We start from the raw sequence: 144,179 nt of genomic DNA on the forward strand, positions 1-144,179 counted from the left end.
ACCCGTCTGTCATTGCCATGCTGTGGTGGCGGCTCACATGGAAGAACTAAAAGGGCTTACAACTAGGATATACAACCATGCACTGGGACTTTGGGAAGAAGGAAAAAAAAAAGAGGAAGATTGGTAACAGATGTTAGCTCAGGGTGAATGCTTCCCTGCAAAAGAAAAAAAAAAGCAAAACTTATACTCTGGAGACTATAAAACATTGTTGAAAGAAATTAAAGAAGACCTAAATAAAGGGAAAGATATCCCATGTTCATGAATTGAAAGACTTAATATTGATAAGATTGCAATACTTCTCAAATTGATCTATAGATTCAACACAGTCTCTATCAATATCCCAACTGATTTCTTTGCAGAAATTGACAAACTGATCCTAAACTTCATATGGAAATTCAAGGAACCCAGATTAGACAAAACAATCTTGGAAAAGAAGAGCAAAGTTGGAGGATCCACACTACCCGATTTCAAAACTTACTACAAAGCTACAGTAATCAAGACAATGTGGTACTGGCATAAAGATAGACAATAGATCAATGGAATAGAAATGAGAGTCAAGAAATAAACCCACATTTATGGTAAATGGATTTTCAACAACGGTGCTAAGACAATTCAACGGGAGAAAAAAGAGTGTTTTCAACAAACAATGCTAGGACAACTGGATAGCCATATGCCAAAGAATTAAGTTGGACTGCTACCTCACACCATATACAAAAATTAACTCAAAATGGATTAAAAACCTAAACATAAGAGCTAAAACTATAAAACTCTTAGAAAAGAATGAAAGGTGGAAATCTTTGTGATCTTGGATTAGGCCATGGTTTTCTAAATATAACACCAATAGCACAAGCAACAAAATAAAAAAATAGATACACTGGACTTTTTGTCAATTAAAATTAAAAACTTTTGTCTTTCAAAGGACACCATCAAGAAAGCGAAATGACAACCCACAGAATGGGAGAAAATTTTTGCAATCTATACCTGATAAGATATTTGTATCCAGAATACATCAGAACTATTACAACTCAATAATAAAAAGACAAATAACCCAATTTAAAAATGGGCGAAGCATCTGAATAAACATTTCTCCAAAGAAGATACGCAAATAGCCACTAAACACGTTAACAGATACTCAACATCATTAGCCACTAGAGAAACGCAAATCAAAACCACAGTGAGATACCACTACATACCCACTAGAACGGCTATCATCAAAAAAACAGATAACAAGCGTCAGTGAGGATGTAGGGAAATTGGAACCCTCATACACTGCCGGTGGTAACACAATATGATGCAGCTGCTGTGAAAAACAGTCTGGCAGTTCCTCAAATGGTTAAACATAGAGTTATCCTATGACCCAGCAATTCCACTCCTAGGTATACACCCAAGAGAAATGAAAACATATGTCTACACAAAAACTTACACACTGATGTTCATAGCAGAATTCTTCATAATAGCTAATAAATGGAAACAATCAAAATATTCATCAAGTGATGAATGGAGGAATAAAATGTGGTATATCCATACAATGGATTATTACTCACAATAAAAATAAATTAAGTACAGACACATGCTACAACGTGATGAACCTTGAAAACATTATGCTAAGTGAAAGAAGCTAATCACAAAGTACCATGTATTGTATGATTCCATTTATATGAAATTTCCAGAACAGGCAAATCCACAGACAGAAAGCAGATTAGTGTCTGCCTAGGATGAGGGTTTTGCGGGTGGTAGTGGGAGTATGGGGGAGTGATGGCTAAGAGGTGCGGGGTTTCTTGTTGAAATGTAATGAAAATGTTCTCAAATCGATTGTGGTGATGGATGCACCATCTGTGACTATACTAAAAGCCATTGACATGGACATTTTAAATGAGTGAATTATATCTCAATAAAACTGTTAAAATAATATATTTTATTTAACCCAATATATCTAAAATGTTACCATTAAAGCATATAATCAATGTAGAAATTATTAATGATATATTTTACATTCTTTTTTCATAATCCAGTGTGTAATTTACACTGACAGCACATCTCCATTTGGACCAGCCACATGTCAATTGCTCAATAATCACATGTGGCTAATGGCTACTATATTGGACAGCAAAGTTCTAGAGCTTCAAGGAACATCCTACGAGTACTAAAGAGTCACCAGATTGGCGGGGCCTTCCTGGTTATTTTAATCCTGCTCCTTCATGGAGTTTCTGTGTCCCCATCCTCAGACTCTTCCATAGCTCCTGCCACTGAACCAAGGCAGCGGAACAAGGATTGCAGCACTGTAGGAGAGAGAACAGCAGGGGAGAAGAGGGCTTGACCATCTGCCCATCTGCTCCCTGGACCTCCACTCCTGGCCCCATGCAGACTCACACACCCTTTGTAATGTGGGCCAAGTCAGAGTCCAGCTTCGGACTTTAACACTTACTGGTCATATCTCATTTCTGAAACTGGGATAGTAATAGTACCATTCTCATAGAGTTATTGTGAAGATTAAATGTGATAATGTATGTAAACTGCTTTGGATGGTGTCTGGCATAAAGTAAGAATTCTTTAGTATTAGCTAATTATTGAATAATAATAATAATAATAATAATAAGAGGAGGAGGAAGAGGAAGAAGAAGAAGAGGAAAATCATTATTCTTAATTTTGTCTCTGGGTTTTAACAGAGTGCCTGGTACATGGCACATACTCAGGAAACCATAGTTCTCCACACTGGAAGCTTATGATGTCCCCAACAGTTGGTTCTCTAGTCCCCACCTGGATACTTCCAGGGAGTCCTATATCAAATACAGCCCATTCCATTTTTAGGTAGTTCTACTTGTTAGAATCCACCTTGTTATATTGGGCTGGAACATGTCTTTCAGTAGCTTCCACTCACAACCTCACTTTGGCCATCGTCAGAGCAAGACAGTCTTCTCTTCAACGTGGCAATCTTCCATCTGGACTCTCTTTAAAGTCTTCTCTTTTTCTAGCCTATTATGTTCCAGTTCCTTCAACTCTTCATCTCCTAACAGGTTTTCCAGCTCTAGCCCTTGTTTTTCAGTCTATTAGTGTCCCTCTTAAAATGTGACACACAGAACCGTACTGGCCAGTGCAGAAAACAAGGGACTATCATTGTCTACCTCTGGACTGCAAAGGTGCCTAGCTTTTTCATCAGATCATTTCACAGCTGGCTTGTAGTATGCTTGTGGCTCCATCTTCTACTCATACCACCGATTTTTAAATTTTTATTATTGAGTTATTTTATTTTTATTATTGAATTATAATTATGTACTATAAAATGCACAGATCTCGTGTCAGTTGATAAGTCCTAAAAATGAATACACTTCCGCAAGCAACACAACAATCGTAATATAGAACACTGCCATCACCCTAGAAAGTTCTCTCATGCCCTTTTCCAGTCAATTTCCTCCCTGAAACCCTGGAGGTAACCACTATTCTGATTTCTAGCCCCATAGATTAGTTTTGAAAAAAACAAAAATAATTTTTGAAATTCATATAAATGGAATAATATGGTATTGTAATATTATATTTTTATCTTAATGCACATTACTTCTATTAAATTTAATCACGTTGACTTCAGTCTTTCCTTACAGCTCGTTGTGAGCCTTTTCATCTTGATTCCATCACCCATATCTGTTAATTTCCAAACTTCATGCCATCTACAGATTTGATAATTGTTTCTGTCCTTGATCCAACATAAAACAAGAACAAAGATGGAGTCCAGCAGTACTTAACTAGAAACCTCCCTCAATTTTCAAGCTTAGGAGATGAGAAGTTTTGTGGAAGCACTGGCCAAAAAGAAGCACAGGGAGATACTCCATGTTGACGGAGAGGACAAAGTTCTGTTTAGAATGCATTGAAAGAGGGAGGTGGTGACAGGACACCCTAGTGGCGATGTGTGCTGGGGAGACGGCAGGGCTGCAGGGGAAGGTCTGAGAGTCACATGCACAGAAATGAGTCCTGAGGTAGAGGGAGGGAAAGAGCTCCCAACAAGGAGAACCGAGGGCTGGGCAGTCACCATAGTTAGAGGGCCATGAAGATTTCCAAGAACATCTCAGGAACCCTGAGCAAAAGTTATTGTTTGGTCTGGTTTTATGTTTTGTTTTGTTTGTTTTGATGAGTCCTAAATGGAGTCTGGCGGCTTATAAGCAAAATTATTTTCCTAGATTTAGAATCTATGGAAATTGTTAAGATCATGGGGGGCTCTTGGTCTCTTGGCTCACTCCTCAGCCTCAAAGCAGTGAGGCTGTGGGGACAGGCTGAGTGTGGGGGCAAAGGAGGTTGGAACACGCTGGTTCTCTTAATCTTTCAGTCAGGGGACAACTCTGGTAAAGTTCACCTTATCAAAATGTTCCTTAAATTTTTACTTTTTGGTTACTTTTGATTCAACATCATAGGGCTTCTGTTTCTTTGACACACATGTGGGCTGAGAAATGCAGATAAGCACACAACCTGTGACTGAGGAAATCTGAACCTCCATCTGCCGTCATTGGCTGTGGGACCTTGAGCCTGGGGCAGGCCTCGTTTACTTCATCCTCATCTTCAAATGGGTGAAGGCGAGTCAGAAATCTATCTGGGTATCAGAATCACCCTGCCAGCATTTTTAAACATACAGATGGTGGGGTCCTGGAAACTGCATTTTTTAGAAGCTAAAATTCTGATACTGGTTCATAGACTGATATTTGAGAATCACTGACCTACTGTAAGGTCTCTTACAGTTCTAATACTCTATAAATATGGTGGGATATCATAGCTGACCCCAAACAGAATTGGTCCTTTCTGGTCCATGCATTTCATTTATTTGCATGAACTAATATGCATATTAGTCAAAGGTGGGAATGGCTCTTTTTTGCAGAGGAACTTCAGAGAAGATGGAGGGATAGAAATAAAGACAACACGCGTGGAGTATCTGACCATCAGGCATGGGTACAAGTTCACGGTAGACTGACATTTGATGGAAACTTCTATGATAAGGAAATGAAGAGATTAAAAAGACATGCCAGGGGGCCAGCCCCGTGGTGTAGCAGTTAAGTGTGCACACTCCGCTGCTGGAGGCCCAGGTTCAGATCCCGGGCGTGCACCGACGCACCTCTTGTCAGGCCGTGCTGTGGCAGCGTCCCACGTAAAGTGGAGGAAGATGAGCATGGATGTTAGCTCAGGGCCCGTCTTGCTCAGCAAAAAAAAAAAAAAAAAAAGAGCAGGATTGGCATGGATGTTAGCTCAGGACTGATCTTCCTCACACACACACAAAACAAAAGACATGCTAGTGCCCCATTTGGCACACAATTCAGTAGAAGCAAGGTACTGACACCTCATCCCCAGTGGTCTAAACTGTGTAACCTTTGAGCATGAGGGAACTTAGGGCTCCTAGGTTCCATCAGAGCTGTCATTGAGCTTGAGGAAGGGCTAAATTCTTTAGCTTCCTCCATTCCCCTTCCACTTCTTGCAACCACAGCTACCTTTTGAGCCACTAAGCCCCACTGTCCTAGCCTGCGTCTAATCTTATACCTGCCCAGGTTTGCACCAGCTTCTAGTTAAAAGAACCCAAGGTCTTAGTTGAAGCATGTACTGAGATCCAGAAGAGGGAAGGATAAATCAGAAGAGGAAAGGGAGCTGAGAGTCTGTTCGACAAGCTAAAACTCTCTCTGTCAATTGTGTTGCTTACTTTGCAAGTGAGAAACTGAGCACAGAGCAGTGATGTGTTCAGGGAACCATGATGGACACAGAAAGAGTACTGCTAACCTGACCTTCAGTCCTTCCTCTCCCTTCAGGAGTGCTGGAGGTTGCTTGAATTGATTTCCTGCATCCCCTGCCAGGTGGCAATAGGGGAATTTTAAATAAAACTATTAATAGAAGTTACGCATTAGGGAATGTCTAGTGAATTCACTAATAGAGGAATTATGTCTGGCGATAAAAAAAAAATACTGAATATTGCTGATGTTAAATTGTGTATATATGCCAAGGCCAGGAATGTTAGATATGTCAAAGGCATATTGGTGATGTGGTTCCCTCTTGCTATTGGTCCATATACAAAGACTTTATTCAAAGATGAGCCCGCTAAAGTATAAAATTCATGTAAATTTAGAATGTAATCAGGTTCTTAGCATCATCTGATGGCATTCTGCCCTGGTATAAAGAATTTAAAAATCCCAACAGCCCACACATGCCCCCATGGACAGCCTGGGACCTAGATGCGTGATTGTGAAGAGCAGAGCTTCTCAAGCCTTGATGTGCCCATGAATCACTGGGGATCTTGTCAAAATGCAGATTGTGATTCAGTAGGTCTGGAGTGGGGCCCAAGATTCTGCCTTTCTAACAAGATCCCAAGTGATGCTCTGCAGCTGGTTTGTGGACCACTCTCTGAGGAGAGAGAGAACAGAACAGCCTGACTTCTGAGCAGAGGCAGACAACCTGCAGAGTCAGCTCATTCCCAACCCTGTGTCCAGATACTTGCTCTAACCATATCTTTGTCTAGCCACATATTGTTTATAAATAAGCTATTATATTCTTAGGTGTCACTGAGACTTTGGATATTCCACCACTCTAAACATCTTGGGAATCAGGATAAGAACTCCACACCCCACCTCCACCTCCAACCCCTTCTGCTAACCTCTAAGTCCTTCTTTGTACAGTCATTCCAATTCATGCCTTATAATCCATACTCATAAACCTACCATTTAGCCTCCCACTTCCCTCCCTCCGAAATAATTTGATCCTATAATAGGAAATGTCTGTGGACTTCTATGTGCCAGAACTGTGTTTTGCAATCCTTATTGGGTTTGTCAACGTCACTTTATGAGGTAGTTGTTATTACAATGTCCATTTTACTGATGAGGAATTTGAGGCCCAGGGGTTAAATAAACTCCCTAAGGTCACGCAATTAATAAGTGGAAATACCAAGATGTGAACCCAGGCCATCTGACTGCAAAGCCCAAGTTCTTGGCCACTGTGATGTGGGAAGTTGTCCTGGGAGGGTGAGCAATCCATTCTCCCTGGGACGTTAAGGGCTCTCACATCCTCTTCTCAGCCTGATTGTATCTGGTCCTAACCCGCTCTGGCTACTTTCATCTCTCCTAAGCCTGGAATGAAACTGCATTAGGTCCTGAATGTCCAGGATAGAAGTCTGGCTTAACCTTTGTGCGTCTTCAGCACGCAAGAAGTTGGCCAGATTGATCTCCGAGATCCCTAGCCTCCCATTCCTGAACATCCCAGCTCCCCGCCATGGGGCCACCTTACAGCCCCCTCCTCCCGCGCACTTCAGGAGCATCTGTCTTCTTTTGTTCTCTACCCTCCTTTCCTTCCACATCAAAGGTGGCTTTTAGAGAAAGATCTGAAAACACTTACGAGTGCCTCCACAAGCATGAGTTTTTAGAGGCAGTTTGCATTTTAAGCCTTATCACTTAATCAAAGCAGAAAAGTTTCAGGGAGCTTAGGTCTGAAGGATAAATGGTTGTTGATTAGGCGCAGACTGGAAAGGGAAATGGGAGAAGGAAGGGCATCCTGGGCAGGAGGCCCTATTCTTGCATATCACGCTTTCTCAATAATGTTTGTTGCTGAAACGCTGAAGAGGAAAAGGGTACATTTAGGTCTACTGGGACCAGAGAGGGCTCCTCCTGCAAAAATCCTGCCTCCTCTCCCAAGCCTTTTATCCAACTCTAAAAGAGTTAGATAAAAATGCTTAATATACATTTAATATATTTAATATATTAATTAATATACTTCCTTCCTCACCTGGCCATGTAGGTTGATTTTTTCCTTTAATTGAGTATTCTAAAAGTAAAAATAATAATTCCACCAGGTACTACTTAAAGAAGAAGAAATCTATAACTTTCAACCGAAAGGCACTTGTTAGGACAGAACAAGTTGGCGTTGCCTCCTTTACCCTCCTACTGGCTCATTTGGTTTTTCGGGCCTCTACACAGTTTCTCCTTCTAGGATTGTTGCATAGTCATTGGAGTCTGGCCTCTGACCTCTGGAGCCCTGTCAGGAATGGGAACCAGAATGGAGAGCTTTGCTGGGGAGGCCACACATCAACCCAGTGTATGCCCTGGCTGCTCCACCCATTCTCCCTGGGCGGCTCATTTTTTAACAAATGCTTTTGAATTTTCTTCACTCCTCAACCCCTTGGCTTGTCTGAGTTATGGGACCAGTGGCTGCTCCTCTAAGAGAGGAGCAAGCAAGAAGACAGTAGCAAAATCAGCTTTGGGGTGAATGTCAGGCAGCTGCAGGGATCTAGGATCGGTTGATGCCTTTGCTCCTCTGAATAGAAGTGTATTAGACTAGAATAGAATAGGAGATAGAAGTGTGAGAAATGGGAACCTGGGGATGCACTGGGATCACACGTATACGCCAAGGAATAAGGGCCCAGACAAATAGTCAGTTCCTCATCATCTGCTGAAACATCTCCCCATTATCTCTTGGGTTGGAAACCAGGGCCCCTTGACTGGTAAGGGCCTACTTATGAGAACAAAGAGCAAGAGGAATGTGTTAGCGTGGACTTTTAGAAGGAAAATCCTGAGTTTTTACAACGGCAAGCGTAGAATAAGATTATGGTATGCATTTGAACCAAGTCTTTTAACCAGTATAGCATCTTTTTTTTTTTTTTTAAGATTTTATTTATTTATTCCACCCCCCCCTCAAGCCCCAGTAGATAGTTGCATGTCATAGCTGCACATCCTTCTAGTTGCTGCATGTGGGACGCAGACCCAGCATGGCCGGAGAAGCGGTGCGTCGGTGCACGCCCGGGATCCGAACCCGGGCCGCCAGCAGCGGAGCGCACGCACTTAACCGCTAAGCCACCAGGCCGGCCCCAGTATAGCATCTTGCTAGAAAAACAAAAGAAAGGTTCTCATCCATTTAATGTTTGGGCAGTGATTTGGAAAAGAACTAGGTTATTCTAGGAAGAGCCAGGTTGAATTTTTTTAAAGTAATCTCTAACTATTCAGTGAAGTGTTGATCATGTAGTTATTAGTCTCCATGTTTGTGTCCCTCATTAGACACAAGTTCTTCAAGGGCAGAGACCACATGTCTTGCTTGCTTTTGCATCCTTGATGATAGGCGTAAAATAGTATTGGTAACCCACTGGCTTCGCAGCACTTAATAGCCAGGAGAAAGAGTTCACAATAAACATCAAAGGCAAGAAAAAGAAGTTGAATAGCTAGAGCTACTTCTGCACAAAGCTTAAGTCAAGGGAAGACCTATGCCCTAAAGTTGCCCTAATGAAAATGCAGCCTTTGCTCAGCCTCTACTGCTCTCACTTTGCATTTCACCCATCTCATTGTTGCCTAAGCACTGCAGCTTTTGCATCTGAAAGCAGAAGTCCCTAATGAGCTATAATTCTGACCACAGTTTGGCCACTGAGTTTCAGCTGGGGAAAACCAACTATATGGTATGTGACTCCTTCTCTGATAACCCCATACAGATTGACCAGCCAACCAATGTTGCTCATTCAGGGGTCACTTAGGAAACATAGCCTTATGGGCGATGGTGAACACTTCAGGAAGATCAGAGGGAGAATTTGGGCTTTCACAGCATTGGCTTGAAGGAGTAGCTCTCAGGCTGGCTTCAAGACAGCTGTCAGGCCCTGAGATGTCGTAAAACAGATTCCTTCTGTCCAAAACTAGGAGAGCTCAAATTTTTTCTCTATAGCCCCTCCTACCAGGCCAAGGACCCTAGACAGAGCTAATGAGGGAAGAGTGAGCTGGTGACACCCTAGAAAAGCCTGGGTCCACTTCTTCACAACTAAAAGTTGCCGTTGCCTTGTCACGTATGTAGCCCTGGAACTGATAGAGAAATTTCCTTTGCTTTCTGAAAGACAACTCACAAGAAACATGAGAACAAAGACAACTGGGAACAAGGAAACTAAACTCTGCAGGCGTCACCTTCCCTCACCCGTCATTCCTGCTGACTCACTCCCTCTCGCCTCAGAGATGAGCATATTCAGAGTGAGGCCCATTGACAGGAGGGTGACGAGCTTTCCAAGTAGTGTAGCTCGAAGGCATCCTCTCTATCATCAGGGCATTTTGGAAAAATGTAATTCACCTATCTCTCTTGATTTACAGGAAGCTAAACTTAAAAGAATGAGGACTCTGAGGAAGCCAAAGCCAGAGAAGTAAATATCTCAGATAACAAAAATGCTTTCATTGCATAAACTTCACAGGCCTTTAGAGCTTGAAAAAAAGTCCATCTAATTGAACCCCCTTATAGAGAGACTGTGGCCCATAGTGACAGGGCTGGGACTCAAATCCATTTCTTTTGGAGTCCAGGTTCGGTATTTCTTAATGGCACTAGTTCTTCCATGCGCTTCTAGATTGGCAACTTGTTTCCTGGGTTGGAAACTCAATCTTGAGATCCCTAAATTTGTACCTCGAGACTAAGAGGGGAAGGAAGAAGGGACTTTTGGGTTTCACTGTCAGGTCACTAAATTGAAAGAGAGCTGCCACCACAATAAAAATTCCTCATGCCTCTTCTTTGGGGACTTGGCTCCAGAGCTTCCTGACCTCAGGAGCCACGGCTGTGACCTTAGAGGTGTCAGCAGTCCTCTAAGCCTTAGGTCTCCATGGAAAGGGCATGATCCCTGAGTGCGTTTGACAGAGACATGCATTGGAACGATTGGCTGGCAGCAAGAAGGACCATGTGCCAAGTTATGTTTGGGGGCCTGGAATTGGAATTTTTGCACTGCTAACAGAACAAAAGAGTAGTTAAGCTGAGCAGATTCTGCCAGTTCTACTTTCAAAATATATCTAGAATCTGATCGCTTCTTTCCACTCCCACTATTACCACTCTGGTCTGAGACGTGAACTCTTAGCCGCTCTAGCAATACTCTCTAACTAGACTCACTGCTTCTGTCCTTGACTCCACAGCCTATTCCAAAGTGATTCTGTTAAAACTTGATTCAAATCATGTCACTCCTCTGCTTAACACCCTCTAATGACTTTTATCTCACTCAGAGTAAAAGCTGAAGTCCTTACTATGAGCTATGGGATCCAACATGATCTGGTCCTATAACGCTCTCACTTCACCACCTACCACTCTCCATCTGTTCCAGAGACACTGGCCTCTCTCTTATTCCTTCATTGTGCCAGGCAGGCTCTCACCTCAGGGCCTTTGCTGTGGCTGTTCCCTCTATCTGTAATTCTTTTCTTCCTCCATCCCTGCCCCAATAACCTGACTTAGTTCTAACACTTCTTTCAAGGTCTTTAATCAAAAGACACTTTCTTATTGAGGCCCTCCATGACTACCCCCAGTTAAAATGTTAACACTTACCCTACCTGGCTAACATTTCATATACCTCTTTCCCATTTTATTTCTTCTCCTTAGCACTGGCCAGTAACATATTACATATGTTATTTATTTACTATCTTCCTCTCCCACTAGAATGCAAACACCATGAGGGTTCGCTGCTGTATCTCCAGCAACCAGGACAGTACCCGCACACAGTAGGTATTCAATTAATATCAGTTAAATGAAAGAATGCATGAAAGTGTAGTTTGAGGGCTTAAGCCCTTGACATAGTAGCACTGATCTGCCCTCCAGCTGGGAACTAGGAGTCAGGCCTCTTAAAATAAGAACATTTGAGCATCCTCACCTCCAACTGTTTACAACCCTGTGTCCCCCAATAGACGATGAAGGGAGACACATTCCTCATACTCGCATCCCTTCAGCCTGTCCCGTCTGAGCTTCCTTCCCCACCCAGGCCCACTTCCCCCCTCCAGGCCCTCAGAGATCCTCCTACCAGGTCCAATGAGCCTCATCTTGAATAAGAGCAATTGTTCAAGAAGTGGCAGCAGGTACTGTGTATCAGCCACTATGCTAAGCACTTTCTGTAGAGTATTATTTGATTTAATCCTTATGAGGTAGGTAATATTCCCATCTTCACATGAGAAAACTGAAGCCTAGGGACTGCATTGAACACCTAACTAGGTGATTTCCTACTTTTCTCTCTTCTCTGAGAACATTCCACCTACCCACAAAGGTGGGTTCTTGCTGGCGTGTTGGTACCAAGCATACACCACCACTCCTCAGGCCAGGATAGAAACTCGACTCCAGTGGGAGAGGCCAGTTTCTTTTTCCCAGAAATGTTGATTTGGATTTAGAGACATCTGTCCTCTCTGTTAGGCGCTTCATAAAGGGGGACTGGAACATCAGTATGCGGTCTTGTGTACCCTGAAGGCCAATTGAGAAAGAAGAAAGAATCATATACGCTGAGAGAAGCAGGAGCAGAGAACTTAGCAACTCCAGAGAAGGAGCAAGAGGAAGAAAGAGGCCACACCACGGTCCATGGCAACTCTTCCACCAGCTCCCAGGTTTCCTGAGGATCTCTCTTATTCTTCTAACTCAATACTCCATTTTGATTAAATAAACCAAGTGCCTTTCAATTATTTATAACCAAAGGGGCTTGACTCAGAGTAAGTAACTTACCTGATGCCACATAGGTCCAGAAGGATGAAGCTAGAGCTACAGGGCTCACACATTTCCGTAGCTGCCAAGCCACTCAGACTTTGTCTTCCCCCCAGAGGCTGGCAGGGCAGATGTGGGGCATTCCCTACCAGACCCACTGTCCCCTTGTCCCTCGTTTCACACCCAATACATTTTCCCAAGGAAAATTGAGGTCACAGTAACCTTCGGGGCAGCTTCAAACGGGAAAAGAATTTACCTAACAATGAGAATATGCAGGAAGTAAAGAAAGGCGCCGTTTTGGTGGGTAGGGATGGGGCATCATGGGCTAAGTTTATGTTTTCATCAAGGCTCAGGTCTTTGGGAGAGCAGGTGGAACCATCTCCTTCCCTCCATGAGACCCAGCTAAGCAGATGGCTAAGGTGAGGAGAAGAGAGGCCAGGAAGGAGTATGGGGACAGCTTAGCCTTTGGCGCGGGGAGTTAGTCCATGAGGCCTCCAAGCCCAAATCCCTCTTCAGGGTAACTGCATTCAGACTTGCCTCCAATATGCAATCAAACCCGGTGAAGCCCAAAGAAAAGAGGGCCAGAGGCGTCTCTGGGCATCTGCATTAGAGGTAGCTGCTCCCTCGGAGCCGCTTGAAGTCTGCAGCTCCTGGAGCTGCATTTATCGACTCTGTTTATTTCCCTAATTTGTCAAGTACTGTCTGCAGACTTGAGCTTGCCTCCTAAGCGCTCAGGTCCTATCCCGCCTCGCAGGCTTCGCCAATTTGATTAGCATACTCTGCACTCCATCTTTTGAGTCATTAATGAAAACACTGATGAATACTGGGCATACGTCAGACCCCTGGGAGGCCTCTCCTCGGCTGCAATGTCCTCTTGTCTGGCTAACAACCTGGCAGGGATGACCCCTCTTTTCAGACAGCCTTTGCCCATTGTTCAAGAGTTTTTGTCCCCTCTTTTCGTTCATTCATTTATTCGATCACTCATTCCTTAATTGTGCTAGGGCTAGTAGTTGTCACAATTCCTGGCAAAGGCAAATTCATGGAAAATGCTTAATTAGTGCAAGCTGTTACTACTACGAGGTGCGATGGGGAAACAAAGACGCACAGGACAGACCCCAGCCCTCAACAATTAGAATGGGAAGAAGCATAATAGCTGTCACTTGCCAGAGCTGGGCTAAGTATTATATAGATATCATCCCGCCTGTGCTGGACATTATCAACCCTAAGGAGGCAGGGGTTGGTAACGATTAAGAGTAAGGATTCTTAAGTTTTTATTCTGGTTCTTCCATTTATTGGCTTAAACCTTCTTTGCTTTAGATTTTCCCTCTGTAAACTTACCCTATAGGGTTGTTATAAGGATTTAAATTATTAAATAAGATAATACAGAAAAGGTGTTTGGTGTACTGCCCAGCACATAATAAGCATTCAGTGAATGCTAGCTAGAATTATTATTTCATGCAGTACAACTAACTGATACAAAGTTCTGTTATCTGTGTTTTACCAACAGGAAGGCTGAGAGTTAGAGAGGCTAAGTAATTGCCCGAAGTCCTACAGCCAATAACGGAACTAGGGCCCAAGCCCAAGTCTGTTTGATGCCAAATCCCATCTGCTTTATTGTTATAACCTGGAAAGGAAGGAAACATGCATAAATAACTCTTTACAAGATAGAAAAGCAAATGAGACTATAGAGCACAGAATGACGCACAGCAGACTCTCAATAAATACTACCAAATGACGATGATGATGATACAATTATAAGCGCCATACTGAAGTTTTAGAGAAAAGTGTTCCAGGGTATCGGAGGGAAGAGAGATCATTTCTGAACAGGGGACTAGTTGGGGACTTTCATGGACAAGTGCCATTTGAGCAGGCCTTAGCAGGTGGTGTGAGTTGGACACAACAAGAAAAGCCCCAAAGGCACCCGTGTAATGGCACACACTACACGAGCACAGGCACGAAGAGGGAACGTGGAGGGTGTGTTTGAAAAAAATAGCAAGAAGCTCCATTTAGATAGTGTGTGGTAGATGAAAGGAAATAGTTGAGAATGTACTAGAAAGGAACGAGACACAGTGTTATTCATAAATGAGACCTTGGCCAAAAAACTAGCCAAAGCAGAGAGATTTCTCACAAGAGTCTCCTGCAACTCACCTGGGGAAAGAACCACAGTAGAGATTTATGGATGAAGAATGGGATTTCTTTAATATTCAGGCAAGAGTAATTTCCAGAACTCCTGTGCAATAGAGCTTAAGTTTGAGGTGCAGGCTAGGCAGGGCTGACATTCCGCCAACACATGTGCATAAACACAGGTTGTTAAAATATTAAAGTGTTTTGAACCTCAAGGACATTATGCTAAGCGAAATAAGCCAGTCACAAAAGGACAAATTCTGTATGATTCCACTCATATGAAGTATCTAAAGTAGTGAAAATCATAGAAATAGAAAGGTGGTTTCCAAGGGCTGAGGGGAAGGATAGAGGGAACTAGTGTTTAGTGGGTATAGAGTTTCAGTTTTGCAAGATGGAAAAGTTCTAGAGATCTGTTGCACAACACTGTGAATATACTTAACACTACTGAACTGTACTCTTAAAAATGGTTAAGATGGTAAATTTAATGTTATGTGTTTTTTACAATAAATTTTAAAAATACATGTGAATACCCCTCCCCAAATATATTAAAGTACTTTCTTTCCTTCCAGCTGGTAAAAGTCACTGCCCTGAGCCACCCAAGGCCCCTTCGCCTGGACCCTTGGACCTCCATGACATCCTGCTATAAAATGATTAATGTTGGCACTATATTGAAAACCACCCCTGGGGCTAGGGGACTTGGCTTGAAGATGCTTTTGCACAGCATTTTTCTTAAGATGGAAAAACACAACAATTGTATCAATGAATGGGGCAGGCGGGCAGGGTGGTTGCTGGAAAGTGTTGAAAAAGCAAACAGACCCAACCACATACTCCGACCTCAGATATTCCTCAGGCGAGATCCCTGCAGAGGAGGGTAAGCTCTGCCGGGAACTCTCTTCCTGCTGAGTCACTGGGGCGGCAGCCCTGCCCAGCCATGGGACGGTGCTGTGTGGGAGTCTGGAGGTGCCGACCCTGAGAGGGTCCCTTCCTGAGCACAGGGAGACCTCAAGGGTCCATATCAGGACATCGGGCTCTGCCACCACACTGGGCACACACCTGACTGTTCACCTTGTGGGCACCTGGTTTTGCTGTTAGTCCCAGCATCAGAGATCCCTGATCCCTCCATTAGCCTGGCAATGCTATGGAAGGTGCCAGAAAAAACAATCCTAAAGAGTAAGTTCTTGGCAGCTTTGGCTCAGTCATTTCTCTTTCTAATGAACAGTGGAGAGCTGGATCCATTGGTAGATTGTTGCTCCTTGCCCTGCTCCTGGTTCATCACCTGCAAGGCGGTACAGCTCCATCTGAAGCATGAGGAGAGAGGATGGAAGGGGAGGCAGAAGCTTGGGGCCTGCTCTCCCCTCTACTGCAACTCTTCTGCCCCAAGCAACAGCCTCTCTCAGCCCTGCATTTCAATCTGATTACTCCCACTCCCCACAGTCACCTCCCCACAACCCCCAGCCCTTCACCAAAGAGAACCAAGAACAGGGAAGAAGGGATCCTGAGGCAGAGCCCTTGATTAGGCCAGGTCCACGAGGCAACTCCAGAGGTCAGATACGAGTAGTGCTCCAGGATGAACAGTGTCCTGGAGTCCTGAGTGCAGGGCCCTGTGTGCAATGTGCTGCTCCTCGCTGGGGAAGACGGCCCCACCCTTGACCCGGGGAGCAGTAGGAAGGAGGTCCTGGACCCCTACCATCTGCCCTCCTGTTGGGTGAAGATACTGTTTCTTTAATAAAAGTCAGAGACTTCCATTCCTCCCATCTAGAGAAAACTTGGAAGACGCGTAGAAGACCTTAACTCACTCACCGTCAGGAGGGGCTGCCATCAGAGGCTCTTCCAAGTAGCCTCCCCTGGGAGGGGAAAGGAGAGCCTATGAATGGCGCTGAGGTCCTGAACAAGGGAGAGAGTACACAGGAATTGGAGAGGAGGGGGTTGTGACGGTTAAAATGGTCTTTCTTGGCACGCCAGCCCTGCACATGCAGCGGGTCCCACCTACCTGTCGCCGGCAGGTTCCTAGGGAAGCACACTGTTTTCCATTCAAGTCCTCCCACTGCAGCACCTTGTGCTCTCTGTCCTCCTGCCCACTGCTGGCCTGATGCTCACCCCGAGTCCAGCGATTGTTGGAAAGACGTCATCCCTCCCTGTGTGGAACCCACTTTCCATTCCTCCCTCAACCCCTCTCCTCTACAGCGGCTCCCAAGTCTCAAGCCAACTGTATTGATTGGAGGACTTGCCTCAGGCTTTCCTGGGCATCATCAGTGTTGGCCTGGCTACTCTGATGGCGGCAGACACTGATCTGGCCACCCTCATCGCCCAATCACCCCATGACGGCCCTTGAGTCAGCTTGCCACATCTGGAAGGAGGCCTCCACTCAGAAGAATTCATATTGAGCTACAGTACATCAATTCATATTCGTATAGATAACAACACCTAATTTTTATAGGACTTCTCAAGGGCCTGGCACTGTCCAAAGTGTTACATGCCTTCTTCATTGAATCCCCACGGCTCAACAAGGTCTATACTAGCGTTAGCCCTGATTTACGGACTGAGGACACTGCAGCATAAAAGTTTGGTAACATACCCAAAGCTGCACGGAAGGAACAGAGCCCGGATTCCAACCCAAGCTATCAGACCCCAGAATGCAGACATTTTCCAAAATATCACGCCATGAGGCCACCACAGGTACACAGGACGGACACTCAAACCTTTCCTGAGAGCAGGTGGTGATGTGATGGGTGGAGAAGCGTGTGAGGAGGCAGAACCTGAAAGAAGGAGAGCAAAGAACACAGAGAGGGGACTGGAGCCAAAGGCCAAAGAGGAACTAGGACTTGCTCTCCATGCTCTCAAGGTAGACGGCGCCATGTGGGCTGGGAGTGAGGAGAAGAGGAAACTCAAGAACTGGAGAGAAAGTAGAGGAGCAGAGGGGGCCTAGAGGTGAGGGATGCACACAGGCTGAACTGAGAGAAGTGGTGAGCTGGACAGAGCACATCAGGGAAGCATGATGGGAGGAGGAGCTGGGGAACCAGCATCACCCTGGACAGACAGATGTGCTGACCCCTCCACTTGGATGGCTGATTAAGGGCCAACCAGGCAGTCGTCGCCAACTTAAGCTGCAAGACCTGACAGCAATTAGTTCATCGTCACAGCCTTCTTAAAGACCAAGTTTTCCAAAGGCATGAGATGCCAGTGGCCTCTCCACAGGACTCCCCAGGTGCTGTGGAAGAGAAGGTCAGGCAAGCAGAGACAGAACCCAAACCTGAACGCTTCTCCCAGCAGGGCTCAGGGCACGCCTGGCAATGCTGCTTCCTGGGGCCCTGAAGCAGGCAGCAGGCCAGGGGCAAGGAAAAGAGGAAGGCCACCCCAAGGCCCTCAGACCCCTTGTCAACAGGCCAGTGTCCTTTGGAAAACACTCCAGAGAAAACAGCAAAAGTGAGACAAAGGATTTCCTTCCTCCTCTGGCATGTCAGAAATGCCTTTGGGGTTCTTCCGGGAGCCAATCGGTCTGTCTTTATAACAATTACAGACACTGGTCAAAGTTTTTAATCCACCCTGCCAACAGGAAATGGAGAAGGAAGCAAGATTGAAAAGATGCGTCAGTCTGTGGCTGTCGTCGCTGAGGGAGCTTGCTGGTTCTTGTCACGGGGATAAAGCTGAGGAAACACAGATTTTTCTGCATTGTGCTTGATGGGGGTGGGAGCTGAGACCTGCAGCCCAGAACTGGGGGTCAGGGTAAAACAGTTAGAGAAAGCGGTTAGCAGGAAGGAAGGCAGAGAGAAGCAGAGGCAGATGGGGGAGGGGGCTGTAGGGAAAAGGGAGGGATGGAAAAGGAGGAGAGAGGAGGGGGAAAGGAGAGGAAGAGGAGGGGGAAGGAAAGGGGGAGGAGAAATGGAGTCAGTATTGACTGATCTGTCTTCACTTCTCCCTGCCTCTCTCATCCCCTTTATGCTCTTGCCACTGACACTTAAATTCTCTTCACTTTATTGGCCCTACCACCCACCCCTCCAGGTCCTTCCTGCCTCTCACCTGGACCGTGTCAGTGGTTTCCATTAGTCATCTTAGTTTCAGTTTCTTCCATCTCCAGCTCATCTTTTCACCATCTAGGTTTACCTTCCTAAACTAATTTTTTCATGACATTCTTCTCTGACTATCTCATTTTTGTCATAACCCTCTCTTCAACTCCCACCCTCCAATTTCGTGTAATGGAAAGACCATGGGCTTTTCACAGAATAGACTTCAGGGGTTCTCAACCTCAACACTATTGACATTTTGGGCCAGATAATTCTTTATTCGGGGGGGTGAGGGCGGTGTCTTGTTTATTGTTGAATGTTTAGAAGCATTTCTGTTACCCAGTAGCACACCACTACCCCTCTTCCACTTGAGACAACAAAAAAATTTCTCCAGATACTGCCAAACATCTCCTGGGAGACAAAATTACCTCCAGTTAAGAACCACAGACCTAGATTCAAATCCTGACTCTGTCATGTACTGTGTACCCTTGGGTAAGTGACATAACTTCTCTGAACCTTAGTTTCCTTGACATTAACATAGGGCTACTCATATCTGCCTTGCAGAGCCATTGTGAGAATTAAATAAAATAATTCTAACACATAACACATACCTAACACAATACCTAGTGCATAATAAGCACTACGTAAATATTTGTTCCTTTCCCTAAACTCCATTCTTTCCTCCAAAAGACATTGGTAGTTACCATTGTATACAGTACAAACCAGAGGTTCCACTACCACTTAGCCTCATCCTGTACGTGTTAGTTAGAATATCCATTTGTCTGTTATTATAAGGGATAAAATAATAGCAGATTAAATAAGATAGGAGTTTCTCTCTCAAATAACAGTCCGAGTGAAAGCAGCCCAGGGCTGATACAGTGGTCACGTGTTGTCAATATCCAGGCTCTTTGTAGCTTGTTTTTCCTGCCATCTTCAACACAAGGCTTCCATCTTGTGGTCTAAGATGGCTGTTCCAGCTCCCACCACCACACATCTGCACTTGCAGCCAGGGATGAGGAAAGAAGGGAGAAGGGGGAGGAGACACCTCTTTCCTTATGTGGGCACAATTGGGAAGTTGTCCACATCACTTCCACTCATGTTCTATCGGCCAGAAACTAGTCACATGGCCACACCTAATGGCAAAGGAAATGTCTTTGGCTAGGTAGCCAAGTGCTCAGCTAAAGCTTCTGTAACCATGGCTGAGAGAACAGATACTGGGAGGACATATAGCAGTGTTGGTGTCTGTATACAGCCCCATCTTTCACAATTCTACTCGAGGAACTGCCCCTTCAGTCAGCCTGAACGATTTACTGTCTTCCTCAACACCTCCCACATTCTCTCCACCCCTTCACTAGCCTCGTCCCCCACAGGGGCTTCCCTTCACCTTTTCCCTGCCAACTCCAATCCTGTACATCCTTCAAGGCTGAGCTCAATCCCACCTCCTCCTTGAGACCTTTTCCAATCACCCCAGCCCAGAGCAAGCGCTTGCTTCTCTAGCCTTGTACGGTATTTGTTAACAACCGAATTACCCAAACCTGAGGTTGATACTGTCCAGCATGGCCAGTTATTAATCTATGTGCTTCGTATCTTCTTGAAAGAGTCCTACGTTCCTTGAGGGCCCTAGCCCACATGGTTTGCTTTTTCAGATCCCCACGTAAAGCATTGTATTAGTTTGCCAGGGCTGCCATAAGGAAGTACTACAGACTGGGTGGCTTAAACAACAGAAATCTATTTTCTTACAGCTCTGGAGGCTAGAAGTCCGAGATGAAGATGTCGGCAGAGTTGGTTTCTTCCGGAGGCCTCTCTGCTTGGCTTGTAGGTGGCTGTCTTCTCGCTGTGTCTTCACATGGTCATATCTCTGTGTCTGTGTCCCAATCTCCTCTTCTTATAAGGACACCAGTCATATTGGATTAGAGCCTACCCATATGACCTCATTTTACCATAATTACCTCATTAAAGGCCCTATCTCCAAATACAGTCATATTCTGAGGTGCTAGGGGTTAGGACTCTAACATGTCTTTTTGGGTGGACATAATTCAGTCCTTACAACCACACTGTAGATGCTCAGGAAATATTTCTTACCTATCTGATTAAAAGACACAGCAGAGGAGGAACAATCATGCTTTAATTAACTCCTGTGCCTAGAACCTCTCAGTAATGTTTGACATGGTGACATTGCCCCTCTTAACTCAATATTCTCTTTGGCTTCTATGAATCCACTCTCTTAGTTCTCCTACTTCTTCTCAGGCTACTCCTTCTCCATCTCCTTTGTGAGTTCCTCTATCTCAGCCATGCTTTAAAAAGCCAGTGTTTAGGGGCCGGCCCCGTGGCTTAGCGGTTAAGTGCGTGCACTCCGCTGGTGGCGGCCCAGGTTCGGATCCCGGGTGTGCACCGACACACTGCTTCTCCGGCCATGCTGAGGCCGCGTCCCACATACAGCAACTAGAAGGATGTGCAACTATGACATACAACTATCTACTGGGGCTTTGGGGGGAATAAATAAATAAATAAATAAATATTAAAAAAAAAAAAAAGCCAGTGTTTGTCGGCCTTCTTACCTCCTCACTCTAAGCTCTCTCTGTGGTGATCTCATGGACTCCATTGCTGCAATCGCCGTTTGCATTCTGACAGTTCTCAAATCCATAGCTTCCACCAAGACCTCTTCTGAACAGCTCGTTCAAAGCACCAACCGTTCCATTTGGACATCCTACCCGTGCCATCACCTCAATATGCCCCAAACTGGATTATTTATCAATCTCCTCCTTCTTCTCCACAATACTACACTATCCTCTCCAACACACATACACTCATATTCTTGCTTCTCTGATTATCCTTATCTCAGCAAACAATATCACCATCTCTCCAGGACTAAACTCTCCCTCACTCCTATATCCAATCCCCAAATCTGACCAAGTTTTACCTTCTTAATACTTCTTTCCATCCCTTCTTCTACCAGTTGACTTTGGGCCACTGTGATCTCTCACTTAGATTAGAAAAATAATCTTCTTTTGAATCTCCCTGCCTTTAATCCACTCTCTCCTCTTCAACCAAAGTGATTTTCTAAAACAAATACAAAATTATCACTCCCTTGATTAAAACCTTTTAAGGACTTATCACTGGCCCTAGACAAAATTCCAAATACCTTAGTCTGGCAAAAGAATTCTTCATGCTCTGGGCCCTTCTCCTCCATTCAGCTTTGTCTCTCACCCATCTTCCTATACTCTATTATATTACATTACTTTAGTATATTACATTACTTACAATTTCCCAAAGAGTTCTACAGTCTCTTTCAGCCTCCAGGTTTTATGCATGCTTGTTGCTCTGCCTAGACTCCCTTCTTTCTCCTCATCTCCTGGCTAATTCTTATTCATATTTCAGGTCTCAGTTTAGACATTACTTCCTCCAAGAAGCCTGATCATCATTTGAGAAATAACTCTTCTGCACTCCCTTCCCAGGAACTAATTTCCTCCTCCAACCTTCACATACATTCACACCCTCCCTGGAGGAGTTCATTTTCCAACACTGAGCACCTCTTGTACGTTGTTCATATCTTTATTAAAACATTTATCACACTATCATTTACTTTTGCACTCCTGTCTTCCCTGCTAGTCTGCAAGCTCCTTGAGGACAGAGGCCATGTCTGACTTCTGTGCCAGAAATCTGTTTGTCCTTCCAGATCCCCACTCTACTCTTCTCTGCCCTGCCGTGAGCCCCAAGAAGCTGACCCACACCAACTATATCAATGGAGGTCAGCCAATGGAGAGAAGAGAGGGAAGTCAAGGTTTTTACCAGCTGGATGAGTCCCTCAACCAAAGGTCACACAGCTCCTGCCAGGTGGCCTCTCCACATGGCTGTCTCCTTCTGGATTCTGGGAATTTTCTCTCTTTTTATCCCTTCAGCCTAGAGTTGATAATATCTTCCTGATGTTACCAGCTGCAGGGTACTACACTATCCTTGTTTTCCTACACTCTGTCCTCACCTTTGAAAATAGTCTCTCTATTAAACTCTCCTCAAATTACCAATAACCCAATTTGAGTTTGTCAGGACCTGAGAAATTTCCTCTTTGAATCCCTTGCTTAAGAGTCTCGCACGTAAATGTTGAATAAATGAATGAATAAATGAAATGAGGAAAACAACCCAAGCCATTGGCTAACTTGGCTTACTCAACCTCCATTTCACTCCATTTCACAAGGAGAGAAAAAAAAAATCCCAGTTTAGACCCTGGAACTGAAGTGACACAGCTTTAGTGTTGGCAATAAGGGGATCGTTGGACTCTTCTGGCAGGAGGTGTGGTGGGGAATTGGAAAAGGCTGTAGGGCAGGTGCCCTCTTACAAAGTATCCCCAAGCCCTCTGCAGAGCTGCCAGAGGGCTGAGCATAGCTCCCCTGTGACTTCCGTAAGGGAAGTCCATTTCCTGCAGTGACTGGGCCCCAGGTTGGGTGGGATGGGCTCTTGAAACTTCCTTTTCTTTCTCTTGGTCTCGCCCCTAGAGAATGCTTAGAAAATCACTGGAAATGTTGTCTCCTCCATCCTCCCACTCAAATCTGGCAGCCTGAAATTCAACCTCAAGGGGTGTGGGAGGGGAAAGGCCAGCAGTTGTCAGAGTGGATAGACTGCATTATTGAGCAGAGTCGGGAGCAGGCCACAGCCTGGGGGCAGCATCCACTGAGATGACTCACACCCCACACAACCCTGGGTGTCCTCCTGGTCTGAGGGCTGTTAGAGCTGGAAGAGACCTCAGTGCTCATCACACCAGGGGAACCTGGGGCCCAGGGAGGGGAAGCCATTGCCCAACATCACACAGTAAGTTATTGGCAAAGGAAGTGCCAGAAGCTAAGTCTCCCAATGAACAACCTATCGTCTCATTGCTACATACACCACGCTGCCTCCTGAGGACAGAGCATGCTTCCAACGTGTCAGGTTTCAGTGTGAGGGACAGGTTCACAAAAGAGGAGGGGCACACAGATCACAGGCTCTTCTGGTGTGTGACTTGGAGAAGGAAACCAGCACTGGTTGCGCCGTGGCTGCATACCAGGCCCCATGCACCATGTCGTCGGGGTGAAGAGGGCTGGCTCTGAGCTCCAACAAATATGGACCTGCCTTTTGTGTGACCCTGAATAGGTGACTCAACTTCTCTAAGCCTCAGGTTCCTTTTCTGTAAACATAAAAAGAATACCTCACAGGATTTGGGAGAGGATTAAATAAAATAATCCACATAAAGCACTTAGCACATTTGAAAACTGGCACTGAATAAGCCTGGGATATATGTTGGCTATTATTTTTATCTACAGCAGCTGTCTTATTTAACTCTCACACCTTCCTCTGAAGAAAGGGAGGACATAGGCTCAGAAAGTGAGTTACTTGCTCAGATTTATGTATCCATTCATATTCCTTAAACTCCTACCAAGAGCAGACACTGCTATAGGGGCTGAGGATACAGCAGTGAACAAAGCCGACAAAAGTCTCTGCCCTCATGGAGTTTGTGTTGGTCATTGGGAAGACAGACAATAAACAAAAAATATAAGTGAGTTGCATGATATGCTAGAGGGTGGTAAGTGCCTGGAGAAACACAGCAAGGAAGGAGATGGAGTGAGGAGTGGAGGATGCAATTGTAGGGAGTGGTCATGGAAGTCTCTGCCTGATGACGCTGAGCAAAGGCTTGAAGAAGGCAGGGGTGTAGGCGTGTGGATCTCTGGGGGAAGAGCATTCCAGAGAAAAGGAAGCACAAGTGCAAAGGCCCTGAGGCAGGCACCAAGTAGCCACCAACCTGGAGGCTAGTGCTGAAAGAGAGGAGTGCAGGGAGGAGCAGGAGGAGATGACGTTAGAAAACTATAATTTACAGTGCTGGAAGCTGGGATTTGAACCCAGACCTGATTCCCAAACCCATGTTCATGCCACCCCTCACCTCGCCTGGCCCCATCACAGGCTCCCTAGATGATTGGCTGCTGTGACTGGGAGGGTTGATTTTGTTCTTTCCAGAGACAGCTTAGTGTGGTTCAAAGTCAGATACCAGGAAGGGGGTGAAGAATTCCATTTCCAAGTAAGTGTAATGTCTCTATCTTCAGAACCAAAAATCAGAATATAAGTTTCAATAAGTACACAAACTTATAAAGAGGGGAGGACAGCATATTTGAAATCAGAGCATCCAGGACCTGGTCACCTTAAACAAGCGCCAATGCTTTTCAATCCCGAAGATCCTCGGCAATTCTACCTTTATCCACCTCTAGTAAGGAGCACCTGAGAAACTCCTCCTCCGCTGGCCTGCGGGAGGGCAAATGGGCACTCGCAAATCCTCAATCAGCTGCAGTAGCCGCAAGGTCCAAATGAGCCCAGAGACCTGGCCCTGACTCCTGGCGGCTCTCAGGATCTTCTGTATGCCTTCCTTTCCGTCCTGTAGGAAGAGGACCTCCATCTGCATCCCCACCTCTAAGGGTATTGCTAGGAAGGATCAAAGAGAACCTCTTGAGGGGGCAGGCTCCCACTCCAGATAGTTGCCAGGTGAACACACAGCGTCTGTCTGATGTAATGGGCCTGTGCCTGCAGAGCTGAACGGAGGAAATTGCTCACTTTGGGAGGGGCAGGAACACTTCCAGGCCTTTAGGGTCCACTGAGTAAGATGCCTTTGCCAAGGTGAAATGGTTCCCTCGTGACTTGGGAAGTGAACTATCTTCTACCATTTCACAAGGCATTTCAGTTACCTGGACAACGACATTCCTCTTCTTTCTCCACAAACCCTCGGCAGCAAGGTCGCCACACTTCTGGCAAAAAGACTAGGAAAACAGCATATATTTCAAAGAGGGTGGGAATTCATGTTGAATGAGGTTGAGGGGGTGGGGGAAGGTAGAGAAGAAACTGCTCTAAAGCTACGTAGAGCCTCAGGGTTATACCAGCGATGACCCTGTGCCGGATTCCAATACTGGTCATTTCCTGAAACCATCCATCAGCTGAGCAACCTTGAGTAAGTCAGTTCACGACCCTGGCCCTCAGATTTCTCATATATAAAATGAGAAGATAATTGCTAAGTTTGCATTCAGCTCTAAAATTCTGTGATTTGAGCAGAAGAGATGGCATGGGGCATTTGTAATGACTGGGATGGCTCATGACGGGGCTGAGACGATCCATCTTTGTTTCAGATCCAGAAACCCCTTCAGCTGAATATTTGCCCCTGGCCAGACTGAGACCTAGACAGGGATTTTCACACAGCAGCAAACAAACAAACAAAAAGCGTCGAGGGGGGCTGGTCGTTTTGCTTGGAGCTTAGAGGCCCAGAGGAAAAACATACAAATAGGGCTAGGGACACACACACACTGAGCCTGGAATTTTAATATCAGAAGATCACTGTCATGAGCTGCATCTACAACGCGGCATCCCAGTTGGTGCCAACCAAGCCCCCTCGCTTAATTACACGCCTGGAGCACTACAATTTAAAATCCTGGCAACCGTGTTCTGTGCAATTAAAAACAAACTAATAAACAGGCTTTTCCAGTGCCCCTAATATTTTGTTCGAGTTTGTCCCTGCTGTCCTCCCACTTCCTTGTAACTTAACGCTTGTCACCAAACAGCCTCAGTCCCCGGAGCCCTAAGCCTGTGGATCACTCTCCAGCTTCAGTCAAGAGGCTCACGGTCAGGTGCCATTCAAACCACCAGTTTTGCTCACTCCCAGCCTGAGCTTCCAGGTCACTGTGCTTCCACTTTTCCCAATTGAGGAACACAAGATTCCTGGACTGTGTTGGGGAGGCTAAGTGGATTTTGCATCATCAGTGGCTTTGAAAGTTGAAAGTGAGACTTCAGCATTCTGCCTCAATTAGCCTTCATCGTTAATTAGCTCTGCTTTTTCTGCCTTTCCAGGTTTATGAGTGGAAATCAGTGCCTAAGAGACACTCACTATCAGCCAGAATCACAGAGGACAGAGAACCACTTCTATACATCATCCCAACCAAACGTCAGCCCCAGCTCCATATTCTTAAGAGAGCTACTAGTAGGCAGCTATGTGGGTGGCATGAAAATATCTAGATCTCTTCAGTCTTGGCTGTTTTTTTCAAACAAGTCCACCTAAGGGGAGGAACCATGTCTATTTCAGTCTCCACTGTAGACCCAACACCCTGCATAGTGCCTAGCACATCAATAGTAGGTTCCAAACAATGTTTACGAAGGAGTGAACAAATGAACAAATATCAGAGAAGGGCACATGTGAACCTCCAGCCTAGAGGGGAGGGAGGGTTGATACCACATTACACCCACTTCTCTAGCGGCTTGTAAACCCATTCAGAGAGCCAGCCCCCAATTTATGTTCTAGCTTTTCTTATTGGTGATCCTTAAAAAAGCACTGCCAATAAAAACTTCATCTCTAGAAGAGACTTCCATCTTTGTCAGCTATTTCAGACTGACCTTGAAGGAAAAATTAATTTGGCTTCAAATTTTCTCAACACCCATTTATAATTCCTCACAGGAGGCCCAGACTTATACTATTTTGTCGCCCAGCAGCTAACTCTCTCAAAGGCAACCTTCTCTCCACCCCCACCCCAACAACTCCCCCCCAGGCTACCTCCTCCCCCACTCAGGGCTTCCAGGGACTTATGGGAAGAAGCTGCGGGCTGGGAGGTTTCTGTAACGCACTCCTTACTGGAATGAATCTGCCTCGATTTCACTCGTACACCCCAGAGATTAATGTTATCTTATTAGCAACACAAAATGGGAAAGACTGAGCTCTTTCAGTTTAATCTGTTTAGTTTCCAAGGCTGCAGCAAGCTTCTCCAAGGAATGTGCTTGGCTTTTGTAGAGAAAGGAAAAAAAATCCAACATATCATTTGGCAGAAATCTGCCTATCTAGTTTAGATTGTGGAAACCCACTGATTAAGTCCTGGTCCTGTCACTTTTTTTCCTATGGAGTCTACAATATCATTGCTATTAGGAAATCTCATACCGTAAAACTCACTACTGCAAATCCCATTTTTATTCTCTCTCTCTCTCTGTCTCTCACACACACACACAAATTGCTCTGTATTCTCATCAGCACCATCTGGTGGTGACTCAAATCCTCTAATACTTTTAAAAATTATTGAAGACCCCAAGGAGTACCTGCATCTGTGTGTGCATTCTATCATATTCGAAAATAAAACTAAGAAAATTTTTAAAATTTATTGATTCATTTTAAAATAATGATAATAAACCCATTCAATGTTTAACATAACATTTTGTGTGTGTGTGTGTGAGGAAGACCAGCCCTGAGCCAAAATCCGATGCCAATCCTCCCCTTTTTTGCTGAGGAAGACTGGCCCTGGGCTAACATCCGTGCCCATCTTCCTCTACTTTATATGGGACGCCGCCACAGCATGGCCTAGCAAGCAGTGCATCAGTGCGCGCCTGGGATCTGAACTGGCGAACCCCAGGCCGCCGCAGCGGAGCGCGCGCACACAACTGCTTGCGCCACCGGGCCGGCCTTAACATAACATATTTTAAAGAAAAATAAACATATTTTCCAAAACAAACAAAAACTTCTGTGAAAAGAGTATCATTATTTTACATTTTTGCACATCTCTTTAATGTCTAGCTTAATAAAAGACAGCCAAATTCTCACGCCTGCTTCTGCATTCAATCCGTTTCAATATCTTGTTTTGGTTGAAACATATGAAGAAAATTTGGCCTCACAAAATTAAGTAGTTGGAAAAGGGAGGAGTAGTTTAATAGCCTTTTCAGATAATTGAGGGCATTCTTTTCAGATAACCATACTAAAACTCAACAGGTTATAGTTTCTTAAAGGTTAGTTGGAATGTGGAATCTGAAATCATATCCATGAACTTTTTATACTGTTAATCCATCGGTCTATCTTGGACTTTGAATGGATTTTTGAATGCATGATTTTGTAACTTCATTCATTGTCATACGGAAAATATTGGTTCACTGAGTTAGGTAGAACTCCCAAATGTTGATACATTTCATTATATGACATCAAAATCACATTCATTAATATCACTACCAGTCTCATCAGAAAAGTCTTAAGTATTGGGAAGCTGTCAAGCTCATGATAGACTCAAGTTTTCCAAAATGTGCTAATTTTCACTTCAAAGCTCAAATTTATCATTGGGAACAAATACCGTCAGTTGTTTTCCTTGAAGTAACAGTCTCACTTCACTCCTTTTCGAGAAAATATCTCCCAAACACTCACGCCTAAATAGCCATAGTTTATTTGACAATCATTCTTTTGAGTAAAAATGGTGTTCTATGGAAAAAAAGCAGCTGGTTCAGCTGGCATCTCAATCACATACGTGCTTTTCCTCAAGACAAACCTGTACTTCCACAGGCAGCAGAAATGCTTTATGTGAATGTCACATTTCTTTCTTTCTTTTTCTTTTTTTTTTTTTGTGAGGAAGATCAACCCTGAGCTAACATCCGTGCCAATCCTCCTCTTTTTGCTGAGGAAGACCGGCCCTGGGCTAACATCCGTGCCCATCTTCCTCCACTTTATATGGGACGCTGCCACAGCATGGCCTGACAAGTGGTGAGTTGGTGCGCGCCAGGGATCCGAACCCGGGTCGCCAGCAGCAGAGCGTGCGCACTTAACCGCTACGCCACGGGGCTGGCCCCTGAACTTCACATTTCATCACACAGAATGTTAAAAAGATGTGCTCGTGAGCCAAGATGTAATTAAATTAGTAATGTTTGCTCTTTCATCAAGGGTGTTCTTAAGCGAAACTGGCATCTCTGTTTCTGTGAGCGCCTGGTGCTGAAGAACACAAGGACTGCTGTCCAGTTTGGTGTCACTGCCATGACCTGTGCTAAGGTGCCAGGAGTTTTGCCCACCACAGCTTCTGCATCCCTGGTGCAGATATCAACACAGTGAAAAAGGCAAACAACAGTTTAATGTTATTGGGAAAATAGTTTCAACCTCTCAGACCCTCAGGGTTCTATGGACCACATTCTGAAAACCGTTGCTCTACTAGGACAAATCCCCCCATAGGGGCTGCAGGAAGAGGGGTTGTTATATTCTGACATTAATATCATTTGCTCAGAGATGGAGTCGAGAAACAGATCCCCTGTGCCCAGAACCCATCTCCTAAACCCCTCACCCCACATGTTATTTTTATTGCACATATCCTCTTCTGATTCCCCATAGAAAGTCTCCTTAGAGACACATTTTTTTCCTCACACCAGGGCAGACTAAATAGCACAGGTGGAAGCCAGCTGGAAGCACCCACTCCACCTCCAACTATGCTCAAAATTATCTTTTCTTTTTCTCTTCCAGCTATCACCTAGCCCTCACCCTTATGATAAAGAAAAGGCTCCAAGAACAAAGTAGCCTGTGAGGGGAGGAATGCAAGATACGCAAATCTGGCAGCAGAAAAAAATTCCCTTTACATGGGCTGCTTGCAATACTTGGAATCCCCATCACCATCACCACCTGGTGACAATTTCAGTCTTACTCATCTTTCAGGTCTCAACTTAGACATCACTTCCCACCTCTCTCTCTCTACATATATATATATATATATATATGTATACATACGTATGTATACAGCTGTGTTGATTAGTGATGGGGATACATTCTGAGAAACGAACGCGTCATTAGGTGATTTCATCGTTGTGCAAACATCACAGAGTGTACTCACACAAACCCAGATGGTATAGCCTACTACACACCTAGATTATATGGTACTAATCTTATGTAGAGCACCCTATATGCAGTCTATTGTTGTTGACTGAAACATCAAGGTCATGTGGCGCATGACTGTAGTCTCATAGTGCCTTAATTATCTGTCCCCTTACCTGATTTTTCCCACTAGATGGTAAATTCCAAAAAGGAGCAGTCATTTTCTGTCTCGTTCACTAGGGGAGGTTGGGGGGAAGTGTTAAAACACAGAGGGGACGTGTTTACACATTCTTTTTTTTAAGTGAATGCCTTTAGATGGGGCATGCCTCTCCATTCATTACAGTCCCCCACAACATCCTATTGTCATAAGAATGTTGACCTGTCTCGCTCCAAGCAGAATTGGAATTTGCCAGTCACACTGCATCCCAGACCAGAGTAGGCCCTCAATAAATATTTACCAGTGGGATGATTCTTGTCTTTTCAGGTTGGGTAAAGCACAGAACAAGATGGGAGTCAGGGTTTCTTTAACTGGCCACGGCCCTCAGGACTGCCTGTATCTGCAGGAGTCCCACTGCGCTTGGTAAACAGCTTCAGTGCATCCCAGCATATTTGGTCTCACCAGGGAGGCTGTGACCTTCTAGAGGGTAGAAGCCAGTCTCTCTTCCTTTCTTTTCTTTCCCTCCTTCTATTGCACAATACCCCCTTGCCTACCCCCCCACCCCCCCACCCCCCGACCCCAAATTCAAGCACTTAATTAGGTTACAGTTAGCTTAGACACCTGGGTATGAAGCAGAGAGTCTGTTCACAAAGGAGATAATGCTCTCTCAAGTAGGAGGCCTCTGTTCCTGGAAGATCAAGTCTTACAGGGAACAGGGAAGTGTATAGTATTGAGCTGAGGAAGGGCTGGGGGCAGGGAAATTATGGTAGGAGTTTGGGAAGGTAGGCTGGGACCAGATCATAATGGGCCCTCAAGGCCACGCTGGAGAATGCAGATCTTTTCCTACAGACATTGTGGTATAATATGATCAGACCTGTGATCCATGAGCGTATTTCCTAGGGCTGATCTTCCCTCCCCTTTTCTCCTTATCACAAAGAAGTCTCCAGTGCCATTGAGACTGCACAAGAGGCCCTCCTGATTGCTGGCTGCAGTGTGACCACATCTGAGAGGAGGGGCAGGGCAGAGCAGCAGACACCCACCCTTCACCACCACCCCACTCCCCTATGCCAAAACATGTTCTCCAACTTGAGCTGGTCGGACTAGATGGGGTGGGGACCAGAGGGCTCAGAGGATTAACACATCAGTCCCAGCCTTGAATGAAGCACATTCCATAGTCAAGTTACCAGGGTGTGGTGTACTAGGCCCAGCCCAGTTCCTTTCACAGAGGGGTGTGTGCTTGTGTAAGAGCACGCTTCATGCCCGCCCAGGATCTGACATTCCTAACCAGCAATGCCCTCTAGGAGACCTCCACAGTACTTCCTTCTCTGTTCATGTATCCTCACTAGGTTCTGCTTGAATTCTGCAGGTGACTCACCATTCCAACACCGTCTCAGTTGGGAGGAAGTGATGAGGAAAGGGGGAGATTCCATTAGGACTGGTGACTCACCATTCCAGCACCGTCTCAATTGGGAGGAAGTGATAAGGAAAGGGGTAAGAGGGAGATTCCATTAGGATTGGGGAACTGGACCTGGCCCAGGCCTCAATTCTAAGTTCCAAGAGCAGGGCTTCTGAAGTCACCTTACTGTATCACTTGGGGCAGGGGGCAGCCTCAAAGCAAGTGGCCTGAGCCTCTGGAACATCTGCAGAGGAACCTGGTATCATGGGAAAATACCCCCAAACTACTGTATTCACCACTGTTTTGCTGAATGTAAAAGTAACACTTATTCTCTGTAAAAAAATAGTCTTAAACATTCCAAAAGTAAAGAACATTTTTAGATCATCCACAATACCTCTCCATAAAAAAAACCATAACTGACTTACTATCCATCTTTTTCTTAGGCCTATCAAGTGTATATATTTTTAAAGGTGGAAAGGAAAGAAAATATATTTTCTGTATATAATTGAGATCAAGTTATTTTTGGAGTTTTTTGTATCCTGCCTTTTAACTTATGAACATTTCTCTATTTCCTTAATTATTCTTGAACAGTCTCATTTTAATGGCTATATAACATCGTATATGGTTGTATTGTAAAGCCAGAGATAGGAACCTAGTGTGAGGTATCACAGAGGTCACTTTTAAAAAAGGAAGAGACAGAAGTGTGCTGCTTGATATGAGAGGGCACCATCTCATGCCTTTGTGCCTTTGCGCCCCTCCATCCCTTAGGACTCAACTCAGCTGTCGCCCCCTCCATGAGGTCTGTGAAGCCCCAGCTCAGGCTAATGCCAGCCCATGGTGGTCCCCTAGCACGGTCATAGCACTGACCACATTGTATTAAACCCATTTCTTTATATTTCAATCTCTCCCACCAGACCATAAGGTCTTTGACAACTGGGCTCTATCTGAACAAGCTGTGACTCTCCAGTGTCCAGCTGGTACCTGGCACATATAAGATACTCAATAAATTCCTTGCAAAGAAGTGAAGTTTAAGCAACCCCAGGTGTCAGGCATTTAGACCATTTCTAATCCGACAAGACAGCTTTCATGCTCTCACTTTCTCAGATTCTATGCTAAGTGAGGAAGAGGATGGAGGTAGACCAAAAAAATCTTCTTTGGGTCATTTGTATGTAATCACTTGAACCCTCTTGTAAATCATGTTGGCGTGACTTGTCTGCATCGGACTCATTCTTATGATACAAGAGCAGATGCTAGAATCAGACAAATCCCAGCTCCACTATTTGGTAGTGGTATGGCCTTGGGCATGTCACTTGACTCTAATCCTCATTTTCCTCAATATAAAATGGAGATAATAAAGAGATCTACTCTTAAGGATGTTGAGATATTGTAAATGAGATAATGCAGGTCAAGTCTTAGCACAATGCTTGACACATTGTAGCTGGCTTTTATTACTAAATGTTATTTCTGGGCCCATGTTATAGAATTAAAGCCACATGACCAAACTGCTTTCCAGAAACACGGGGCAATTTATATACCTGCACACAGCATCTGGCGCCTTTCATGGCATCTTCTCCAGCAAGGAGTCTGGTCAATTTTTCATCTTTGCTCCATCTGCTTACAAAGGATATGTGGGCCCCGGTCAAACCTACCTTGAAGTTCAGCAAAAGGTCATCTTTCTCCTCACGGTCTAAGCATCCAGCACAGACCTCACAGTCACTCCTCCCCGGGTTGCAGAGGAAGGGGCTAAGAGGTGTGGAATGAGATGAAAGGTCACAGCATTAAAGCATGAGGTGTCCATGTAGTTCAGACAGCATTTTTCCACATGCAGCTGAATGATGAAATAGGGAACTAAAGTGGTAAAAAATGGCCCCAAACAAGATTTTCTCTGTCTGCTTTCACCCTCATCCCCACCCAACACATAATCATGGAAAGTGAGAGCACAAAGGCTGCTTTGTGATCAGCTTGTTCCAGAAGAGGCCCAGAGAGGTTAAGTGGCTTGCTCAAGGTCACAGAGCTGACAAGTGCCATTAAGAGTATCAAGGGGCCGGCCCCGTGGCTTAGCCGTTAAGTGTGCGCGCTCCGCTGCTGGCGACCCGGGTTCGGATCCCGGGTGCTCACCGACGCACCACTTCTCCGGCCATGCTGAGGCCGCGTCCCACATACAGCAACTAGAAGGATGTGCAACTATGACATACAACTATCTACTGGGGCTTTGGGGAAAAAATAAATAAATAAATAAAATTTAAAAAAAAAAAAAAAGAGTATCAAGACCACAAGGAACCCATGACTCACAGCTGGCAAATCTTGTCTAGGAGCGTACAACTCCAGTTGTGTTTGTCCTCTTAGCCCCATTCACATCTTCACCAGGAGTGTCAGCGTGGGTAAGGATAGCGAGTGGTAGACAGCACACACTCGCTAGGGGCTCTGAAAGCCAAAATCCGTGACTGTGGGAAAATTAGTTGTGAGATGAGACTGAACCATGTGGGCAGGAGCCATTCAGAAAGGCCCCTGTGGTCCATTGGGGGCTCTAGGACCTTCAGGGAGGTTCCTCACTCAGCTCCTCTTTCCTGCACCACATCTGTCTCTCTCTCTAGTTATTTTTTTCCTACATATGGAAAATCCCCAGAAACAGCCAGTTACTTGGGCATCTTGTTTAATTAAAAGGAAAAGAGGAGAAAGGCCAAGTTTACAAAGCACCACAGCAAACCAGAAGTCATTGTTACAACAGTTTTATTCAAGTCTGTGTGTGCTCTGGTGGCAAGACCAGGCTGAGATCAGCATTACACTGTAATACGAGAAGAGGTTTAGCCATTGAACCAAGCCTGCTTGGCACCCCTCGTTAACAATTTACAGTACCTCGGAAAAAAAAAACCAAAGAAAAGAACCTGAGAGAAGTTTCCTTCAGGGCTTTTCTATTTTTAAATATTGTTGACAAATTACAATAACTTAAATCCCAAAGCAAAACGGGAATTCAAGGACAGAGGGTCAGGACATGTGGACAAGACACTGGAGCAGGGAAGGCCTAGGGGTGAAAACTAGCAGCTAATCACAGAGAAAGAAAATGGACATGTCTGTGAACTGTCACTTCACCTGGACTCGAAGGCTCTAACGGGGAGGAAAATCCCAAAGAAAGCTTTTCTGCGAACTAAGGAAAACCCATCTTACCTCCTTTCCTTAATCCTCTAGAAGATACAGACACAGTCTTAGACTAAATCTGTGTGTGAGCACATGAACGTGTGTGTAGGATGGGTAGTGAGGAAAATCGGAGGAGAAAGTTGACAAGTCCATCATCTCCCTTCTTTGCTACAACTGGGTACCAAGGGCCTGTGGCTCCACACGACAAAAAGGCAAAAGCCTGCCTTCAGGTTCCCAAGGAGGAGCTATACAATAAGGCTTCCAAACTCGAGGGACTGGGAGGGAGGTGGGTTGAAGCTGTGGCAAAGATGGGGCCACTGTGGGCTGGAAACAGAGGAGGGAGGCCCACAGGCCCTCAGTGGTCCTGGGAGAAGAGCTAGAGAATTGACACATTCAACCCCTGCGTGGAACAAATCCCTGAAAAATCGTGGAGAGGAAATGGTGGAGGAGAAAGTAGCCAGGAGCGGAGGGGACGTCGGCTGAGCTTTGGGGAGGTTGCCAGTCCCGCTGGGTATGTCCTGTCAGGAAGGCAGATGGTGGGTTAGCCACAGGACACACTCCTCCTTGGACAAAGAGCCATCTCAAAGCTTAGGAGCATCTAAGCTAGGCTGATTTTTTTCCCACAGCTTCTAAACAGTGGCCTAATATGTGCTCAGAGGAAAACGAGAGGCAGCTTTGGAGTCAAGCAGATCAGCAATGTGAGACAGCTTTGGAGTCAAGCAGATCAGCAATGTCACTTCCTAGCTGTGTGACCTCGGGCATGTTACATAACCATCTGAGCCTCAGTTTCCCCATCTTTAGATGGTGGTAATACCCTGCCACCCCAGGATTATTGAGTCAAAAAAAAAAAAAAAAGAATATAAACCTCTAGGACAGCACCTCCCACACAGAAGAGATGTAATGGTTCCTTATAATTTGTTAGTCCCATCCCCAGGCCAGGATGAACCCCTGCCTCATTCTGACAGTGATGAAGAAAAGAGCCATAGCCAGCATGGCTTCTGGAACTGGAGGAAGAGGTAAATGATGAGAGTGAAATAAAGACGACACAGAACGGTAATGGTGAAAAGGATCCTGGTGGAGGTGACGTGCTGGCCGACATCATGAAGGTCACTGTGGGCCAGGCACAGTGCCAGAGATGCTGCTCTCGGAATGCCAGGGACTGAAAACGCCTCCGTCCGCTGCAGTCCTTTCTGAAATCTGGGGGCGAGAACGATCTATTCATTTCTCTGGAAATTCAAAGATGTCCCCAAGAGGCTGAAGATGAGAATCTAAAGGATCCTCTCCACTGTAATTACTTCCCTTTCCCCGAAAACAGACATGCCTCTCACTGGCCTCAGGGTTTCAAAGAAGCTGAAAGGAAGCTGGAGAACTTCAAGGAAACATCACCCCGGTTGTAGGTCCAAGTTGGAAAGCTGTCCTACGTGCATCACGCTGTAAGTCAACACATTCCTATTTACATGCAAAAACTCCCAGAGAGCTTCCCTCACTCAGGACTGAGGGGAAGGGGGACCAGAAAAAACCTAAAACCCACTTCACCATTCCGCCTAGGCACCATCACAGATGCAGGTGAGGGGCAGGCAGGGCTGAGACTGGGGTGAGGTGAGTGAGGTACTCGTCGGGGATGCAAAATTTAAGAGGGCACCAAAAACCTCAGGAATCAAGATAAACCATATTTCAATGCAGTATTTTAAAATATTTAAATTAATGAAAAAATCCATGATGAACACAATATCAAAATTTATAAATCCAGAATCCATCAAAGCAGGTATCTAAGTGTGAAGGATTTCAGGAATGTGGGCAACATATTACCTCTGAAACTCGGTCTTGGACTTGAGTAAGTGCAGCGCAAGTAACCCCATATCCACGGGGCCATCACTCACCAGGACCCCTCTTCATAAACCAATCTGACCTCTGGGGGCAAAATTCCTGGATGTCCGCCCTACACATCCCAGTAGAAAAGGTCTGTCTCTGAACCTCTGGAATTGTACTCCAGTGTCCTGTCCTGAGATACTTATCTAGTTGTCAAGTCCACGCCTGCCAATCAGTCTAGTAGAGCTAGGTTGTGGGTGTTTGCAGGGAGGGTGGGTCAGACCAGTCAGGAGGGAAGATGGTTCAGGGGAGAGGTGCGTCTGTTTCCAAGAGAAACAAAGAGAGGGGTGGAAAACCTCCTGGCTCTGTATCCACCTGGGCCCCGAGGCTCTTCTCTACTTCTAGCTGCAGTCCTGAGCTAAAGACCCAAAGTGAGGCCACGGGCAAGGGGACGCAGGGAACCACAGGCGCTAAGAATTAGGAAGGACCAGTCCTCCCGGCTCCAGATTAAGGAGTGAGCCCAACCTTCCAAAGAACAAATGCCAAAGCTCCCAGGGCAGCCCAGGGAGGACAGGGTGCTTCCAGGGCCCAAGATGAAAAATGGACAAAGGAGGAGGTGGGCCTGTCAATATCTCATCAGGATAAGCAGAAAATACTCAGTCAACAGTCTGAAAAGAAGTCGATGAGAGGCCCACCTGGCCTGCACAGCCAACCAGAAGCCCAGGGCTGGGTCAGGCTAATTAGGCACCTAAACCTTGTTAATTAGCCTTAATGAGCCAGGACTCCGGCTTCTGCCTGCTGCCTTCCAACACCGGCGCCTGGGGTGGCAAGCACCCAGGCAGCAAGGCAGGAAAGGGCCAGGGACTGAGGCCTGGAAGCAGCAGTGAGTTTTCCTTTCTGATGTGGATTGTTATTAATTTGAATTCCTGATCTAAGAAAGCAATGATTTGTCTGAAAGAAGAGAGGCATTTGGGAATGTGTTCCTAACTGTAGCTTGACAAGAAGTCATCCTCAGGCCTGAAGCCTTGGAGAGGGGCAGGTGGTCTGGTGGGTTGAATCCAATGAAACCGCCGACATTCGACAGTTTTTGACCTACAACCACACACGTACACACAATTTTCTCCACAAAGGCAGCCATCAAGCAAGGTGAGGCTTATCAGTGCTGGACCTGGGGCTCCACGACCATACATTTTACAGTTGGAAGGACTTCATGCTTCAGGGAGGGAAGGTAGCATCATCCTCAGGTCACAGCTGGGCTCAGAGGTCCAGAGAGGGGAAGAGACATTTGTAACTTCACACAACTAGTAGGGGGGCAGCTCAGATCACCAGATTCCTGCCACCCCTGCCACCATGTTCACTTATGATCACAACGTGCTGCGAGCAGCTCTCACCTCTGACCTGGCTCTACAGTCTCTGGCAGAGCCCTCAGGAGAAGCGTGGCATCTGCTTCTTTCCCCAAATCCTTCAAGAGGCAATAGAGTGTTTCTCACCTGCCTGACGGGGCAGGGCCCTCACACACTTGAGTCAAAGGCACAGTCTTAATTAAATACATGAGGAAAATTCAGAGGAGCCTGCTGGATGGACATTTCAACCCTGAAGCGTACCATTCACAGCCATCAGTCTTCAGTATCTGCTGCTCTGTGCTTTGTTAAAAGCGAGCCTGAAGAGTTAGGAATGCTCGGGAGGTGTCTCCCTCTTCGTGGGGGCAGGACCTGTGACGGACCTCCAACGCGGGGACTGTGGAGCAAGAATGTTGACAAGTCAGCCCTAGACGCTCTTGGGGTGTCTCGTCGTGTCCCTGAGCAACTGTGGTCGGAGGGAAAAGGTGTCTCATGAGGAACCTAACCCCCATGTCCCACAGGCCAGCAGACCCTTTCCCAAAGATTCTTCCAGGAATCGGCCTTATTCCAGTCTCCAAACAAATTAGACTCTGGAAATGACTCCATGAAATCAGAGACCCACCTCCAGCCTCCACATCTCCCATTTCCTCCCATGTAAGACACTAATGCTGGGGATGATCAGCCTGACAAGTTAAGTGGAGGAATTAGGAAGGATGCTTGTAAACAACAGGTGCTACATAAATGCCGTAGAAGAGTATGTGCCTGACCATGGTCTCCATTAGTCATGCTAAGCCAACTCCAAATCATTCCTCTTCCAGAAGCCAAAGGAAGAAACAGTAGGCGAGTGCCCTAGAGACAGAGGCGGTGAGCACCACACTGCTAGCTTTAGCAATTCGTCCTTGTCGCCAGCAGGGAGCCATGCACTTCAGCGACCTGCTCTGATATGTACTCTCAGTGCCCTTGTGAGGGACGCAGGTGATAGTGGCTTTTACAGGAAGGAAATTTGAGAGGGGCTAAGAGACAAGCCCGAGGTCAGACAGCAAAAGCTGAATAGGGAACAGAGCCAACGCGTTCAGAGACCAGTGCCCGACTCAGCAATCAGTCCAAGTAGCTTTTCCATATCTCTTCACTTGAATCTTCATCTTTAAGCATTTCCCCTTCTCTACCAGCAAGTATATCAAATGTAGAAGGGAGATGATGTAATTTTGTAAATGTCAGGAGGAAAGGTTAGCACTATTCTGAGCTGCCCAAATGCAAGATCTTCATCATCATCGTCGTCACCATTACTACCAGACCCTCGGGACAATAAAGGATGCGAAGTTAAGAGAATCCACCAAAGCCTCTGAGGATAACTGGGACGTCTACTCCACCCTGGCAGTGGCCTGGACCCCCAAGACGGTAAACGGAGGATAATCCTGTTTAGAATCAGTGGAAGGAGGCGAAGGATCCAAGGAGAAGGGGCAGAGAACAGTATCTGTTTCCTAACACCATCTTCCATGTAGTGAGCACCTGCCAAGAGCAGAGGGAAAGTGTCTGACGAAAGGGAGAAGGGGAGGCTGGTTACGGCCACTGCAGGGCCTTGATCCCCAGCTTCAAGGCTGCTGCTGACCATCACCATAGAGGCAAGGGAAGCTGAGTGGACAGAAAGCAACTCAAACCTGTTACTTGACAGATCCTTATCCCAGCCCAGCCTTGCCCCACAGAGAGAGTGTGGCAGGTAGGGCCCCACCCATTTGGAGGCACTGAGAGATGGTAACTACTCCATCTTCATGGAAACTCACGGAAGCATCTTCAGAATAACTCTGCCTCTGCCTCTTGCAGGTACAATTCTTCCCTTTGCAGAGACCTAGCCTTCCCTCGTCTTCCCTCTGGATGGAGGAGCAAGAATTGGGTACAGCCTCTCACTCAATGACTAGTGGCTGTCACTCAGTTTACACTACATCAGTTACACTACCACTTCCAAGAAAGATGGCAGCAAGCTAACCAAATGACAAAAAGTAGAAAATGAGCAAAGGAAAAATCCCTGCCTCATACCACAGAGCACTGTCCAGAGCCAGCATAGTCGGCATTATGCTGTAGGCTGCACCCCACCAGGGGGCCATTTAGTGGGGCCAAGGGTTTATATGTGTGTTAGTGGTTTAGGGACTAGGGCTATGGAGAGTCCAGGGGAAGGGCACAGAACAGACCATCTGTGTCCCTCTCCCCATCAAGAATGAAGAAGAGTCACTTGGTTGGCTGGAACTGCTGAAAGGATCTGCATTTTTTCCCCTCCTAGCCGAGGAGTGGGGGATGGGGGCAAAAATCATCTCTTACATACTGGCTTCACAGAACAAAGAGGAGAGAGTTGAGATGCAATAACAAAACCCTGGGCAACAAAACCAATAGTGCCACCTCCTCCAAGACTAGGTGGGGTCCTTGAACCAAAGTGCCAGTGGGCTCATAAAACAAGGAGCAATTTGAAAACCACGGTCACCCCTTTTGTCATCCCCAGGATGTGACTTCTATCACAGTTACAGAGAGCAGTGACCAAATTCATCATTTGTGTCACCTTCATGCTCTCCCCATTCTGGCATCCAGGTAGCAAACACAAGGAACCTGCAGGCTGGCCTCCACCATCTCCAGAGAAATATTCCACTATAAAAGACAGTGGAGCAACATTTAGAGAGTCTGGAAGGGAGAGGAGCACAACCTAAGGACTCTACTCCCAACCAAGTGGTTATTTCCACACAAAGACTACTGTGCACACTCGACACAGGAGGCCACAGAGTAAGTGGAACAGTGAAGAGCCACATGACAAAGCTCCAGAAGAAGCTCAACATTCAAGTTAAGGAAACACATTCCAGAAAAGGCAGGGTTGGCCCCTGTTGTCCTTCCTACCCAGCTCATGGTCCAGAGCCCAGCGCTGGGGGCTATCTGTGCACAGAAACAAGAGGCCTTGGTCAGCCCCCAGTGCTTGGGACTTGCAGGTTACTGTACATCAGTGGCTCACTCAACACCTTACAAACATCATCGCCTCACCATCTCTACTTACGGAAGGGACCACCGACGGCTCCATTTTACTTCAAGGGCATCCCAGAACGGATGGTCTGCTGAGAAGGAATCCCCCCAGTTCCAACTCCCAGTGTCCAGGACCCACCCCTACATGCTATTTTGGTGCAGTGTAGAGACACCTCCCAACCAAACACATAACCTGAAGTCCACTAATTCCAGGGATTGGAGGAAAGATCAAGGGAAGGGACTAGGACATAAAGATCAGACCACAAAAGAGACAAACATAGGAACTTGGTCTCTGGCTTCAGAACTGGCACCAGTGAGTGAATCTCCCAAGAAACTCTTCCTGGGATGAGCATGTGTTTGTATTAGAACCTGGTCTGACCACGGCCGACCCCAGATAGGAGATGGGTGCCCTCAACAGGTGTCTGCTCTTTTTGAGTGTTTCCAAAAGGAACAAGGATAAACAGTGTTACCCTCCTTACTGCAACTCGACTTGTATTTTGCCTAGCTCCCTGCCCTCCCCCAGTTCTCACTGAGGCAGGTCCCCTACCACTGGTAGGCTTAAATAAATAAGTCGGGCCCCTGGAAGTGCAGGGAGGCAGTCCAGGTCCATCAATTCCTCTGCCCCACACTGGGGCACCCTGCCTTCAGTACTCTAGCTGGCACATAAGGGCTTAGGACACAGAAAAGCTCATACCTCACACTAAACGAGATTCTGATCCATGGGTGTTGGGAAAGAATGTGGCAGAGGAGTAAAATCAATCACAAAACATCCACTCCTGGTGTTTGGGAAAGCTGAATTCAGGGCTAACAGAGGGACCCCAGGATAGGCTCTGGGCATACCCAGCGGCTGAGGAGAGGGAGCAGCAGACAGATTTGGCTGAGTGACTCTGCAGGGTCACCGTAAAGGCGAGGAAGACTGGAGGGTGGGGACATGCACGCACCCCTCCCTCCCCTACACAGCCAGAGCTGATGGCCACAGTCCCTCCGGTGGACATGGACAGAAAGGCTCTGCAGGGCAAGAGACTCTCTGAAGTGGCCCTGTTCCCATCCCTTCCATCTTCAAAGTGCATTATCAGTGCAAGAAGTAGGGCTGGATCTCAGGGGGTCCAACTCTGAGACAGGGCTGTGCCAGCCAGCTCCCCCAGCTCCTCCTGCTTCCCCCTTGCCCAGCCCCGACCCTTTCATGCTAAGACCAGAACTCTTGCTGGATCTCATAAGGGGCAGGCCTGTGTGTGTTCAGTTCAGCTCTGCACAGAGGCACAGTGCTGTCCTGACTCTGGCCCTCTGCATCCAGGTCCAGAAGCGTCCGCTCGGCGGGGGGCAGCGGCCCCGCCTGGAATGGGAGCAAGGCTGGAAGTCCAGGCCGCTCCTCCAGAGTGCTGCTGCTGCTAGCAAAGCAGGAGTCCAGGTTGCTGGGTGTCTCCGTGCTGGAGCTGTTGGCTGGGGAGGCGCTACGGGCATGGCTGGGGGACACAAACCACCAAGGGTCCAGCCGTTGCCGGTTGGCAGAAGGACGCGGCCGAGGCAAAAACTCGAGGGTCTTGGGTCTCTCCAGGGTAGAGTCCTGCTGTGTGTTCCAGCGCCTTGGGGTTGGGGGAAAGACCACATTGGGGTCAGGGAGACGGGGGAATTCACCTGGGTCTCGGCTGGGGCTGGGGGTTTTCAACATTCCTGGTCAAAGAGACAAAAGATGAGGCATCAGACAATGGCACGTTTCTGGGCCAGATATACTCTGCTCCCTCTCCACCTTGCCATATCCCTATTCACTTGGGAGAACATGATGACAAATATTTAATGAGCAGCTACTATGTGCCATGCAGTGTGTGGGAAGGCACTGGGGATACATAAAGTAGTGAACTAGAAGGTCCCTCTATCTGATGATAATGGGACATACGGGGGTCACGTCTGTAACAAAATAACTTAAGGCAGATGTTGGTAAACTATGACCCATGGGCTAGCCACCTTTGTTTGTAAATAAAGTTTTACTGGAACACAGCCACACACATTGTCTGCTCTCCCACTAAGGCAGCAGAGTTGAGTACCATAGTTACAACGGGGACCAAATGACCCACAAAGTCTAAAATATTTACTATCTGGCCCTTTACCAAAAAAGCGTGCTGACCCCTGACTTAAGGAAATGTCTGTTCATTCACAATTCATCCACTTAATACACATGTGATGGGAACAAAGCTAGGTGTCAGAAATCTAAAGATGAGTAATATAGGGGACTCTATTCCCAAAGAGGTCACATATTTGAGTATAACAAAAAATTTAAAGAGGGGGAGGGCAAGCCGAATGGTAAAATACAATTGTCATTCACACTCAAATCCCATTGAAAGGGTATTGCCGTCCCCTCTTCTCCTACTAGGTTAGAGACAGTTTCTAAGTCAGACCTAGGTTGTCTAGGGAGCAAGGGATAGTGGTGGGAAAGACCTAGGATAAGAGTGTGTATGCCCAGGTGTCGCAGGTGTCAGGTGGAGAAGGCAGGCAGATGCACAGGCACAGCAATCTACCTGGACACACCTCCAGATCTGAAGAGTCAGGCATGAGTAAGGGATGAGTGGTGAAGGGCGTGATGCCCGGGCAGAAGCTTGCCTTATGAGTATCTGTACTAATGCTGTAATAAGAGGCCAGAGTCCTGCCACGTGGCAGAAAATACCCTTCCTGTGTGCAGTGTAAGATTCCTTCCAGTAAGTTTGGTCTCCTCTTCAGAGAACAAGCAGAACTAGACTCCTGCCCTTCCTGTACCCTGAAAGCACTGCACCACACACTCCAAGACCCAGGGCCTGAACATCCCACAAAAGTCCCAGGTCTGATTCTTCCTAGAACCTGCTTGTCTTCTTTCACCCTTCAAGGAAGACCCCCTGAGGCACAGCACACAGAGAAGTCGGCCACCTCCTCCACCCCAGATCAGCATGCCTTGATTGGCTGAGTCAGAGGAGGAATGGAGTCCACTCTAACATCTCCACTCCTGGAGGAGGCACAAAGGTGGGAAAGAGAAAAGAGGAGGAGGACGGGACTCACCTGCTCCAGGGCTGGGGCTCAACCCATTGCTGGAGGGGCTTCTGCTGCCTAGGAGAGCCACTGGCTTGAGGGCCCCATCAGAAGGAGTCCTCCGGTGATTACTGGGCTGCGTGGGGGCTGACAGGGTGACGTGGGTGGGAGTCAGGGATTGGTTAGGGTCTCGCTTGAAGCGCTCCACTCGGACGTTGACCAAGGGGTTGTTGGTGCAGGGGATCAGGGCAGGGGCCTCGACTGGGCTGATGGGCATCTCATACACCACGATCTCATCGCTGTCTGAACGCAGCAGGGAGCGGGTGGAGTTGCACTCGGAGATGGAGGAGAGAGACAGCAGCGTAAGGGAGGCAGAGGGGTCACCTAGCAACAGCATGGGCTCTTCCTTCTTGAAGAGCTTCCGGGACGGGGGGCTGGTGCTCCGACGAGGACGGCTGGCTCTCTGAAAAAGACCCTCACGCCTCTTCTTCTCTTCCCGGGCTGATGGCTCAGGCTCCTCCGGGGAAAGTGGCTGGCACTTGCCAGCTTCCAGCAGGTCAAATCCTAGGCCTGTGGCAGCGAGAACAGCCCCGCAGCCAAGCAGAGCCACCTCACAGCGGCGGGGGTGGGTACCACCCCGCTTGAGGCTGTTAGTTGGTGTCAGCTGGGGGGTACTGGTGGCTGAGTTGACTGGGGTGGGCTCCTCGTGGACTCCATCACTACAGGGGCCATCCCCATCCTCTCCACGAGGAAATGGGATACAGAGGTAGGACTGGTTGGGTGAATGCTGTAGACGACTCTCCCCACTTCTTGGGCCTTCGCTGTCCTCATCCTCTGTGAAAATGAGGAGTGGCAGGGAAACAGGAAATGGAAATGAAGCAGCAAGAATAAGAATCTGGTCCTTCTGCCCAACCCCAGCCCCCCTGGCTTAGCATTAGGGATGCAGAGGTCAAAGAGTCTGAGGGGAGGGACAAGGAACCAGACATTGAACCAATAGGGCTTTACTCCTCCACACTCAACTGTGACCAACATAGGGAAATCGCTCTCCACTCCAGAGCCTGTTTTCCTGTTTGCAGGAAAGGGGATCTGCTAATTTGCGACTCCTTTCACAGGGACCCTCAACACAAGAAGTACAGTGTGAGTTTCCTAGAACATTGGATAGAACAGAAACATCCCTAATTTTTTTGCACTTTAAAATTGGAAGGGACCTTGGATTTCTAGAATGTTAGTCTAGAGACTTGTCTTAAAAGACGACTAATCTCCTGCAAAGGATTAGAATCCCCAACATGGGTGAAGGCCAATCTACTCTATAGACTGACCTACTATGACCTTGGAAATCTACAGAGATAAGAGTACTATCTGAGAGAAAGCCTGGAGAAGACCTTACCCATGCAGTAATCACAGGCAACACTGAAAAGCTTCCTTAGAGGAAGACTGTGGTGTCTTCTACCACCATCTACCATTCTGAGGACTCCCTACGTTAAGATCTGAGGAAACGGACCCAGGAAAGGGAAATGGCGATTCAAGGCCTCACCCTTCTGTACTGCCCTAAGGAGACTATAACTGGCCTCTTGGGATAGGAGGCCAAGGACAGGCTCCATGGCAGCAATAGTGATCTGGGAAGATTCAGTGAAATGGGAGAAGAGCAAACTAAGAGGGAATAGGGTAGGGGACCAGGAGTTGACTAAAAGGAAACAACCCCCATAAAGTAGCACCAGGGGTCCTTAAATAGTCCTAGAAGCTTGGCCAAGAATTCCATGGGGGAACAGTTAGAGGGTCAAGACAAGGGCAATGCTTACCCATCTCCATAAGGCTGGTGAACCCTGGCAGGGCTGGGCTACTCCTCGGGCCCTTCCCCAGGTTGGGGGCACTGGACGACCACTGTTTGTATCCATCTACCAGGGACTTGAGGCTGAATAGAGGAAATGATGAAACTGTTAGAACTGGTTACTTCCCTTACTCTACTCTCAGCTCCATGGGCCTTTGGAAACATCTCTCCCATCGCTTAATGACACCAAAGTCCAGGAGCCTTGGGGTACAGGCCACGAACATTACTGAGCCCACCTGCTTCATTAACAAAAGTGCACATGCTCTAGGGAAAGAAAAGCAGTGGCATGACCCACCCCCCTCACATGCTGCCCTGGAGCTCTGGAAAGATCTGGTGGGCAGGCTGGCAAGAAGACAGAAAGAGTAAAGACTGCCCAGCACCTGCCAGGGTCTTACCTGAAGCAGTCAACCCACAGACACTGAATACAACACATTGGTGACATTAGAAATACTGCAATGCAAAGGCTTGCAATGCAAGGCAAGCATCGGGCAGATGAGCTAGCAGAGATGGGCCAAGATACTCCACTCACCCCATTTCTCCATTTCTCCCTCCAAGCTTATGGCATGCTTGTGCAACTTTCAAAGCCATCGACTTTTCAAAAACAAAAATCAACCAACAAAGCTGCACCAACCCAGTGCACTTTGGGACAGACCTATGTGGGTGGTGCATAACGCTCTACTCGAGCCCTCGGGTTGTCTGGGAGTAGAAAGACAAGGACAGGAGCTCGCTTTCAAACCCCTGCAATCAGCTCACACCGACAAGCCAGTAACTCCGAGGATACAGACTGTGTACACCCCAACAACCCCTTACAGGATGGGGGCATCAGAGGCCCAGAAGCACCCGTCTTCTCTCTAAAGGACAATAATAAGAGGGAGGGCTGAGGACTCTGTAGGGTCTGGTTGCCTTGGAGCTACCAGATTTATAACCAGAGGTGGCTCTTATTTTAGGGCTAGAAAGAGCCGTTCAACTAAAGCTCACTCTTTCCAGAGTCCCAGCCCCTCTTGAGGGAGAAGGACCAACTTTTTCCCTGACCTCAGATCTCTGTTTCAAGTGCAATCAGAAATACCAATGAATTAAAATACATTCCAGCCACCAGTGGTTTCAACCAAAATACAGAGCCAGAGATAAGCACACTGCTAAACCCTGGGACTTCCAAGTGGTAATCTTATAACCTCACCTCCAGCTCTGGGTCCAAGGAAATCCAGATCAGCAAAGTCAAAGCAAGCGCTAAAGACGGAAGGACAAATAGCATGTACTGTCTCCCTGAAACTAAGGGTGCCGGGAGAATGCTAACACCAGTAGCGGTCAGGGAAGTGAGGTGGTAAAGTCGGACCAACACAGGAATTTTCCCAAGGTGCACGATGGTATGGCTTTTAAAAAAAAAGTCAGCACAGCCCGGGCAATAACGAGGCGTGGTTCTACGGGGTGTGCTGTGAGAATAACGACGTGGAAGGGTGAGTATTACCAGTACATGTGACGAAAGGGTGAGGATTAGACTCACCCCAAGTGGAAATGTGGAGATTCTGAAGGGGTACTTAAACCATTAGCTTTCTCGCGTCTCTGAGGGGATCTTCAATGAATAAAGAGAATCAGCAGTAAGCAACAGACGTATATCCACTCAGCCTCTCTCACATGAGAACCCTCAAGGCTGGACTCCAGCTACGTCGCCAGCTGCCTTTCCTTGATCAGTCAGCAAAGCCCACACCATGAAGGAATCTTAACAAGACGGCCCTGCCTGAGCTGCCACAGGCCCAGGACCTCCCAATCTGTGAGAAAAAGGGCCCTGGGCAGCCACAGCCTAATTGCAGGGGATCTGTAAATCCATAGATACCCAAGCTGTCTGCAGACAAGTGCATACACTTCCTAAAGATATGTACTATTTCTTCAAAAAGATGGAGATCCAAATTCACTTAACATTACTGAATTCAATATAGTTTTTTGTGGTTACATATTTTCTTCAATCAACAGGGACTAAAATTAGAAATATTATTATATAGAGGCTCTCAAAAATTTCTGACGTTAAAGAGGTCTTTACTGGGGCCTGGAGGGAATATACTTTATTTCTTGAATAGGAATTGACAATCATGAAAAATTAAGTCACATATTTTGAACTGCTTCAAAAGTTCTGAAGGCAAATCAAGGTAAGGAAGAAGAAAATTCCACAGTTAAAATTTTGTAATGCAAAACAAAGTTAACTGACTAGCAAGACAAAAAAAAAATCTTTAAATGAAGCAGAACCATAGAAACTACTGGGATCCATAGCCAACCTGGTAAATCCTATTTGGAGTCACACTAATGTCAGAAATATCAAGGCATTCAGGGTGACTGAGTTTCTCAGCCCCAGCTCAATCGACTCTAGCCCAGAACTCAGAGGATAAAGTGAACAGCTCTTGCTTCAACAGAACTTTGTACAGCAGAGCAATCTGCCATCCGCAGAGGATTCGATCACTGAATTCTTCCATAGCTTAGGTAGTCTGCCCTACATATCTAAATTTTCTATTCCAAGGTATCTAGTGATTTCTAAAGCCTAGTTTCAAAGAGTCAGTCCTTTATGAACCAAACTGTTATTTTCACCTCCAGCTCAGATCTGACATGAGGAAAAAGATTTCGGACATGAAATCTTAGTATTCGGAGAAATACCAAAGGCCAGTTACAGGTTCAGGGCACCTATAAGCCTCATAGTCAATCTTAGAAGTTCTTCGAAAAGCCACTAATAAGGGTGAAGGGGGTTCACTAAAACTGCCTATCCTCACACTTGGAAAAGTCAAGGAACATGGTTCTAGATTCTAACACCAAGAATAAGAAGTATAAACCATCACATTCATTCTTCGGGTATGAGAGAGAATTGCATGAGAAGCACGGAAGAGTCATTGTAGTAAATATTGACATAGGCTTACTGAGCCAGCTAATCTTCCATGCACTTCACAAAGATGAACTTACTTAATCCTCACATCAACTCCTTGGGATGGGTATGGCTATGATCCCCATGTTATAGACAAGAAAACATAAGGTCCCACAGCTAGGCATGCTGGAGCCAGGCTTCACACCCCGGCAGTCTGGGGTCAGTGTCCAAGCTCTTCACTACTACACTACAAGTGACTGGCCTGTGAAGGACCGGGGCTCAGGACAATTTGGCCCCTAGGCCACAAGCCCAGGGCGAGAACACAAGCACATCCAAGGCACTAAGGTGTGCAAAGCACAAGTGCTTTGCCCACAGGGGGCGCTCACACACGTTAGTGTGGGTATGGGGTGGGGTCTGAAAGAAGTTCTGGTGGCCCTGGAGTTATAACCAACTGCACTCCCAGGGCTGGACTATCCTGCCTGCCCCTGCTTCCAGAGGGGCCTCCAGTCAAGAGAGTCCTGCAACCTCTGTTCTGTCTTCTCTTCTCTGAATGGACGTTTTAAGGGGAAGAGCCAGGTATAAGCAGAACACACGGCAGAACTCTTTACATTTGGTTAATGCTTGGGCTACTTACTACTCTTACTACTTACTACTCTGAAAAGGATGCCCCCAGGGGTTGGCAAAGTACAACTTGTTGGCTAAATCTTGCCCATCACTTGTTTTTATAAAAGTCTTCCTGGAACACAGCCATGCTCATTCATTACATATTGCCCGTAGTCTGTGGCTGCTTTTGCATAGCCACAGTGGAGGTGAGTAGTGATGACAGAGGCCACATGGCCTCAAAGCCTAAAATATTTATTATCTGGCCCTTTACAGAAAAAGTACGCCCATCTCTGTCCTAGGAGGTCCCAGGGAACAAGGAGATTGGAAAACTCTGTTGTAAAGATCAAGAAACTTGTAATTTCTCAGAAAGCAGTGAAACACACAACAAAGAAAAAGGTTTTCTGTATCCTAGTGTTAAAGGGTGCCCCCATCTTTGCATGAGAAAGAACTTCCCGCCATCTGGCTCATCTGGCTCTTACCCTTCGTCTCCCGAGACAAGCTCCCTCTGACCAAGTGTACCCGGCCCCCACGTCCGTCCCTTCTTCTTGGGGGCCCTCTTCTCCTCCTCCTCCCCCTCCTCCTTTGGGATGACGGAGTTCCGGCCCCAGGTTTTGCTGCTTTCACCTGGTGTCACTGTGAATGACAGAGGTTGGATGGGATCTGGAAAAGAGACAGACAGGTCCCCCCAAAACTAGCCTCTCCCCCACCAGACACACACACACACATTTGGAGCTGTGGGGAATAAGTCAGACCTCTTGAAAAACTCTGTGCCTGAGTGGAGCCTTCCGGGAAAGTAATGGAGGTCTCAGCCGCCAATCATTTAGACTCCCAAAGTACCAAACGCAGAAAAACTTCCTAGATTCTCTTAAGTGCAATGCAAAGCTGGAGCTCAAGCCAGCCAGACATCAGAGTTTCAAACAGATCTGACTTAAGGAACTTGTTTTGTTGGGTGGAACTGGATCGGGGGTTGCAGGGAGGGTGAGGAGGTACGAGGGAGAGAAAAAAGATAAGCGGTAAGGAAGATGTGAAAGTGCAGAAGTTTGGGTAAGAAAATGCTGGAAAGGAAGAAAATGAGGATTTCAAGATTACGGAGAAGGAAGTCAGGAGTAGGAGGAGAGGGGAACAGGACAGGCCAAGAGAAATATAATAGATAAGAGAGGAGGAACATTTTTCTGACACTGATACTTTTGAGCAAGGACTGAAACCCAACTGCTTCAGAGACTAGCTTATATCATAAATGAGTGAAGAGAGCCAGCTACCAAAAAATAGGGAGCTCGGGGGACAGAGGCAAAATACCAAGCACATGAAAAGGGGAACCCACTGATTTGATGTGATTGTTTAAGGAAAGCCAGAAATCCAGTTTTTTTAATGAAATCTCTCTACCCTTAAATTAGGGAAACTAATTCATTCGTACACATATTCATACACATGTATATATATGTGTGTGTATTTGTGTACATATAAATTCTTTTTAAGAAACACTGCCGTAAAAATAAAATTTGTCCAGATCTGGCCTATCATAAGTATTTGGCAAGTTTCCTTAGGATCTACACTTTGAAAAAGCCCTTCCCTGGGAAGCATGGCCAAAAGAAAAACAATGATGCCCAAATATGGCAGAGAGCACAAAATGTCCCCAGGCCAGGGTACCAACCTGTATCTACATCATGCACCAGCTCCCCAATTGCCTTGTACTTCACTAAAGATCCCACCCATACCTACAAACCCCTTCGCTGGTATCTGACTAGGAGTGAAAGGTAGAGGAGGCGGTGGTAAAGCTAACGGCAAGAGACAAGGAGGAGGGCTAAGGGTTTGCGTACATATGTGCATGTATATACACATTGTCGAGGAGAGTGGCAGAAGTTATGGATGGAGCAAGCCTGGACCAGTCGGTGGCTGGACAGAGCAGGGGACAGGTGCCCCTGATGTGTTCTGGCCCCTAATTTGGGAAACAGTCTCACACTGGATGGCTCGAAGGCGAGGAATGATGGTGGGGCTTGCGGGAGGACTAGAGCAGCTGCTGATGAGACTCTTCCTCTTATCCATGGTCGGGGAGGCCTGGACCGTGAACTTGTGCTGGAAATCTGCTTGAGCAAAGACAAACACATGCGTGTGCATTAGAATTTTCCCAGAATCAAATTCCTATAAGAAAACTGACACTTCCTGGCAGGCTCGAGGGACAGGACCCCATTGCCTGAGAAGTTTCTGTTCACCTGGGAAATGTTCTCTTCCAGAATCATCTTTTTCCCAAAAGATGGCAGGATAGCAAGATGAACGTATGAAGAGAAGGAAAATTCATTATCCGAGTGAATGTCATTAGACAGTTCTCATACAGCTGCCTACATAATGTATATAGGTGTGACAATGATATATTTAGAATAGTTTTTTTAAGATCATGCGGTTTGTTGATTATTCCTAGAAATCTAACTTAAAATTCTCTGTTTCATATAATCTATTAGTACATGACCCCCTTTTCTCAAGGACCAAAGCAGGGAGACTGATGCTTCTAAAAGCAAGCAGAGCAGGGTAATAAGAACTAATCCTTGGTGGGAACCAAGGGAAGTGAGAGAGATGGAGCTAATGGTCCAAATTCTGACATTTTCCAAAGGCAGTTCAGGCACAGCATAAAGAATGTAAAATTTACAGCTCTGAATTTCTGAGTTTCAGTCTCCTCCTCTATCCAAGAGATATAATAAACAGTCACATGCTGCACCTAGGTCTCCCCACTCGACTGTGATCTCCCTGAAGGTGGGCACTAATGCTCTCCATTGGCTTCCCCAGCACGCAGCGACATGCTGACACATGCTAGATGCTCCAGGGGTGCTTAAAGACTCCATGTTGCCCAAAAAGAAAGAAAATGTGCAATAAGGAGACCAGTAAGCACATCCCAGGAACAACTCACTGGATTTCACTAAATGAATTCCCTTGTCTGTACTTAAGCCCCCATCCTAGTGCTTACAACCATCCGCTACTGCTCCTCCTATGCCTTTTCCCTTGTTCCTTATACTACGCATAAGCTTGCTTCCTGGGGCCTTATAGACTCAGAATACAATGAACTTTCTTATCTACATAAACACACACTTGAGCTCTCACCTCCCTCCCTGGGTACATTATACCCCACAAAGATTCTAAGTCATACTTTCACATTTCTTTGCATTGTCCCAAGGCGTATATATACAAATGTACCTTTATTCAGCCAATGTGTTTCTGAAACGTCACGTGTAAATCAAACTCTTATACGTTAATCCTAATCCCAACTGCACTCAGAGAACTAATTATCTAAAGAAACCCTGAGATGAGTTCTTTTGCAGAGCCAAGAGTCCTCTTGCCTCAAACATACACACCCTGGATTTGTCTTTTCCCAATTACATGCTTCCTTCTGCAGGTTTGCTTAAGCGAGATGTGCCTGAGCGAGCGCCCGTGCGTCCAGCAGCCTGGACCGTGCTCGCCTGGCAGGTCCACCTCCCTTCATATTCTGTGTTTAGTCACACCCCAAAATTTCCCTGCAGTGCGGGAGCTGTTCAGCAGGCCAGTCTTTCCACTGAATAGAATGGCCCATTTCAAACCTGCTCCATTTGAGACCCAGGGTCTCACGTTTCCAAGCTCAGTCCGTGGCCCCCACAGATCCCCTCCACACCAGCCCTTGGCCCTGCTCCCACTTCCCAGCAGGTCCCTGGCCACTGACCAGAAGGGAGGCTGATGCGGTTTCCGTCTTTGAGCTTCAGCCGGCTCTTCCGGAACTTGCCCTTGCGTTTCTTCACCCGGGGCTTCTCCTGGCACAGCTGGTGGATGATGATGTTGAGCTCCCGCTCCAGGATGTCGATCTCCCGCTCGGCCAGCTCCTGTTCCCGGCGCCGCAGCAGCTCCTCCTGGTTCTTCTGCTGGAGCGCAGCCCGCGTCAGCTCCTCCTCCCAGGTGCGGAGCTCCTGCAGGGTGGGTAGAGCCATCAGAGACAGGAGGGGCGTGCTCAGTGCAGAGGGGTGAGGCCCGAGAGCCACTGGAGACCTGGTGCTCACAGCAACCCAGAGAGCACTTCAAGGCCCCCGGGAGATGTGGGGCTCAAGAGTTAGCTGGTAAATGAACACCTGAGCACCCTGAAAGGAAGGCCATACTGAGGACAAGCTGGAGTAGCCACAGGCAAGCCCTGGAGATAGGGGCTGATAGTTCCCAATTTTCCTTGATTACTGATTAAAATTGCCTGTCATTGGGAAAAAATGGGGGTTTGAGTAGAAAATATAACCACGTACTTAAATTTTTTTGTGTGTGAGGAAGATCAGCCCTGAGCTAACATCTGCCAATCCTCTTTTTTTTTTTTTTTTTGCTGAGGAAGACTGGCTCTGGGCTAACATCCATGCCCGAAGATCTTCCTCCACTTTATATAGGATGCCGCCACAGCATGGCCTGACAAGCGGTGCACTGGTGCGCACCCGGGATCCGAACCCGCGAACCCTGGGCTGCCGCAGCGGAGTGCACGCACTTAACCGCTTGCGCCACTGGGCTGGCCCCACCGTGTACTTAAATTTTATAGACTTGGCTCTATTTTAATTTTTTTCATTACATAAAAGACTTTTTTTAAACCAGACCCAACTTAATGTGATATAGCTTAAAATGTGCCGCTATAAATGAATTACCCTTAAGGCATCACCTAACATTCGAATAAAAATAAATCTATTTCCAGGGTGGCTGTTCAAAATTCATGTCATCTAAATTTCTGTTTGCTTGGTGAGTGAATCCACTGAGGCATGTGAAGATTCACCCACTCAGAGTGACTCCACTGAGGCAAAGAGAACAAAGCACGTATACAAAAATTTTAAATCTGGAATCTAAACTGTTAACACTAGTTACCCCAAGCCTAGGACTGAAGGGAGGTGAGGGCGTGGGGGGTGTGTGGGGGGGGCAGTGACCAGAACTTAAGAAGCTTTCATGTCAATAACCTGAGAGAACCATGTCTAAAAAGTGGGAAGTTTCTTCAATAAAGCAACCAGAGTAACACTTTCGTGGTCGAAACTTTAAATTCTCAGTGAAATGCTCCACTAAAAGAACGCACTCTGGACTAAAACAAAATACTGTAGGAAAGGAACCTAGAGCTAGAAAAAAAAAAGTATGTGAACACATATTTGAGGAAGCTGAGTAGCAGGTAGAGAGCAGAAGAGAGAACAGAGACAATATATTGGGGAATAAAATATTCTGATGTTAGGAGCTTTCCATTTGACTTGTCCTCCATTCCCAACAGAATATCAAAATAACATAGAAGTGATAGAAAGGAGAGAAATGAAAAGAGGATTAGCACCTTGAAAATTGTGTGGTACATGGTAGATGCTCAGTAGTTGCTGAATAACTGTTGAGTCAATGAATGAATGAATGAGAAGAAGCATATAGAAGACAATTTTATAAATGCAATCCTTCTTGATGGGAGCATAGATTCATCGTAAGCGCCTGCGAGATAAGGTTTAACTTTTGAACTTCTCCGTCTTTGATGAAATAAGCTTCAAACAGATTAATTGTTGTGTGCCCTCCAAATCCTTGGCTTCCCTGTCCCACTACTTTGTTTTCAGCACCAGGAGAACAAAAGCACAGGGAAGATTCAGAAAAATTATTCCTGGTTGATTGATTTTGCTGCTAAATGAGAAAGTTGAAAAGTTCAAGCTAATTTCAGCCTTCCTACATCTTCTCTCCTACATGCTCTTGTCTAAGGGATGGTTTGGGACTAAGCTCTTTCCTTTAAAGGAACTCACCCCAGCTCAGAGATCAACCCATCACCAAATACCTAGAAGCAGTAGGTTGAGCCAACCTGAAGAATGAGCTGAATCATACAGGAAACCAGGACATTTATGGACTATTTGCCCATGGTGCCATATATCCGGAAGACCCTCAAACATGGTAAATCCCCTTCTTGTGAAACACCTATTTGGGGATTACCTTCACAGTATGTAAATCACATGTTCCACATATAATGATTTAAGAAGACTCTCTCCAGAAAGAAAGCTCATTATCCACCTACCCTCACTTGCCCAACTACAAGCCTTAACAATGGAGAGGCATCACAGCATGGTGATTAAGAATAAGGACTCCAGAACAAACTGCCTGAATTGTGTCCTTGGGAAAATTAATATGGGCATTATATGTAATATAGAGTTAATAGCATCAAAATCACAGGCTTGTATTACACATGATAATTATTATCTTCTGTAAGATTACATAAGAATTCATATAAATTACTGATAACAGAGCATGGCACATAGTACATGCTCCACAAATGTCAGCTCTTACGAGAATGGGTTTAACGTTCCCTAGTAACCACTTACTGACAAAATCCAACTATCATTTTCCTTACTGGCTGGTACCCTTATAATTTCATCAATCAAAAGGAAAGATAACCAAGAGTCAGTGATTCAGGAATCTAAAAATTGGCCAGCAACTCTGGGGGTTCTTCTAGTTGGAACAGAATCAGTAATAGGAAGAGTCTCTTTTAATTATTCTGCTCAATGGTCAGTGCAGGTCCACCCCCACTCCCCTGGGGTCCCTGAAGGCTCATCATAAGCTCACTCCATTCCTCTGCAGAACACTTGTTGACTTGCCAAACAGTACCGGGTTTAGGATTGCTATGTTGCATCAAAAGAGTTTAATCTCTTCAAATCCGCTCCAGAAGTGATTTTTAAGTCATTTGTTTAGGGAAACATCAATGATATTGGAAACAAGATGGTTTTGGCATCAGAAGACCCAGGTTCAAGATTCTGCTTCTCCACTTACAAGCTGTGTGACTTTAGAGAAGTCACTGACCCTCAGCTCTGAAATGAAAAAGATAATAACACCTGCCCTACATTTTGGTGGCAGGGGCCATAAGACTCCTGGATAACAAGAACGAAAAGGTCTCATCAGATCTTTCAAGTGAAAGAACTGGGAAGCCATAAAGACATAGCCAATTTTAGCTACTATTATTATCATATTGCTTCCCAAATTCCCATAATGGGGAGCGAGACGGAAAAAAAGAAATTAACCAAGTCTATCTATGGACATCCCTCATGCCCCTAGCTGTAGCCCTTAGACTTAGTCCTGCCCTTGCAGTATAAGCAACATAACTGCTTTGATTAGCTTCCCCTGTGTGGACACTGACTATTAGCCAGACACCAAGAGCACTGAGGGGGTTATCGAGGGGGCCACTTAGGGAATGGCCACCAAAACAAAAAGTTGGATCTTTAATAGGCTAAGAGTCTCTGAACTCCCCAGTTGGTTTGGGGTTTGAGCTCTTTTCATAAAAACATGAAAATGCCAAACGATTTCAGACCCATGGTATTTTTAGCCCATATGCTGTTTCTGATTCTGATACCAAAGACACTGGCAGGATGTTCTGATAACTGTTCTCAAGGTTGAAGTATCCATCTAAATCAAGTTAACCCCCTTCTATAAGTTCACTGCAGAACCAAGAAACCTTTCTAGAATCCTCTTGTATTTCAGCTGGCAGGGTAAGACACCCTTCTGGCATCTGCCCAATGGTGCTCTTCCTCCACTTTGGACAATGAAGTAGATAATCTGCCAAGGAGAGCTTCGGTCTCATGACTCTCCCTACTACTCCTGCCACATCCAAAAAAGAAAGAAAAAGTCTATATCATCTCAGGTCACACCTGAGGGCTGCAGAACTCTCTCCACATAAAGCTGGGAAGGAAAGAGCTGCCCTGTTATCGCAAACCAAGCAGGAAGTTGGTCATGTCAGAATCCATCCAGAGGCCCCAGTGGAGAAGGTCCACTGATTCAATGCATACCTCTTTCTTTTTTTCTTACCTTTTCTTTGGCCCTTAGTTGGTCAAACATCTCCTGAATCTCATGTTTCCAGTCATCCTGCAGGCAGTGGAAGGAGTCCTTGGGCATTTCAAAGAAACCAGACTCCTCTATGGTAGTTAGCTGGTCCAGGATATTCGTGAAAGATGGTCGTGAATGGGGGTCGGGGTTCCAGCAATCTGCACGGAACATGTGAGTAGACAAAAAAGCATGAACGAACAGAGGCAAACGTAAGACTTAAGATGCTACGTGACCTCATTTGCCAGAAAACTACTTCTCATTTCTCCTTCCAGAAACAGAGATTGGGAATTAGGTAACCCCAAATAGGGCACAGAAAGTAAAGCAAGCTGCCCAACATCCCAATCATAAAGAGTGAAATTGGAAATAAAAATGCAGTAGCGCTGCACCCATCCAATTCTACTGTTGACCTAGCATAAGACAATCAAGTCCAGAGAGTTTTCTTGTGTGAAGTATGACAACCACAATTCTTCACATTACAACATCACTCTAGTCCTGACAATGGGCAGCTACACACTGGGCCTCAACTTCCCATAAACCATGAGCTACCCTTCCCCCACTCAATGGGCTGATGAGAAGGCAAGGATAAAAAGCACTGGAGTTGGTGGCTGGCCCCGTGGCGTAGTGGTTAAGTGTGCGCGCTCCGCTGCTGGCGGCCCAGGTTCGGATCCCAGGCTTGCACTGACGCACCGCTTGTCAGGTCATGCTGTGGTGGCGTCCCATATAAAGTGGAGGAAGACGGGCACAGATGTTAGCCCAGGTCCAGTCTTCCTCAGCAAAAAGAGGAGGATTGGCATGGATCTTAGCTCAGGGCTGATCTTCCTCACAAAAAAAAAAAAAAAAAAAAAAAAAGCACTGGAGTGGGAGTCAGGAAAAGTGAATTCTATCTACTTTCAGGTCAGCCATTAACTAATGGAGTGGCCACCTGTCCACTTAACCTCTCTCAGCTTTGGATTTCTCACTTACAAAACTATAGGGTTTGACTAGATGACTTTTAGAGTTCCCTTCTTCTCAGATGTTCTTTGTTTCTATATGTAAGATGCTCAGAGGTCTTGAAATAAAAGCTGCTATACCTTGTTATTTTGTATTAAATAATAATGTACTGAAGTACTGGAGAGCAGGCATTAGTTATTAAGTCCTACAGTCACTGTAGATGGGCAGAAGGGACATCTGTGACATCACTGTAGCACGGTGCTGACATCACCTTGAAGTAGCTCTTCCAACCGCCCATAGGATTCCTCCTTGAGTGACTAATACTTCTTTAGTAACTGATCGTGCAGAATTTGCCAGAATCTATCAAGTGCTGATAGGAAGGTAAACTGTCTCCAGCTTTGTTCCGGACAGGTTTCACTTACCTTCCATGAGTTTGGCAAAAGGTTCTGGGCATGTAGAAGGAATGGGAAGGGCGAGCTTGTTCATGGCCACTCCATAAGCAACTGCTAAGCCATCGATTCCTCGGAAGGGCACCTCCCCAGTCAGGAGCTCCCACAGCAGCACACCATAGCTAAGCGGAGAAGAAGACAGAAGCCACAGGATAAACCACGGGTGCAACTTCACTAGAATAGCTCATGAGGCTTTGCTGAGCATTGTCTCCAACATGTGGGGAGACTAACAAAGCAGACGCACTAATCATATAAAAGGGAGACCATAAGGCCTACTGGCTAAAAGCACAAACTCTGGAGTTAGCATGCTTGGTTTCAAAGTCTTCTTCCTCAAAATCCTCATCTGTTAAGTACAAATAACACTAGCCATCTCACGAAGCTGTCATGAAATTAAATGAGCTACTCTAAAGCAGTGCTCAATGGCCACAGCTATAGTGTTGTTGTTGTTATTGTTAACGTAATAAAGTCGAGAAGAGACAACCTCTCAGGAATAATTTTTTTCTATTTTAAGAGAACTTCAGCTTTCGTCACAGATATACTTTTTTAGCTTTAGAAAAGCAGAGAGCTGACTACCCAAAACAAACAGATTTTGCTCCTATAAAAGATTTCTTTAAATGCCCACTAGGCTGAATAGATTCCTGCCCCCATCAGTGTGAGTGAGCCCTTAGCAGAGACGCGTGCCTAATTCAAAGGGAGAAGTTTCACAAGGGTGGCCTGCACTGGGTGAGCAGAGCGGTGTGTCAGCTGTGAGCGCTTCAGAGTTCCCTCCCTGCCTTTCAAGTCCACATGAAGAACTTTTCACACGTCCCGTGAGTCAGAGGATGGGGAGTACAAAGCTTAGGGGAATCTATGAATTCACAATCAGAACCAGGCAAAATCACCTAATGTTCAATCCTTCCAGGAATAAGTCAGGATGAGAAACCATAAGGCCATGAACAGTTGGAAAAGCAGCTCTCATATTTTCAACAGAAACCTCAAATTTTTTGTAATACTTATCAGTAGTTTACAATCAACAAAAACTCATATTAATTTAAAAACAATAATAAAGCCAGTATCTATTTTATCATGACATGTTGTATGTGCAGGTTGCTAAGACATTTGCAAACATCGTCTTGAATCTCTACAACAAACCTGCAAGATAAGTATTATCGTCATTTTGCAGATGAGGAAAGCAAGTTTTAGATAGGTTTAGCAGCATGTATTAAGGGCATACATGGAGTAAGTCATGATGGACCCTGGACCAAAGCCCAATTCTTCCTCTCTAGAATACCCTTCTACCATTTCTCTGCTTGATAAACTGTAATTGTCTTTCAAGATCTGTTTCAAATGCCTCACCATTTCTGCATTCATTTTAAACATCTACTAAAGATTTACTATGCATTGGGATACAGCATAGATTCAGATCTTATCCACAAAGAGATTAGTGAGAGGAATAGAAAATAATCAATTAGAATACAGAGACATGAGTCACAACAGAGAAACCATGAGGGCACAAAGGAGAGTCACCTAATCCAGACCAGGATGGGGGCAGAAGAGAGCTAAACCTGGACTGCTAAGTGAAGGAAGAGCCAGTGCTCCAGAGACAGGGATCAGCATGTAGAAAGGCATGGGCTTGCCTTCAAAGAATCCCAATGGCCTGGCAGGGCTCCAAAGAAGAGCAACGTGCAAACTCATGTGCCAGGGCATCTGGGAGGATTCCTAAAGATGGGCCCTGAGAATGGCCTGGCCAGTCTCCTTGGATAATGGCTTTACCCCAGTGAGCCCTCCAAATACTATTATGTTTTTTATGTATCTTGACAGAAAAGAAGTCTGGTAGACAGTTGCAGGTCTTGTCTTGTCTAGACAAGGAGTTGGCTTGTACTCTGAGGCTGAGGGGAACAATGCTGGACACTTTAGGAAGCCTTCCATGACACCCCCAGGTGTTAGTTAGCCCTTGTTTGGGCTGCCACGTGTTGCAGTTGTTTGTTTACCAGCCTATGTGGCTCCTAAAGGGCAGGGAGTTTTTAACCTTTGCATCCTCCGGGCCTTGCCCAGGCTCTGGGACATGGTAGCCTTTCATATAGAGAGTGAGCTGGTGGGTGGGTGTGGGAATGAGTGCACAGCCAGATGATCTTGCAGGCTGCACTGGCTCCCTAGAGTAGGCCCTGAATACCATCAAGAACGGCACTATTACACTTCCTGTCAAACCTTTATTGTGACTCATCCAGACAGTGGTCACGCTAGGCAGCTTCTACCAAGTGATCTCTCAGAACTCACAGCACTGCTGACTAGATTCCTAGGTTAGAGTGACTCTCATCTTCAGTTGCCTGCTCTTGGCATTACTGCCCACCTCCACCCTGGGAAACAAAAGCCCAAGGTCCCAAAGAAGCCCTTCCTTCCCTCCAGGTAAAGATGATTGGTGTCCCAGCCCTAACTACTTGGAAAGACAGTGGAGTGTTTCAAAGATCCAAACATGTGTCCTGTTTGTGTCCTCACATCCCCTCTCTGATGGTTTTCACACTGAGTCCTAGGTGACCCATGGAGACGTCTCAGGCCACCTGGAAGAGGGAGGAGCCAGACACCCTACCCTCCCAGCTTCAATGAGGGCAGCTCTGCTCTCATCCGGCTTGTTTCTTTGTTCATTCTGCACTCCACTCCGTTCCATCTGAAGGGCTCTATAACTAGGAGAAATGGGAGAACTGCTGCTCAAGTGAGGAGAGAACTGCTGCTCAAGAAAGATGCAGATGGACTTGAGTTAAATGCCTGCATGACCACCTATAGCCATGTGACCTTGCGAAAGGAAGTTCACCTCTCCACATCTGTTTCCTCATCCGAACAAGCAAGACAGCAATCCCTACCTCACACAAGAGTTGCAAGGAATAAACAACAACTACTCCTCATCCAGGAACTACCACCTATGGCTAGTAAACACTGTGTGTTTCCCCTGGGAAAGTGTCTGGTGAGATTTAGGGAGAGCCCACAGTGTCCTGTGAGAGCCCTACCGAGGGACACCAGCATTCAGGGAAGAAGCCTTTCTGGGGATGACTGCATCAGTTACAGTTTTCCCCTGCCAATGTTCCTCTTTATTTTTGTAACAGCAGGTGGGTGATACAAACAAAGTCTTGGCATTCCTTTGGCAGGAAGAGAGTCCCAGAAGGGAACTGGGGAAATACACATGAGATGGGTCTGAGCCCCAGGGAAAGTGGAGCAGTACAAGTCCACGTGATTTACCTCAGGTTTTACTTTGTGGCCCTCCGAGGGTTGAGAGACGATCAAGAGGTCCTTCCAAGACCCTTTCAAGCAGCCTGGAAGCACCAGCTCAGCTAAAACTCTGCCTTGGAGTCCCTCTCCCAACAGGGAAACACCAGCTCCTACAGTGCTGCCAGTGATTTCCCAAGAGGCCTCAGAGCCTAACCCCAAACCCTCAGGAATGCAACCCGTGTCAATGACTAACCACCTCTAGAGGTGTGGTAATTCCTTCCAGCGTTTAGTAGGGTCAGAGGTAGGGGAGGGGTGTTTTATGTTTTTCAAAGTAAGGCAGAGCATCAGAGCGGAAAGTAAACCTTCCCAACCAAAGGCACAGCAATTCCACACCTGAGCTGGACCAGGACCTTTTCTTATTAACCTACATTGTCTCTAAGATGCACGCTCTGAAAGGAAAGGGTGTCCCTTGAATAAGCTCCTGCACTTGGTAACTGGCTGTAACCCCACATGCCAGGAGCCACACTGACTGTTTAATAATCTTTGGTAAAGACAAGTGAACGACCATATGCGAAAGCACTTTGTAAATTGTAAAGTAACATACAATTCTTCTTCTTGTAGTTAACCAGACCTCGTTCAAATGATGATATATTTATTAACATACACATGTAATATATACATTAATATAATTATTAATGTAAATACTTATTGATGTGGTAATATGCTCATGCTATACTATATTCAAAAAGCAGCTTACAAAACAGAATAATCCCATTTTAAGGGATGGGTAGATGAGCATGTGAACAGGAATAAATGCACCAAAATATCAATACAGGTTATCTTTACAAGTGGGCTATGGGTGATTTTCTTTTTCCTTTTTCTTTTTCTTTTTTTTTTTTGATTATTGATATTTTTCTAATTTTTTTCTATAGTGAACATGTTTTACTTCTGTAATATTAAAAACTGAAAATGACTGGGGTCAGCCCGGTGGCATAGTGGTTAAGTTTGGTGCACTCTGCTTCAGCTGCCCAGATTTGCAAGTTAGGATCCCGTTCATCAAGCCATGCTGTGGTGGCATCCCACATACAAAATAGAGGAAGACTGGCACAGATGTTAGCTCAGGGCCAATCTTCCTCACCAAAACAACAACAACAAAAAACTTTAACTGATTAACGAAATGTCTCCACTACATCCCACACAAAACAGGAAAGAAGTCATTGTAGGATGACGGCTCTCCCTGCACAGCACAACCAAAGGGAAAGATTTTGTCAATTACTCTTCTTGAGGTGGTCCAAATTCTAAGCAAATTGGGAAACTTACTTGAGGATCTGGGCCATTATCATCTTACCCTCCATCACAGCATGTGGAGGAGGCCCAGAGAACTACATTCAAAGAGCAGTAAGACAAACTCAGCTGGCCCTGGGCATCTGGCAACAGCAGAAGTCCAGAGGCCCAGATGAGTTCCAGGAGGGAAGGGGGTTGGACTCAGGCTCAGCCCAGTACCTGGCACAGAGTAAGCATTCAACAAACATTTCTTGAACCAGTAAATGAATTACAAGTCAATTTGGGAACCAGCTTTGTCCCGAGTTCGTAGGCATGCTCCAGCCCTCTCTGGGATATCCTGCTGGGTCCCAGGCATGACGGGGCCAATCATCCTGGAAGAAGCTGCCCAAAGGGCGGGAACAAGAGTATACAGAAGGTGACATGGCTGCAAGCACAGAGTTTCAAGAGACACATATCCAGTTGTAACCACAGCTTTACCTCCACCACCTGTGTGAACTTGGGCACCTGACTTACATCATCTAAGCCTCGGTTACCTTATCTGTAAAATGGAAATGATAATATCTACTTTGGGGGATTCTTGTAAGGAACAAATGAGATAAAGGATATACAGCATTCAGCATAGAGCCTGGCCCTTAAGCATCTGTAGGTGGTACATACTGTTACCACTGTATGTGTGTTGTACAAATAGCAATGGGCACACGTTTTCCTCTGGTAAAAGGTGTGAGATCACTTGGAGCCATCTAGATGAGTAGGTTTGAGGGGGGCGGGATTAAAGGCCCATATAATGGGTTCCATAAATTGTGTCCTAGAAGGAAATGCTACAGCAAGGAAGCTAAGAAAGCTGGGAAGGAGCAGGGTGAATTATGTTTTCAAACCACGTTCATCAACCAAGCTGAGTCAGGAGGCTTAAATCCCAGGAACAATTCTAAACTAGAGACCCACCGACAGAGCAGGCCATGTGATAGTTTCCAAGACACCTCATCCAAAGTGCTGCTGATTTGAAGTTTACCTCCAAACTATTCCCTTCAGAGAGTAGAATAACTTCATCAGATGCCTCTCACAGAAGAGGCTCCTGAAGCCTGCTTTCAGGACCTGTGATCGAAGGGTAAGACCTGGACGTCAGCCTTGGAACAAGGACGCTTTGGGTAAAAGTTGAAAGGTCCTGCCTTGTTCCTTCCATGACGGACACACCCTTGCAATGGCCTTGCTCTTCCTTGTCTGCCATTTCTGTCACCATGACAGAGAAGACTCTAAGTTAGGCATTTGGGCTTTCCTTTCCCACTAAGAATGTGCCTGGATACTGCAGGCAACTCTGTCCAAATCAATGCAGCAGCAGAAACCTTTAGTGTGTGACCATAAAACCTGAAAGATTTCAAAGCCAGGCTGGGAGAAGAGGCTAGCAGGAATATAGGAAGTAGGAAATAATCATGTTACTGAGACATCATGGTTTCCCACAAAGAAAGGTAAGATAAAGTTGAGTGTGGCAAGTGGCTGATTGTCCCCCCAAATACATTCTGCCCTTCTTCCATAGTAAGAGTTTTTGCTAGGCACACAGTTGCCCAGCTAACGCCTTTATTTGTCTGCCACCCTTGGAGCCAGGTGTGCCCACATAACCTAGAGTAATGGGGTGCACAGAGGAAATGTGTACAACTTCTGGGTCGTCTCCAAATTAAAGACAAGCTGCTTGCCATAGATAAGCTCTCTCTCCCCATTCCCGCAGACGATAATGCAGAAGTAACAGTCACTCACATGTAATCATTCAGATAAGAACAATGCACTGAGGGATCCTGAAAGAACGTGGGTTTCTGAATGATCTCACAGGACACAGCTGCCCCATCAGCCTGGACTGGCTGGACTACTCCTTGAAAAAGAAATACACTTCTACCACATCTGTAGGTCTCTTTGAAATAGCAGCTTAGCTTAATTAACATATTAGCTAATCTCATTAGCCTATGGTCAAGCAATTAAAGTGTTAGGTTGAAGCATATGAAATTGCTGTTTTTGTAGGTCAACAACAGTTGACTATCAGTATACAGCTTAATCTAATGAGATCTGGTCAGATATTTTAAGGAAAGAAAAACTCATAATAGCCACTTCACCTTGTAATTAATGTGTGGGAAATAAGATTCAATATACAGAAGCTATAAAACATCATTGAAAGAAACTGAAGGAGGCCTACATAAATGTTCACGGATTGGAAAGCTTCATGTTAAGATGGCAATACTCTCCAAAATGATGTACAGATTTAACACAATCCCTATCAAAATCCCAGCTATTTTGCAGAAATTGACAAAATGATCCTAAAATTCATATGGAAATGCAAAGGGCCCAAAATGGCCAAATAATCTTGAAAAAGAAGAACAAAGTTGGAGGACTCGCACTTAATTTCAAAACTTACTACAAAGCTACAGTAATTAAAACAGGGTACTACTGGCCTACGGATAGACACATAGATCAATGGAGTAGAATTGAAAGTCCAGAAATAAACCCTTACATTTACAGTAAACTGCTTTTTGACAAGGGTGACAAGACAATTCAGTGAAGAAAGAATAGCCTTTTCAACAAATGGTGCTGGGACAACTAGATAGCCACACGCAAAAGACTGAGGTTGGTCCCCTACCTCACATCACATACAAAAATCAAGTCAAAATGGAACAGAGACCTAAATATAAGAGTTAAGATTATAGAACTCTTAGAACAAAACATAGGTATAAGTCTTCATGACCTTGGATTAGGCAATGGTTTCTTAGATATGACACCAAAAGCAGGCAATCAAAGAAAAAATAAATTGGACTTCATAAAAATTAAAAATGTTTGTCTTTCAAAGGACACCATCAAGAAAGTGAAAAGAAAACACACATAATGGGAGAAAATATTTGCAAATCATATATCTAATAAGGGATTTGTAACCAGAATATATTAAGAACTCTTTCAATGTAAAAATAAAAGGACATATAACCAAATTTTTCAAATGGCAAAGGATTTGAATAGACATTTATCCAGAGAAGATACACAAATGGTCAATAAGCACATGAAAAGATGCTTAACATAATTAATCATTAGGGAAATACAAATCAAAACCACAATGAGATACCACTTATTATCTACTAGGATGGCTATAATCAAAAAGACAGACAATAACAAGTGTTGAGGGGATGTGGAGAAATTGGAACCCTCATACATTGCTAATGGGAATGTAAAATGGTACAGCCATGGTAAAAAACAGTTTGGCAGCTCCTCAAGAAGTTAAACACAGGGGCCAGCCGGGTGACATAGTGGTTAAGTTCACGTGCTCCACTTCAGCGGCCCAGGGTTTGCAGGATCGGATCCTGGGTGTGGACCCAAACAGCGCTTATCAAGCCCTGCTGTGGTAGGCATCTGACATATGAAGTAGAGGAAGATAGGCACGGATGTTAGCCCAAGGCCAATCTTCCTCAGCAAAAAGAGGAGGATTGGCAATGGATATTAGCTCAGAGCTAATCTTCCTCACCAAAAAAAAAAAACAAAAAAAGTTAAACATAGAATTACCATATGACTCAGCAATTCCACTCCTAGGTATGCACCCAAGAGAACTGAACACGTATGTTCACACAAAAGCTTGTACAAAAATGTCCATAGCAGCATTATTCATAACAGCCAAAAAGTGGAAACAACACAAATGTCCATCAACTGATGAATGCCTAAACAAATTGTGGTATATCCATACAATGGAATATTATTCAGCTATAAAAAGGAATAGAGTACTGATACATGCTACAACATGCATGAACCTTGAAAATATTATACTCAATGAAAGAAACCAGTCACAAAAGACCACCTACTGTAAGATTCCACTTGTATGAAATGTCCAGAGTAAGCAAATCCATAGAGACAGAAAGTAAATTAGTGGTTACCAGGGGCTAGGGATACGGGAAATTGGGAAATGACTGCAAAAAGATATCAAGTCTTTTTGGGTGATAAAAATATTCTGGAAATAGACAGCGATTGCAGTGGGTTGAACAGTGGCCCTAAAAAGATATGCCCATGTCCTAATACCCAGAATCCTTATTTGGAACAGAATTCTCCCTCCAGAATCTGGAGGGAGTGTGGCCTTGCTGACACTGATTTCAGACTTCTGGCCTCCAGACTATAAATTTCTACTGTTTTAAGCTACCAGGTTTGTGGTAATTTGTTATAGCAGCCCCAGGAAACTAATAACAATGGTGATTGGTGTAAAATTTTGTAAATTTACTAAAAACCATTAACTTATACATTTTAAAGGGTAAACTTTATGGTATGTGAATAATATCTCAATAAAGTTGTTATTTAAAATACACACACACATACAAGTTCATTTTACAACACAGCAGGAAGTAACGACTTCATAGACTAAAGTACATGATAATCTATCGTCCTTTCTTTTGTAAACCAAGGTGATGCTACCATCTCACAGCCATGAGGATGTGAGATACACTCTGTAGCGGCTCATCCTCCCATCAGACAGGACAGGATTTTTAGATCCATGTCCTTGCGACCTCTTGGGCTGACATTTACTAGAGGGATGGTTGGTCTAGTCTGTGACTCTGCAGTTCTGGGGGCATCTTGGGACCCATCTTTCCCCAACATCAATTCTATGCAACCTCAATTCTCCAAGTCCTGAAGTACGTGTGCAGCCAAAATACACCTGGGGAACACTGACCCTGCACCTCCGGACCTTACCTCCACACGTCGCTGCCTTTGGAAAACATGGAGGCACGAATGACTTCAGGTGCCATCCAAGCATATGTCCCTGCCGCGCTCATCTTGGTGGTTCGGTGCCATTCCCGAGCCAGGCCAAAATCAGTGATCTTCAGAATCTTGTTGCTCAGGTCTCCATTCTCCACCTTCTGGAGGATCAATACTGGGCAAGGAAAGGAATACAGAAGAAACCAGAGAGTCTGCATTAATCACAGGGAAACCTCCCAATACCGAGCCCTCCGGCCATCCTCTCGTCCTCTCCTGCAGGCTCCATCGTGCGGCTACCGTGGCTTGTAGGAGCTATCGTTCTTAAACACCTGCAACGCATAAATTTTTGCACCAAGTATTTTATTGGCATTATCTTTAACCCTCCCAACAACTTTACGAGGTAGATACTATTGCCATCTCTGTTTTACAGATGAGGAAACTGAGATGCAGCACAGTTACGTAAATTTTCAAGGCCACGCAACCAATAAGCCAGGACTGAAACCCAGGCAGCCTGACTCGAGAGCCTTCTCTGTTACCTGTATATCACATGGTCCATTCACACCCTAGGAAAGAAGAGCTGTGAGGTCACAGCTAATCCTTCTGAGCAGCAGATACTCGGGCTTCCCATCTGCCAGGGCACCCCTGGGCTATAACCACTCTCAAACCACAAGGAATGGAGGTGCCTGTTGGATTTTCAAGGTTTCAGATAGTGTCTGGACAGTTTCCACGAACCTCTCCAAGTTACTTTATTTAAGCTCTTAAGAAAGCACGTCTTTTGGGCACAGAGATTTCCCCTTAATCCAGGAACTCACCCCCAGCCTTTGAGAACTGGCTGACAAGTAGGAGAGGTCAGAGGGCACACACACATTCACACCCACGATGTTCTCTGTGAACGTGGCCCAGGAAGGAGGAACTAGGGCACTGAACTAGTTATACTCTGGGCTCTGTCTCCTACGTTCCAACGCCAAAGCACTTCAGCATGGGAGCCATCCTGTCTCTCCCAGGACAGCAGCTGAGGCAGCCACCTCACCCACGTGCTGGTGCCAGCGGTAAGTGTGCCCTTGTGGGAGTCAATCTCCCTAAAAAGAGCAAAAATGCAAATTGACTGAAGTGCTGTAAGCTAAGTCAAGGAACTCTGCCTCAGTGGGCAGCTGGTGAGCTCCCTGGATTTGCAGAAGCCAAGCCTCCACACTCACAAGTGCGAAGGTTCCAAAGGCCCTGTGCAAGCACAACCTCTTATGGGCCAGACGCTGAACCACCTGGAATTCAGAGCTCGGTACACAGGATTTCAGGAAGGAAGAAAGATTCTCTCTGCTGTTCAAGTCCAAATGGGGAGGGAAAGGGGGGGATTTTAGAGGAAGAGCCTTAGGCAGGTCCCTCAAGTCACACAACTGTACTTTCCTTTTCCTGCCCCCCCAACCCCCCATAAATGTCCACTGAATTGTTACATATTGAAAGGACAAGGGCCAGAGATTTCTATGTCCCACGTGCTTCTGAGAAAATCAGCAGTAAAGAGGGATTACAAGCAGCTGTAGGGCTGGGACCACAAAATAAAACAGTGCCAGCCCCTCCCTACATCTAATGGACTAAGTCTCCTTCCTCCACACCCTCTCCCCGACTCCCCTGACACACACTCCCACGCCGAGCTTCCAGCACCCCGAATGGGTCCAGGCCTCTGAATGCTTGGGCAGACTGGAAAAAAAAAACCGTTCTCCATCTTGGGTCTAATAACAAAAATGTTTCCAGATTCTTCTGTGCCTCTCTCCTCGGGAAGAGATAGACATATGCACTCAGATTGCTGAGCAAGTGACATTAAAGAAACCAACCGTTCCTTCTACAGTAGTGGCCACCAGCTCCTGATCATTTCTCTCTGGGCCGCCCTTAAACTGGAGATTCAGAGTGAACCCTTCCCCTTACACATCCAGTGGGGTTCAGTCCTGTCACTCCAGACCCCAGACGGCTGGGACAGGGTACGGCAGGGGGAGGATAACAGTTTCATGATACTGTATGGATCCAGCTGAGCTTCCTCAGATTCTATGCTGGAAAGGGAAGTGGAGAGGTTTAGATTCTGTTACAGGAGACAGATTTTTAGAAATTGAATGGCATACTGAAGATGATCTTTTATTTTTTTTAAACACTATTTTTTTTAATTTTATTTATTTATTTATTTTCCCCCAAAGCCCCAGTAGATAGTTGTATGTCATAGCTGCACATCCTTCTAGTTGCTGTATGTGGGATGCGGCCTCAGCATGGCCGGAGAAGCGGTGCGTCGGTGCGCGCCCGGGATCCGAACCCGAGCCGCCAGCAGCGGAGCGCGCGCACTTAACCGCTAAGCCACGGGGCCGGCCCCCTTTTTTTTTTTTTAAGATTTTATTTATTTATTTATTTTCCCCCCAAAGCCCCAGTAGATAGTTGTATGTCATAGCTGCACATCCTTCTAGTTGATGTATGTGGGACGCGGCCTCAGCATGGCCGGAGAAGCGGTGCGTCGGTGCACACCCAGGATCCGAACCCGCCAGCAGCGGAGCACGCGCACTTAACCGCTAAGCCATGGGGCCGGCCCGAAGATGATCTTTTAAAACAGATTAGTCTGTCAGATGGCTTAAAAGGAATCGCAGAATGATGAAGATGGGGCAAGAATCAGCCCAGGGACAGTTGGTCTGAATTTAAACGCCTTCAGATAGTGCAGGTCCGGCCCAGGTCCACCTAACCCCACTGCTCCCTGCTGCCTTACATCCAGCTGACTTCAAACATTTATCTCAACAGGTTGGGCCCTGAAGGCATCTGAGTCAGAAATCCCTGGTTTGGGGGTCCTGCCCTCTGCAAACAGGAGCAGCTGTAATCAGAAGCCAGCTAGCCATCCTGGCAGATGATTACAGCCAATGCTTCTCAATAATGGTGCCCTGAAATACTGGTATCTACCAAGCATCTGTTACTATTAATAATTAAAGCAACAAAGTATGTGAAAGCTTTACCTTTTTTGTAGATTTTTTTATTGAGATAAAATTCACCTAACATAAAATTAACCACATTAAAGTGAACAATTCAGTAGTACTTACTACATTCACAATGTTGTACAACCACCACCTCTATCTAGTTCCAAAATATTTTCATCATCCCTATAAGGAAATCCAGTACCCACTAAGCAATTATTCCTCATTCTCCCCTCCTCCCAGCCCCTGCCAACCACCAATCTGCTTTCTATCTCTATCACTTGACCTATTCTGGATAGTTCATATAAATGGAATCATACAATGAGACACATCTGGTTCTTTTACTTAGCATAGTGTTTTCAAGGTTCATCCACATTATAGCTTGTACCAGTACTTCATTCCTTTTTATGGCTGAATAATATTCCATTGTATGTATATACTACAATTTGTTTACCCATCTGTCCATTGAAAGACATTTGGGGGGCCGGCCCGGTGGCACAAGTGGTTAAGTGTGCGCGCTTCGCTGCGGCGGCTGCCGGTTCGGATCCCGGGCATGCACCAACGCACTGCTTGGCAAGCCATGCTGTGGTGGCGTCCCATATAAAGTAGAGGAAGATGGGCACGGATGTTAGCCCAGGGCCGGTCTTCCTCAGCAAAAAAAGTGGAGGATTGGCAGATGTTAGCACAGGGCTGATCTCCTCACAAAAAAAAAAAAGAGAGTTTATAATTACTTTAGGGCCGGCCCCGTGGCTTAGCGGTTAAGTGCTCGTGCTCTGCTGCTGGTGGCCAGGGTTCGGATCCCGGGCGTGCACCGACGCACCGCTTCTCCGGCCATGCTGAGGCCGTGTCCCACATACAGCAACTAGAAGGATGTGCAGCTATGACATACAACTATCTACTGGGGCTTTGGGTGAAAAATAAATAAATAAAATCTTTAAAAAAAAAAAGAAAGACATTTGGGTTGTTTCCACCTTTTGATTATTGTGAGTAGTGATGCTATGAACACGTGTGTACATATACTTGTTTGAGTACCTGTTTTCAATTCTTTTGGGTGTACACCTAGGAGTGGAATAGCTAGCTTATATGGTAATTCTATGTTTAACTTTTTGAGGAATTGCCAAACTGTTTTCCACAGCAGCTGAACCATTTTACATTCCCATTAGCAGTGTATGAGGGTTCGAATTTCTCCACATACTCGCCACACTTATTTTCCTTTTTCTTCTTTTTATTATAGCCATCGTAGTGGATGTGAAATGGTATCTCATTGTGGTTTTGATTTGCATTTCCCTCATGACTAATGATGCTGAGCATCTTTTTGTGTGCTTGTTGGCCATTTGTATATCTTCTGTGGATAAACGGCTATTTGTTGTTTGCCTTTTTGTTATTGAGCTATCAGAGTTCTTTATATATCCTGAATACTAGACCCTTATCAAATACATGATTTGCAAATATTTTTTCCCTTTCTGTGGGCAGTCTTTTTATTTACTTGATAATGTCCTTTGACGCACAAAAGTTCTTAATTTAGATGAGGTCCGCTTTATCTAATTTTTCTTTTGTTGCTCATGCTTTTGGTGTAATATCAAAGAATCCATTGCCAAGTCCAAGTTCATGAAGATTTACCTCTATGTTTTCTTCGAGTTCTATGGTTTTAGCTCTTATATTTAGGTCCCTGATCCATTCTTAGTTAATTTTTGCATATCATATGAGATAGGGGTCCATCATCATTCTTTTGCATGTGGATATCCAATTGTCCCAGCACCCTTTGTTAAAGAGGAAAGCTTGACTTTTTAAAACAGAGTGGAGCACAGTTCTCTCCCAACATGGTTTCCCGGGTAGGAAAGAAAGGTTACATTCATAGCAGCTTACTTATCTGTACCACTGCAGTGAGCCCATTCTAAGCTTCGACCATTGACCAACAGCTGCAGCAAAAGCAATAGGGAATTATTGTGCTTTACTTCCTGGAAAACTTAAGAATGTTTTATCAAAATCTGGTGAAGTCCCTGAAAGCGTATTGTGTAAACCTCACTTCTCATGTGTAGGGCAGTGGAACAAATGCTGAGAACAACCAACAAGTCCGGATAGGAGGAACAGAGAGGAAAAGATGCATTTGAACTATTAATCTAGTGATTAACCAGATACAGGGGCTTGACGGAGGAGGCAGAGGTCTCCAGCCTTACAGACACGGGTAACAAGTAGAACGGTGGTGCCCCAGATTGAGAAGTTGAGAGACAAAGCCCATTTGAGAAAGCCAAGTTCAGTTTGGGACATAATGGGGTTTAGGGTGACACTAAGTTTAGGCTTGAGACTTTCCATGTGACTCCGGATAAGTTTCATGAACTCTGCACCTCTATTCCCGTGTCTGTAAAATGAGGATAAAGATTAATATAGATTAATAAAGATGATATAGCAATGAAGCACCTAGCAGAGAGCCTGGCACATAAATAGGCACTCGGGACACCACACCTATTATTATTACTAAGTGTCTTGTACGTTAAGTGGAAACCATGGACTCAGCACTCAAGGTATCGAGGAGGGAAGCCTGGCAGTCCCTGACACATAATAACCATGCAATAAATTTTGGCTGTATAAATAAATGGAATGGTGGATTAATTAACAATGACAGCTACCCATTATTGATCACTTACTACGTAGTGACATGATGCTCTTTACATGATATATGTAAAGAGCTTTACATACATCAACTTAGTTAATCCTTAAATCAACCCTATGAAGTAGGCATAATTATTTTCTCCACGCTGAGACAAACACAGAAAGGTTAAGTTAGCGAGGGACGGAGATGGGATGTGAAGCCAGATCTTTCTTTGCGTGCTGTGCCATCCAGAGGACAGAAAGGAATCCTATGCGTCTTTAAGGCTAAATTTCAATTTCTGCCTGATCCCTAAAACTGTGATTCATTAACTAGCCTTCACTGCTCTTCCTTTTCCTGAGTTATTCCTTCAGTACTCAAAACCAATATCATAAAATTTTATATACTCCTTTTAATCATTCCCAACCACTGTATGAATGTGTGCTTCTTCACTTCCTCTGTGATGTGACAGAATAGGACTCCTAGAGGGCAAAAACCACATTCTCTTTCTTCTGGAACCCACGCTGTGCCCCTTCCAGGAACCAAGCAGAGGACCAGGCTCTCTGAAGGAAGTGACCCCTCGCTGGTCACTTCTTTCACTGAAGGAGTATCTGTGCATCTTCTCAGACCATCCACTTCCCCATCCGATTGTTGCCGAGTGCTGGGGAGCATCCTCCCCAATGCTATCCATCCCTGAGGCACTCAGGGGGGCCGGCAGGATAATGGACTGGAGAAGGAGGAACACCTCAGCCAGGGTTCACTAGTGACTAACACACCCAGCTGGTGCCAGGCGGGGTGGGAGGACGCAAGGAAAGACAAGCCGGAGACTCTGCCCTTAAGGGCCTTCCACGTGCTCTATGGAAAAATACTCGACAAGATGGAACATCAGGTCAAGACAAAGCGTGCCATCAATAGGGCCCACATTTTGCTACAATCAATAAGATAATCACAGTTTTCTATACCTCAGTAACCCAAGGACATTATTCTTGATTATTTCCAGATCAGGACACCACCTATATACCATTTATTTAATGTGTTTCTTGAAATTGACTTTTAAAAAATTACTTGCAGAAATTTTATATCATTATTATAAATGCAAAAAACAGATATTCTTCTAATACTAGGTACTAACTCGTACAAATAAATAAAATGAAAACAAAAATAAATGTTATTACATTTCCATAGATCCTGCTACTGGTCAAAGCCAGAACCTAAGGTCTGCTGTCTCTGTTAAAAAGGAAAGATGAGAGGTGTACAGAGGAATAAAGGCAGACCAGCACCAAAATGAATCTTGATCCACCATGAATATGAAGAGGTTGAATGACTTTCCATGAGATTCAATGGTACTGAATACAGATCACCTAAAGGGCCTCAAGGTCTTCCCCTGCTAGGAAATCAGAAGGAGAAATGAGTCAGGTGGGGTGGCCACAAAGGGCTCCGTGAGTCTGACCTTAATACCTTTTAGCTGGAGGCCAGGCTCTCAAAACTTGGCATAACTGAGGAGACTCTCCCATTAGGTCCTAATGGTAAATTTAGCTTTGGTTGATGATTTATCATTCTGACATGTCTTATTTATTATTCATCACCATTAGCACAAGGGGCTCCAATTTGCTAAATGCTCACCTTGGCACCAGGGCTCCCACCCCCAGGGCTTCATCTGGTTCAAATGATTCAGCATCATCTCTCCCAGGTTGAGCAACTGGTCTAACTCTGTTTTGAGGGTTGTGTTTTGCTTGGTTTAGTCTTCCTTTTTAAGGTTATTGTCAAATGTATATACACATAGAAGAGTGTATAAAACATGTTTGTATGGTTAAAAGAAAATAAGATGAAAACCCCTGTAATCCCATCCAGCCCTTAGAAGCTCCATGTGTCCCTCCCTGTCACATCCCTTTCCCTCTCCCCAGACATATCAATCTTGACTTCTGTTAGGCATTCCTTTACTTCTCTTTATGATTTTACCACCTATGTATACATCCCTAAATAAGATATTGTTTAGTTTTGAAAAAGTGAGTGACAAGCACAAATGTGGTCGTGTGTACTAGTTTTCTAGGGCTGCCAAGGCAAACTAACACAAACTTGGTGGTTGAAAACAACAGAAATTTATTCTCTCACAGTTCTGGAGGCTAGAAGTTCAAAATCAGGGTGTCAGCAGGGCCATGCTCCCATCAAAGGCTCTAGGGAAGAATCCTTCATTGCGTCTTCTAGCTTCTGGTGGCTGCCAGCAATCCTTGGCATTTCTTGGCTTAGGGTAGCATAACTCCAATCTCTTCATTCGGCCATCTGCCCTCTGTGTGTCTATCTCTGTCTTCACACGGCATTCTCATCTCTGTGAATGAATCTCCGTGTGTCTGTGTCCAAATTCCCTCTTCTTATAAAGGTACCAGTCATTGGATTAGGGCCAATCCTCATCCGGCATGACCTCTTCTTCACTTGATTACATCTACAAAGACCCTATTTCCAAATAAGATCACAATCACAGGTTAGGACTTCAACATATGAAGCCTCCCTGAAGGAAATAAGCTAAACACAGTGTCTGGTCATGGTTCCAGAGAAATGACAAGAGCCTTTTCTGGGAAAGCCAGTAAGCAAGATCATATACGAGCGCTAGAAAAACTGGATAGGTGACCACAGTGGCAACATCTGACAGCTGGGAGGGGAGGTGCAGATACTAGACATCCATCGGGAATATGGTGGGGGAGTGGGCTCCTCGGTATTTTCTGTTTCTAAATTCACTTTAGCCTACCTTTGGTTCTCAGAGGTGGGCAAAGAAAACACTTGTCTATCCAATTAGCAGGGCAAGGAGGGGTGAGCAGGGGCTGCATCAGCACACGAGCAAGACAGCCAATTACAGATAAGATCTGGACCAGGCTTCCCCACGTAGTCAGTCCTCAGGTGAAAGAGATGGAACACCGGCAGCAGGTGAGCTGGTGATGACAGCCTGAGTCACACTGCCGCATGTAAACTGCCCATCTCCTACATCAGGTGCACAGCCGTTCTCCTGGGATCTCCCTTCACAGTCCTCAGGGGTTTTCCTTCATCTCTCTCCTGTGCTAATTCCTGTGTCCTGTATCCCACATTCTCTCTTTGCCGGTTTCTTCTCTTGCTTTGGCAGTATGCATTCTCTAGTAGCTCCTTAGAAAGAATGCATGGAAAATACATTCTTTTTAAGTTAGAAAACGCCTATATTCCATCCCTATACTTGGTATAGTCATGACTGGAGATTTTCCTTCATAGTTTTGAAGGCATCACACCTTATTTTCTTACTTCCAACATTACTGTTAAGAAGCCTTGAGCCATTTTGCTTCCTGATGCTCTCGAAGTGACACATCTTTTTCTTTCAGGAAATTTTCATTTTCTTCTTAATCCCCAGTGTTCTAGAATCTTGGAGGGATGTGGCTTGAGGTGGGAACTTGGTGAGTAGTTTCAAATCTGAACACTCGTCCTTCAGTTACAGGGAGTTTTCTTGAAGTATTTTACTGTTAATTTCTTCCTCTATATTTCTGTTTTCTCTCTCTCCAGAACCTCTATTATTCAGATATTGGGCTTTCTAGACTGGTCCTCCAATTTTCTTATCTTTTCTCCACTACTTTTACCATATTTTTTTTTCTTTTTGCTCTTCTTTTGGAGATGCCATCACTTTATCTTCTAACTCTTCTGTTGGGTTTTTCATTTCCTTATCATGGTTTCAATTTCTAAGGGAGCTCTTTTTTTGTTCTCTGAATTTTTTTTACTTGAGCGGCAAGCACAAACGCAGCTGAGCAACAGCTGTTTTCGTAATACGTACAATGTCTCTTCTTTCACCCTAGTGCATCACTGATGGTTCGTTTTCTCCCAGCGTAGTTTGTTTCAGCTGCTTTTTCTATCTGTTCTTTGGTCTCTAACGCACCTTTGCTCAGAGTTACAGTATCCTCAGTTGTCTGTTCATGACTAAGAAACAAGTTGTGCTTATGTTTTAAAAAAGAAAGTCCTTAGGTTTTAAAGGTGCATACCAAAAAAATTTACCAAAAAAATGACATGATGTCGCAGCTTTCCTTCAAAATAATCGAGGGACGGGAATAAGTGGGATGACAGAAAAAGCATGATCACCCACAAGTTGGTCACTGCTGACACTGGATGAGTGCTGGGAGTCTGTTACACCCTTCTTCTTACTTGTGTGTATGTTTTCCACAATAATAAGTGGGGGCAGGGTGAGGGATCAAAAGCTGACTAGACCTCTGAGCACACAGGAGGGATCTGTCAACCTTGAACTCCACAGCAGGGAGATCCGGGTAAGCCTGGACAAGGCATCTGAGGTCACTTCTCTTGAGCTGGTCAGCTCCCAGAGAGCAGTACTCTTCCCAACTGCTGGGAAAATAAAGTTCTGGCTGCCAGTGTGCCAGGAATCCAGTCAGGAGGAGGCCGAGGTGGTCTCAGACTGCAGGCTTCAACATATAAACAGTTCCTTCCTCTCCTGTTTTTTCAGTAGCCATGCCCTCCACTGTGCAAGCGTCCCCCGGTCCAGAAACTGCCTTACCCCTTCCAAAAGGAAAGGCAGTCAGGTGGCTGTGTGGAGCGGAGGATGAAGAGCTCCATGGGACCCAAATGCCTTTCATACAATTGCTCCTTAGTCTTTTTTATTTTAGCACCCCTTCACCCCAGTTCCAGAGGTACCTGCTGCTGCCAGTTCCTAGATTTTATAGGAGTCTGTGGTTCTTTAGATTTTGATTGGTTCTTTGCTTTCCCCACTGTCAGCTTAGAATTATCTTTCTCAAATGTCCTAAGTCAGTTACCGCTCATCTACCTGTTTCCCAGCTTCCAAAACTTTGTTGCCGTTGTCTCCTCTCTCCTTGGCCTCGTGAGTTCCTGTAGTTTTAGCCAGGTGTCAAGAGCGAGCACAAGCAAATGTAGTATTTGTATGTGTTCAATCTGCCATCCTAGCCCGGGCTCCTGCCTTCAGTTTTGTTTGTTTTCTTGGGGACGGGGAGAAGGAACCTGGTAGAGTCTGTATCCAAAGGGACCCTGCAAGAGCTTCCAGCTTTCCTGGTCTTGGTTCTTCCATCTCTCCCAATTGTTCCTGCCAAAGCTCAGTTCGACCACCAGATCTGTGTCACAGCATCCTCTCCCACCTTAACAAGAACAAGCTCTGAGCTGCAGCAAGGCAGAAAGAACAAAACAACAGATGAAGACTCAGAATGTCTGAGTTTTGGCTCCACCGCTGTGTGATCTTCACCCACCTCTGACATTCTGAGTCTGTAATTCCCTGAAAGTAGTGTCGGTCTTTCCTGGGGCCAGCCAAGCTCCACCACCCACCTGAGCTGAAGAACAGCTAAACCCAAGGGCAGAGAGGAGTGAGGCAAGGTGATTCCACCCCAAAGAAAAGCTCTAGTCACTAGACACAGCCAGGCCTTAGGGCACCTGAGTCAGCACTGGAGACATTTGCTTCCTGCAGCCTGTTGTCTCCAGTGGAGGAAGGAAGAAGATCTCAGGCTCCAGTCCCACTCAGCAGCCCAGAGTGCCAACAGGCCAGCTACTAACACAGAGCAGGCTCCCTGCTGTGCTGACTCAGCAAGAGCCACATGGCAAAGCCTGACTCACGGACACTACCACGCAGTGAGGGCACGGCCAGCATGCATCCCCCAGCCTCTCCTGGCCCCTGGCCCTCGGCCCACTCCGTCCCTCCAGGCAAGGCCAGGAGTGGCCAGACTTGCTTACTGAGGCAAGTGATTCACCACCTAGACTCCCAACTCCCCGCCTCAGCAGAGGCGTGGTGTGCCTAGAGACGGCAGGGAGATGCCAGCAGCAGCTAAGGCCCCGGCCGGGTTCAGCACTGTCAGCAGAGCTGCACCAAGCGCCACTGGCACAACCAGCAAAGAAAACTGTGCTTCCTGACAAACACCGGGGGACAGGCAGCCTAAAGTCCCTACAGCCGGAAAAACTACAGAAGGGTAGAGAGAACTGGGTCCTTGGGGATTGAGGATCCGCGCCCCCTCGGTACAGAAGAGGAAACCAAAGAGAATGGAGGTGTGCAATGCACTCCTGGCAAAGCCGGAGGACACCCAGCACAGTGACCTTCTCCTATGACCCAGAGCTCCAGCAAAGCTGACCCACAATGGCCTCCCCTTCTATGCCTGGAACCTGAAGAGGCATCATAGGTGCTCAATAAATATTTGTCTTGAATGAATGAATGAATACAAACCATCCCAAAAGGTTTCTGATTAGGGCCGGCCCCGTGGCTTGGTGGTTAAGTGCGCACGCTGCGATGCTGGTGGCCCGGGTTCGGATCCCGGGTGCGCATCGAGGCACCACTTCTCCGTTCATCCTGAGGCCGAGTCCCACATACAGCAACTAGGAGGATGTGCAGCTATGACGCACAAATATCCACTGGGGCTTTGGGGGGAAAAAATAAAATAAATAAAATCTTTAAAAAAAAAAAAAGGTTTCTGATTAAATCAGTTTAGGCAGTGGTCCCCAAATACTTGTTTGAGGGTTGACTACATTAGAATCACCAAAGAAGCTACAGCAATGATTCCTAACCTTTTAAAATATGACCTTTCAGCTTAAAAAAAAATGCTATTATGATGGTAGATGTGCTTTTAGCATGTGCCGATTAAGAAGAAAACAATAACCAGAAGTAATGTCTACGGGGGACTTAGTGCATGCTGTGCCCTGGGCTAAGTGATTCATATCCATAATCTTATTTAATTAACAATTCTGGAAGGCACTTTCAGATGTGGAGGCTGAAATTCAGAGAGGCTGGTCCACAGGTGGCAAGAGGCAGAGCCAGGACATAACCTAGGTCTGAACGAAATCACAGTCTGGGCCCCACCATGCCGTATTAAACACCCAATAAGAAAAACACTTTTAAATGAATTTGTGCTTTATCAACACAACAGCACCCACACACAAATATGAATACTTGCACTTTCTACAAACATATTTAGATTCAAAGATACCCTGCAGTAGCCCCCTCCCCGGGAGTCTGCGGCCCACCACTGGGAACCACAGAGCTCAATGATCAGCCAGAAGCCCATTATGCAGAAAGCAGCAGGTTACTGCCCCTGAGGGAAGGAGCTACCTGTTTGCCGTCATCTCACATCCAAGCAGGTGTCTCAAGGCCTCCACTCCAGAGGAGTGAATGGGAGAGAATCTCCAGGGAAGGGTTAAAACAGGACAGAGTCAGCAGCATTCATGAGAAAGAGAAAACAAACTGAAAACACAGCAGAAACGAACTGCTACATTAGCAATCCCGGCAACACATCATGGAGGGACTAACAAGGGGTTAATGATAGGAAGAGAGCCTGAAAGCTGCGACCCAGACTGCTAGTCGCCCTTCAGTGGTTACTCTCCCCTCTTCCCATAGTCATCGAATCCTCAATTTCAAGATGGGCACCTGGCCACATATAACATTAACTACATCTTCCAGTCTCCTTGTTCCAAGCTATAGCCAGGTGACTAAGAAGTATCATGTGGCTGCTTTCTGTAATCTGTCTTAAAAGGTATCAGCTCAGGGCCTTTGGCTCTTCTTCTTCATCCCTTCCTACATTGTGCTGCCTGGAACATGAATGTGATAGCTGGAGGTCTAGCTACCATCTTGGACCACGAGGATAAGATCATACCCAAAAGTTGGCTGTGACGGGAAGGAGTCTAGGGCTCGTGGAACAGAGCCATGCCAGCCATGGACTGTTTCCCGCTAGACTTTTACATACAAGAGAAAGAGATTTCTTATTTCAGCCACTGTTACTTTGGGTGTCTGTTTCTCAGAGCCAACCTAATCTCACCAATACAAAGTTCAATTCCACCATTACAAAATCTCTTTATGGCAAAACAGAAATAGACATATTAAAATTGAAAATCTAAACCCAAAGCAACGCTCCAGTGAATAAAATCTCCATACAACACAGCCAAAGATTTGGACAGTCTCTCCAAGCTTCTATAAAATGAATCAACTTGAAACATGTTTCAGCTGCATATTTTCTAAGTAGTATGTCATGTTCTATAATAAGTATTGACTTAAATCTTTCAAAAAAAGAAAAAACCCACATGCATAGAGGGCCATATGCACTGTGCTAAGTAAGGGTGTTTAAATGTAAATTTAAGCAGCACCTCTCCTCAAGAAGACCACGGCCACGAGCCAGGAGGAAGATCCAGGGAGGAGGAAAGGATAGAGCAGGAGGCCTTTGTTTTTCATTATAAGCCTTGTCATATAATTTGGCTTTCTAAACTAGATACTATATTTGTACTCTAAAAATACATATCAAAAACACGTAGTAGGCAATTTAATAATATATGTGCCTATATTATAATAAAACACTAGTATACAAAAATACATAATTTGATCATATTTCTTTTTGTTAAGAATATGCTATCAAGTATTTTGGTGGTAAAAAAAAAAGAATATGCTATCTTCTTTTTTTCTTTTTTCTTCTTTTTTTTTTTGCTGAGGAAGACTCACCCTGAGCTAACAGCTGTGCCAATCTTCCTCTATTTTGTATGTGGGTCACCACCACAGCACGGCCACGGATGAGTGGTGTAGGTCCACGCCTGGGAACCAAACCCAGGCCGCTGAAGAGGAGTGCACTGAACTTAACCACTAGGCCACGGGGCCAGCCCCTGTCTATCTATCACATAGAAAAACACCTGAAGGATATATATCTAAATGCTAACAGTGGTTATCTCTGAGTACTAGGATTTGGGGTGATAAATTTTTCTTAATACTCATCTATATTGTTGAAATTGTCTACTAGAAACATGTACTCTTTGTTAATATAAAAAAATTGTCTTTTAAAAATAATAACAATTGTAACAATAATAATAGCAGCAGCTACCATTTCTTGAATGCCTACTATGTCCCAGGCATAATACTAGGAACTTCACATATGTTACCTTATTCAGTCCTCATGGCAACCTGGCAATGTGGGTAGCATGCTCATTCTATAGGTGAGAAAGCTCGGTGAGAAAAGTTAAGGAACTTTTCCACATATAGGAAGAGAAACAGCCAGGATTTGAATTCTGCTCTGGCTTCTATGCCCACACTCCTTCCACTACCATGCTGCCTCCTCCACTCAGGGTTCAAATGTTTAGTAATTACATCTCTGCAATACCTTGTACATCTCTACAATGCTGGTCTCTCCTATGCCGCAGTGTACAACCCACACGTTCATTTTATTTGTCTTGGGGCCGTCTTATATCACCAATTAATCGGCCAGGAAACTCACTCACCTAATCCTATATGTCCTGTAGGGACACAGCCACCACTAAGAGTGATTTTCTCACAGCACTGTCAAGTTGATGGCTACTTCTCACTGGCAGGGACACGGAGGGAAACATGCGTTTAGAACAGAAGAGAACTGGCAGAGAAGCCACCAAAGCTAGGAATCAAACCTAATTCTACCTCTAAGTCCACTGCCCTTTCCACTAGAACCCAGGGGGGCTCTGACACAAACCACACCACCTGCGTACTGCTCTATAGCCTTCTAGTGAAGGGAACCGGCCTTTTCTATTTAAATGAGAGTGCTTAACAAGTGAAGACTATAAATATCTGGGAAACTCAAAGACACCCAAATGAGGACAGCTTTGGCAAGGTGTGGTAGCAAAAGCTGGCTGGTGGGCAGCATCTCACCAGGCAAAATTTAGGGCAAATGTGTGCTAAAAGCACCACAGCTGAGACAGTACATTAGCTTGGAGGTCAGGGAAAGGTGTTAATGGGCAGGACAGGTAACCCTCCTACACCAGGTCTGAAACCATCTTAGCAGTTGTGAGCTTTGCTTTGAGTGGTACAGGCTGGACCCTGCAAACTCAAAAGCACTGACCATCTTCACGTCACCCCCCTCTAGACAGTATATCCAGGCAAACCAGCAGTCAAGTCAGTGGGAAAGCTGAGAAGACAAAACATAAACGTTCAAATGTGTGAGGATAAGAGCTAATCAAGCAGAGCAATCCTACCATCTTGAAGTTCTACTATCTCTACTACACCTTCGTCGTCAAGAAAGGTATGTATCTGGCTGGCCCAGTGGCGCAGTGGTTAAGTTTGCGCACTCTGCTTCGGCAGCCCTGGGTTCGTGGGTTCAGATCCCGGGCACAGACCTACACATCGCTCACCAGGCCATGCTGTGGCGGTGTCCCACATAAAAAATAGAGGAGGACTGACACAGATGTTAGCTCAGGGGAATCTTTCTCAAGCAAAAAGAGGAAGATTGGCAACAGATGTTAGCTCAGGGCCAAGCTTCCTCACCAAAAAAAAAAAAAAAAAAAGAAAAGTATTGGTGCTGAGCAGTAGCAGGTAGGCTCAACATAGCTGTTTAGTGGAGCCCAAAACAAAATGTTCTCAATCCAGGATCTCTAATTTGATTTAAAGAATCCTCTCCCATCGGCCTTCAGACACTAGGCTGTAAGAACTATGAATCACGTTGACTGACGGATCTCTAATTTTGCACCCATCTCTAGGGCCCTGTTGCTTGGTCCAGGGCCTATCTCACTGACCCTTTCATAGGGGAATCTTCAGTTCCTGTCCCCATCCACACCAAATCACCATCCACGACTCTTTTTCCTTTTCTAAAATGCATGCCCTACCCAGTGATTCATCCCCAGACCAGCAGAAAGGGCCTCCAGAGAGTGGTAAGAAAGATAGAGGCTCATATATCAGAAAGGCAGAGAATAAATGTCAACTCCAAAAGCTCTGGACCTCAGCTCCACTGTTCACCAACAGCCACAGTCAACCATGGGAGGAACATTACTCACTGCTCATTCACCCCAGGAAGGACCATTCTCTACACTCAAAACAGGGGGGAAAGGTTAGAGAGGACAATTCTCCTTGCTCCATCATAGCCCAGGGGTCAGAAAGTCTCCCCTGTAAGACCACCCTGGTGCTATTAAAAGTGGTCAGGGTATATTGGGTAGAGTTCTGAAGCATAAGAATCAGCCCTTCACCAGAGGGTCACATGTCCCAGCAAGTCAACTCTTGAGATGCTGGGCTTTGACCAGGGACCACGAGGCCCCACTCTGACTGCAGCATCTACCCTCCTCTCTGGGAAGAAGGCACCATCACCATGAGTGGAAAGGGATTTGAGATTAGCTAAAGCCTCCAAAATACAACCAACATCCAGGATCAGACCTATCACCAGGAGAGAATCTAGGCTGTTACTCCAAGAGATCAAGACTCCTCCCTGCTGACATTCCTGCCTGAGAATCTACGGACTTTGGCCAGTAAAAGACACCAGTGGCTTTGGTTATTGGAAAAGGTCAGCAGTCACCCACATAGGCAAAAGGGAGAGTAAGAGATGACCCTATAAAGGAAAATAGGATGGAACTTTCCTCATTCTCACATCTCTACCCCAACTCATTCTGGCCATAAGTCTACACCTACAACAACCATTATCATCATCACTGTGAGTATTTATGAAGCACCAACTACATGCCAGGCACTGTGTTAAGCATTCTACATGCATTATCTCAATCAAAAACCTCATGGGATGGGTACTGTTTTAATCTCTATTTACAGATAAAGATGCTGTGAGTGAAGTGAAGCTGTTCCTCCAAGTTACATAGTCAGTAAGTGGCAAAGCTGGGGTGACTGGCTCCAGCTCCCAAAGTCTTAATGATGATCTGATTCCACCCCATCTGCCCATCTTGTTTGAGCATCTACTGTGGAGGATTCTGGAAACAACCCATGTAGAGAGAAAGAAACTCCTCAAAAGGGGGTCACAGAATATACACCTATTCTTTGAGTTGTAAAGAAAGGACAAGGCTTGGTCCAGGGAGGAGAATCAGGAGAAGGCCGCTCTCAGGAGGGGAATAATGAGATTCCAGGCCAAAGGGAAAAAAAACCCGACACACATAGGAAATAGGAAATAGTCTCTTGTGGCTGGAGCAGAACCTTCATGAAGAGAAAAGGGAGAAGATGGAGCTTGAGCAAACAAAGGGTTGGGGCAGGATGAAGACTACAGGCCACACAGAGGAGCTCGGAATCTACCCTGGAGTCACAGGCAGTTTTTAAGCAGCAAAGTGGTGTGGTCGCAATGAGACAAATTGAACTGAAAAAGTAATAGACAGGCATCAAGGACACAATAAGTAACCTATGACAATTGTCCAGGGGAAGGTGGTGAAGAATGAACTAAGGAATTGGGGATGCAGAAGATGGGACAACAAGACGGAGTAATTAATTACTCCAGGAGAGAGTAATTAAAAAGAAGGAGCAGCCAATGAGTCCTAGAAAATCTCTCTGGCTTTGCATCACTCATTTGTTTCGACTGGGTACCTGTGTGTCATCAATCTTATGGGAAGCTACGAGTGTTCAGTGAGTACAGGGGGCTTTGAGAGGTCCCATTCCCTCTACCTCTGCACCAACATCCTACCCACCCACTCTTCCTCTCCAGCAAGTACTGAAGCTTCCCATCCCTCTCCAGCCTCTCCATAACCACCTAGGAACATGGCTCCTTCATTTCCAGTTGTAGCCACCAACTCATGCCTTACTGACTGCCACTGTCTGGACCACATGCAGTGCCATAGTCCTGATGTGCTGAGACCAGACACTATGTGCCAAAAAAGCTCCGTCTGGCATTCAACTGGGACAGGGGGCAAGTCCCAGATATCAGTGCACTCTGCTTCACAATGTCAGCCAAGGGCAGGTAGTGAGAGCTCAGGGAATGGCACGGGCTAAGAAAGAGGCCAGAGGGGACAGAACTGAGAGATGAGCTTCCCAGGGCTGGCTAATGTGTTGCTCTGGAGAGGCAGTCCTCAGACAGACACCTGGGCCTAAAGCACAGTGTTCAGACAGGCTGGTTAGCTACCAGGACTGGGATTCCAGGGCCTTGGTCCAAACCCCGAGAACGTCCAGGGTTTCAGGCCACTCCCAACTCTGGCTGGCCATCTTATAAATATGTGCATGGGGAACAAGGGAAAATCAGACGCGTCTGCATGGACCAGCGCTTGAGAAACAACTCAAAGCACCAGCCTTCTTCATGGTGTGCCTGCAACTGTGCTTGTCACATAATTCAACAGCACGAGGGGTGGACTTCTGCTGCCTTGCAGTGCTGGAGGATAGAAGGGGACATGATAGGGAACTAATATATCTATAGACTAACAATGGCTGGGCTCAAGGAACACAATTCATCAGCCTTTTTAAGCTATTTTTCAGTGACCCTTTAACCAGCCCCAGCTTTCCATGGGAACTTCCTTTTCATCTCTTTGGATGCTGTAACCCCTTCCCACCTTCCTTGCGCTGCTGAGTAAAGGTTTTCTTACAGCCTGGTTCTTGTGATTAAAACAGAAAAATCGGTGTCATCTCCCTGGCCAAACCTCCCAGCATGTGTTCGCAGGGCACCTTGCTCTCTCCCACATCCTAAAATATGACTACTTCTAAAGACGTCAACTTGGGCACCTGCAGCCATTGCCATCTTGTGCAAATTAAGCCCAGAAAACACAGCTGGAACTCTAGCTCTGAGCTTGTCCAGACATAAATGTCACCAGCAGGAAATAGAAAGTCAGAGGCAGAGCTTTTGTGCAGCCACTTGCCTTATTAAGGAACATCTCCTCGAACCCCCCGCTTGCCTTGAGTTTTCCCACCATACCAGCTCCAACCTGAGAGGAGCTGCCAGATCTCTGCCACGCCTCGGAAGCACCCAGCTGCAAACTGGATAAAAATAATCAAAAAAGAGTCAGCACATCTGACCTGTGATGATTTTGTCAACAAAAAGCAGTTCTTCTTTCTTGGCACATGGGCATGGGGTGCTGCTGCTGTGCAGGCTCCCCAGGAGCTTGTGTCCCCAAGCTCCACCACCAGAGTTCCCTCGGCAGGTGTGGCAGGTTGCATTTTCAAAATGGCCCAACATGTCCCATCTCATATGCTTTTCTCCAGTGTGACCTTGATGCTCCTCCCACTGAGAGGTGGGTCTATGGCCCCTCTGCTTGAATCTGGGTGGGCCTGAGACTCACTTTAACTACTAGGATGCAGTACAAGTGACACTGCATGACTTCTAACCCAGATCAGAAAAGACGACACACTTGTTCACTGGAACACTTGTGCTTGAAGCCTGGAGCCACCACATAAGAAGGCCAAGAGCCCTGAGACCGCCAGAGTCATGGGGGGGGGTTACACATGGACACCCCCATACACAGTCCAAGCCTTCAAGCCTTTCCAGCCCAGGCACCAGAAGCCTTTCAGATTTCTGCCTCCAACTGCAGTCTCACCTGGGGCCTTCAAATCTTCCCAGCTGAAGCCCCAGACATTGAGAAGCAGGAACAAGCCATTCCTACTGAGCCCTCTCCAAATTCTTGACCCAAAGTCTCCACCAGCATAATGAAATGGTTCTTGTTTGGGGTGGTTTGTTCCAAAGCAATAGTAATGGAAACAGTTGGTGACACACTTGTGAGTCTATTCTCATATCTGCTGCCACCAGAGAAGCAGCTTCTCTTAGAAATAGTATTTTTTAAAAAGGAAAAGCTCTCTTTTATTGAGCATTTACTTTGTGCTAGGCATTATGTTAAGAGCTCACTTGCATAATTTCATTTAATGCTCATTACAATGCCATGAGTAAATACTATTATCCCCATTTTACAGAAGAGGAAATGGGCTCAGAGGTTGAGGACCTTGCCCAAAGCCAGATGGGCCTGACTCAGAGCCCATCACACTGTACCATGTTCCACTCTCTAACTACTTCGAGACAGGAGCTGTTTCTATACCGAAGACTCAGCTACTTGGGAGCAGGGCTCTCCCGATCAATAGTTCAGGTCTGGAATTTTCCTAAAGAACTCAGGGAAGGGGCACAGCATCAACAAACACATGGCCTTGTCTGGGCTGGGGCAGGCTCGCTTTCCTGGAAAGTCACTGCTGTGGCCCAGCACCCCACTACCAACTCCGCCCGAAGCCCACTCCTTCTTTAAGGCCTAACTCCTCCATCAAGGCCTTCCAGAGAATGCAGCCTTCTCTGACACCATTTCCTGTACCCTTGGCACACTATTCCATACTGCATCACACTGTTCTGGTTGTTTGGGTGTGTTTACATAGTATGGGTCCTGAGGATGGAAAGAATGTGATGGAAGTGATATCTATGTTACGTATACGATAAAGTGACCTATCGTATTTCCTATAGTATCTATAGGATAGTAGCACATCAGTTTCTCAGGAGGGCCTGGTGGGTTGAGAATCATAACCCAGGCACAATGCAAACACTCCAGGCCCTGTGACCTGTGCTTCACTCAGGGCACCCCACAGAGGAGAAAGGATTTGAGGGCAGAGGAGGAAGAAGCAAGACCCACTCCACATACCCATCACCATCACCTTGAAGGCAAGGAAGCCCCAACCACAAAGGCTCAAAACAATGGGAGTTGCCATTTTGAACCATAAATCCTTAATAGTCCTGGAAAGCTAAGAAACACAGATTAAATTTTCCTATGAATCACTCCTCAATCTCTTGGTCTTAAGAGTAGGGAGGGACCAACCTCAAGTACCTCCTCAGGCTAAGATTAGCTTTGTTCTGACTCACTGTCTTTCCGTCTATGCTATGGATGTCTTTTCTAGTACTTTCCTTCCTCCTCCATGCCCACTGGGATAGGTAAGACGAGGTTTGTGCCTACCTCCAAAGATTACTCTACAAATCCTATTCCCCCGTGATGAAGTTGAGGATCTTACTATGATTGGGCAAACTCAAAACCATGCAGATTCTCAAGGTGGTACACCTCAGTTTCCAGAAAGAAGCCAGTCTGTTCCTTCCTTTCCTGCCACCTAGGAAGGTAGGAAAAATGGGCATACTCAGAAACTGCTGGGAAAACGCTCAAATGCCTTATTTCCTACCCTCAGGGAACCTCCATGTGAGGAAAATTCTTAGAATATCTCCCTTTTCCTGCGCAAGGACATTCTTACTCCTAGAAGGTCATTGTCGGTGACCTTCCCATCCCCAGCCTCTCCTCCAATATATTACATATCAAATCAAGCACCAAAAAGCTTATGAGGAGCCTAAAATTGACCAGGTTCATGGTCCATGCAACCTAGAGCCATGCACATAAGCCAGACTCACACATTAGAATCACAGGGCAGAGATGTGTCCAATGGGGCTGGGGTGCAGCATCCTAAAGTAAATCAAAATTAGTTGGACTCTTTACTTATTTTTCTCAGGCATCAGAGGGTTTCACATGGTCCACAGCAATACTTCTCCAAACCCACTGCCTTACACAAAGAAGCTTACAAATTTCCTGCTTAAAATTCTTTTTAAAAAAGTGTTTCTGGGGGCCAGCCTGGTGGTGCAGTGGTTAGGTTCGGCGAGCTCTGCTTTGGTGGCCCAGGGTTCGCAGGTTCGGATCCCGGGCGCAGACCTACACCACCCATCAAGCCATGCTGTGGCAGCGTCCCACATACAAAATAGAGGCAGATGGGCACAGATGTTATTTCAGGGCCACTCTTCCTCAAGCAAAAAGAGAAAGATTGGCAACAGGTGTTATCTCAGAGCCAATCTTCCTCACCAAGAAAGAAGTGGAAAAAAGAAAAAGTGTTTCTGTCAGACCAGATCTGCAGGATTCTAGTCCTTGTCCCCTCCTCTTTTCTCTCATCACAAAAGCTCAACAGCACTAGCAGCAACAAGGCAAGATTCTTGAGTGAGGCGGGAGAAGGGAACAGCTGGGAAGCTTTTCCACCAGCAATCAATTCAAATCAGGGAATTAAGGAATGAATGGTGAAAGTCAAATTTATCTTTCATGATATTAATCTGATGATAAAAATGTAGGTGAGCACCACAAAATATGCTTAGCTCTCCTCCATGGGGAACGGAATTGCCACATTGGTCCAATATGATCCATCTGGTTACAAACTCAGCTGCAGAGACAATGCCCCAGGAAGGCCTGCTGACCTCCAAGAAGATAAGGAGCTAAAAGCCATGGTATCTGAATAACCACACAGGGCTCTGCCATTAACAAATGTGTCCAAATCCTTTTTGAATGTTTACATTACTTTTCTGGTTAAGAGTTTTAAAATTCCATGAATGAGCATCTCTGAATTTATCTGAAATTTATATATACTTCCCTTGTTTAAACAAAAACAAAACCCAACACAAACATAAGGAAAAACAAGGGTCCAATAAAGTGGAAACTTCTGTTATGGCCCAACTTTTGGACAGCTGTATGTAAGCATAATTTTGGTTCAGGACCAACACTAACAAGATGCAAAGCTGAGGCTATGGGATGATGGCTGAGGCCCATATTGTGCTTTTGGAGGGGCCCTGGAAGAAGTGGAAATGAGAATCTAGCTCTCAGCTCCTGTGCATCAGGACCATCAGGTCTGGAGGTGTCAGAGGCTCCTAGGTTGGAGCAGTGAAGGATCCTCTCCCTGTAATTCCAGATGTGGGGATGATTTGCCCCAAAAAGGCCCCAGGACCAGGTTTAAAGTCGGGGGCTAGCCCCATCACACCCAGACTCTGGTGAGTCACAGAGTCCATTCTGCAGAACAAGTTGGTAGAAGAGGGTCTTCCAGTGCAATCTGATGCCAAAGAACAGAGCAGACAGAACACCACACAAGTGCTCGAGAACCTAGGATTCGAGTTCAAGCCTTACCATTCTCTAGCTATGTGTTCTTGGGCAAGGCATTAAACCTCTGAGCCTCAGTCACCTCTACTGTAAAATGGAGGCTACCACCACCTCTGCCTGGAGTACCTTAGATAGATACAGTTCCAAATAAAATTCTATAGCACCAAACACAAAATATGATTATTCTTCATCCCATCTCTAGGAATACCAAGGGAAAACACGAAGGGCCATTTATTGCTGTCACCATGAATAATAAGCTAATGAAAAAAATCAGATGATGTCATATTATACTAATGATTTTAAATCATCTGACAGAAGCTCATACTGAAAAAATTTAAGTTGATTTTCCATTACCATCCATGGGACTTGATGAGGCATCCATCCTTGTCACCAGCTGCCATGCACTTGGAAGACAAGCTAATTTTATGATTAACTTAATCCAAATAATTAGAAAGGGTAGGTCTACTACGGTGGGGGAGAGAGGAGAACTGCCAATGGCAGAGAGATTATTAATCCACCCGGATTCCTACCCCTAAGCACAGGTAGCCAGGAGTTGACTGCTTAAGAAATAAAAATGTTTTTCAATCTGATTAAAAAATGGGCGGAGGACCTGAACAGACATTTTTCCAAAGAAGACAAACAAATGTCCAACAGGTACATGAAAAGATGCTCTACATTGTTAATCATCAGGAAAATGCAAATCAAAACCACAATGAGATATCACCTCACACCTGCTAGGATGGCTATTATCAGAAAGACAAGAGATAACAAGTGTTGGTAAAGATGTGGAGAAAAGCGAGCCCTTGTGCACTGTTGGTGGGAATGTAAACTGGTGCAGCCACTATGGAAAACAATATGGAGGTTCCTTAAAAAATTAAAACAGAACTACCATATGATCCAGCAATTCCACTTTTGGGTATTTATCCAAAGGCAATGAAAACATTAACTTGAAAAGACATATGTACCCCCATGTTCACTGCAGCATTATTCACAATAACCAAGACATGGAAACAACCTGAGTGTCTATGGATGAACGTATAAAGAAGATGTGGTGTGTACGTACGTATGTGTACACACACACACACACACACACACACACACACAGGAATATTATTCAGCCATAAAAAAAGAAGGAAATCCTGCCATTTGTGACAACATGGATGGACCTTGAGGGCATTATGCTAAGTGAAATAAGTCAGATAGAGAAAGACACACACTGTATGATCTCACTTACATGTGGAATCTAAAATGGCCAAACTCATAGTAGCAGAGAGTAGAGTGGCAGTTGCCAGGGGCAGGGGGGTGGGGGAAATGAGGAAATGTTGGTCAAAAAGTACAAACTTCCAGTTTGTCCTGGATGATGAATAAGTTCTAGAGATCCACCATACAGCATGGTGACTATAATTAACAATACTGTAGAGTAAATCTTAAATGTTCTCACCACACACAAAAATGGTAATTATGTGAGGTGATGGATGGGTTAACTAACCCTATTGTGGTAATCCTTTCACAATATAAACATGTACCAGATCACCACATTGTACACCTTAAACTTACACAACGTTATATGTCAATTCTGTCTCAATAAAGCTGGGGGAAAAAAAAGAAATAAAAATGTTTTTAGTGTTTTTTCTTCCTGAAAATTAAACCACCTAGAAGAGCAGTGAATATTGTTACCCTTCTACACACACAATGAAGGAAATGACTGAGTCCATGTTAGTGAGCAGGGAAGATGCAGACTTCACTCCTCACCTTTGATCTCTGAGCCTCATAAGCAAGTCATCCCTGATTCCTCGGATGGCGTATAGATCCTCATTCCACTTCTGTCCACAATACTCTGGACCTAGCTGGAAATCCTGGCAGAGTAACAGCCCCCCGTCAGGGTCTGGGGTGGCTGAAAGAAAGAACACTGTCTTGAGACTCAGGAATCCCAAAAGCATGACTTTAGGCAAGTCACTTAACTTCTCTGGGTCACAACTTCAGGTTCCTTTAAGTTCTAATCTTATCAATAAACGTAAAAGAAAGTTAAGAATGGCTGGAAACTGAAGACTAGCACTATTTTCGCCAACCACAGTCCTTATCTCCTTCCTCTTGGATTCTGAAAGTTAACAGAATGTGGAAACAAACAATATAAGTGTCCAGATGGCAGGTACACTATGACTAAAATGGCAGGAGAGGATGAAATAAATACAGACAAGAATAAACAAATCATATACTCGCATGCACCACATAACGACATTTTGGTCAGCGATGGACCGCGTATACAATGGTGGTCCCATAAGATAGTACCATGTAGCCTAGGTGAGCAGCAGGCTATACCATCTAGGTTTGTGTAAGTACACTATGATGTTCGTACAATGATGAAATAACCTAACGACGCGTTTCTCAGAACGTATCTCTGTCATTAAGCAACATATGATTGTATAACGATAAAAACAGCCACATTTGGGGGCCGGCCCGGTGGCGTGGTAGTTAAGTTTGTGTGGTCCGCTTCGGGGGCCAGGGTTTGGATACCGGGCACGGACCTATGCACCATCAGCAGCCCGGGGTTTGCAGGTTCAGATCCCGGGCATGGACATAGGCACCGCTTATCAAGCCATGCTGTGGTGGCGTCCCATACAAAGTAGAGGAAGATGGGCACAGATGTTAGCCCAGGGCCAACCTTCCTCAGCAAATAGAGGAGGATTAGCAACGGATGTTAGCTCAGGGCTAATCTTCCTCACCAAAAATAAATAAATAAAAAACAGTCACATTTGCACAGTGGGATTTGGGATAACTTTTTTCATTTTTTCAATGATACTTTTTCCTGTTTCATTGCCTTATCAGATACATCAGGTTGTAAACAGTCACAAGGATTTGCAAGGAAAGGTCTTAGTTACAAGATCAGTCACTGGGTGACAGGCCCCACCCATCCCTAAGCCCCGTTCCCAGGGATAGCAGATAGTCAGAGCCGTCATAGGTGGCCATTCCAGAGGCAAACATTAGGCTTCAGACTTTCCCAGCAACTTCAAGAACACCTCCCTCTAGGGTCCCAAGCTCCTGAAAAGTTTGTGAAATGGATATATAAAAGCCAGGGCTTGACAAGAGCAAATGCAGCTCACTCAGTAAAGAAGCTTGAGTCCATCCAAAAAAGAACCAGGGACAGAAAAGGACAAGATTTCATAGCCAAACTGGAATTGCTGCCGAAGATCCGGACGGCCATATGCAAAGTCCTATATTACGCGCGATTCAAGGGGGGCAGGGTAGGGACAGGGAGATGGAAGAAGGAAAAACACCACCACCTCTGTTGTCAAGAATCCTATTGGGATTCCTATGTTTTCACAGAAAAAAATATATCAAAGGAGACCAAAGGAAATCTTAATTTCATTTGCTTCTAAGAAGTAAACTCAGGGTTTAGGGTAGGAAGGAGACAGACTTTTCTTCGTATTTCAATGTTGTACTATTTTGACCATGTGTATGTATTACATTTTGAATTTTAAAAATTAATTGCAATAGGCGAGAATATGACTAAAACACTAAAAATGCAAGTACAAGACAAATCATACTCAAAGGTACAAGATCACAAATTGTGGATCTAAATACTGAGGGAATAAACATAGCCGCTAGAATATCAATAGTAACGATCAATACATGGGGCACTCACTGAGTGCCAGGACCTGCTAAGGGCTTCACCTGGATTATTTTATTTAATCTCACTTCTACCCTGTAAATGAGATAGGTGGGATTATAATTATTCCCATTTTATATTTACAAAAACTAACGCACAGAGAGTACACCATTTGCTCAAGGTCCCAGCAAGCAAGAAATAGAGCCAGGACTCAAGCCCAGCCTCATCCACAGCTCACACAGGCTCATCTCCAATGGAAAAGGAAGTTCACCTCCTAAATGTGGGCTCTAAAGGAGAAGAGTTTGGGTATTGTTGGAGACTGTCTTGAGGGGAGAGGTTACTGCATGGGAAAAGGCACAGAGCTGGATCTATGATGATCAAAACCACAAACATTTCTTGAGGACCTACTAAGTGCTGGGCACAACCAGATTTCAAATAGCTGTAGGAAATAAAGCCGTTATACAGAGATGGAAAAGGGCAATCGCACTCTAGTCTCCTTCCAAAAGAAGAACGCAGTCCTCAAAATAAAATCTCTTCAGCCCAGCCTGAATATTCCAGGGTCATAAGACACTGTGCAACCAGAATGCTAAGTTGATTTGGGGAAGCCAGGAGGGAGATGTGAAAAAAGGCATCCCTTTTGACCTTGGCAGCAGCCTGGTGCAGCAGAGAAGGGACAGAGAGAAATATACAGCCTTCCTCCTGGGGCAAAAGCATTTTAATTACCAGCTGAGAGACCAGCAGAGCCATAAAAGTGGCCAGCTGTCCCATTCAATCAGGCCAAAGGCCATAACAAGACGAGGCAGCATTTCTCAGGGGGTCAAGCACTGCGAGTTAAGGCGGGTCCAGAGGGAGCGAGAGGCACAGGCCTTTTCCACAAGAGGCCCAGCACAGTTAGGAGGGGATCAATCCTGGTGGGGATCAATCCCCTGCTGCGGCTTCAGCTGAAATAAATCTGCCCGTTTTGGTGGGAGCAGTAAAACTACGCCCGGCTGACTTGGGAGAAGGCAGCTCAGGGATGCCTAAAATCCTCATACTACTTTAAACAGGGAAACCCCCCTCTATCCTGTGTACACCTAAAATAACAAGGAATAGAAAGAAGCTTCTCCTACTCCTTGAAAGAGAATAAAAAGTGCAGCCCCATTACTGAATGTGGCTCCTGTGTGCCACCTGGCACATATTTTTTCATACCATCTTAAAACAACACTGCTCTTTTCTGTATTGTCCACACTTTACAGATGAGATTCCTGGAGCTCCAAGAGGCTAGCCACTAACCCAATGTCAAGGGCTCAAGAAGTAGCCTAAATCCAAGTCTGTCTGACTCCCAAGCCACTGCTCCTTCCACTAGACCACAGTGGTTCCCAAAACCAAGCTTAAGGCGGAAATGCTGTCTTCTCAAATCAAAACCTCCAAGTTTCAGACGGAGAGCAAAAATCCCGGGGAAGTTAGGAGGGAAAGGGACATGCAATGCACAGCTTTAACATGTCTCACTTCTATGTCCCACTGTCACAGTCCAGTGGACTCCACAAGCACAAAATCCTCCTGAGATTCCACTGGTGAGCAGGGACACGGAGGCACACAACTAAAACCACCTAAGTGGTCTTGAGCCCCGTCTGGAAAAGCCTCACATCGATTCAGAAAAGTGGGTGGGAAGCAAGTAGCACAGCTCTGAGACACCAGGATGCCCTGCTCTCAGCCCCAAGGACGGAAGCGGCATTTGACTAACTGCCTCCTGTTTCCAGGATGAAGGCTGCCCTTCGTTTATTGTGAATCCCCGTCATGATTCATGTGACCAGAGCATCTTCTCTCAGCAGCAAGGCCTTCTGTCACGGTCTGGACAGCAGGGGAAGGGAGCACCTATGGGCTCCTGTCAACTGTTTTCTTGTTACACTGCTTGGCGAAGATTCCCCATCAGCTTTGGCCCCTGCAGCAAGAAGCCCAGAAGCGGGGAACCTGGGCATGCCGGAGCCTGACAGAGGTTCAGACACACCTTGCAGTCAGCACCTACTCCCAGAACACACGCATTCACACCTTTAGTCACATAATGTCAGTCCTGGGAGGAACCTCAGTAACCATCCCGTCCAAACCTCTCATTTTACAGACGAGGAATCTGAGGCCCAGAGAGGTCACAAGATGCACCCAAGGCAACCCAGCCGGTCAGTGCCAAGGGTGGCACCCGGGCTGGTGCTCCCTCCACTGCACCAGTCTACCTCTTACCCAGACGCCCAATTTAAGAAGTTCTCTGTAACAGTATTGATTCATAACCTCTGACTCTTACATTAGTAAAAGCTATGACCCTCTCCCCCGAAAATCAGCCTACACACATTTTGCATAGATTCCAAGGGGTTCAAGGGCACTGTGTTAACAATCCTCTCTTAACAAGAGAACAAGTGCGGTTCTACACATAGCCGACGGGGGTATTGAGGGTAAAGAGGTAAAGAGATGGAGCCCTAAGGAAGGAGCTACATTTTTCTCCTGACTCAACCAGACCATGACGTCACCACTTTGCGTCTTGGTTTCTCTCTCCATTAGTGACCCTGAGCTACCTCACGGGAATGAGGTGAAGCACCAAGTCAAGGAATGGAAAATTTTCCAAGAGACGCGGAGGAAAGGAGAGACAGGCAGGCTCCTGTCTTGTCTCCTGAGAGATCCTGACACACAAATCTGGACTCTGAGCAATGACAGTGCCACAGGCCACCTGTGGAAGGTGGGGGTCGCTACTTGGCTGTGACCAGGTTTGCTTGGGGAGGGATGTGGGGTAGACAAGACATAATTTTTTTGACTTTCAAGGAAACAGTGACTCAAATCAGAGGAAACAGAGACAAAGGGGAAGAGACTAAAGAATCATCTGGAAATGAGAGCCCACACGCCTTTTGAAGCCCTTCTTGCTCTGAACCCGACCCCTCACTGAGGCTGTTTTCCCCAAGCTAAGGGTGCAATCATAGTCCAGAACTACCAAGATCCTTCACACAACACAATCCTCTCCTCTAACTCCAACACAGGCTTATAGGTCCCTAAATGTCGCCCAGGGCCCCCAGCTACTTCCTGCCCCACTGAGTAAGCTGCAGAGACGCCCCTAGAGTCATCCAAAGGGAAGGAAAGGTAGGTGGCACTCGAGAGCAAGCCTGGGGGAAATGAAGGCAAGTGTTCCACAAAGAGATCACTTTCCCTCATGAAGCCCTCTCAGTAGCCCCTCCAACCATAGGACAGGACTGAGGCAAGAGAACCCACAGAGGATGTCAAGGGCACCATCTCCTCCCAGGGGGCCATGTCTCAGTGGGCATATGTGCCTCCTGGTCTCCCTGCCTGAAACCTTCTCGCCCCACCTCCCCTCACCACTTTGTCTTGTTAACTCCTCTTCACTCCTTCAGATCACCTCCTCAGCAAGTCCTCAGGCACATCCCCTTATTAGCCACTCTCATGGCACCAACACCTTCCCTCCACAGCACTCACAGATCACGACTTTACATTTTTGTGTGACTTTGTTTTCATTTAGGACCTTCTCCCTGACCCCACAGGGAGCTCCTGGAGGGCAGGGCCTGTGCCTGTTTCTGCTTACTATTATATTCTAACACCAAGTTCTCAAACTGACACACGAACGAGAACCATCTTTGTGCAGGAGATGGCCCCAAAAACCCAAGGGAAAAGGGAAAAGCAAGGTTCCCAGACGAAGTTAAAGAACTGAGAGACGCAACGGGACCTGCAGGTCAGAGCTCCTGGCCTCACGGGTTCTGCTGCTGAGTCATGTCCACCTGGCCAGTTGCTTGCCTCAGTTCAGCTCTATTCACTTATGTATTTATTTTGACCTGCAGAACATGTCTCTGTATTCATGGGAAATGCTGCCCATCAACTGAACACTCTGAATACTCTGTGACATGCCTGGAGGCTGCTAGCTAACCATAGGTACAGCCTCCTGGACCAAAGGAGAAATCCAATTCACTGAGCACTTGTACGCTTTTGCCAGGAAAATCCTCAAAACCTCTGTCATCCCCCAACTCTCTGTGAAAGGGAACTTGTAGCAAAGAACCGCAGGATCAGAAACAGGGAGAATAACAGGGAGAGAGATTCAGAAGTACCTGAGCCAGGAACTGTTGGAAGTACCTCATATGGGGATGCGTTCATGAGGCACAGAAAAAGTCATTTAAGGGCCTCTTGAAAAGGACTGGAAATTGGGTTCTCTAGTTGATACTCTGCTGCCTCCCAGATCCACCCTGGGAATGTTTTATAGTTTGTTTTATTCTCCTATAGGAAAAACTGCTTTTATAGCCACTCCTCATCCTTTCCAAGGCAGTCCTTTCTGCCACATGGCTCCTGGCCAGGACGCTTGGCCTTAGCTGCTTCACCCCATAGGTGGAAATATGCTCTCCCTCAGTGTGCAGGAACAAGGACACTAAAGAGTGGAGTCACAGGGCGCCACAGGGTTCCACAGCCTTGCAGCCAGCAAACTCTCAGCCTTGAGAAATCCTACATGGGAAACCCAGCCAGGGGCCGAGGCCTTTGTCCAATCCTGGGCTTAGAATGTTATAGCTGGCCAGAGGCCAAGGGCAAGATGGAAGCTCTGTCCTCCTCAGCAAGAAAGCAAGTCTTCCACTTCTTCACCTTGTGAACTCCGAGACAAGGTTGGAGATGGGCACAAAGCACACGGGAGCACAGAACGGGGGTGGCGGGAGATGCTACTTGGGCCTCTAGTCACAAGAGGAGCAGCCAATCAGACAGCTCAACAAAACTGGGATGGGCACTGTGAGGAGCACAACAGGGAAAAAGGAGTGCTGAGGCTGGATGGAACAGACCGGCAGTGGATCCAGGCAGCACAGTGGGGCCTGCTCCAGCAGCACCTGGCAGCTGGCAACTGGCTGCAGTGGAGACATCAGCCAGTGAGCTATTCAGGGCTGGCACTCAGGGAGGGTGTGGAGAAAGAAGGGGGCAGAGCACTGGAGGTGGGTACAGAATGCACCGTAAAAATTTCACACTCGGGCATCCGAAATAGACTGATGAACTCAGACAATTAGGAAGGATGAGGGCCTGGAGATTATAATGAGGATGAAAAGGAACTTCTGTGCAAGAGAGGCATGAGGGGCAGCCTCCAACAAGAGAAAGGGAATTTTTACCTTTTGAGATCCTGCAACTAGACCAGTTCAAGCGATACTTTACTCCCTCAGTTACTCATTCATTCATGTGCCTGGAACTATGCTGGGGGCTAAAGACACAAAAATCTATTCGGAGATGTGGGGGATGCTCCTGAACTCACAGCCAACAAAAACAGGAGGTGAGGGGATGCCATGTGGCGGCCCCAGCACAGTGTTCTGTTTTGTTTTTCGATGGCCACGAATGCCACTGGGTGGAGCATGCCCTCACTTCGCCATCACTCCCACCAAGCCCCACGGCTTCACACCCACTGCTTCACAAGTTTACTTACCCTGACTGGCAGGCATCCGGGCTTGCAACCACTGGACTAGCAGCTCTAGTTCCTTGTCACCCTAATATTCTTATACATACTTTCAGGTAATGTGTGTTTAGCACCAAATGACTGTTGAGCATTGACTACAGCGACCGGCTATCAGGAAGGAGCAGCAGCCAGCCTTGAGTTGAGCGCAGGAAAATGGGAAGGGTCTGGACAGGCAGAGAGATAAGGCGAGGGCACCCCTGAAAGCAAGGTGATTCCCACAGCAACAGTGAGTGTGAAGAGGGCCTGGGGTTTGGGAAGTATGGGGCGTGTTCCAGGAAAAGAGGAAACCGGCTAGGCTTAAGGGGAAAGTGTCTTTAGAGGAAGAAGAGGGAGATAAGGCAGCAAAGACCTCCTGAGAAGCTTAAGTTGACATGTGAAAATAGGAAGCAGGTGTGGCTAGTCCCAAACCAAGTTCACCACTCCCCTCTACTCTTTCAGCTACAAAATTAAGAACAAGCTGATCATACATCAACAAAATGTGGATGCCATGGCTCTGTGAGCAGAGGAATATTATTCCTAATTAAATAAAATCAAAGCACCATAGAGCCACATGTGAAACAGCCCAGCTGCCCCACAGCAGTGTGCCAGCAGCACTGTCATGATTAGGAACACAAGCGGAGGGGTCCAACCTGGGCTCAAAGTCGGGTCTTGTGACTGCCGGTGACAGCCTAGAGAAACGGCCAATCCATTCTGAGCCTCAGTCTCCTCATTTGTCTCTACTCTGTAGGGTTGCTCCAAGAATTAAATGAGAATCCACGTAACACGCATAGACAGTGCCTGACCTAAAGACAGCGCTCAGCAAGCGTTAGTTGTTGTTACTGTTGCTATTATTATTATTATTATTACAGAGGGGTTTGGTTTAGTTAAGATAGTATATCTAAACAGTGGAATACTGTACAACCTTTAAATATCTTGTGGTAGAAGGACATTTATTTACATAAGAAAGTGGCCACAATACACTGACAAGTGGGGGAGGGGGAGCACGTGACAAGCAATATGTTTGTCAGGATTTCTCGTGCACAATTTAGGGGTGAAAATCCTAAACGCATAGAAAAATTGGAAAAATGCACACTGCTTTTATCTCTATGTTTTTCTATGTTTTCTAAGAGGAGGAAAGAAGTTATTTAAAAATAAAAGTAACAACACTACCTTCACTTTGGGTACGGCTTTTCATTTTCCAAAGCTTTTCCGTATTATCTCATTTTTACATTAATTTAACTTTTAATGGCCACTATTAAACTGCTATTCTGCCAAATGCCTTCAACCCACGCTACCTCCGACACTAAATCCTGAAATCCATCTACCTACCCCCAAAAGGACAATCTTTCCACTAAAAGACCATCTTTCACTGACGCCTTTGCTAACAATCAAATAGCTTAGTTTTTCCTAATCTGACGGGGCAGAGATGCATAAATCAATTTTTATAGCCAGGGGCTTTTTACAAGTAGTTTTAAGAAGTGATGTCTAAGTTAACAATACAGTGTGGTAAAGTAGTATAAACCATTAGTTACATCCGGGGTCTGAGCCAGCCCGTCCCAGGGCCTGGCTAACCTTGTTTGGCTATATGATGCTAAGTATCCAAGATAACAGTTCTTCCTAATGCAGGCCCCACATTAAGATTTCAGGATAAGACCGCCAGCTGCTCCCTCTGCTAGCCATGCTCTCCCTCTTCCTTGGTAATAGACGCTGATTATTAGCGGGGCCCAATGCCGCCCAGAATAAAATCTTCCATCTCCCAGCCTCCCCTGCCCTAGCCGTGGCCATGTGACTTCACTCTGGACAATTAAGACAAGCAGACTTGTCGTGCTGGACTTCTGGGAGGTTAATGGGGGCCAACTCGGCCACAGGGGCACCTTTTTCTGTGCTTCTGCTTCTGCTCCTCCTTCAGGCCTGTGACAGGGACCAAACAGCTGGCATTTCAGCAGTCATCTTGGACCACAAGGCCACCCTGAGGATGCAGCCATGTACTGGGAAGACAGAGTGAAAACAGGAGCCTGGGTCCCTGCTGACACTGTGGAAATGCCCTAAAACCCTCCAGGCTTCCTTTAAAAGACAAATGAACGTATACCTTGCTTTAGCCATTGTTATTCTGTTTTGTTCTTTAGGTTATGTGCAGTCAAATCTAAACTTATTGCAGATTATGTACCAACATAGGATGCTATATGCTATACACATTTCACTGCCAGTAAACAGCAAATGATTTAAGTAGGTGACCAGGATAATACAGCACTTTAATAAATCACTTTTTACTGTACCTTTTGTAATAGCTAGATGTTTATCAATAACTACTTTATTTTTTCCACAAAGACAGCCCCCATATATACATATTCTTTTCTCTAGTGATTCAACGTCAACTAACACATATAATTCATAGAATTCTGTCCTCACATGACAGTGACCAAAATCTAACTCTCTGGAACCCCGAATAAAAACCAAAAGAGGGCCGGCCCGTGGCTTAGCGGTTAAGTGCGCGCGCTCCGCTGCTGGCGGCCCGGGTTCGGATCCCGGGCGCGCACCGACACACCGCTTGTTGCGCCATGCTGAGGCCGCGTCCCACCTACAGCAACTAGAAGGATGTGCAACTATGACGTACAACTATCCACTGGGGCTTTGGGGAAAAAAAAAATAAATAAGTAAAATTATTAAAAAAAAAAAAACAAAAGAAACAGGCCAGTGTCCCCAGGTCTGCAAAACACAAAGAATTTATGACTCTCAAACTGGAGGCAAAGAAGTGACATTCTAAAATGATTTTCAGGGCCGGCCCCGTGGCTTGGCAGTTAAGTACGTGTGCTCCGCTGCTGGCGGCCCGGGTTCGGATCCCGGGCACACTGACGCACCGCTTCTCTGGCCATGCTGAGGCTGCGTCCCACATACAGCAACTAGAAGGATGTGCAGCTATGACATACAAATATCTACTGGGACGGTGGGGGGAAAAATAAATAAATAAAATGATTTTCAAGTCATGCATACACAGCCATAAAATAACAATGGTGTCGGGGCGGCCCGGTGGTGCAAGCGGTTAAGTGCCCACGCTCTGCTGCGGCGGCCCGGGGTTCGCAGGTTCGGATCCCGGGCGCACACTGACACACCGCCTGTCAAGCCATACTGTGGCGGCATCCCATATAAAGCGGAGGAGGATGGGCATGGATGTTAGGCCAGGGCCAGTCTTCCTCAGCAAAAAAAAAAGAGGAGGATTGGCAGATGTTAGCTCAGGGCTGATCTTGCTCACACACACACAAAAAAAATGGTGTCATCAAGGCTCATGTTGGATGTACACAATCTCACCCACAGACAAATGTCAAGGAGCTACCCCAACTCACACATGAGGTTTACAGCAGGCGTCAACATCAACACCAACCATGCAGCCCACTGGACCACGCACACTTCTGGGCATCAACTGTCTTAACAGCTCCTTTAAAATATCGCCCTACGTGTAAGTCCAACTCCTGCCACAATACACTGCACTCAAAGGCTCCCCCCTGGCAATCCTAAAACCCACTTAAGGACAAAGAAAGGACCAGTGCTTTGTCTCCTAGATGACAGAATGACATTCAGGTCTCTTGCCATCTCCTGCAAACAGCAGAACCTTGGCATGTTAGCTTTTCCTTCACAAGAGCCTAGACTTCCAAACAGAAATCTTATAAAAGGTAAACCCTTGTATTTATAGCTTGAAATTACATCCAAACTTAAAACTTCATAGAGGAAATTATTTGCACAATTCCATCATCCTAGCCCACATTTTCACATGGGCTCAATTAGGTAAGGTTAGAGCACTTTGCCTCGCTCTCCCAGCCTGATAAGGATGTAAGAAAAAAGAAAAAAACTGAGCTTCTATATCATATTTTCTACCAACACACCTGCTTATTCTCATCCCATAATCCAGAGCAATCTCTAGGTAGAAATTACTTTAAAAAGTGATCACTAGGGGCCGGCCCAGTGGCACAAGCGGTTAAATGCGCGCGCTCCGCTGTGGTGGCCCAGGGTTCGCTGATTCGGATCCCGGGCGCGCACTGACGCACCGTTTGGCAAGCCATGCTGTGGCGGCGTCCCATATAAAGTAGAGGAAGATGGGCACGGATGTTATCCCAGGGCCAATCTTCCTCAGCAAAAAGAGGAGGTTAGCAGATGTTAGCTCAGGGCCAATCTTCCTCACAAAAAAAAAAAAAAGTGATCACTAAAAGTTTTAATTTATGTAATACATTTAAAAAACAGAATTTTGGAGGAAGGATGAGAATAATCATATGACGGAGAAAGAGAATAATAGCAAAATGAATACCAGATTTTATTTTATGGAACTTAAATCCTTCATATGCATCACATCTAAAATACATATCTAATGTTCCATACTCTCACAAGGATAAATTTTTCTATTATTAAGGGGGGAAAGGGTGCAGGTAGATGAGATAAGGGTAATAAAGGCTATTTTAAAGCAAACTGGAAAGGATATTTGAATATATATAAACCATATACGCTTTAAAATGCCTAGAAGGATATGTCAAATGTAAGTTATACACCCTGAAGGAAAACACTATGGGTTATCTTGCTCTTCTTTTTGTTTATCTACACTTTCTAATTTTTGTACAACAAAAACACTACTTATATAATTTTAAAATGTATTTTTTAAAGTAAACAAATTCACAATAGCACCAACAGAAAAATAAGTCACATCTTGAACAGCTCAGAACAAAACAAAGTCTGAAGGATTTCTGGGCTCAAAGCTGGAGGATGCAGAGAGTGAAGCTCCGGGGGCCCAGGCCACCTGCAGAGTCCTAACGCCCTCCTCTCTGCACAGGATGCTCAAAGGGATTTTAAGCACATACCATTTAGCAAGGTGTATCCTCTCTACCACTCAGTCTAGGCCAGAGAGAGCACAGATTACCACACAAAAGAAGCATATTCCCAGCGCCTGCTGATTCAGCCAAGGAAAGAGACTGAAGTTTCTACCAACTCACCATTTAATTATGTCTAACACTTGCTTTACAATCCAGTTTATGGATTCTGGATGTTTAACAGTTACTTCTCAGTTCCTGCTATTAAACACTAAGTAGTTACGGCAATTAATTAATACCACCCCTAGGCTATCAGGAGGTGCGTAATACTACCGTTAGGTCGTTTTCTCCAAACTGACACTGTCACCTGAATCAGCCTCACAGCTTACACGATGCCCCTCCTTTTTAAAGCCTTTGTCCGGCAGGTACCTCAAGTTGCAGTGTTTAGGCAGAAATGCAAACAGGTGGTATAGGTTTGCCTTTTGCCTATTGTTCCACCAAAGTGGAAAACTCCTTTTGTGATTACAGACACACTTCCCTCAAGTGGAACAATAAATTTATACGGTTTTTTTGTACAGTACATCAGAGTTACACATTGCCAATCTTGCCTGCTAATATGAGCTCAGAATTATCCCAAATCCCTCAGATGCCTCATTCTTCTCTCCCAAAACCAATTTTTCCTGGCACTCATTCCACCCCCACATCTCAGTTCAAGGATGGAATGGTTCTAAGCCAGGAGTTTCACTGCCCACTAATATTCTGTTAGGATTCCACTCCAACAAAAGCCATGGACTGAGTCTGAAAGTGCTGTTAACCCCGCCAGCCCCACCTCTTCCTACTCACTGTTGCTGGACTTAAGGTCGCGGTGGATGATGGGGACAATGGCCTCATCGTGTAAGTAGTTCATCCCTCTGGCAATCTGCACGGCCCAGTTCACCAGGATGTCCGGGGGAATCCTCTTCCCAGATAACACTCTATTCAAAGGCCCTCCACGGGCAAATTCCATGACCAAGCAGAAGTTGGGTTCCTTCAGACACACCCCCCTCAGGGCAATGATGTTGGGGTGCCTCAGCATGGCGAAGAGCTTGGCCTCCTGGCGAACATTCTCTATGGTCTGGCTGATGTCCTCATCTGGGTCGTGGCGAGCTGCTTTCACGGCGACCTCATCCCCTATCCAGAAAGCACGATAGACCTTCCCAAAGCCCCCGATGCCAATGATCTCTTCCAGGGTTAACTCTGCAAAATCAATCTCTAACACTGAGAAAGAGAAGAGGAAAAGAAGCAAGTCAAAAACTTTCTGAAAAAACCACTGAATCACCCATTTACCTGGATGGGTAAACACAGCAAGCTGGCTACTCACCTGGCTCTTCTGTCTCCCCACTATAAGGTAAACTCCATAAGGGCAGGGAATGCGATTAACTTATTTTCTGTTGCATTGTCCTTAGTGACTAGCACAGGGTAGGCATTCATTAAATATTCATGAAACAATTTCTACTTGGAACACCATGCAGAATCTTGTACCGAGACCAACCATTTTAACGAAAGGGAACATTAGGGGAGATCGTTCTTATGAGACTTATTCAGATTTCACTGTGTACTAAGTGGTGAGAAGCATACAATTCAGTGCCAAGGCAGACACAAAACAACCAAATCGTAGTATGAAAAGAGCTTCTGGAGCGATATGATCGGAAGATTAGGAAAATCACAAACTCCCACCATGGGACAGGGATTAAGAGGGTAAGTGTGGAAAGGATTCGCAGGGAAGGCAACATTTGAAATGGGCCCTAAAGAATGAATGGGGGGGATGTCACCAGGCAGAGAAGATCCAGGTGGACAATCCAGGCAGAAAGAAGGTCATGAGCAAGAACATGGGGCATGACAGTACACGGCCTACTGGGGACTTCAGGGAGTCCAGTGCAGCTGATTATAGGCATTAGGAGAGGAGATGAGGCTCAAAGCCTTGCTGGAGTCAGCCAGTCATGAAGTGTTTTTAAAGCCATTCTGAAGGGCTTGGACTTCACGCTGTGAAGGATAGGATCATGTATCTTAAGAAAGAGAGTGTTGTTAGACATGTGAATTAGAAAGGGAACCAACTCTGGCAGCTATGTGGAATATAACCTGGAGGACAGAGAGCCCACAGCAAAAGGAAACACTACAGAGGCCACTGCAGTAACTCAGGCACGCAAGCACGGGGGTCTGAACCTCAGCAGCAGTGAAGGCGGAGAGTATGGAGCAAATTGGGAGACTTTCAAAACCTGGTTCTACCAAGACCTGGTGACTAAGATGTGCAGGAAAGGAGCCTCACAGTAGATGTCTCACTCCAGCTCCATCCCTGGTGTTCCCAGTATCACAGCCAACCACCCATTCTCCTTCCCAAATCCAGAGTTTGAATCTAAGGTACAGGATTACATCATTAGCTCTGTTTGGAAAGGGTTCCATGGACAGATAATAATAGCTGCCAGTGATTACAAATCTTGGGTTAGATACGGTGTTGCCAGATGAGCAAAGTACTATTTTATGTTTCTTTCATGAAACCTTCTTCTCTGTCTTCTCAGTCTCTTTGTCTTTACCTGGCTGACTCACACCCACCCCTCAGGTCTCAGCTTAAACATCAGTTTCCTAGAGACCTTTTCCTAACCCCCGACTAAATGAGGTCAGGCCTGGATCAAATACTTCCATAGAAGTCTCTATTTGGCAAGACTCATCAAGGTTATAATTACTTGTTCATGCTCGTCGTCCTGTTAGACTGAGAGACCCACAGAGTGAATCTGCCTTATTCACCACTGTACTCATCGTGCGGAACACTCAGCAGGTGAACAGTGGACGGTGAAATAAAATGGGGAAAACAATCTACCTCAGTAGGGAATAAACCAAACTCAGATCTGGAGGAAAAAAAAAATTGAATTAGACTTCTTGAAACAAATACAGCAAATAATCACACTTTGCTAAATAACTAAGAAAACAAAGACATATTTCTGAACTTTTGGCAAGACCAAAAGAGGATCTGCCCACTGCTGGCTGTTCCCTTCCTCAGCCAGCTCCACGACGCCTCCATTCTCCACTTAGATGCTGGTGGTGCTCAAAACTCTGTTCTTGCTTAATTCTAGTACTTCTATCCTATCTAGGGCTACTATTTCATTTGTATTTTGTAATGCAACTGGCATTACACAAAAGAAACTCTTAGGAAAAGTTAGTTGGACTGTCTTTACGTATACAAAAAGTATAACCCTTCTTGACTCCAAAAGTTCCAATTGTTCAAGCTTATCACCTCATCTAGCACTCTTCTTGAAGAATAAATGGCGTGGCAGGTCCTGCAGACTAACAATCAACATCCATTCTAAAATCCTTCTAGCATGCCTTTCAGTACTACAGAGGCCAGAAAGATAAAAACTACATTTCCCAGACTCCCTGACAGCTAGAGTTCTGGATGCAGATTAGATTCTGCCAATTAGATGCACAAGATTTGGAAGGCAGAGGTGAGATAGAGACCATCTTCTTGCTGCTTCTCCTGGCAAGCACGGCTGTGGAGGAGCGGGATTTTTCTCCAACAGCACATCAGTGTCGAACCATTAGTTCTGTGGATGTGGAAACAAATGTTGCAAGGCCAAGTGGTTGCCTAATCTCTGGACAGCATCTACAACAGGGTGTTCTTGAAGTCAAACAGCTTCAATGGCAACTCCTGATTCTGTACCTTCCCAATTAGGGAAGTAGCAGCTTGCCTGGTGGGCGGGGTCTGCATGCAGTGTTCTGGGAGCAGTTCCCACAGGTCTAGCTGACAGCCCCTTCTCCCTGCCCTTCCAACAATTCTGTAAGCACCTAATTTCCTGTGCTAAATCACTTTCTACTTAAAATAGCTTGAGTGTTTCTGGGTCCTCAAATGAATTCTGACTTTTTACTAATTCTTGCCTTATCTCATCTATATGAATGAGAAAAATATGCCTATGTTAAAGAGAGATTAGAAACCCTCTTGGAGAAATATGTAAGTTACGTTAGGAGTCTCCTTGGTCATGGAGGGAAGAAACATTCATTTTCCTACCAGCTTTCACACTGATGAAAAGATACGTGCCTGTTTAACAAATTTGCATTCACCCATCTTATTTCCTCAACTGAATATCTGAATTCTCCTTAAAGGAATCAACTGTTGTATTTTCTCTTATACAGTCCCTTCCTTCCTCTGGTCTGAAGCATAGTTGTGAACACACAGGAAATTTAAATATAGATATATTTAAAGATATATTTAAATGTTTATTTTAAATGTATGAGAATTTAGGGGGCTGGCCTGGTGGCATAGCGCTTAAGTTCATGAGCTCCGCTTCTCTGCTTCGGCAGCCCGGGGTTCACCGGTTCAGATCCTGGGCACAGACCTACACACCGCTCATCAACCCATGCTGAGGCAGTGTCCCACAAAGAGGAACTAGAAGGACCTACAAGTAGGATATACAACTGTGTACTGGGGCCTTGGGGAGAAAGAAGAAAAAGAGGAAGATTGGCAACAGATGTTAGCTCAGGGCCAATCTTCCTCAAAATAAAAAAAGTATGAGAATTTAAAAGATGCAATTCTGAACTAGGGTGCTGAAAGGACAGCTCCTCCGACGGCATTTCACGGAAGACAGAAAACCCCGTGGGAAGGGAAAGCAATAGTCTCTCTGTGGGAGAACATAAACCCTCATGTTCTTACTGTTCAGTTAAGGAAATATTATGACCAGCCTTCAAGAAAAGTATAGAACACAGCTTTCAAGCAGACAGAAGACAGAACGGCAGCAGGGGAGGGAGAGGATGCTTTTCCTTGTAGGAACTAGACCTTCAGCTGCAGCCGAGAGGATGTGGGGCTCTCCTTCCCTTCCCGGCTCCAATCAAGACCTGGTTTTAAGTAAGAATCAGGTCAAGTTGCACTCAGCATATTTTTCAGTTTCTGTGGAAGGATATTTCCAGGAATGTCAGGAACAAAACCTTATATCTTTCATTTTCAGAGTCAAGATGTTATTCTCTCTCAATTGTATCCTTGGAAACTAAATGGATAGGCACAAGCTGGTGGGTTTCGGGCAAGTGATGGTACATAGCTCACTTATCTAAAAATGTTAAGTACATTTGAAAATACATCCTTTTATTTCTAGTGGATACAAGAAAAAGAAATGCAAAGTAGTAATAACCTTAATTTATGCCCTGCTTGAAAACAAACACAACTCTCCTGTAAGAGAAACTTTTTTTTAATACCTGGGATTATACATCTCCCAAGATGACAAATTTGGAATTGTAAATTTTTCGTCTTTCACTAAAATAAAGAAGAAGAGCAAGCTCCTGGATTATTTGTATTTGTCAGTCCCATGGAGCGCTGAACTCTAATATATATATTGGAGGTGATAAAAGCACTATATAAAGTTAGGTGAGTTATAATATCACTAATTTTTTAATTTTATTTTTTGCTGAGGAAGATTCGCCCTGAGCTAACATCTGTGCCAATCTTCTTCTATTTTGTATATGGGTCACCACCACAGCATGGCTGCTGAGTGATGTAGGTCCACGTCCGGGATCTGAACCCATGAATCTGGACAGCTGACGCAGAACACACAGAACTTTAACCACTATGCCACAGGGCCCGCCCTATTTTATTTTTTCTTTGTCACAAGATATAGTCATTTCCCCCTCTTCTGTTTTGAATAAAGTTTGAAACAAAATTTTCACTTTGAAAAGCAATATTTAAAACTAAAACAGAACGTTATTACTTGACTAGTGTCGTCTTTTTTTTTTTTTATAATTTTATTTATTTATTTTTACCCCCAAAGCCCCAGTAGACAGTTGTATGTCATAGCTGCACATCCTTCCAGTTGCTGTATGTGGGACGCGGCCTCGGCATGGCCAGAGAAGCGGCGCGTCGGCGCGCGCACTTAACCGGCAAGCCACGGGGCTGGCTCTAGTGTCTTCTATTCTCGAACTAATGTCAGAATTCATGCCCCAGAGCAGAAGTTCAAAAGGGTAACTGGGAGAAAGTAGTCAGTGGCTCAATTTCATTCCAAGTCTTTGGAGACAAGGCTGTCAATCACCTTTATGTTCGGAGCGACATTAACTGAACTGGCGGACATAGCATACAGATGAGAGGCACACCTGTCAGCAACTTCCTGTGTTCATCTTTATCAAAGCACTGCAGTGAAGCTATATGTTCACATCACCAATCTCCCTCATGTGTGACTTACAACCACCTCCTTATCTCATCATCTCTTTACCCCCTGGTATTTAACACAGTATCTACCTTTCACTAGGCACTCTGTTGTTTTTTTTTTTGTGTGAGGAAGATCAGCCCTGAGGTAACATCTGATGCCAATCCTTCTCTTTTTGCTGAGGAAGATTGGCCCTGGGCTAACATCTGTGCCCATCTTCCTCTACTTTATATGGGACGCCACTACAGCATGTCTTGACAAGCGGTGTGTTGGTGCGTGCCCGGGATCCAAACCTGCGAACCCTCGGGCTGCCGCAGCAGAGCACGCGCACTTAACCACTATGCCACCGGGCCGGCCCCTTAATTGGTTTTTGACTGGAATTAAATTTTCTGAATTATCAAGAATTAATTCCAGTCAAGATCAGAACTCCTGGTGACACTAAAATAACTTACGGAGACCTTCCAATGCCATGATCTTCAAGTCAATTCTTTCCATGAGCACAAGGTACTTCCTACTTTCTCATCATCTGGGTTCTAGATATAGGAATCTACTCTATCCTGGGCACCTAACGGAGAAGGAGCCTCTACTGTGGCACACTGTGGGTAGGTCTGGCTTTCTGTGGATGAGCTCTTTCAGCCCAAGTCATATTCACTCCTGACTGCTCTGACAGCCGGGAGCACGAGAGAGTAAAGAAACTGAGTTCCCGCTCCTGAGGCTCACATAGCTCTTCTCTCACATTAGCGGCCCCTGAAAAAAAATCACAAAACTTCACCCACAAAGAACCTCGAGATCTGACTTATGTTTAAAACTACACTGTCTGAGGCCGGCCCCGTGGCTTAGTGGTTAAGTGCGCCCACTCCGCTACTGGTGGCCCGGGTTCAGATCCCGGGCGCGCACCGACACACCGCTTGTCCGGCCATGCTGAGGCCGCGTCCCACATACAGCAACTAGAAGGATGTGCAGCTATGACATATAACTATCTACTGGGGCTTTGGGGGAAAAACAGGAGGAGGATTGGCAATAGATGTTAGCTCAGAGCCAGTCTTCCTCATCAAAAAGAGGAGGATTGGCACGCATGTTAGCTCAGGGCTGATCTTCCTCACAAAAAAAATAAAAAATAAAAATAAATAAAAATAAAAAACTACACTGGCTTCTAACATGCCAGGCCATTCTTCCAATATTTCTTCTAATATGTGACCAAGTTCATCTCCAACACTATTTCAAACACTATGCTAGGACCTTTAGCCTCCATCTTCCATGGAAAAGATGTAACACTTAGAAACAATTTAAGCTAATTTGTAGCCTCCAGGCATTATAACAATGAAAATGTAGAAACAGGAAGTTTTAAATTGAATGAGAGGGAGAGAGAAACAAAGGGAACTAAGGATTTGAACAACAATTTGACAGTCGAAACATCAACAAAAAAAGGAGAGTAGAAAAACAGGGAAAGATAATAGCACAATCATTCAGGTGAAAATAAGTTACAGGGCCAGAAAGATAACTGTTACAAACGAAATTTAAAACTAGACGTTTCAAGTTGGCCATTGGTAATGATTTTTTTTTTTTTTTTTTTTTTTTTGTGAGGAGATCAGCCCTGTGCTAACATCCGCCAATCCTCCTCTTTTTTTGCTGAGGAAGACGGCCCTGGGCTAACATCTGTGCCCATCTTCCTCCACTTTATATGGGACGCCGCCACAGCATGGCTTGCCAAGCAGTGCGTTGGTGCGCGCCCGGGATCCGAACCAGCGAACCCCGGGCCGCCGCAGCGGAGCGCGCGCACTTAACCGCTTGCGCCACCGGGCCGGCCCCGGTAATGATTTTTTTTTAAATCAACTAAGATGCAAAGTATACAAAATACCGAACAAACAATGATAAATATGCATTAACAATAATTTTTTTTTAACAGGAAAGAAACTACAGAAACCCTCAAATACAAAAAGTGTAAACTGCATTGGGAGATACTTACACATTTCTTCTAAAACCACATAGCATCATTAAAAGATTCTAATGGCAATTTAACTCCTTTGAAAAAATAAAAGAAATTTCATTACAGGGTGTGGAACAGGGGGATCCTGGGAAATTGGTGAAAACCAGGACACTGGAAGAAAGGCCCTGGGAGGGACCCCTGGGCACGGTCCCCTTGAGATTTGGCAAATACAAATATAGGCAAGGATCTAGGGTGAGAAGAAAGGATAAAATGTATCGCCTGAACATCCTGGGTGTCAAGGGACTGGAATTTAGCCACCGTACCTTGTGCTCCTGGTGTCTCATGGGGGAATGACACACTTTTCCCTCTCTAATCATTTCTCCACCCATCACCTGCCCCTCCACACAGGCACACACCCTTCTCAGCACACCATTCAGAGAGACTCCTAAAGGTACAACTGAGATACAAGGTTAGGATCCGACATTTCAAAGACACTTCAGCCTTGAGTTCACACAGGCTTCCGGGACTCGTGAGCCAGCCCAGCCCTGCGGGAGACACCCCCATCTCCCTCAAAGCAAATGCCTTTAAGGGGCGGGGCCAGGCGACGGAAGAGGTCGGGAAGGTCTCTGATTTGGGGACTAAGGTTATGATAGAAACCACCAGCTTGCCCGAAATCCTTACAGATTTGGCGAGGGGAGTGGAAAATGGGGAGATTCTCATGCTGGGGCTTCAGGATGTGGAAATCAGGAGCTGCTGCTGAGGTGGTCAGATGAAGGTTAAGAAGCCCAAGCGCCTGAGGTTCCAGGCAAGGCCTGCAGCGTCTCGGTCTCATCCACCGCACCCACCCGAGCCCCTGCAGCCCGAGCGCGCGCTCACACCCACCCCCACGTCAATCGTTCCCCACTCGCAACCTACCCCTGGAGGAGGGCTCCCCTCCCTCCGCGACCACCCCCAGGCCTCCACCATCCCCCTTCCCGCCGGGCTCCGGGGCCCCGCCTTCGCCTTACACTGAATGGGCGGGTAGCAACTGGGGTCCTCGCCGCCGGGCTGGCAACGACCGGAGAAGGCGCTGCGCGGGGTCACGTAGTTGCTGGGGAAGATGCCCACCCGCTGGTTCAGCTGCCCGGTCCACCAGCCCTCGTCGCCGGACACCTGCGAGTCCTTGGACAGCACCTCCACCACGTCGCCCAGCCGCAGGGTCAGCTCGTCCTCGCCTGCCGCCTCGTACTCGAACACTGCAGTCCAGTAGGGCAGCGGCGCGCCGGAGCCCAGCTCCCCGGGGGCCGCCGCCGCCTCCTCCTCCTCTTCCTCCTCCTCCTCGGCCCCGGCCCCTGCTCCATCCTCCCCCGGCGGGGCGGCAGCGGCGGCGCTCGCCAGGCAGCCGAGAAGCGCTCTGGAGGGCTCCATGGAGCGGCCGATCCATAGGGTGCGGGGCTGCCGCCGCCCGCAGGAGCCGCCGCCGCCTATTGTTCATGCGGCTCCGCAGAGCTGGGGGGACCCCCTCCCCGACGGCGGCCGCAGGTAGGGCCCGGGCTGGCGGCGCGGGGAGAGCCGGCTCGCTGGGGCTGGGGCGGCGCGGCGACGAGTGCGCCGAGCGCGGGTGCTCAGCGCAGCATGGGGGCGCGGCGGGCCGGACCCCCGCCTTCGCGCTCGCCCCGGGGCGGCCTGGCCACCTCCGCCGCGGGTACCTGCTCGCGCAGCCCGTGCCCGCCGCCGCCGCCGCCGCGCCCCGCTCCGCGCCCCGCTCCGCGCCCCGCCCCCAGCGCCGCCGCACGCCCGGGACCACCTGACGCGGGCCTGGCTCCGCCCCAGCCCTGCGGACCCGAGGGGGCGGCACCGCCCGCAGGCGGGCCCGCCCCGCGCCAACCCGCCTCCCATTGGCCGCCGCCGACCGGGCCAGGTTCCCCCGCCGCCACCGGCCCGCCCCTCCCACCCCCTGCGCCGACGTCTCCCGCCCCCTGTCCCCGCGTCCCCGCCCTCCTCTGCGGGCTCTCTCATTCTCTAACCCCAGGTCGACCCTTCTCTCTCTCCCATTGGCCTGCGCAGCTCCATCCATTGGTCCGAGGTACCTGTCCATTTCCGGGAGAGTGCAACACCTCCCGGCAGGAGGAGGCGGCGGCCTCATTGGGTGCCCGAGGAGGGATGGGTGGATCCTAAAGGTAGAGCCGAGCCCTCATTCAGACCAAAAAGGCTGGAGGAGGCCGCTCCTTTTGTTTGCTGTGGATGGGTGGGGGCTCCGTGGAGCAGCACCTGTGTTGTTGATCCTAAAGTGAGATTTTGAGGGTGAGCAGAGGAGAAGCGAGCTGGGTCGCACCCGCCGGGAGAGTTCTTTTTTCTCCAGCTCCCTCTTACAGTTGGATTCTCCCGTCTCTTGGATTTGCCTCTGCCCTGGTCCTACCAGATGGGTCAGCTTCCGCTCCCACCGGACTGAATGGCACCCCCCGCCTTCCACCGCCTTAACCTTTTATCTTCTATTTAAGGCCTTTAGGACCGTTGGAATGACCTTAGAAGAACTCTTTAAAACTACAGTTCTCGCTTTATGAAAACTGCACACAGCCCACCCGTTCCTGGGTTCCTGTAAGAAGAGATTCCAGTACCATCGCTTTTTAGAATTCAGAAAGACAAGAAACCACCTTGGTGGACCCCTTAGTAGGGTCCCAGCTTCAAACTGAGGCTGGGAAAGTTATCGATGACGTGGTCTCTGAAGGGACTCAGTTTTTCTAGTCATGGGTTTCTTTTGCTTGAGTAAATTGCACCTCTGATCGTGGTGACCTCTATAGAAATCAGATTAAGAACCAAAGTAGAACATACATACTAGCCGACGCTGCAGCCCACCATCAAGGGCAGACCTTTTCCTACACCCTTTTGTTATCCTCCATTTCTCAAACATTAAGAAAGAATGAAATGGGTGGCCCCTAATATTTCTTCTCTGCTTTATTCCTATCATAGCAATGAGAAGATTCTCTGACATTCAGGTCAAGCCAATGCTGAAAGATCTAGCCCGATCTCCACCAAACTGTTACCTTTTCCCCTTCAGTGGTAGGAATGGGTATGATTTATTTAGCAAGAGTTAGTGCTTCACCGAGTATTTTTTGTTTCATTTTAGTTTGGAGTTCATTGTTAGACAAGCTGAAGACGGTAGGGCAATTTGGAGAGATAACCTGGGCATGATCTTGGGCAGGTACTTACCACTGTAGTGCAGTCTGCCATCCTTAAAGTGAGGCGGGTGGACTGGAAGGTCTCCTCTCTTCTTGCAGGCCCGCGTTCTGCGGTGTCTCCTCTCTTCTTGCAGGCCTGCGCTCCATGGTTTGCACACAAGTGTGGCCACACTGTATCTAGGCATCCCAGATGTGAGGTCTTGAAGAAGACAGGTGACGAGTGCTGTTCTGGAGAGCATCCAGAGTAGGTCTCGAGAAAGCGCTTCTGAATAAATGTCCTAAAAAGTGTTCAGATTCTTATTGTACATAGAATCAGTGAACTGGAAAAGATCTGGATGAGTCTTTGAGTAAATTCCCTAGGTTTTGTTCAAGGCAAAACTATTCCACCCCCAAGCAGAAGAGAGCAGGACAGTGGGGGATAGAGGTACTTTGTGTTTTAAAGAAGACCATAAGAAAAAAGATTTTCTTGATAAAAGTTTAAGTTGGAGGGAAAAGGAATTTTACAGAATGATGTAGACACACAGAGAGAAACAGAAACAAAAAAAAAAACACACACACTAGAAAGATGTAGAGAAAATTGTCAGCGGTGGATCCCTTTCAAGTGGAATTATGAGTAATTGGTCAATTTTTATTGTCATTTTGCTTATCGGTAATTTTGTGTGTTTTACTATACAGTTTTGTGCATCTCCACTCCTCCACCCAGAGGAGAAGAGGAAAAAATCCTTGAGCCCTCTCAGGAGGAAAAGTCTAAATCCCTACGTAGTTTAAATCTTTAATACCATAGCATGTGTTTGGGACCTCATGAAGAGTCATTCATCAAACATTTCAAGAAGTCATTCAATAAATATTTGTTGAGTGGATAAGTGCTAGGAATTCAAATGAGGGAAGATCCTTCAGGCTAAAGGTGTGGAGCGGAATTTGTCTAGCAGGGTTTCATGGAAGAGGCACAAACCAAGCCGGTCCTGGAGGGGTACGGGGTGAAGACCCCGCATTCAGGGAGGGAGGGAGAGAGTATGGCACAGCCACACAGGTGGGCAAGCATGAATAAGCCCGTCTGGATGGAATGAAAGGAAGAGAAAGAACTCTGAAAAGATAGGCTGAGACCAGATTGTAGAGGGCCTTTAATGACTTGAATCACATTAATAATTGTTGAATTGATTATCTGTAATTATTTAATGCCCAGTTTGTTCACCGTACGAGCAGGGACCCGTCTGTCTGCTTCTGCACAGTTCTCCCAGTGCCTAGAGAGCGCCTAGCCCATAACTGTCTCTCAGTACATATTTGTGACTGAATGGCCGACTTGAACACCAGGCTAAGAAGCCTGGATTTTGTTTAGCAGATAAAAGGTTATCACTGAAAGCTTTTGAGCAGGTCCCTAAAGTAGATAAGGAGTGGATGAGGAGGTGCTTAAGTTGGGCATTGAAGGATGTACACGACTTGATGAGTGGAGAATTGAAAGTGTGGAAGTGGAAATTAACATAATGGATAGCAATAATAGAAATACCAGCCTGAGAAGAGGAGACAGTGCAAAAAGGGAGGGATGGGAAATAAAATTAACTAAATAAAAGAAGGTCAGATTGCAAAAGACTTTGAAAGCCAGGTGGAACTACCAAGATTTCACCACTATTAAGCAGGGGTTGACAAATGTCACCTCAACACGGACCATTTTCTCTGCCACACTGGAAAGTATAGCATAAGGCAGGGAGAAAATAACAGTAATCAGGGGTGCAGCTTGATTTTGGTCAGAAGATCATGATTTATCCTGGCTCTGTCCATTAAAAACCATGCGACTTTGGGCAAGGTACCTGTTTGAACCTCAGTTTCCTCATTTGTGAATAGGTATAGTAACAGAACTTGCTTTTTATAGAGCAGTTCAAGCTCTTAGCATGCTGCTTAGCACCCACTAAATATTCAACTTCTTTCCCTCTTTCCTTTGACCATCTCCCCCAGAAACACTCTAGGAAATTAATTAATTGTACCCTAGGAAACTGCAGAGGCTTCTTGACTGGAAGTTGTAGTTTTTCCCTTAAAAAGGGCGGGGGGGGGAGGGAGGAAAAAGGAAAGGAAAGGCAGAAAGAAGGAAGGAAGGAAGGGAAGGAGGAAGAGAAAAAAACCAGGCAGCATACATAGACTGATGGTTCAAGTCTGGGGCCTTGGATTCTGGCTGATTCTGAATCGACACTGACTGTTTGCCATTATGCCGGCTGACCCCCTGTGCCCCAGAACCCTCATCTGGAAACTGGGGATAATAAACCCATCTCACTGGGCTCCTGGAACAATTCGATGACACAATGTATATTGTGTGCTTAGCACAGAGTCCAGCAAGTAGTAGTTATTATTATTCGAGCCTAAAATATGATTTAGTGAATGAATGTCACCCTCTCCTCAGTTCTTCTGGGAAGTATTTTAAATCGGTACTTTTGTGCTAGAATCCCTCAGGCAGACATTGAACTTTTCTAAGACAGTCAGCTCACCCCTCTTACCTCTCACGTTACACCATTTCAGGAGAGGAGCCCTGGTTCCTGATTCATAAACTCCACTCACGTTAAGTATGATTTTCAGTAAATGTTTTGGGAGGGTGTGTGGTGGGGCTGATGGAACAGAAGCTTTGGAGCCAAACACGCAGGTTCGAATCCCTGCTCAACTAGTCCCTTTGGATGAGGCACGTCCTTTCTCTGAGCCTCCGTTTCATTATTTCTAAAATGAGGTGGTTGTGAGGATTAGAAGGAGTACTCCCAGCAGTACCGAATACATAACAGGTGCTCAAGAAATTGTAAATGTTCTTATTGCAATCGATAGTATTTTAATTCCTGTCATCTGAGAGTGAATGGGGCTTGAAACATCAAAACTATAAGAAATCTTCCCTCCTTTCTTCTTCTTCCTCCCGTCTCCTATGAAAACCACGGTTTCAGAAAAACCACAGTTCTATGACAGCTGTTTAGAATATCACATCTCTGGAGAGGGAGTTGCATTTTAACAACGATCAGAGCCTTTAATCAAGGAACGAAAGTCAAAGAGAATTTCTGCTTCATTCAGCCTGGTTGCAGAGTTAGCCCATGGGACAGCTCTCCATGAAATTACTCCTCTTACGACCCTGCTGGGTCTGCAAGGACTTCAATTAAACCTTTTAGTCAAGGACCCCAAAGAGGTCCAATCAAAAGAAGAGAGATTCCATTAAAGAGAAAATTACCCTGACAATTGGAGTTTTTAAAGAACATGTAATGACTGGGAAAATGATCACGTAAAGTGAGAAAAAAAAGATAGAAAACTATCCATTGTAATCTTAAAATAATTCTAAAATTGATAAATCAAGAGAAAGAACTGTATGTGTAATATATTCCTAATTTTATGAAAAATATATTTGCATTCATATTATTGAAAGAAATATATCAAAATATGGACAATTATCTCCAGTCTAGATGATGGGATTAGAGGTGATTTTTTTTCTTTATCCTGTACTATTCAGTATTTCCTACCATTAAAATGTACTGATTCTCTAATCAGAAAAGTATGTTATTGTTAATGATGATCATGAAAAATGTTAATGATGTGGAAATGTGCATAATATAATGATAAATGAAAAAGTAGTGGAAAAAACTCTTTATATAATATGATCACAAATGTGTGTGCACGTGTGTTTGTGTAGTATCAAAATCTTATTATTAGTTATTTCTGAACTGAGTGGTGGAGTATGGGTCATTTGCATTGTCTTCATTTTACTTGTCTTCATTTTCCATATAGCTAAAATAATCATGTAATACTTTTGTAATTAGAATAAAGAACCACAAAATCATCTTTATTTTTTGTAATAATGAAATAAATTTCAAGCTGAAAGCCTATTGTTAGTTGGAGACATGGTAGAGGAGGGGAACAACCTAGAACCTGAAGATGACAATAAAAAAATATTGATAACACTAATGATAATGGCTACTATGAATTGAGGGCTTACTGTATGTCATTCGCTGTTCACAGTCTTCTTTCTTTATCAGTCTTTAGGTCCTGGAATATAAACAGTCCATTCGCTCCCCATCCTTCCTACCTCCTGGAGAGAACATTCTTGGCTATGTGCAGACTCATATGTGGCTAAGTGCTTTCAGAACTAATTTAGCATAGCTGTAGCCTCACTCACCTAACACTGGCATCTACTTCTTTTATTCCTCAGCTTTTCAAAGGTGGGTGTTTAAATCATGTTAGTGAAAAAGGTGTAGCTGAAACTTTGCTTTTGAGATTTATGCCTTCTTATCGGAAAAAATATCAATTTAAAGTGTTTTTATTTGTTATTTAAGCAAACCAGTAAGATCTGATGCATGAACAACTCTCACAGTTGTCCGTGAAATATATATATTGTAATAGCCAGAGCTGTTGAGTTACGGACTTGGCACAGCAATGCCCTCCTGGAGACAATGGTAGACAACTGCACCACCGTGTGGTATTGAGGGGTATGGCGGCTTTTTTTTTTTAATGACGTTTTTTTCTAGCTTTACACTTTAAGTGCTGAAAGTAACCATAGTGGTCGCTGGGTGGAGCTCTTTCAATTTGTTGTTGCAGAGACCGAGACAGACAAGTGATACCACTAGAGCTCAAACCCAAATCTTCACATGGATCCTCTTCAGACACTTTCTTGCCACAAAACTGCTTCCAATTCTTCAAGTTAACTCAAGGATGTCTGCACGTCAGTCACAGGGAAACTGAGAACTATCTAGTGCAAAAAGTCAATTTTACATCCAAGGAAACTGAAGCCTAGAGAGGATAAATGACTTGCTAAAGGGTCCACAGCTAATTTTGAGTCCCTTATTTTTTATTCCATTCATTCGTTTATTCACCAAATATTTATACATGTGTCTCCCATGTGTCAGGCACTGTTTAGGGCACTGGAGATACAATAGACAAAACAGACAAAAACCTCTCCATAAATCTCATCTTCTAATAGGGAGGACAGACAAGATAAGCAAGTAAAATACATAATATAATATTAGAAAGGGATAAATGCTAAGAAGAAAAAAAAGAGGGGAGAGGAGGAGATGAAATGTGAGAAGGGGTGACATTTCAGAGTGGCCAAATACGGCTTCCTTAACAAGGTGACTTTTGAAATAAAGATCTGAAGGAACTGAGGAAACCAGCCATACACATATGGGGGAAGAGCACTGGGGCAGAGGGAACAAGAGTGCAAAGGCCCTGAGGCAGGAATGTGCTTGTATTTTCAAGAAATGAGCCAGGAGGCCAACCTAGTGGGAATGAAAGTTCCAGGGTAGGAAGTAGGAGAAGTAATGGGGGACTGGATCATACAGGACTTTCAGGCCAAAGGAGACTTCAGCTTTTCCATTGAGTGAGATGGGTGCCATTTAGGCGTTTTCAGCAGAGGAGTGGTGTGGTCTCAGCAACTTTCTAACAGGGACACTCAGGCTGCTAGGTTCACACTGGACTGCAGAAAACAAGGCAGGGCCATCAGACGAGGAAGCCCTTCAGTAATCCTGGCAGCAGGTTATACAAGGGAGGTGATAATGGGTTTGGCGAAAGGTGGTCAGAATTTTATTTTGAGGGTAGAGCTACTAGCTTTGCTGAGTGATCAGTAGGGGAATGAAAGAAAGAGCCACGTTAAGGATGACACGAAGGCTTTTCGCCTGAGTGCCTGGAAGCACAGCGTTGCTGCTACATAACTGAGGATGGGGGAGCATCTCAACATTTCCTGGTTTGACAGGCTAAGTTTGCGACCACTGCTCCATACCCAGCTGGGGATGTCAGGTGGGCAGTAGATTACGGGGGTCTTGAGTTCAGCCAAGAACTGTTAAGTCCTAACAGTCCTGTCAGTGAAAACATTAAGTCCATAAAGTGACTAAGGGCACCTTCATGATTAGAAAACATTTAGGCCCAAAGGATAACAGAGTTTCTGTTTTAGCATTGGGCTTTCCAGATTTCTGCCCAAAGAAAACTTTTAAAATGGCTCCGCCTTGCGTAATTGAAGGCTGTTCACCTTTTGCTCACAGACGGGAGATACAACTCTCCTGACACTGGTTAGTCCGTTAGGACCACATTCGTGGGTTCCCTGGGTTGCGGATGGAGCCCTGCGTGCGGTCAGTAGGAGCCCAGCGGGCGGCTGTCAGGCCAGTGGAGCATCAGCAAAACCATCTTATGCTTCCTGTTACTAAAGGTGGAGGAGATCCCAATCTGAAGACTTCCCTTCTTCGCTTCCTAGGATTCTGTCGATGCCCAGGTCAGGCGCAATTGCTTGCAGCTCTGTGATCTGTCTATTATTTTATTACCTGTCCCTTATGGCCCCCCCGCCATAGCTCTGTACAGAATGGAATTGAAATTCTTTCTTTTGCATCGTGTCCCCCCTTGGTGACAAGGGCAAGGGATGGCCGAGTGACTGAGAGCTTATTCAGAACCAGGCAGTATGTTAGGAGCTGAAACACATGCCCTCATTTAATGTACAAAGACGATACCACCGACCTACCAACGATGCCACTGATTGTAATAACCAGCATTTAAGCAGTGTTTTACAGTTCCAAAAACACTTCACATGTAGTAAAAAGGACAATTTACTTAACCCCTCTGTTAAGCCCGTTTCTACAACTGCAAAATGGAGATTTAAAAAATCACACCTACCTCCTTAAGTGTTTTTTTATAGCTTTATTGAGGTATAACTGATATACAAAGAACAGGACATTTAATGTGTACAATTTGATGAGTTTGGACATATGCAAACACTGTGCTCTGAAGTGGTTTTAAGGATTAAGTGAGGTAATCACTAAGAACAGTGCCTGGAACATAGTAAGCCCTCAATAAAGGCAGATGCGATTATACGGTCATGTGCTGTATAACGACGTTTCTGTCAATGACGGACCGCATATACGACAGTGGTCCCATAACATCAGTACTGTAGAGCCTAGGTGTGTGATAGGCCCTACCATCTAGGTTTGTGTAAGTGCGCGCTATGATGTTTGCACAACGATGAAATTACCAACAACGCATTTCTCAGAACGTGTCCCCGTCGGTAAGTCATGCGTGACTGTATTACCTCTTTGGGTCCTCAAAAATTCCTAATCAACTTTACTAATAAGGACCCTGAGGCTCAGAGAGGCTATTCAGTGTGATAACAGTAACAAGTGGCCGAAGCACTAGACCCAGTCACCAGCAACTTCCTTCGATTCCCAAGCTTTTCCCACTTGGAATCGATTTCCTCCGAGAGTATTGGTTTTCTGTCAGACCGCACTTTGTCACCGGGTATTCTGGTGTCCGCTGGCTTTGTCTTCGTGAAAGGACACACCGGGAATAACCGGAGTAACAGCAAAAATCACTCACCTTTCCTGGGCACATGGGTGGGTCACGCATGTGCCAAGCAGTTCTGCGGCCTTTCCCGTTTCATCTTCACCAAAAACCTATGCGCTCGGTACTGTTAGTGATCCCTTTGTATAAACCCTGGGACCCAGCGGCAGTAAGTTACAGGAGCGCCGTGTGTTGGAGCAGAATCCGAGCCCCGCCCCCGTGTCTGCACAGGAAGACTTTCCCCGGGAGCAGCTGATCTTTGTGCAAAATCCGCCGCACTGGAGACGCTCCCTTTCGGGACTCGATGCGGATTGGGCGAGGCAGACAGCCTCACACCCCTTTAGGATAACCTGACCCCAGGACAAGCCACGAGGTGCCGTATAGCGACACCCGGGCCAGCCCCGCCCACCCTTCATCCCCCCTTCACTTCCTTCCCCTAAACTCGGAGGCTGCGCCTGCTGGCCTCCCAGCCCGGGTCCGGACGGAACTTCTCCAGCCACTTCAGACGAAGTGTAGCCTCCACCTCTGAGAATCCCCAGTCCAGAGGTTCTCTCCAGCATGGAGGATGGACTGGGGACGTCTCTCTGGGCCTGAGAAGAGTGCAGAGGAAGTCTGGGGTGTGGACCGAGTCGCCCGCGGGCCCGTGTCCTCATTCCTGAAGAGGCACTCCCATCCCCCCCCCCCGCTCCCCTTCCTGCCTCAGGGCTGGGGGTCCACATTTATTCTCTGCCTGATGACGTGTAGATTCCACGCTCCACTTCTGGGTCTCAGTGTGAATTTCTTTCTTGTGGTTAAATGGAACGATTGCCTCATTCAGACAAGAGACTGGATGTGGGAGAAGAGAAACCCTCTGAAGGGCTCGGCCTGAGCTGAGGTTTTGACCTGAGCAACCTGGGTATTTTTTTCATTTCTCTGCCTCTCAATCCTTCCTTCTTTCTTTCCTTCTTATGTACCCACCTTCCTTCCTCTCTGCCTCCCTTCTTCCTTCCTGCCTTCTTTTTAGAACGGTGCACTGTACTCTGTGAACACGACCCCAGGGCAGAATTGCAACAATCTGCTTGAGCAGGCACCAAAGATGTCTCTGCTCCTACCTGGGGCAGCCGGCTTACTGAACTGGGTGAGCTGGGATCACAGCGATCACTTTGCACACTTCAGGTGTCTTTGGTGTGGGGCGTGGATTTGGCTAGGTGTGACTGTTCTGCTCCTAATTTAAGCCACTGGTTGCAAATATATGTCCTAGTCACTATTAATAACCCTCAGTCAGCACACTTGTCTGCTGTCACTCTAGTTACCCCACAGTGACCCCCCTTCGCTGCCCTCCTCCCCACAGCCCTCCACGCACAGGCTGAGCCATCTGTGCACCTCGTGAGCTACAGCTGGGTCTGCGTGTGCCATCCTGTTCTCTCCCTCCTGCTCCACTGCTCCTTCCCCTCCTTCACTTGCCCACTCCTCTGTCTCGGCTGTAACTCTCTTCTGGGGCCGTGACAGTAGGTCACTAATAGGGTAGATGGGAAGAAAAAGAGAGCAGAAAATAAATAATAGCAATTTATTCTCATAGACCCTCAAACCCTTAAAATTATACACCTGGATTCTTTCCAGTCATTGGCTATGAAAATAGTGGTCCTGGTTCTCAGAGCTCCCGAGGTCTGTGGTTTGGATAAGGAGCCTTTCTGCTGGGTAGGATTGCTACAGATGCCAAGTTCACTGACAGCCAAAGAAGTTTATCTTTTTGTCTGTAAAGCCTTCAGCCCCCCATTCTTTTGCTTCCTCCCTGTCTCAGCTTCTCTCCTTTATATAACCTGCTGCCAAGAATGGACTTGAAACTTGAAGTATAAATAAGTAAAACCTCAAGAATTACCTGAAATGGGGATGTGAAACTTAAAAGCGACCAAAGAAAAGAAGCATCTTGATAGAGGAGAGCAAGAACTCCAGGAGAATGCGTTCTGGGTTCTATGTGCTCAGTTACCAACTGGAGCTTCTCTCCCCTACAGCTGCCTCGTCTATGAAACCAGGATACCAATCCATGCCCGTCTTGGTGCAGAGGATGGCACCAGATCGTGTCTCCAGATCTCTTCTATGTCTGAAGAAATGGAGCTGAACAGAGGAATGGACACTGCCAGCGACCTGGGGAAAAGGAATCTTAAGAGCCCGTGATTTCAGAGGCTTCCTGGTTGGTACCCCTGAAATCAGACAGCCACGTGTGGCCCATGCGGCATAAATGTGAAGGCTCTGATGATATCTGGCAGCAGTAACATCACCCTCGGGCCCTTTTGTAATTCCAGCTCTTCATAATCACCCTGTTATAATTCCACCACTTCCTGCGAATGTAACTTCCCCTGCCTAGTGAACTCCTGCCTGTCCTTTAAGACCTGGCTCTGAAGCTCCGCACCCTGGGAACTCTTTCCTGATTCTCTTGCAGACGTGTGGAGGCTTCCTCTCTGGGTCACACAGGACTGTCCCACACCTAGAGCCCTCACCACTTCACACTGCCATCTGCTCCCCTTCCTTGACCATCAGATCTTTGAGGAAAGGGCCTTGGCCTTCTTCATCTTTCCCTGGCACAATTGCTGTTTGTTCCACTTTGAATGGAAAGAGATAATATCCTTCTGTAATGATCTACCATCTGTAAAGGGCTTTATCCCAGCATTTTCTCACGTAGCCTCACCCGGCCCTGGGAGGATGGACATGAAGAGGGGAAGTGAGTAGCCCGAGGTGTTTGGTAAGTGGTAAAACTGGAAGCTCTAACCCCGTTTGGAGACCATAGACCTCAGATTGTAGGTGTCCTTGACTGCCTCCTGCCATGTCGTAGAGTTTCCCAAAAAGGCGGTGTCCCGCTTGGCTTCTTTCTCCTTTCTCTGCCATCAAGTTCAAATGTCAGGCAGCTAAGAGAGCTGAGTCAACTCCCAAGGAAATGAAAGTGTTGATAACCTGCCTTCTTGACTTGCTCATCTACCTCCTGGCAAAGACCATTCTTGAGAGCTGAGACCGTTCTCCTGGAGACCACCAGGCTTCAGGCCCCTAATGTCAGAGCCTGGGCCCTCTGCCTTAAGGCACGCCCTCTCTGCGTCATTGCAGACCCGCTCTCTCAGCTGGCAACCTAGCGTAAGCCATGCTATAACTGGGGGCTCTTGAGGGCTTATCTGTACAGTACCCCCTTTTCCATGGTTTTGCTTTCCACAGTTTCAGTTACCTGCAGTCAACCACAGTCCAAAAATATTAAATGGAAAATTCAGAAATAAACAATTCATAATTGAAATTACATAGTGTTCCAAGTAGCATGATGAAATCTCGGCTGTCCAGGTGCACCCCACCCAGAATGTGAATCATCCCTTTGCCCACTGTACACGCTACCCACCTGTTAGTCATTTAGTAGCCGTCTCGGTTATTAGATCGACTGTTGCCGTATCACAGTACTTGTGTTCAAGTTACCGCTCCCCCTCCCTTTTTTTTTGTGTGAGGAAGATCAGCCCTGAGTTAACATCCATGCCAATCCTCCTCTTTTTGCTGAGGAAGACTGGCCCTGAGCTAACATCTGTGCCCATCTTCCTCCACTTTATGTGGGACCCCGCCACAGCACGGCCTGACAAGTGGTGCGTTGGTGTGCTCCAGGATCTGAACCCGGGCCGCCAGCAGCAGAGCACGCACACTTAACCACTATGCCACACGGCCGGCCCCAAGTAACCCTTTTCTTTCTTAATAATGTCCCCCAAATGCAAGAGTAGTGATGCTGGCAATTTAGATATGCCAAAGAGAAATCGTAAAGTGCTTCCTCTAAGTGAAAAGGTGAAAGTTCTTGACTTAATAAGGAAAGAAAAAAATCATAGGCAGAGGTTGCTAAGATCTACAGTAACTTTTATTACAGCATGTTGTTATAATTGTTCTATTTTATTATTAGTTGTTATTAATCTCTTACTGTGCCTAATTTATAAATTAAACTTTATCATAGGGTTGTATGTATAGGAAAAAACATACTATATATAGGGTTTGGTATTATCCGAGGTTTCAGGCATCCACTGGGGGTCTTGGAACATATCCCCGCGGATAAGGGGGGGACTACAGTAGTGTTAAGAATCATCCTCTGGATACATAGAGGAATGAGAACTGGGTTGCAATTCATCAGGTTCTCTTCCCTCCAGCTATGTGTACTGTAGTAAGCCATTCAATACTCTGGACCTCAATTTTCTCAACTGTAAAAATAGAAATTGAACTTAATAAACATCAGTCAGATGCCAATGTGTACAGAGCCCAGAGCTAGGTACCAGGGACATAGATGCAAAGATAAATAGGATATGATCTCTGTCCTCAATAAATGTAAGTCAGATGGGAGAGACAGGAATTAAAAAACAGACCCCACAGCAGAATGAAATAAAGTAGATATGGAAGAAAGACTATTAATACCTGATTTGCCTACCTCATACTGTTGGGCAAAGAATCAAATGAGGTCCTGAATGTCAAATATTCTGAACGCACTATACAATTGTAAGCAAATATCGTTATCTGGCTTCTGTAGGAGACACCAATTGGATTGTCTGCTCAAATCTCCCTTGGTTTCCCAGAACTGCTCCTATAGCCAAATCCACATCATAATGGCGCCCCCTCCCCAAGCACCATGTTGGCCATTTTGTTTGATTGAGCCCGAGGCAGACCCCTGGCCCAGGCTGGGCCATGTAGAGTCCCTGCTCTGGGTTTGGAATGGGAATGAAGGTAACTCAGTCTCAGTCACCCTGAGCTCTTGAGGAGAGGATTTACAAATCCTGGAGATATGGACAGCTATTTTCTGACAAGGTGGACTGGAAACTAAAGAATGTCAAACTGCCACGTTTGAATGGAAGAATGGAACTGAGGTTCCTAGAGGAGGGAAGACAAGAGGCAGAGGCTCCCTGGCATTCAGGACTTGGTTCAAGTCTGTCCCTGCCTGCCAGAAATGATATCCCAGCAAAGACTATCTTTTGCTAAAGATAGCTCTGATGGATTTCAATCACTTGCAACTAAAAGATTCATAATTAAAGCAGTTTCTAAACTAATTCAACTCAGGCTAAAGTAGAACAGAAGTCTTCCATTAGCCCATGTGTCATTCATTCATTCAGTCTGTTAGTCAATGAATATAATTAAATGCCAACAATTACAAGGCTCCTAAGAAGAAGGAAAAAAAACAGTTGGCTGCACCCTCTATGATATAAACCAGCCACTGGATGTCAGCCTTCTGGTCAGCTGGCCCTCACACCTCCTGAAATTACCCGGTTGTGCTCTGGGAGCACTTTGGTGGTGCATGATGTTGCTGTCACTTGCAGCTATGCCTGAGAAGTTCTGGAGCCTTGGACACTATGACATTTGTCTGCCCATCACCCCTCCCCCTCTGGTAGCATCCAGTAGACCCCACTCCTACCACACACACACACACCACCCCATCCATGCTCTTCTGGCGAGGTTGTTAGTCACAGGACCCCTCCCCTGACCACGGGGTGGACAAGGGACCTAAGCTGGGCAATCAGAACTTCTTTCCAGGGAATCTGAATTTTGAGCTGAGACAAATACAGAGATCATTTCACACAGCACCACATAGAAAAGATCCCCAGGTGCCCTGCTGAGACTAGGGCTGCCTGCTCCCTGGACTCAGTTGTTCAGTTGTTCCTTTAAAGCTGTTGCCCCTCCAGTATCCATCACTCAAAAAATAAATATCTTTTGAACTAAATTAGCCAATCAGTTATTTATAACTGAGTCCTGACACATCTCCTTTTCAGATAAGAGCTCATGGATGAGAGAAGGAGAGAGTAGGAGAAGGAGGAAAGTTGCATCGTGTCCCCTATCCAAGCCTACAGCCCAAGCCTAGATCCTATTTTTAAGGCCCTTTAATGAATCTATATTTACCATGAGGTTTTTATTTATAGAAATCTACACAAGTCTTTTCGCTGAAGACTGAAGCTTATTTCAGGACAGCAATTCTGTCGTTTCTCCAAAGCCCCTGTTCACTCCTTCCTCACCTGTTCTCTCTTCTGCCAAGCCACCTATTGCTCATTTCCAAAGCAAAAAGAATCAGGACCCAGATGCCGATGCAGGACGCAAGTGGTGCTTAAAGAAACAGGCCTGTGATTTTTATCATAAATTTTCTTGATGAACACTATGTATTCTTTCTAGTCAACACAGATCCCTCATGAAAATGCAATCCTTATCTTATAATGCTTGCCTCCCAAAGTAAGACTCACAGAATACCAAATAATAGACCATTACTCCAACCCCTCATTTTACAAATGAGGAAACTAAGGTCCAGAGAAAGTAAATGGCGTAGTGAATAACATGGAGCTAACCAATCTAGGACCAGAACTCAGGTCTTATTACCACTCGGTCAGAGAGAGTTCTTTCCACTATTTCATGCCTCCTTTCACATTACAACTCACTTCCTTTAAGTGTAAGAATTCGCTTAATCTATATATATATATATATAAATGCCTCATTGGGCAGTAAATACTTGACAAAGAATCTGGGTAGAGAAACCCGCAAGTATCTGCTTCCACTGCTATTCAAGATCTATGAAGTATGCAAATTATGTCAGCAAGGAAATAGAATCCAAATAACACAAGTTAATTTACATCCAACTCTTAACTAAATACGATGTTAACAAAGTAGGTTACCTGGTACTCAGTTGTTTTTTTTAACTCCCCAAAGCGATTCAGTTAAATGGCAGAATTAGAACTAACGAGAGAAAATGACAAGGAATTTGATTTGGGCAAGTAATTTTTAAGGGGACTGCTCAGAGGTGGTGAGTTCTCCATCGCAAGAGGTCAAGCAGAGGTTGGACAAACAACCATTTGTCAGGGATGCTGTAGAGCAGTGGTACTCCAACTATTTCATAAGCATCAGAATCACCCAGAGAGCTTCTTAAAATGGAGGTTGCTGGGCCCCACCCCACAGTTTCTGATTCAGGAAGTCTGGGATGGGGCTTGAAGGTTTGCAGTCCTAACTGGTACACAGGTGATGCTGATACTGCTAGTCCAGGACCACACTTGGAGAAGCTCTGCGGGAGAGGGAATTCAAAAGTGACTGGGGTGAGGGCCGGCCCCGTGGTTTAGCGGTTAAGTGCTCGCGCTCTGCTGCTGGCGACCCGGGTTCAGATCCCGGGCGCGCACCGACGCACTGCTTCTCTGGCCATGCTGAGGTCGCATCCCACATACAGCAACTACAAGGATGTGCAGCTATGACATACAACTATCTAGTGGGGCTTTGGGGGGAAAAAAAAACATGCGTGTCTTCAAAAGTGACTGGGATGAGCCACTTCACTCCAGTTAGGGTATACAGTGCAAGGTCACATTTCTCTTCAGTGTCCTATCAGACATGTTGAGTTCAGTTTTGCCATGTGAGACTGGGCCTCTTTTCTGCCTAGGTCTACCTTTGGTGATAGTCCTAAATTCCACACGTGCTTCTCTGTGCTCACCTTGAAGCTGGGACAGAGAGCCAACTTGATGCTGAAGGATGCCTAAATGCCCCTAGTTGCTGGTTCTTTAGGACACGGTGTTGCAGCTCACATGTGGAACATGAAATCCCTCTGAAAACAGCACCATGGGCAACGGAATGCGCTGTGGATGGTGGTCGTGAGAAAGCGCCAAACCTCACTCATTCCAAGTGCCTCACGGAGGGAAAGCCTGAGAATCTGCCATTGTTGCCTGTGGAACCACAACTGAAAAAAGGACGTTTTGCACAGCCCTATGCCATCCTTGCCTACACCTGTGAGAGCACATAGCCAATATCTAATGACCAAGTAATGTTCTAAGCAAGTTACATGTGTCTCTCATTTAATCCTTGTAACAACCCTATAAGGCAGTAATTGGTAGAACCGGGGTTTGAACCCAGAGACTTCAGGTCTATACCCCACACTCTTCATCAGAGATAAAATAGTTGTCAGCGTGTAAGGGATAGAGAAAGAGCTTGTCTCTCCTAACACTGGCACATTAGGCCAGAGTTTTGCCCCTGGGTTTTGTAATGGTCTTACCACACCTCTAAAGGCCTGGGCTCCTGAAGTTTCATCTATGTGTTTCCCACATACACACAGTTATTGTTTCCAAAGCTCACTCAAAGTGTCAGGTGACTCAGTCAGGAAAGGCTTCCAGCCTTAGCTACATTCTGCCCACACTAGCCTTTCCAATATGATGATCTTGCTGCTGGTGCTGAGCCCAAATTTCCATTCCAGGCTCCCCTTGCTGTCAGTTTAAGCTGCCCCGTGGAGAGTCTTGGTGTCCCTTCCTGCCTGCTGACCTTAGCTGGGATCATCTCAGGCATCAGAATGTCGAATAATATTAAACTCCAAAGAGATGTAGTCTGAGCGTTAGATCCCTTTCATTCAAGTGGCCCCCAATTCTTATTTCTCCAGCCTCTCTCTTATAGTCAACCACATACCAAGGGATTACCCCAAGCCCTAGCCATGAAGCTGGCCCTATTTGCTTCCTTCCTCCAGGACACTGGGCCACCACTGGCTTTACCTTTGCATAACCAAAGAGCCAACTCAGACAATTCTTGCAAAACAGGATCTGCCCCAAGGTTCTTTGTTGTACCCATCCTAGACACGGGCTTCAGCAGGTGCCCCTTTTAAAAGTCAGCTTCTCTCTCTAATGAAATAAATTTTTACCTTCCTCGGGCTCTTTCTCCCCAAGCTTTGGCAGTTTAATAGTATCATCATTCAACATATATTGAGCACCTAATACATATAGGGCACTGTGCTAGGAGTGAGAGACAGAAATAAGACATAGGCTTTCTTAAATGAAATGGATAAAAGGCTGCAACATCCATCCCATGTCTCCTGCCCCAAAGAAGACAGGAAGGGCATGGAGAGGGGAGAAGGAGGGAAGTGAGACAAGAAGGAAGAGGCAGTAATCAGTAGTCTGAAGACTGTCTGCTGGTAAAAGCAGAACAGCCTGACATTAAGTCTATTTAAGGACAGCCTCAACAGTGAAACCTTATTAGCCAAAGCTATCAAAATAGACCCACTTTCTAAATATGTAGCTAAACTTTTCACTCCCCCACAACTACATGTAGAAACATCCTACAAGAATAATTTTTTTCAACACACCCTTTGAAATACATGATGATGTTCTCATTTGAAGAGCAAAATAATTTAGGTGTAGATGGTAAGTGACTTACCCACTATTATGATGCGAGGCAGCGAAAACACTAGAAACTGGTTCTTAGGAGCTTACTGGGAACTGCCGTGGATTTCACAAATGGCTGGCTCTTAGGTGAGCATTGCAGGTATCTATTACTGCATAACAAGCCACCCCAAAACTTAGCTACTTACAATAACAACCAGCTCATGATTCTGCAGTTGGGACTAGGCTCACCAGGACAGTTCTACTGGTCTCACCTGGGGTCACTCATGAGCTTGCAATCTTCTGGTGGGTTGACTGGAGCCGAATGATCTAAGATGACCTCACTTATTGGACTGGGGCCTTGATGCTAGCTGATGGCTGCTCCTCTCCGGCTGCCGTCATTCAGCAGTCCAATGCAGGCTTACGTGGCTGCAGGAGCGTACCAAGAGGGCCATGGTGGAGCTGCAAGACCTCTTAGGCCTAGGTTCTGGAACTTGCACAGTGTCACTTTTGCTGCATCCCATTGGTCAAAGCAAGTCACAAGGCCAGCCCAAATTCAAGGACTAGAGAAATAGATTCCACCTCCTGATGGTAGGAGCTACAAAGTATTATGGCATGCTTTTCACTATGAGAGATAGCTAGGCCTCATTTCTACCAGTTCACACATACTGGCTATTATTGTCACTGCCAGGACCTGGCCAGCATCCACCAGTCCCGTTTCCCTAAAGACAGGTTAATATAGAATAATAAGTAAAACCACATAAATGGGTTTAGTAATTTTCTTCAGATTTCAAAATATATTTTAAAAGAAAATACTTTGCTACTCTTGATTATTTGTCTTTATAGGCAGACTTTTCAATATTTAGTGGAACACAAGAAAATCCTGGCTCAGACGAGGAGGCTAAGGAGTGAGGAAAGAGCCAGAAATGTCTCTGTACAGGATACCTAAGAGAGGTCAACATGGCTACAAATGAATTAAACTGTCCAAATGGGCTAATTAAATGCAAATTATTTTACAGCTTCATTGAGGCATAATTGACACAAGAAACTGCACATATTTACAGTAGACAATATGATAATGCAACCATTACCTATGAAACCATCAATACAATCAAGATAATGAATATATTCACCAACCCCATAAATTTTCTTGTGCCACTTTGTAATCGCTCCTTCCTGTCCCTTTCTCCTTTCCCCATCCCCTGACCATCAGTAATCTATTGATGACTATTGCTGTTGATGACTTTGCGTTTCTAAGATTTTATATAAGTGGGATCAGCTGGTATGTACACTCTTTTTTGTCTGGCTTCTTTTGCTCTACATGATTATTTTGAGTTTTATTCATAGTGTTGAGTACATTGGTAGTTTATTCTTTTCAATTACTGAGTAGTACACCATTGTATGGATACGCCCTAATTAGTTTATCCATTCCCCTGTTGATGGACATTTGGGCTGCCCTATGTACTGAAGTGTGTCCCCAACCCCCTCAAAATTAATATGTTGAAGCCTTAACCCCCAAATGTGACTGTATTTGGAAGTATGGTAATTAAGGTAGGGGTGGGGGCCTGATCAGATTAGATCAGTGTCCTTATAAGAGGAAACACCAGAAAGCTCACTTCCTCACTCACTTGTGCACGTGCACTCTCTCTGTGTCTTTCTATGTCTTTCTCTCCAAACACCCTCAGAGGAAAGGCCATGTGAGGACAAAGTAGCCATCTGTAAGCCAGGGAGAGAGCCCTTACGGGAACCTGAGCCCTATTGAAACCTTGGCCTTGGACTTTCCAGCCTCCAGAGCAGTGAGAAAATGAATTTCTGTTGTTTCAGCAATGTAGTCTGTGCTATTTTGTTATGGCGGCCTGGGTAGACTAATATAGGTTGTTTACAGTTTGGGGCTATTGCAAATGCAGCTGCTGTGAACATTTGTGTACATGTCTTTTGTGGACATCTGCTTTCATTTCTCTTGGATAAATATCTAGAAGTGGAATGGCTAGGTCATATGGTACGTATACATTTACCTTTTTAAGAAACTGTCAACACTGTTTTCCAAAATGGCTATACCATTCTGCATCCCCAAGAGCAGGATCTTCCAATTGCTTTACATCCTTACCAATATTTAGTACATTCAATCTTTTTAATATAAAATTTTTAAATTTTTAAAACGTTTAATTTTTTGATGGTGATTTAATTCGCCATTCTGGTGAATGTGTGGTGGTATCTCATTGTGGATTTAATTAGCATCTCCCTAATAGTTAACAATGTTGGTCATCTTTTCAAGGACTTATTTGCCGTCCTTACATCTTCTTTAGTGAAGTATCTGTTCAAATCTTTTGCCATCTTCTTATTGGTTGAGAGCTAATTAAATGTATATTTGAATAAGCATAAGCATAGAAAAATAGATTCAGAATCTTCTGGCTGTCCAGGTTGGGCAGACCTGGGAAAGGAGACCACAACATCCAGGAAGAGTAGGTGGGCATTGAAAATGTGGAAGAGGGGTGGTGAGGGCTGAAAGGACAGTGGTAGGTCTGAAGATAAATTCTGCCAGCTTCACAATTTTGTCTAAGTTTGGCCTGAGACCTCCCTAACAGTTTTCTCACCATTAGCACTTAATTCCAGCCCACCAGATCTTCTGAGAACCCCAATTTCATGACACTTCCTGTGGGAGTTTCTTGATTCAGGAGTGCACCATATGTCTCTCTTGCTTGAAGAAGTTTGCCAAGTTTGTAGGCAAAGACAGACACCCACAGGAAGTACCTAGATAAGATTTGGTCTGGAGTCCTGTCTGGGAGCAGAGTTGAGAACAAAGTAGTGTCTAAAAGACATTCCACTAGAGTGAAGACCTTGGAAAGGAGACAGGAAGGGAAAGGACTGAGGGATGATAGGAGTGAGAACATGGGATAACAGTTGGTGCAGTGATCAAGGACACTGTGTTCAGCCATGGATAACTCCATGCTGGAAAGAGATAAATGGGAGAGAATCCAGAAAAGAGGAGAATAAATGATTAAGGAACAGGGAAGCTGATTTATGAGGCAGACTTAATAGAGCTCACTGAAGCTCATTCATGTAACAAAATGTAACTAAAGCTAATTTTCCATCGGAGCCGGAAAGGCAATGGAAATGCTCATATAAAAGATTAGGAAAATAGCAAATGTAAGAGTCAGCTTGTCTAGCAAACCCATTAAGTAAAATGGAAATAACTTCTGCATTAAGCAGACCAGTTCTTGATCTAAACTTGTCCTCTCTGTGCCCTGACAAGCTGCTCATTGACATTCTCTTCCACATTTCTTCTCATTCCCTCCCTCTTTCTTTTTGTCTGGTGAATGTCATAATTATACACAAAACCCCAGCTCTGGGAGTTCTTATTTCTTCACCTTTTAGAGGAATCTTCCTGGTTGGCTCTGCCCAGGGCTCCACCCGTCCACGGCCATATCTGTATTCCTATGGCTCCATCCAGTTGACGTAGGCTGAGATTTACCCTCATCCTTTCTCTTATATCCCAACTCCTCTTTAAATTAGACCTTTCCTCAAGCCAGGAGCTCAGGAAAAGATAATAAATGATCCCTAATTCCACCATCCTAACACAATCACCCATAGCATTTCAGAGCACTTCCTTCTAATCATTTTTCTTCTGCATTAGAACCACTCCAGTAAAATCATATCATCTCAGTGTACAGTATTTTATTAGAGATAATAGTTTCTACATCATTAAATATCACTAGTGATGTAGCTAAACATTAAAAGTTCTAGGGGGCAGGCCCCGTGGCTTAGTGGTTAAGTGCGCGAGCTCCGCTACTGGCGGCCAGGGTTCAGATCCTGGGTGAGCACCGATGCACCGCTTGTCCGGCCATGCTGAGGCCGCGTCCCACGTACAGCAACTAGAAGGATGTGCAACTATGACATACAACCATCTACTGGGGGGCTTTGGGGAGAAAAAGAGAAAAAAAAAAAGGAGGAGGATTGGCAATAGATGTTAGCTCAGAGCCTGTCTTGCTCAGCAAAAAGAGGAGGATTGGCATGGATGTTAGCTCAGGGCTGATCTTCCTCACAAAAAAAAACGTTCTAACAATGTGATCATAGGCTTCCTCAATTAAGAATTCAGCCTGGGAGATTTTAGGCTCACTGAAATTATGATATGCTCAGGTAGGATCTTTTGCAAGCAAATGAGGTAACAGTTTTTGGAGGCATCTTCAAAAGTACAAAAGGCCAATGGTGAGAAAGAACATATATATTTCAACTCTCTTTGAATCCTGTGAATTAAAAATTTAAATGTATCTTAGTGTCGGCACAATCATTAATAAAATTGCCTCTTTCCATTTAATCCCCTCTCTCCCACAACTAAAAGATCTGCTAGCAGGTCCTTACTTTGCAAAGAGAGCCTGGTACCAATTCCACATGGATATAACAACTTTAGTAAAAAGAGATTTTAGGGGCTGGCCCCATGCTGTAGTGGTTAACTTCGGTGCCTTCAGGTTCGGCAGCCCAGGTTCGCAGGTTCGGATCCGGGCACAGAACTACCACTCGTCTGCCATGCTGAGGCGGTGACCCACATACAAAATAGAGGGATATTGGCACAGATATTAGCTCAGGGCTAATCTTCCTCATCAGAAAAATAAAGAGAGATTTTATAAGACAACCGAGTAATCCCATTATCTTCAAAGTGCTTTGTTAAGTGTCCTTTTACACGCAGTACTGTACAGATGTTATACAAAGACCTTTTCTTAACAGTTTATAATATAAACTCTCACATATTAGTAACTAGTAATTATCATTTATTGAGTGCCTACTATGTACCACAGTGTTTTTTATTTTTTGGTTTTTTGGTGAGGAAGATTGGCCCTGAGTTAACATCTGTGCCCATCTCCCTCTATTTTGCATGTGGGATGCTGCCACAACATGGCTTGGTGAGTGGTACGTAGGTCCACGCCCAGGATCCGAACCTGTGAACCCTGGGCCGCCGAAGTGGAGTGTGTGAACTCAACCACTATGTGCCACTGGGCCAGCCCCCTGTACCACACTGTTTTAAATGCATTAATCTCACAACGAATCTGTTAGGTAGTGGTGTATGATAAAGAATTTGACTGGTCTTTGTCCCTGGTTCCTGGGGGGAAGACTAAATCCTTGGACTATTGATTCTATCTTCAGCAAGTCCACAATCCTCAGTCTTTGTGATCAGGGTGTTTGATCTCCTACTGACTTCTCAAACAATTGCTTGTAAAACAATTGCTATTTTGGCCCAGTCCAACGTTCAAGACAGCAGAGTGGTTTCTCTGGAAAGGCAGCTCCGACTCCATTTTAAAATGGCTCCACTGAAGTCAGTTTTGACATTTCCCCCTTTTGACTGAGATCTTTCTCCGAAAGCATCACTGATCAACCATTTGAAAGCATGGCTGATCGACTATTGGAAAGTATTGCTGATCAGCCATCAAAGCATCAGTGGTCCCTTGTCACCAGGAAGGCTCATTCCTGGCAAGTCATGTCCCATACAGGAGGGAAAGTGGTTTCCTTAGGAGACTTAGGCCACATTTGAGCAACAAGAGTGCCAGAGCAGAGAAAAGCCTTACCGTCAATTTCCTTTAAAGGGCAAACATTGTCTGTAGTTCCTCGAAGTTTCTCAGGTGAAGTTTCTCACAAGCCTTAGCAATCATTTCAAAAGTCTGAGCGACCATTATCCAAGTGGTGTTTTTATAACATTGAGCTATGCAGAGGAGACAAAGTTTTACAACTTCGAGAATTCCTATAATAGTAAACAAAATGCTAAGTCCAAATTGGAGAATAGATCTGAACCAGGAGGCCATTCCTGAGGGTAGCCAGCTAAAGAGACCAAAGAACCATGGAATGTCAGTGGGCAGAGCACTTAACCATTTGGCCTGTGCTCAGATTTTTGTCCAGTTCAGTTTTTACTTCACCAGAGATGTTTACCCAAGTACAACATGAGGTGTTTATCACAGAACAACCCTATCTTGTTCAACTAGGAGGTTTAGCAGTATCCCCCAGGTAATTAGATAAATTTCTGATCCTATATTCATTCGTGGCAGTGCCTACCCAAGGAAAAAGTATTTTTCCAAATCTGGTAGCTTCTCTAGGGTTGATACTACCAGGCATTAAACACCCTTAGCTATGTATGCAACTAGTTCCACATTTTAGTCTGCAAAGTAGATTCAAAGGTGATGCCTAATGCTGAGTTTCTGATTTATCATATAATGAAATTGACTAAACTAAGGATTTGATTGGTTAGGCAAGGAGTTCTATACACTTAGCACAAGGAATTAGGGGAGGAATGGCAAACAGATTGGTAAATTAAATGTACTAAAGTATCTCTAGATTCATGCACAGAACCAGGCTTTTGATGACAAACCCAGTCAGAAAGATTTCCCCTGTTTGTAATAGATTGGGAGTTGAGGATAAGAGTATTGTCTTTTCAAGAAAGCAAGGGAGAAAATAAGGTAAGAAGCAACAGCTAGTAAAAGGTGTACAGGCCTGGTCCGGCCATCTGGGGAAAGCCTCAGATGATGTTTCCAGAATACCCAGTCACCAGGCTCTAGATTGTGATCAACAGGATCTTTTAAATTGGAATCCAAGAAAACTTCTTTAACCTGTTGATGATAGGCTTGAGTATAAGACATTGGAGTACAAGACAGTAGCTGGTTATACCAGCATAAGACTAGAATCTAATATCTACAAAGGTGTAAACATAATTTTTCTCTCTAAAATTACCCTCAATTTTTTCCCCAAAGATAATTACACTAAAACTAAGTTGTTTATATTAAAAACTTGGCCTGATGAAATAATGAGAATACTCATTGGGAGTTTCTGAATTCTGGAGGGATCAGGTAGGGAGGAAAAGTAAATGTTTCATCTTTGTTCATAAAGGTAGATCTTACCAACTTGTTGATAGCTTAAAAAGATTTCTTTAAATCTGGAAAAACAAAACATTAGACTATCCTCCTCAGTTCATGTAGTCCCGTAGTAGTTCATGTAGTAATTAATATTTGTTCTTGATCTTTTGTTAGCAGTTTTATGAAGCCATCAGTCTCTCCATTCGAGTTTTGCAATTTCTTACCCAGTTCAGTTTTATGATCTGAAAGTTTATCAGAAACCTGTATTCTAGAGTAAGTGTCAGAGTCCTTTCCACGAATCTCTCTGAAGATGAAACATATTTGCAAAAGCATCATAGTAAAACAATAACTGTCTGTAAATGATAAAAGACTTAGAGTTGCATGGTAAAAGATCTGATTGCAATGCAATTGACAAGGAAATTTGGTTATTTCTGTGACATATAACATTTTAAAATAATAACTAGCATTATGACTGATAACATTGTACCAGGACATATCAGAATTTTAGAAACTTTACGTAATTTTTAGAACATTTATATTAATCATACAAGGATATCCCTAAAGGAGGTTTACCATCACTTATTTGACAATGCTTCCCATGAAATTTAACATACAAAATAAGCCTAATTAGTTTAACAAAACTATGGAATGTTCCAGGGGCCTACTGGAAATACTCAGTTACTTTCAAGTAAAAAAAAAAAAAAAAAAGACTTTATTTTGAATTTTAATTTTGGGAAGTTTGACAAAAATATCAGAGGGTTTTAAAACACTTGTTTAAATAGAATCATAGGCCACTGTGAAACAATACTTAGTTATCCATTTAACCAAAGTGACAACAGAAAATATTAAGACAAACACAAAGAGTTTAAACAGTTAAAAAAAAAACCTTAGCTCTCTTAATAGAGAGATCTCAGCTTTTTGAACATAGGAAATTATTTTGACAAAACATGGAATTTCTGCCTTTTAGGTAGACTTACTCAAAGGTAAAGAAAAACTTTTCATAATATCTTTATCAAGAGTGAACTAAAAGTGCAAGAAAATTGTCCTTTTAAGAGAGAGAAAACGAAAATCTAATTTTGCATTAACATATTTTTGATATTAAAACTCATTTACTTAGTTAAATTCATTTCAATCTTAGCCAACTTGACCATGCACAAAACTCTTTTCTCAGGGCTCCTCTTCCTCAAATCTTCTATAGCTTCCTTTTTACTTTCAGATTTTGTCCCATGCTTTCCCTCCTTCCTAGCCTCTCCTTAGGACAAAAACTACTTTCCTTCTCCTTCACAAAGAATGTGTCTCCATTTCTTATACCTTCTTTACTGAAAACGTACATTTTCTCATAGCACAAAGTTTTTTTAATGTGGCACAAGACATGTTTACTAATAGACCCAAACATCTTTTAGTTTTTCTGTAATAAGAAGCCAAAAGTAGATAAACTTATGTTTAGTAATTAATGTCTAATATTTTATCTTATGTGTAAATGATCTAAATACTAAATAAATTTTAATCATTTAACTTAATTTAGCAAAAGTCTAAGGTTTCAAGTTACCAAAAAGATTTTGGAAGATATTTTTTAAGTATATATACCATAACATGCAAAAAGTTCACCCCAAAACGTTTCATCTCACTTACATATATTTAGTTTACTTGTTCCAAATAATTATGTTTAGATTACCTACAAAAACTTCTTGAGATATTAGACAAGCTCAGCCATCAATTTTTTTGCTGCCAACTTTTGCCAAGGAGATAACATGAATTTGTTTAACTTTTGGTAAACCTAGGTAGAATAAAAGTTTTATATTTAATGCTGATAACACTAAAGACATGCCTATTTTAATTAACCCAACAAACTTAAATTAGCTTTCATACCGAATAGTTTCCTAGCTCACATGATCCTGAAATTCATGGTTAGTTTCTGTTATATTTCTTTTGAGAGTATACTCGATTTATATAGTGCTAGTTTTTAAGCCAATTAAATAGAGCTTTCTTATAAATGAGTTTTGATAATACCATCCAGAGGTAGAAAAATATCAGATATTTATAACATACATATATAGACGCATAAACACACAGAAAGATGCAGACAAATATCTTATAGGCCCCGTTTTAAAATTTGCTTAGATTTTTGGGCAAGGGTGCTTCCATAGCAGTCTGCATCTCCAAAAACTTATTTCCCCCCTTTTTTTCCCCTCAGTCTTAGGCATTGGGGATGGTCTAGATAATAGTAACTGGAGAGGTTACAAGCTTTTTGAGATAAACAGGGGAGGTGAGTTATCAAAGAACTGACATATCCATCCAATTACATTATCCTTAATTTGTTTCTTTCCCTCCGAGTACATAGTTTTATTTTAGCTTAGTTGGGGGAAAGCCTAGAAAAAAAATTCTATCAGCTTCCAATTTGGCCAAATTTCTGATCATAAGCTACTAAATCTTTTCAAATATCTTGGCAGGTTTCAGCTGGGACAAACAGTAAATATTTCCGGAAGTATTAAACGACTCAATTAATTTTTAATTTTGTTTCTTTCTGACTGTTTAAGGGGATAACATAGCAGTTTACCAGAAAATCTCTCAGTCTCATTAACTCTGGGAGGGGCCCAAATGGGGCTTTCCTTTGAAGGTAGATATGGGGTGTCTGTAAAGCCATTGACTTAATGGACTTTTGTATAGTCTTTTAGGTATCTGTTATATCTTAATTTTTTCATTAGCTTTTTTGCAATGAAACTTTCAATAAGGCTTTTTTGGAATTTTGAAGTCTTTGCTTTTAGTACACTTATTAAATGATCTTATCTAATTGGAATGTTCTTTTTAATAGCCATTGTTATTTCCTTGAGGGCTGACAGCAGTTTGGTAGGACCCTAGCTGCAAATGGAGTTTAACCCCCATTTCTGCCCACCCATATCAGGCTGCAAATAAGGTGCAACCCACATTTCTGTCTTACTATATTTTGGGCCCCCAACCTGACAGTCACCAAGCCAAGCTCTCAGGACATCAAACAAGCTTAGTAACATTTTTCTGTTCTTTGTAAATATTTTACAGCTTCTGGGACCGTAGTTTTTAAGCAGGTGTGCTCAAAGGTGGCACACTTGATTCTTTAGAACTTGAAGATTGCACTCAATTTGTCTGATCCATGGTTCTCAAATCTAATGCACAAAAAGAAAAGTTTTGGAAGATCAAAGGAGCACCAAAGGGGCCACTGTAATTTTGAAATCATCTTTAGTATTATCAGTCCACTGGACAAAAATTTACAACAGGAACGACCATAGTTCTTAAATTTAAACCTATCTGGAGTTCCTGAAGGAGGAACTTCTCAGGAACTTTTATAATTTTATTTATTTATTTATTTTTGCCACCAAAACCCCCATAGATAGTTGTATGGCATAGCTGCACATCCTTCTAGTTGCTGTATGCGGGACGTGGCCTCAGCATGGCCGGAGAAGCAGTGTGTTGGTGTGCGCCCGGGATCCGAACCCAGGCCGCCAGCAGCAGAGCGCACGCACTTAACCACTAAGCCACGGGGCCGGCCCTCTCAGGAACTTTTAGAAGATGAAATTCCCATGTTAAAGCACAGCCAGATAAAGAGACAGAGAGATACCATTTGCAAGCCCCAGCTTATTACCTATGCTTCTGACCCACTAGCTACAGCTGTTTGGAAAACAACACAAAAAAACAGAATTTGAGTACTCATCAGATAGGGAATAAACCCTCAGATGGCAGCAGCTATAGCCAACTCAGAGAAACCATTCCAGATGGTAATAACTGTGAGCTGCCAAAAGGTGGCCCAAACAGGGAAACTCGTCCAAGCAGCAATAGCCATGAGCCAGCTTGGAGCCGATTGTCTCCTGGTCAGTCAACCCCAAATTGGACTATTACCCCCAGAATCCCAAAGAATGGCAAAGACCTCAATGAAAAAGGAGAGAGGTCTGAACCTCAGAGGTCCCACCATCAGAGGAGTCGGCTGCCTGTGGAAACAGCTGAGCATACAAGGGAGCTCATATTGGTACCACACCCATTTCCAAGTGATACCAGTCCATAAAGGTGAGATCACTTCAGATCCCACTTCTGACACCATATGTCAGCCTACAAAAACAGAAATCAGTTTAAGAGGCAAAGCATTTATTTGAATCAAAGAATTGCAATTCAGGGAGCACAGATTCAGGTAGAAACCCAAACAGTGTCCCACTAGGGAGTGAAAGTCAGGGGCTTTTAAAGGCAAAGAAGGGAGAATGTATTACAAAGAATTGTAATTGGAGCTGGACGCAAAGAGCTAGTCTTGGCTAAACATTGATGAACTATTGCTTCTATCTTCAGAATGTCCACAACCCTCAGTTTTTGTGACCAGGATGTCTGTTCTCCTGCTGATGTCTCAAACAATTGCTTGTAAAACAATTACTATTTTGGCCCAGTCCAAGGTTCAAGACAGCAAGGCAGTTTCTCTGGGAAGGCAGCTCTGAATCCATTTTTAAATGGCTCCACTATAGTCAATTTTGACAGGTATTAGGACTTGCAGGAGGAAAATGCCTTGATTAATGTTTCAAAATATAAAAAACTCAGTCTGTCACCACAGTCACCATGAGTTGTCCAACCTCTCCTGCTTTAGCTCCCACTTATTCATATGTGTTGACCTTAGAACTACTTTAAGTAGCCTTGCCTATGCCACTGCCCACCATACGAATGCCAAAGTCCATGCCATGGATGCTATCTTTGGATCTTTCCGAAGCCTCTTATGAGGATATCAGAGCAGACCTGAATTTCATGCAGAAACTGGTAGAAGGGCCTCCTTCCTAACTCTATGCCACAGTTTCTTCCTGGGGCTCTAAAGCCTGGGCCAGCTTATCTGCTAGGCACAGTAGGTACAGTACCTAGAGCTCACAATACTTTTAGGTGCCCATGAAATAGTTTTAAGTTTTCTTAAAATCAGTCAAAAACTCCTGAACTTTAGGGTTAAAGAAAATGTTTTAATGTGTAATATTAATATATTCACCTGTATACCAGTACAGTTGTAAAATATAATTTTTAATACTTCTCATGGAGGAAGGGGCCCAAGAAGGCAGAAGTTCCTAAAGCCTCTTGAAAGTCATAATGGGGCCCTTCCCAAAGAAGATCTGTGTTGCCAGAATCTCACAAAGTCTCCCTTAAACTGTTGGGTCAGCTTTTTGCCCTTTTCCTCTTAACCATAGAGATTCAAACTGGATCAGATAGTGATCAGACAGCTCTTTCCTTCTTTTCTGGCTCCGCCTTCACCAAAATTCCTCTCCACTTCTCAAGTTACAAAACCAAAATTTCCATGCAGGCATACAAATTCCCATTTTCTCTAAGAAGTTTTTTCTTTCTGTTGTTATGTTGGTAATCCAAGTCCTTTTGGCCCAAAGCATTGTACTTAAATT

At 45.3% G+C, this 144,179-nt stretch overlaps 1 protein-coding gene across 3 annotated transcripts; it reads right to left on the bottom strand.

Annotated features, from left to right (window-relative positions):
• Positions 1 to 40,105: 40,105 nt before the first annotated feature.
• MAP3K9 (mitogen-activated protein kinase kinase kinase 9) lies at positions 40,106 to 113,930 on the bottom strand. 3 transcript variants are annotated; one of them, XM_058567235.1, is made up of 12 exons: positions 113,472 to 113,930; positions 105,226 to 105,639; positions 67,551 to 67,731; positions 58,362 to 58,510; positions 56,992 to 57,167; positions 52,898 to 53,138; positions 51,174 to 51,296; positions 49,695 to 49,848; positions 47,272 to 47,340; positions 45,742 to 45,854; positions 43,973 to 44,776; positions 40,106 to 42,619 (listed from the first exon to the last, which is right to left on the bottom strand). In XM_058567235.1, exons 1-12 carry the CDS (start codon positions 113,869 to 113,871, stop codon positions 42,135 to 42,137), a joined length of 3,309 nt encoding a protein of 1,102 aa, XP_058423218.1. In that variant the 5' UTR covers positions 113,872 to 113,930; the 3' UTR covers positions 40,106 to 42,134. The 3 variants fall into 3 exon arrangements, with proteins under 3 accessions (XP_058423218.1, XP_058423217.1, XP_058423219.1); XM_058567234.1 differs by having other exon boundaries at positions 49,695 to 49,875; XM_058567236.1 differs by lacking the exon at positions 47,272 to 47,340.
• Positions 113,931 to 144,179: the final 30,249 nt, after the last annotated feature.

The sequence above is a fragment of the Diceros bicornis genome, chromosome 24, assembly GCF_020826845.1.
Source record: "Diceros bicornis minor isolate mBicDic1 chromosome 24, mDicBic1.mat.cur, whole genome shotgun sequence".
NCBI lineage: Eukaryota > Metazoa > Chordata > Mammalia > Perissodactyla > Rhinocerotidae > Diceros > Diceros bicornis.

What these genes read in the sequence shown, in the direction of transcription:
- MAP3K9 (XM_058567234.1), bottom strand. Translation starts at nt 113,871, where the DNA reads ATGGAGCCCTCCAGAGCGCTTCTCGGCTGCCTGGCGAGCGCCGCCGCT. An exon ending in AAAGGCAGCGACGTGTGGAG is followed by an intron (nt 58,511 to 67,550) that starts GTAAGGTCCGGA and finishes TTCTCCGCTTAG; the next exon opens with CTATGGTGTGCTGCTGTGGG. An exon ending in CTTGTCTCGGGAGACGAAGG is followed by an intron (nt 47,341 to 49,694) that starts GTAAGAGCCAGA and finishes TATTCATTGAAG; the next exon opens with ATCCCCTCAGAGACGCGAGA.